Source organism: Selaginella moellendorffii, unplaced genomic scaffold (assembly GCF_000143415.4).
Source record: "Selaginella moellendorffii unplaced genomic scaffold, v1.0 SELMOscaffold_59, whole genome shotgun sequence".
Lineage (NCBI taxonomy): Eukaryota > Viridiplantae > Streptophyta > Lycopodiopsida > Selaginellales > Selaginellaceae > Selaginella > Selaginella moellendorffii.
In genome coordinates this window covers 1,131,599-1,260,684 of record NW_003314320.1, presented here as the reverse complement: position 1 = coordinate 1,260,684, position 129,086 = coordinate 1,131,599, and the positions used below count along the sequence as shown (strand labels likewise).

At 46.0% G+C, this 129,086-nt stretch overlaps 26 protein-coding genes, 3 long non-coding RNA genes and 1 pseudogene across 36 annotated transcripts; 10 read left to right on the top strand and 20 right to left on the bottom strand.

Annotated features, from left to right (window-relative positions):
- Positions 1 to 10,822: 10,822 nt before the first annotated feature.
- LOC9643968 lies at positions 10,823 to 14,529 on the top strand (annotated as a pseudogene).
- An 849-nt stretch (positions 14,530 to 15,378) lies between these two features.
- On the bottom strand, positions 15,379 to 17,810 carry LOC9643967 (probable methyltransferase PMT12). Its single transcript, XM_002983681.2, has 8 exons — positions 17,195 to 17,810; positions 16,985 to 17,119; positions 16,677 to 16,935; positions 16,531 to 16,623; positions 16,307 to 16,460; positions 15,972 to 16,235; positions 15,707 to 15,913; positions 15,379 to 15,649 (listed from the first exon to the last, which is right to left on the bottom strand). The coding sequence occupies exons 1-8, from the start codon at positions 17,759 to 17,761 to the stop codon at positions 15,442 to 15,444; spliced, it is 1,887 nt and encodes a 628-aa protein (XP_002983727.2). The 5' UTR covers positions 17,762 to 17,810; the 3' UTR covers positions 15,379 to 15,441.
- Positions 17,811 to 26,689: 8,879 nt separating this feature from the next.
- LOC9643966 lies at positions 26,690 to 30,984 on the bottom strand. The gene is made up of 25 exons (XM_002983680.2): positions 30,679 to 30,984; positions 30,497 to 30,625; positions 30,356 to 30,427; positions 30,250 to 30,293; positions 30,089 to 30,200; positions 29,963 to 30,034; positions 29,853 to 29,915; positions 29,730 to 29,807; positions 29,591 to 29,683; positions 29,414 to 29,533; positions 29,285 to 29,365; positions 29,055 to 29,240; positions 28,955 to 29,002; positions 28,679 to 28,903; positions 28,544 to 28,620; positions 28,259 to 28,491; positions 28,137 to 28,205; positions 28,023 to 28,087; positions 27,791 to 27,966; positions 27,663 to 27,741; positions 27,374 to 27,611; positions 27,269 to 27,314; positions 27,101 to 27,209; positions 26,990 to 27,052; positions 26,690 to 26,934 (listed from the first exon to the last, which is right to left on the bottom strand). Exons 1-25 carry the CDS (start codon positions 30,859 to 30,861, stop codon positions 26,860 to 26,862), a joined length of 2,736 nt encoding a protein of 911 aa, XP_002983726.2. The 5' UTR covers positions 30,862 to 30,984; the 3' UTR covers positions 26,690 to 26,859.
- A 54-nt stretch (positions 30,985 to 31,038) lies between these two features.
- On the bottom strand, positions 31,039 to 31,904 carry LOC112351299. The gene has a single exon (XM_024688920.1). The coding sequence runs from the start codon at positions 31,901 to 31,903 to the stop codon at positions 31,064 to 31,066; it is 840 nt and encodes a 279-aa protein (XP_024544688.1). The 5' UTR covers position 31,904; the 3' UTR covers positions 31,039 to 31,063.
- A 25-nt stretch (positions 31,905 to 31,929) lies between these two features.
- LOC9643965 (BTB/POZ domain-containing protein At5g48800) lies at positions 31,930 to 34,270 on the bottom strand. The gene is made up of 4 exons (XM_002983679.2): positions 33,977 to 34,270; positions 33,843 to 33,912; positions 32,660 to 33,760; positions 31,930 to 32,573 (listed from the first exon to the last, which is right to left on the bottom strand). Exons 1-4 carry the CDS (start codon positions 34,039 to 34,041, stop codon positions 31,995 to 31,997), a joined length of 1,815 nt encoding a protein of 604 aa, XP_002983725.1. The 5' UTR covers positions 34,042 to 34,270; the 3' UTR covers positions 31,930 to 31,994.
- Positions 34,271 to 34,514: 244 nt separating this feature from the next.
- On the bottom strand, positions 34,515 to 37,027 carry LOC9644204 (ERAD-associated E3 ubiquitin-protein ligase component HRD3A). The gene is made up of 6 exons (XM_002983678.2): positions 36,351 to 37,027; positions 35,801 to 36,292; positions 35,523 to 35,738; positions 35,148 to 35,471; positions 34,849 to 35,091; positions 34,515 to 34,792 (listed from the first exon to the last, which is right to left on the bottom strand). Exons 1-6 carry the CDS (start codon positions 36,924 to 36,926, stop codon positions 34,592 to 34,594), a joined length of 2,052 nt encoding a protein of 683 aa, XP_002983724.1. The 5' UTR covers positions 36,927 to 37,027; the 3' UTR covers positions 34,515 to 34,591.
- On the top strand, positions 36,947 to 38,263 carry LOC9643964 (acyl-CoA--sterol O-acyltransferase 1). Of its 2 annotated transcripts, XM_024688919.1 has the most exons (2): positions 36,950 to 37,613; positions 37,767 to 38,263. In XM_024688919.1, exons 1-2 carry the CDS (start codon positions 36,963 to 36,965, stop codon positions 38,088 to 38,090), a joined length of 975 nt encoding a protein of 324 aa, XP_024544687.1. In that variant the 5' UTR covers positions 36,950 to 36,962; the 3' UTR covers positions 38,091 to 38,263. The 2 variants fall into 2 exon arrangements, with proteins under 2 accessions (XP_002983828.1, XP_024544687.1); XM_002983782.2 differs by having other exon boundaries at positions 36,947 to 38,263.
- On the bottom strand, positions 37,796 to 42,214 carry LOC9643963 (exosome complex exonuclease RRP44 homolog A). Its single transcript, XM_024688918.1, has 25 exons — positions 42,154 to 42,214; positions 41,967 to 42,101; positions 41,749 to 41,906; positions 41,649 to 41,704; positions 41,471 to 41,593; positions 41,290 to 41,420; positions 41,003 to 41,243; positions 40,802 to 40,958; positions 40,501 to 40,741; positions 40,292 to 40,448; positions 40,165 to 40,233; positions 39,983 to 40,108; positions 39,879 to 39,931; positions 39,718 to 39,824; positions 39,606 to 39,660; positions 39,461 to 39,560; positions 39,290 to 39,401; positions 39,120 to 39,240; positions 39,003 to 39,062; positions 38,844 to 38,949; positions 38,692 to 38,787; positions 38,558 to 38,639; positions 38,436 to 38,501; positions 38,171 to 38,375; positions 37,796 to 38,114 (listed from the first exon to the last, which is right to left on the bottom strand). The coding sequence occupies exons 1-24, from the start codon at positions 42,205 to 42,207 to the stop codon at positions 38,174 to 38,176; spliced, it is 2,808 nt and encodes a 935-aa protein (XP_024544686.1). The 5' UTR covers positions 42,208 to 42,214; the 3' UTR covers positions 37,796 to 38,114; positions 38,171 to 38,173.
- Positions 42,215 to 42,373: 159 nt separating this feature from the next.
- Positions 42,374 to 47,724, bottom strand: LOC9643962 (DENN domain and WD repeat-containing protein SCD1). 2 transcript variants are annotated; one of them, XM_024688867.1, is made up of 31 exons: positions 47,547 to 47,724; positions 47,403 to 47,496; positions 47,152 to 47,353; positions 46,945 to 47,086; positions 46,783 to 46,883; positions 46,668 to 46,731; positions 46,502 to 46,615; positions 46,225 to 46,445; positions 46,114 to 46,168; positions 45,942 to 46,031; positions 45,687 to 45,882; positions 45,501 to 45,633; positions 45,408 to 45,444; positions 45,316 to 45,360; positions 45,191 to 45,266; positions 45,068 to 45,141; positions 44,966 to 45,016; positions 44,749 to 44,906; positions 44,654 to 44,701; positions 44,537 to 44,594; positions 44,407 to 44,490; positions 44,100 to 44,346; positions 43,862 to 44,049; positions 43,744 to 43,808; positions 43,564 to 43,687; positions 43,331 to 43,512; positions 43,206 to 43,277; positions 42,988 to 43,148; positions 42,893 to 42,934; positions 42,633 to 42,829; positions 42,374 to 42,561 (listed from the first exon to the last, which is right to left on the bottom strand). In XM_024688867.1, exons 1-31 carry the CDS (start codon positions 47,718 to 47,720, stop codon positions 42,472 to 42,474), a joined length of 3,585 nt encoding a protein of 1,194 aa, XP_024544635.1. In that variant the 5' UTR covers positions 47,721 to 47,724; the 3' UTR covers positions 42,374 to 42,471. The 2 variants fall into 2 exon arrangements, with proteins under 2 accessions (XP_024544635.1, XP_024544636.1); XM_024688868.1 differs by lacking the exon at positions 47,547 to 47,724 and having other exon boundaries at positions 47,152 to 47,211; positions 47,256 to 47,353; positions 47,403 to 47,495.
- Positions 47,725 to 48,346: 622 nt separating this feature from the next.
- Positions 48,347 to 50,959, bottom strand: LOC9643960 (ethylene-responsive transcription factor FZP). The gene is made up of 6 exons (XM_002983674.2): positions 50,647 to 50,959; positions 50,254 to 50,539; positions 49,944 to 50,003; positions 49,418 to 49,553; positions 49,145 to 49,204; positions 48,347 to 48,448 (listed from the first exon to the last, which is right to left on the bottom strand). The coding sequence occupies exons 1-6, from the start codon at positions 50,957 to 50,959 to the stop codon at positions 48,347 to 48,349; spliced, it is 957 nt and encodes a 318-aa protein (XP_002983720.2).
- A 16,057-nt stretch (positions 50,960 to 67,016) lies between these two features.
- LOC9644203 (ferric reduction oxidase 6) lies at positions 67,017 to 69,802 on the bottom strand. Its single transcript, XM_024688884.1, has 8 exons — positions 69,533 to 69,802; positions 69,370 to 69,466; positions 69,113 to 69,313; positions 68,824 to 69,058; positions 68,450 to 68,777; positions 68,144 to 68,393; positions 67,377 to 68,095; positions 67,017 to 67,317 (listed from the first exon to the last, which is right to left on the bottom strand). Exons 1-8 carry the CDS (start codon positions 69,732 to 69,734, stop codon positions 67,154 to 67,156), a joined length of 2,196 nt encoding a protein of 731 aa, XP_024544652.1. The 5' UTR covers positions 69,735 to 69,802; the 3' UTR covers positions 67,017 to 67,153.
- Positions 69,803 to 70,393: 591 nt separating this feature from the next.
- On the top strand, positions 70,394 to 71,209 carry LOC9644202. 2 transcript variants are annotated; one of them, XM_024688841.1, is made up of 3 exons: positions 70,394 to 70,637; positions 70,712 to 70,751; positions 70,822 to 71,209. In XM_024688841.1, the coding sequence occupies exons 1-3, from the start codon at positions 70,401 to 70,403 to the stop codon at positions 70,995 to 70,997; spliced, it is 453 nt and encodes a 150-aa protein (XP_024544609.1). In that variant the 5' UTR covers positions 70,394 to 70,400; the 3' UTR covers positions 70,998 to 71,209. The 2 variants fall into 2 exon arrangements, with proteins under 2 accessions (XP_024544609.1, XP_024544608.1); XM_024688840.1 differs by having other exon boundaries at positions 70,395 to 70,637; positions 70,709 to 70,751.
- Positions 71,210 to 71,814: 605 nt separating this feature from the next.
- Positions 71,815 to 73,620, top strand: LOC9643959 (epoxide hydrolase 3). The gene is made up of 4 exons (XM_002983780.2): positions 71,815 to 72,990; positions 73,049 to 73,144; positions 73,198 to 73,265; positions 73,323 to 73,620. Exons 1-4 carry the CDS (start codon positions 72,370 to 72,372, stop codon positions 73,435 to 73,437), a joined length of 900 nt encoding a protein of 299 aa, XP_002983826.2. The 5' UTR covers positions 71,815 to 72,369; the 3' UTR covers positions 73,438 to 73,620.
- Positions 73,530 to 75,154, bottom strand: LOC9643958 (increased DNA methylation 2). The gene is made up of 2 exons (XM_024688693.1): positions 73,940 to 75,154; positions 73,530 to 73,872 (listed from the first exon to the last, which is right to left on the bottom strand). Exons 1-2 carry the CDS (start codon positions 75,126 to 75,128, stop codon positions 73,598 to 73,600), a joined length of 1,464 nt encoding a protein of 487 aa, XP_024544461.1. The 5' UTR covers positions 75,129 to 75,154; the 3' UTR covers positions 73,530 to 73,597.
- Positions 75,155 to 75,368: 214 nt separating this feature from the next.
- On the bottom strand, positions 75,369 to 76,887 carry LOC9644201 (probable inactive shikimate kinase like 2, chloroplastic). The gene is made up of 8 exons (XM_024688695.1): positions 76,681 to 76,887; positions 76,443 to 76,636; positions 76,195 to 76,389; positions 76,084 to 76,145; positions 75,964 to 76,030; positions 75,788 to 75,906; positions 75,556 to 75,732; positions 75,369 to 75,470 (listed from the first exon to the last, which is right to left on the bottom strand). Exons 1-8 carry the CDS (start codon positions 76,864 to 76,866, stop codon positions 75,388 to 75,390), a joined length of 1,083 nt encoding a protein of 360 aa, XP_024544463.1. The 5' UTR covers positions 76,867 to 76,887; the 3' UTR covers positions 75,369 to 75,387.
- LOC112351228 (DNA mismatch repair protein MLH3-like) lies at positions 76,872 to 80,031 on the bottom strand. Of its 3 annotated transcripts, XM_024688692.1 has the most exons (20): positions 79,873 to 80,031; positions 79,762 to 79,813; positions 79,663 to 79,710; positions 79,454 to 79,608; positions 79,343 to 79,400; positions 79,227 to 79,284; positions 79,075 to 79,167; positions 78,860 to 79,025; positions 78,794 to 78,809; positions 78,575 to 78,735; positions 78,453 to 78,522; positions 77,959 to 78,365; positions 77,867 to 77,911; positions 77,756 to 77,812; positions 77,611 to 77,702; positions 77,528 to 77,564; positions 77,417 to 77,476; positions 77,288 to 77,360; positions 77,150 to 77,235; positions 76,872 to 77,099 (listed from the first exon to the last, which is right to left on the bottom strand). In XM_024688692.1, exons 1-20 carry the CDS (start codon positions 79,996 to 79,998, stop codon positions 76,968 to 76,970), a joined length of 1,992 nt encoding a protein of 663 aa, XP_024544460.1. In that variant the 5' UTR covers positions 79,999 to 80,031; the 3' UTR covers positions 76,872 to 76,967. The 3 variants fall into 3 exon arrangements, with proteins under 3 accessions (XP_024544460.1, XP_024544458.1, XP_024544459.1); XM_024688690.1 differs by having other exon boundaries at positions 77,959 to 78,522; XM_024688691.1 differs by having other exon boundaries at positions 77,959 to 78,522; positions 78,794 to 78,800.
- Positions 80,027 to 81,325, top strand: LOC9643957 (V-type proton ATPase subunit D). The gene has a single exon (XM_024688696.1). The coding sequence runs from the start codon at positions 80,098 to 80,100 to the stop codon at positions 81,094 to 81,096; it is 999 nt and encodes a 332-aa protein (XP_024544464.1). The 5' UTR covers positions 80,027 to 80,097; the 3' UTR covers positions 81,097 to 81,325.
- Positions 81,276 to 84,311, bottom strand: LOC9644200. Its single transcript, XM_002983670.2, has 6 exons — positions 82,311 to 84,311; positions 82,009 to 82,085; positions 81,893 to 81,938; positions 81,750 to 81,837; positions 81,638 to 81,695; positions 81,276 to 81,588 (listed from the first exon to the last, which is right to left on the bottom strand). Exons 1-6 carry the CDS (start codon positions 83,296 to 83,298, stop codon positions 81,436 to 81,438), a joined length of 1,410 nt encoding a protein of 469 aa, XP_002983716.2. The 5' UTR covers positions 83,299 to 84,311; the 3' UTR covers positions 81,276 to 81,435.
- A 128-nt stretch (positions 84,312 to 84,439) lies between these two features.
- On the top strand, positions 84,440 to 86,401 carry LOC9643956. The gene is made up of 5 exons (XR_002994061.1): positions 84,440 to 84,763; positions 84,881 to 85,121; positions 85,175 to 85,369; positions 85,767 to 85,870; positions 86,005 to 86,401. It is a non-coding gene; the product is annotated as an uncharacterized LOC9643956 (long non-coding RNA).
- Positions 86,402 to 88,388: 1,987 nt separating this feature from the next.
- Positions 88,389 to 91,084, bottom strand: LOC9643955. 2 transcript variants are annotated; one of them, XR_002994060.1, is made up of 8 exons: positions 90,597 to 91,083; positions 90,297 to 90,539; positions 90,110 to 90,238; positions 89,927 to 90,054; positions 89,694 to 89,856; positions 89,201 to 89,621; positions 88,999 to 89,133; positions 88,389 to 88,939 (listed from the first exon to the last, which is right to left on the bottom strand). It is a non-coding gene; the product is annotated as an uncharacterized LOC9643955 (long non-coding RNA). The 2 variants fall into 2 exon arrangements; XR_002994059.1 differs by having other exon boundaries at positions 89,694 to 90,054; positions 90,597 to 91,084.
- Positions 91,085 to 91,111: 27 nt separating this feature from the next.
- LOC112351226 (protein HUA2-LIKE 1-like) lies at positions 91,112 to 92,117 on the bottom strand. Its single transcript, XM_024688687.1, has 5 exons — positions 91,915 to 92,117; positions 91,809 to 91,861; positions 91,576 to 91,734; positions 91,391 to 91,492; positions 91,112 to 91,322 (listed from the first exon to the last, which is right to left on the bottom strand). The coding sequence occupies exons 1-5, from the start codon at positions 92,087 to 92,089 to the stop codon at positions 91,200 to 91,202; spliced, it is 612 nt and encodes a 203-aa protein (XP_024544455.1). The 5' UTR covers positions 92,090 to 92,117; the 3' UTR covers positions 91,112 to 91,199.
- Positions 92,089 to 93,257, bottom strand: LOC9644199 (phosphoglucan phosphatase LSF2, chloroplastic). Its single transcript, XM_002983668.2, has 4 exons — positions 92,971 to 93,257; positions 92,691 to 92,896; positions 92,436 to 92,600; positions 92,089 to 92,360 (listed from the first exon to the last, which is right to left on the bottom strand). The coding sequence occupies exons 1-4, from the start codon at positions 93,230 to 93,232 to the stop codon at positions 92,163 to 92,165; spliced, it is 831 nt and encodes a 276-aa protein (XP_002983714.2). The 5' UTR covers positions 93,233 to 93,257; the 3' UTR covers positions 92,089 to 92,162.
- A 67-nt stretch (positions 93,258 to 93,324) lies between these two features.
- On the top strand, positions 93,325 to 94,385 carry LOC9644198 (28 kDa heat- and acid-stable phosphoprotein). Its single transcript, XM_024688689.1, has 8 exons — positions 93,325 to 93,477; positions 93,536 to 93,573; positions 93,670 to 93,729; positions 93,796 to 93,879; positions 93,927 to 93,961; positions 94,022 to 94,107; positions 94,162 to 94,227; positions 94,293 to 94,385. The coding sequence occupies exons 1-8, from the start codon at positions 93,399 to 93,401 to the stop codon at positions 94,325 to 94,327; spliced, it is 483 nt and encodes a 160-aa protein (XP_024544457.1). The 5' UTR covers positions 93,325 to 93,398; the 3' UTR covers positions 94,328 to 94,385.
- Positions 94,224 to 95,053, bottom strand: LOC112351227. Its single transcript, XM_024688688.1, has one exon. It carries the CDS (start codon positions 94,999 to 95,001, stop codon positions 94,423 to 94,425), a length of 579 nt encoding a protein of 192 aa, XP_024544456.1. The 5' UTR covers positions 95,002 to 95,053; the 3' UTR covers positions 94,224 to 94,422.
- On the top strand, positions 95,045 to 97,081 carry LOC9643954 (CDK5RAP1-like protein). Its single transcript, XM_024688685.1, has 3 exons — positions 95,045 to 95,217; positions 95,278 to 96,428; positions 96,485 to 97,081. The coding sequence occupies exons 1-3, from the start codon at positions 95,078 to 95,080 to the stop codon at positions 96,955 to 96,957; spliced, it is 1,764 nt and encodes a 587-aa protein (XP_024544453.1). The 5' UTR covers positions 95,045 to 95,077; the 3' UTR covers positions 96,958 to 97,081.
- LOC9643953 (telomere repeat-binding factor 1) lies at positions 97,010 to 99,073 on the bottom strand. Its single transcript, XM_002983667.2, has 7 exons — positions 98,794 to 99,073; positions 98,451 to 98,719; positions 98,107 to 98,324; positions 97,966 to 98,050; positions 97,823 to 97,906; positions 97,454 to 97,766; positions 97,010 to 97,384 (listed from the first exon to the last, which is right to left on the bottom strand). Exons 2-7 carry the CDS (start codon positions 98,610 to 98,612, stop codon positions 97,326 to 97,328), a joined length of 921 nt encoding a protein of 306 aa, XP_002983713.2. The 5' UTR covers positions 98,613 to 98,719; positions 98,794 to 99,073; the 3' UTR covers positions 97,010 to 97,325.
- Positions 99,074 to 99,151: 78 nt separating this feature from the next.
- Positions 99,152 to 101,618, bottom strand: LOC9643952 (KH domain-containing protein HEN4). Its single transcript, XM_002983666.2, has 7 exons — positions 100,858 to 101,618; positions 100,329 to 100,793; positions 100,002 to 100,253; positions 99,731 to 99,937; positions 99,562 to 99,671; positions 99,416 to 99,518; positions 99,152 to 99,364 (listed from the first exon to the last, which is right to left on the bottom strand). Exons 1-7 carry the CDS (start codon positions 101,581 to 101,583, stop codon positions 99,221 to 99,223), a joined length of 2,007 nt encoding a protein of 668 aa, XP_002983712.1. The 5' UTR covers positions 101,584 to 101,618; the 3' UTR covers positions 99,152 to 99,220.
- Positions 101,619 to 105,191: 3,573 nt separating this feature from the next.
- Positions 105,192 to 107,622, bottom strand: LOC9644197 (AFG1-like ATPase). 2 transcript variants are annotated; one of them, XM_024688914.1, is made up of 14 exons: positions 107,547 to 107,622; positions 107,355 to 107,491; positions 107,147 to 107,286; positions 106,946 to 107,094; positions 106,809 to 106,888; positions 106,539 to 106,751; positions 106,382 to 106,492; positions 106,201 to 106,320; positions 106,013 to 106,152; positions 105,885 to 105,954; positions 105,744 to 105,836; positions 105,566 to 105,693; positions 105,370 to 105,511; positions 105,192 to 105,302 (listed from the first exon to the last, which is right to left on the bottom strand). In XM_024688914.1, the coding sequence occupies exons 1-14, from the start codon at positions 107,614 to 107,616 to the stop codon at positions 105,216 to 105,218; spliced, it is 1,680 nt and encodes a 559-aa protein (XP_024544682.1). In that variant the 5' UTR covers positions 107,617 to 107,622; the 3' UTR covers positions 105,192 to 105,215. The 2 variants fall into 2 exon arrangements, with proteins under 2 accessions (XP_024544682.1, XP_024544683.1); XM_024688915.1 differs by lacking the exon at positions 107,547 to 107,622 and having other exon boundaries at positions 107,147 to 107,294; positions 107,355 to 107,470.
- A 128-nt stretch (positions 107,623 to 107,750) lies between these two features.
- LOC9643950 (calcium-dependent protein kinase 1) lies at positions 107,751 to 110,412 on the top strand. Its single transcript, XM_002983775.2, has 8 exons — positions 107,751 to 108,621; positions 109,090 to 109,233; positions 109,289 to 109,441; positions 109,504 to 109,619; positions 109,668 to 109,835; positions 109,898 to 110,025; positions 110,076 to 110,166; positions 110,213 to 110,412. The coding sequence occupies exons 1-8, from the start codon at positions 107,928 to 107,930 to the stop codon at positions 110,315 to 110,317; spliced, it is 1,599 nt and encodes a 532-aa protein (XP_002983821.1). The 5' UTR covers positions 107,751 to 107,927; the 3' UTR covers positions 110,318 to 110,412.
- Positions 110,413 to 113,552: 3,140 nt separating this feature from the next.
- LOC9644195 lies at positions 113,553 to 114,634 on the top strand. Its single transcript, XR_002994072.1, has 7 exons — positions 113,553 to 113,698; positions 113,761 to 113,873; positions 113,938 to 114,006; positions 114,070 to 114,202; positions 114,251 to 114,281; positions 114,336 to 114,417; positions 114,473 to 114,634. It is a non-coding gene; the product is annotated as an uncharacterized LOC9644195 (long non-coding RNA).
- The last annotated feature ends 14,452 nt before the right edge of the window (positions 114,635 to 129,086 follow it).

Below are 129,086 nucleotides of genomic sequence, written 5' to 3'. Positions count from 1 at the left end.
CTTGGCTGGTGCTTGCCTGTTTTGCCTTTGAAGAAGTGTCTCCTGCAAGGAATGGCATAAGACCACACGCCATTGCAAATATAATTTGTACCTCCTTTTTTCCTATTGCTTGTCTGTTTGTCCTTCTTCGACGCGCCACCAGTGCGCTTTTCAGTCCCCGTGTCTGAATATTCACAATGATCTATAATCAAAATGGCGTGAGGCCTCACGTGACCTTACCTTGTGCAGGTTGTGAGCTCGGCCCAACATGGGTATCTTCAACAGTAGCTGTTAACGCCGTTTCAGCATCTGGGGGTGGCCACGCTCCTGCATACAGAGCTTGTGAGATAACATTTAAACTTAAAGTGCGTACTCACCAGGTTCGCAGAGAAGATACTGTTTTTCTTTGGCAACTGTAATTATATGCTCCATTGAAGTCACCTCTTCAATGGAGTTTGTCACCGCAACACACGGGACACCCTTGAGTAGTGCGGCTCGAAAGAATATTCTGCCGCAATTGTACTCGACAACGCATTTGCCCTTGGAGTCGGAAGTAGGTGACCCACCCACTATTGCGTTGAAGACCCAGCTGAGCATTTCCCATGTTGCACCTGGAGCTTTCTCTGGATTCGAAAGCTCCATAGCCATCTTCAGTTCCTCAGGCACGGGTAAATTGACCTCCCTCAGATCAATTCGATCGGCCTTGTCGAACGAAGCTGGGAAGTCACTCCAATCCCACTCTGTTGCAGGACCAATAACAAGGGCGAGTGTGAAGATGCAGACATTCGTCGGTATCTTCTTCTTAGCCATTATCCCATGGATCTCCTGCATCTCCTTGCCTTTCAACCGAGCCTTCACCTCGTTCAAGGCCTTCTAGAACTTGTGATAGGATTCGGAGTCGTAGATCATATAGTGGACTGAAGATTCCACCTCCGCAAGTCCCACCATTAAGTCAATGATGGAGCTGACTTCGTCTGCATGAGTGATCTCCTCGTTTGTGAAGTCCATCACACAAAAGATGTTCTTGACCTGCTCATCTCCGCGGGAAATGATGCTCCTCCACCTTTGATCCTCATCCGAATTCATGTATACCCGGTAAGGTTCTCGATAGGCCTCTGCTGCGGGGTCGAGCTGTTTTTGAAGCCAGCGGTCGACATCCCTCTTAATGAAATTTGGATACTGATCCAACTTCTCAGCTTTACTTTTCGTGGCATCCCGCAGCAGATCGATGAACTTGGGGGCCCCCTTCACGTACTCGTCGATGTCTTCATTTGACAACTCCAGCTCTTCCATCATCTCTTGCGTGGTGTCGATGCTCACCCTCTCCACGGCCACTTGCTCGAAGATCCAATCCTTCAATAGCACACGAGCTCTCAGAGTCGTGCACAAGTCCTCGTATGTCACAATATGGCCGGGAGTCATTTTGGTCTTGTTGAAGACTACCTCACCACGTAGAAGAGCATTAGCCACTGTCAGAAGGTCATCGTCATCTAGAGACCGCGAGAAACGCAAGGTGTTGAGCTTCAAATCATTGGGCTTCCGGCCATCCTCCACACCCATTGAGTTTAGCAACTCCCCGTCATGGTACCTCCTCAGCACATCTACCCATTTGTCAAAAACAACTTTTGTCGCGAGTAGAATGTTATGGATGCTGAGTGTGTCATTGACCCCCAGTGTTTTCGAGAGAAGACTCGAGAATTCCTGCAATGGAAATGGCGTGAGGCCACATGCTATGCCACATGCAACGAGGCTTACCTGCCAGGCGCTAGTTGCTAGTGCACGTCCTTGTCCTGGTTTTTGTGGCTTCTTCAGTTGAACCCAGAGCTTCTGTGTTCGTGCCAATGTCTCGTGCAGACCCGATTTGTAGCACATTTCTTGCTTGACATTCTGCGCGTGGGAGATGGATATGATAGATCGGAGGGGCGAGTTGCCTTTTATCAGGCGGACAACTCTTGTCTTGAAGACTTTCTTCACCTCCTCGCCCACCATAATATCCACAACTATCTCTTGCATCGCCAAGCTAGAATGCTGCCCGGAGACGGCATAGAACCGGATGTTTTGATCGTCCAACACCTTCCTATTGATCAAGTTTGGAAACCTCGTCTCGCCCTTCATTGTTCGGTAGTAGGGGATCACGTCTGCGATGTCAGGTGTTACTGGACTTGCCAGCATCTTCTACTTCAGTTTCTCCACCCACTCATCAGATACTAGCCTGTGATTGTATTTGCTTTGGATGTTGATACGGCTCACGTCGATTGTATATACTTTGTTGGAATAGTAACAAGTACTATTATCTGCAACGATTTTTGCTGCCTCTTCTTGCTCTTTCTGCTCTTTGCGGCTCTTCTTTTTGGTGGGTGTAGTGTTCGAACCCGAGGCAATGGCATCACCGAGTAGCTTCTTTTTTGGACCAGGAGAGTCGAACGTCGGCTTGAGCTTGACCACCTTTTTCTGCTTCGGGGTAGTTTCCAGATCGACCCCCTTCCCCTTCGCTTCGTGAATTGGAGGCACTCTCAACGGCTCAATGTTGGAATATAGTTTTTGAACATCGCCGTAGGTGAGGTCCGTGGATTCCATGTGATCTTCATAAACCCGCAGCGTCTTTGAAATTATAGGCCTCCTGGACAACCTCTCCCTAGCTCCCTCTTGGAATTCCTCATAGCCACTGCCCCCCTCCGGGAAGCCGCTAGGATGTGCAAGGTGGATCTTGAAGGCGGACGTTGTCTCTACCACAAGTGCCAGTCTATATTCTTGCATGGAACTGCATGAAGTGTCTGTCACTTGGATGAGGATCCCCATGCATTCTTTTCTCCCACCATCTGTGTTGTACAGCCTCAGATCCTCGCCTTCCATCCCGAAAGTCCAACTGGTGAGCTCCTCCCCCTTCTTTGCATCCACATTGACAGTGGCTGGAAGAAGAACGCAATTCCTCGCTTGTTCAGAAATGGACAACAATTAGAGCTGACAGATGAAAAGCTAGCAGCTGAAAATAACGTGAGGCCACACGCCATTCACCACTGCATCAGATGTCTTGAGGCTGCATCCTAAAATGGCATGAGGCTACACGCCATCTGTAACCAGACTGCACTCGAGAGCCCAATCGGTGCATGCCAATGTTGCTACTGAATGGCATGTGGCCTCATGCCATTTTCTACTTGGCCTAAAAGACTTACCATTTGAAGCCGAATGGAGGTGTGACAATCGAGGCCGGACTCGCTGGCAAATGTGCACTGTGTGTGCAGTGGATCGTAGCAGCAAGGCTACTCTGCCACTTACAGTTGGAGAGTGGTGCTGAAATCTCCCGGGACGCCAAGTGGGCTGCGTGTGGGTGGCGGAGTTGACGGCGAAGTTACAAACTGGGTGTGTCTTGAAGTGGACGCCGATGCACACGAGTGCGATGCGAGCGCGAGTGTGATGCAAGCGCGAGTGGACGCCGATGCACACGAGAAACCTGTAGAGAAGGTAGATGAGCGCGAATGTGAGCGTGATCGCGAGTGGGAGTGCGATGCGAGCGCGAGTGTGCGAGCGCGAGTACAATGTAAAACCTAACTTCACACGCGCGAAATGTCACGACGGTTGGTAATCCCGCCACGTCATCATTCCTCGAACTTGGGCGCCACCATTAATTTCTGGATCGCCGCGCGCATGCATGCACGTGAAATCCAAAAGAAATCCGCAACGTCATCATTCCTCGAACTGCATGCACGCGAAATCCAAAAGAAAGATCATGATTGAGATATCATTTAATACCCTCGCTATATTTATACCATGCATGATTGGATATTCCAAAGCATCTTGTATTTCCAAAAATGCCAGATGTTCAGCTAAATAAAGAATGGTATACAATGTCCTTCTTGATGACTATGCAAAGAAGCATCTCAATCGGACACCACATGAGACCACACGAGCCTTACAATGTTTCAGGAGCATTTGCCATAGATCCGACCATTATTTTGCTCCAAGATTCTACAGTTTGGTGTGCATTGACCTTTCCATCGACACTGCAAAGGGACATCACAATCAGATGTGGGATCACAAGAAACCAACTTCACTAACTCTGGTTTCACCAAGATCTACGTAAGGAGTTATGAAATGAAAGGACCCTCTCTATTGAAATGTGTTTATGATCCTGACATATCAAAGGATTTTGCATCAAGTTCTGTATTTGCATGTTTATCAAGCTACTGAATTGCTAAACCCTAAACCCTAAACCCTAAACATGTGGCAAATGCTGCGTGAAGAAAGATGCCCTTTATGGGCAAATGCTGTAAGAGGCAGATGCCGAGCAGATGTATCTCAGGCTAGCGAAGGGGACAAATGAAAGCTAGCTATAAACATGACGGGATGCAAATAGATTACTAGGCTGGTCCTGCGAAAATCAAAAACCATAATTGAAAACATTGAAAATGCAAAAAGAAAGGTTTATAATATTTTTGAATTTTAAGCAACCAAAGGAATGTAAGTAGGGCATGTGTTTGTAAGTTTAAAAATGCCTCAACCACTTAAATTCCCAAGTAAATAAAGCTGTTTCTATTTTTGGTACAGGTAAACTTTATAGCGTGTGGGCTCATGCAATTTTGAACCCAAAAATGCACCAAAAAATGCTCGACTAGCATTATTCTTTGAATGGCGTGTGGCCTTATATTGCCATAAATGGACGTACACACACAGCATAATTATTCCTTTACACGGCGAATAATCTTGGCGCGGATCGCTGACATGGCATGGCAAAGTTCGAATCACTAACATGGCACAGCTGGATCGAGGCAAGGACATGATGTGACAAAGTTCAACCTCCGACAGCAAAGTCTAGAAGCTACTCAGTTTGAAATTTGTCAGAGGAATCATAAGATCTGGTTTGTCAGAGGATTTGATGTGACGTTCAAGCGTGTGTTATTTTTGAATTCTCGAACTCATTCCTAGGTCTATCATTTTTGTGCGCCGTGTTCTTGGTTCCGCTGAGCGCAGTGAGCGCTGCTTGTGTAAGCGGCGTTGTGAGCTGTGGTTTATGCGTCTATGAGCGGTTGCGGCATTGCGAGCGCCATTGCGAGTGGCAGTTTATGCGAGTGGCAGTTTGTGCGAGCGGCGCTACGAGCAGTTGCGGTGTTGCGAGCGGCGCTACGAGTAGTTGCGGTGTTGCGAGCGGCACTGTCCTTGGTGTGGCTACCGCTTCCTCTTGATATTCGGCACTTGTGCTTCCTAGTATGTTCACCATGGAATGGCTTAGGACCACATTTAGAAATGGCATGAGGCCACATGCCATTTTGGGCCCTTGCAATTTCATGGCTAGCGTATTGTCATGTATGTTTTTACTTGCCTGTAGCTGTGTGTATATCAAGATGGCATGAGGCCTCATGCCAATTTTGTGAATGCGAAATTTCACGTGGGTGTCAATAGCATGTTTGAATAATGGCATGTGGCCTCATGCTATTGAGGTTGTTTGGTATGTTATGATTTAGGCCATTCTCCAATCATTTTTTGTATGGTCTTAAATTCTTTTCTGCACTTTCAGAATGGCCTCTGCAAGTGCAACGTATGTTCCCTCCGTGGATCTTAAGAACCGTGCTACATGGATTCAGGCAAAGGTGTTTCTAAACAACCCCGAGGGGGAGGTGGTAGCTGAGGGCTTAGCCACAGTTGTCGATCCAAGAGATGCGGTTGCTAATCAAGAATTGGGCTGGGATGATATTGGAGTTGCGATTTTAGAGGTTGTTGACACAGAAGAAAACAGTCTGACTATTGGAAGCATTGTGCGGTGGAAATTGAGGCACTTAGTGTTTGAGAATGTGAAGGATTCACAATCAAACACCACTACAACTGATGACAGAACATCTCTTCATGGGAAAAGAAAGTACACCTTCCTAAAGCACAGCCAAAGGGATCTGAGCAACGAACCGAAAAGGCAGAAAATGGCGATGGAGGTTCGAATGGTCTCGACAGTTGCTTGTTGCAAGAGGAGGTGCTGTCAACATGCTGATTGGGATGCTATTGAAGAGGAGAGAGCAAGATACAAGACATTGTCCTGGAAGGCAGCTCGCAATTTTGTGTATAAGGCATTACGGTCATCTGTTGATGCTTCAGAACATCAAGTGGGGGGCATGGTCTTCCAGAGGGGTTTGGTCTGCATGAAGGCATGGAGAATCATTTATGGAGTCCCTCGAACCACATTCTACAGAATCAAAACTGAGTTCGAGGAACAAAGGGTTCAACAGGCAGTCCATGGGAACGACGGTACTCATAAAACCAGGGGTCATGTTGTATATGGAGAGGCAATCTTCAAGAGGTTTGTCGAGACATGTAGCGAGCAGCAACCACATAAAACCCACCTCTTGGAAGATGGAACTCGAGACACCCAACGAGTTCTCCCTTCCATGTATACCAAGGGGGCCATATTGGAAGATGTGAATCGGGAACTCCAGAGTAATGGCTACAGGAAGCTGAGCCAATCTAGATTTAGTAGATTGTGGAGCAACAGGTTCAGGGATGTGAGTATAGGAAAGTACTCCAGCTTTTCAAAGTGTGACGAGTGCACTGCTATCAAAATGGCTTTGTCGAAGAATTCTTGCATCGCTCAAGAGCGAGAGACGTTGGTTAGAAGGCGGCTCGACCACAACATCGAGCAGAGAAGCTGCAGGACTGCATATTATCATAACAGGATTCTCTCCATGGAGAGACCTGACTCTTATCTCTGCATCATCCACGACAAAATGGACCAGAAAAAGACGTGCTTACCTCGACTCAATCCTGCCCCCAAGGCAATCTCTTCATCCATGCAGCTGCCTGTGTCTCTGTTTGGCATAATCGCTCATGGGCATGGTGCCCAGAACTATGGGAACTTCTTTGTACCTCTATGGGGTGGCGGGGGTGCAAACATGATGATTGCGTCCCTAGCAAAACACTTAAGGTCTCTGCAAAGTGCGCAGACTGAGCTGAACGGCCAACCCTTGTATAAGGCCCTTGTCGATCGAACCCCATACAGGGTTCAGCTAGAGGAGGAGCAAAGGCTTGCAGTATTGTGTGGGGCCCCATGCCATCCCAGTGAATATGTTGGCCGTCAGATTGTAGGGTTATCACGTGAGGCCTCATGCCATTCCGACGAGGCTGGTCGCCCGGTGAATGCACAGCCTCATCCAAATGAAGTAGAATCTCAAGGAAGTTCTTGCGGCCGATGTGGCCTTCCACCCCATCTTCTGCTCCAAACAGACAATGTTGGCAGTGAGAACAAAAACATGTACGTCTTCGCGTACTTGGCGATGCTTGTTGCCAAAGGCATATTTGAAACGGTTACACTTGGCTTTCTCATGGTTGGGCACACTCATGAAGACGTCGATGCCATGTTCAGTCACCTGGCAGAGTCCCTCCGGCGATCCAATGTCCTCACCCTCCCACAACTCTACGATGAATTCCAAAAATGCATCAAAGGCACTGTTGAAGCTGCACTTCTGACAGAGGTTCCAGACTTTAAGGGGTTTGTAAGAGGCTACATCAGGGACGGATCCGAAACGCTGATTGGCCACTTCAAGCCTCTTCAATTTCATTTCAGCATGCGTGATGGTGCTCTAGTGATGAGGTACAAGATGAGAGAATGGGACACAGTGTGGCTGCCAGTGGACGGCATTGAACTCTTGAAGAGAGATCCCATAACTGGGGAACCTATGATTCCTCAGGGTTCCCCACGGCCGATGCGCCGGGATGGACTCAAAGACCAGGAAAGTATAGTGGCTGGGATTAGATAGCATATTGCCTTCTGGAAGAGGGGGTTGGTGTTTGGTGGAGAATCCTATTTTCAGAGGTGCAAGCCTTTGCTCGAATACTGGTAGAAGATTATATCTGCTATCCAAAATGGGCCGGTTGTATATGAAAAATTGGAAGAGTCCTTTTGGCCAGAACCCAGAGCACCAAATAGTAGCAGAACAATGTCCTCTAGAAATGCAGTGACAGATAACAATGTTGAGGATCACTATTGTGGGCTGAGGAACAAGAAGCCGGATTCAGCATTCAATCCAGTACAGGTCTGCAAAGGAATGGTCGTGCTTGTTAGACCCAGTAATAAAAAACAAATGATATGGGTGGGGCGCTGCATCACTGATGCAGAGGAGGACGTGGAAACTAACTCCTTCAATGTAACTGTGGAGTGGTTCAAGCCAAGTTTCGGATATATGAAGGATTGCCTAGAAAAGAGATGGGTGCTGAATCCAAGGGATCCCAGCATGAGCATATCGGTGGATAATGTTGTGCATGGTTGGATGCGGAAGCAGAGTGCCACCATCACCTTGCCAGACCATGCAAGAGATGTAGCAAGAGCATTCATAACCCGGGTTCAAGGTGAGATTCATTAATATTCCTTTACTAAGTTTCTAATGTATTTTATTTCAAGGTGAACAATCCGAATCTGAATCAGAGGAGGCGTGATGGCATGTGGCCTTACGCCATTCCTAGGTGAGATGATACAAATAACAAGTATAAATTCTTAGTTGTTCTAGTAAATCTTACTTAAAGTTCAAGGTGAACAAGCCGAATATGAATTCATCGGATTGTTATAACAAATTGCGAGGTGATGGCATGAGGCGATACGCCATTTGAGAGTGGTAGCCATTCCTATATGAGGTGAGTGAAATATTTATTAGAAATACCTCATTCAATTGTGCACTTCTAAGTCTTGGTCCACTCAGTACTGTTTGCATGTTTCTATTTTAATTCTTTCTCTAAAATGTTATTTAGCATGTGGCTTCATGCCATTGCTCTCCACAATCATGCATTGAATTTTTCTATCCTTGCATAATACTTCTCCATATATATAGCATGTGCGCACATGTGATATGGTTCATTAGGCCTGATATAGTGTGTGAGGTAAAACAAAGATGATGTGACATATGCATTTACCAATCACACGTGCATAAATCTAATAATATGGCGTGTGGCCCATATTAATGGCACATAAACCCATATTGTGGGCTTACGTGCTTTATGTACCATCATTCCCTTGCAGCGTGTGTGTTAGTTTCGTTTTATAACACAACGAACTCCATATTTTAGGGTGAAGAGCGTTCTCATGGCAAGCACAAAATCTGTAAGTGAGGCAAAAAAGGAGACGGAGAAGGAGATAGGTGAAGATGTAGAATATATAAGTCTTCCAAACTCCCCGTACTATACTCCAGGTGATCATTTTTCTGAACAAACGGCAACATTAACAACTATCGAGAACGCCCCAGTAACATCAGAGACAACAATCCAAAGCAAAACAACTGACCCGGAGAAGGATGATAGTACCGCTGAGAGTACCAAAAAGGAGGTGTCCACTAGCGCTTAGGCTTATAATGGCGTGTGCCCTCATGCCATTTACTTGATCACCAAATACCTTTTTCCCTTTGCACTAGTATATCTTAATACCGGTCTGAGAAATAGAATGGCATGTGCCCTCAGGCCTTTTACTAAATCACCTTTGAAAGAAATGCAAGCCTCTATGTCGTAAAAAAAAGGTACTAGAGAAATTCCTTAATAATATGAATGTTATTTAGTTTCATGAAAATACACTAAGGGTCAAATGAGTTAAATGACTTCTCCAGACTAGTAATGCCTCTTGCTACACCTTCATAATTAGATTCGTTAGAAAAAGATAACATTGAATAATATCTAAATGTTCTCACCATTAAGTTATATGTCTGGCTAATAGGAATGACGTTCATCTTGGAAAGCTCACCACATGCTCAATGAACAAACAAATAGTGTGTGCGTGCATGCCGTCGCTCTTCTTTAGTTTCAGATTCGGCTTGTTCACCTTGACAATGAGATTTATTATACAACCAGATGGACTCAGTCTGGACACAAAGTCACCGCACTAGTCACCATGCCCCAGATATGTCTAGCCCCTGGACAAAAAACATATAATTTCACGTCATTTTCAAATACTTGAAAATTTGTACCTAGTCCCATTTTACTGAATAAATCCCACTTTAACGAAATAGAGCTTGGATGATCATTCATGGACAGATGACCTAGTCTTTGAGAGACGGGACTGTAATGTAGGTGGTGTCAGACCACCAATGTGACCAAGGTGAATGGGCATGGCCTTAGTGTAACAGGCTGATATGTCGATGGTATTTTGGGGTGTCGGTCATGGGATCGGACACGTGGAGCACTTGGACCAAGTGCAAAGGTCAAGTGGCAGGGATGCCATTCTTGGGACTAGCAAGCCCAAGTCCAAAATAAGACTTATGGAGGTTGTGAGTGAGATTCCTCCAAGTGGTTGGAGGTGTGGTTAAGTGACTAAAGTAGAATGGAAACATTAGTCGCTTACACGATAAACAAAATCTTAGGCTATAAACAGACGGATATTGGGCCATAAATGGACAGACTTAGGATAAGTTTAGACTTTTTGGTAATGAGTGGTTTTTAAGATTTGTTTTTCTAAAAATTAGTTTCATATAAACTTTTATATTATACCTTTATGTACAAAAATTATATTTAAATAAATGAATTCATACATTATTTTCTTAACCCTGGCGGAAATTGGGATTTTAGATTGGAACACAAAAAATATTTCAATGCAGTTATCATCCGATAAACTCATAGTGCTCATGTGTGTGGAATTGATGAATCTTTCAATCTTTGTTCTAGTTGTTTGTGAGAACTTTTCTTGTTTCTAGGCCCAAGGCAATGCATTCTTTCGTCAGGGAGACTACGAGAGCGCACTGGGGCACTAGTTGAGATACTAGAAATTTGCAGGGTTACAGACCGTTGGATGATTTTTAGAATTCGGCACTTCTAACGGGCTTAAATTTTAAAATTAAAGCGTAGAGCGGGAAACGCTTTTAGGGCTCTGGCGAGAGAGCAATGGCGCAGCAGCAACTCTGGGAGATCGGGTGGAGAATCGAGGAGATTGTCCGCAAGGCGGAGCTTCTGCAGCTTGTGTGTCATCCCGAGGAGCTCGGCGGTGAGGTAGAATTAGGTCCCGAGCAGCAGCAGGATCGACAGCCGCTACAAGATGAGAGTGAGAGCAATCAGCATGTAGTTGCGGAGAAATTAGAACAGGTGAAGCTCGATTCTCTGCAGGGACCACGCGCGCAGCACTACACTGCTCCAGAAGTTGGGGCCAAAACGATCGATTCGACAGAATTCTTTGTTTGGGAAGATTTTCCTCCGCCCAGCAAGAGAAGAAGCAGTGCCAATTCCGGGAGGCAGCCAAGATCATCGTCACAGAACAAGGACAAGTCTGTTGGCTGCCCCTCCTCACGCAAGCGACGGCCCTTGGCCTTAGTCGCTTGAACTTCCCTCCATTATTACCTAGGGCTTAGGGCTTCTTAGCAGAAGGGGAACGAATGGATCAAGTGTTCCTCTCCTCGGATATCAATTTTCCGGTAACAGCTCTTGTAGAGTCCTTGCAGGGAGATTTGCGCTCGCCTCCAAGCTCTCAAGGTACAAGGGAAAATTTTATTATTTATATACTCTTTTCCTTCCACTGCAGAAGATCTCTCTCCTGCGCTCTATGTGGAATGCGCGCTTTACATTGATGGATCGCCTTTTGGCCTCGTCACAAGAACTGGGTATGGTTAAATCTACGTGGTAAATTTTTTAATTTTTTTGATTCCCATGAAGATTGGCAATCGAAAAGCCTTATAAGTGGAACGAGGCGATCACACTTACTGGAAAGTACAGAGATTTGTCTTTGAATGCGCAGCTAGCTTTCACTGTTAAGTGTAGTGTTTTCCGCTTTGTGTCGTTTTTGTGACCATGCATTTGTTTACAGGTGTGGGATGTATCGAACCCATTGCAAGAAATCGCCGTAGGTGGTTCAACTCTTAAGCTATTTAACAGTAAGGGACAGCTTAAAACTGGAAAGCAGAGGCTCAGGCTTTGGCGAGGGCGTGTTGCCGATGGTTCCGCTGTAAGCACCACGCCTGGCAAGGTATTTACGTGCTTAGATCACTTACTGGCCAAACGAAGTATTCTCAGGTGCCGGAAGGTGAGAGAGGGGAAGTGGAACGTCTTGACAAGCTCCTTTCGAAGTATGAAAGAGGAGAGATCGAACACATTGACTGGCTGGACAACTCGGCTTTGAAAGCTATCGACAAGATCATGGCAGAGCAGAAAAAGAGCAGCACTCATTTTTTTTTGACAGTGAAGTTGTGGTCATTCGGACACGCCGTCGAGTACCAGGTTTTACCTCGTGTTTCCGCTTTTCTCCCTTGTAACTTACAATTGTTCCAGGAACGAGCTGAAGCGTTACTTTCTCAGCCACCGACTTCTAGAACTTTGTGTGCACTATGGGATACCGAGATTGGTCGTGAAAATCCCTGTGAGGTCAAGCACTTCAAACTGGCTCGAAGTATTTCAAGACTTGTCATTGACCCGGACTTGAAACCGAGCTCCAAAGAAAAGAGGTGCGCTACAGTTCGTCATTGGTGTTTCTTTCAGACATTATGTTTTTGCAGAGTACTCATGCAAGTGTGTAATTCTCCTCCCACGCAAAAGCTGACTAGCGATGACAAAATGTTACTGTGGAAATTTCGTTTCTACTTGTCGACCGACAAAAAGGCGCTTACAAAGTTTCTTCGATGCGTTGATTGGAATGACGCACAGGTGGTGTACTCTGGAGTTTTTCCTCCTGATTACTTCTTTATTCGTGCAGGAAGCAAAGCAAGCGACGGAATTGATGCATAAGTGGGAACCTGTTGATATTCCAGATGCTCTGGAGCTCTTATCTGCTGATTTTGAGAGTGAGGAGGTACTAGTCCCACAGCAGTTTCTTTTATCCTTACCACGTTAGGTGCATTCCAGGTACGAGCATATGCAGTTGAGGCTTTGAGGAAGAAAACAACGGCGGAGGAGCTGCAGTGCTACTGGTTGCAGCTAGTACAAGCTCTTCAGTTTGAACGATGTGACAAGTCCCCGCTTGCTTATTTTTTGGTACAGAAAGGTAAGCCGATTCTTGTGCTACCAAGTCTGGCTGGTCTGACAAACAACCTTCCTACAGCGGTGCAAATCCCAGACCTGGCTAATTCTTTTCATTGGTATGTGATGAAGGAACTCGCCAAAGCGACAGAGCCATCAAACAAAACGAAGAGATTTTTTTCCGTGCACGACTTGTTTGAGACACAGATGTTGAAGGTGTGTGCATGTTATATTGATTTCCTTCTGCTATAAATTCTGTTTCAGGAGAAGCCTATGGATTATAGTGGAAAGCCGCTGCTGGACCAGCTTCACCGTCAAACTGAGCTTGTTTCTAAGCTCTGCAGTATTACCACGGCTGTCAAGGATGTTGCTGACAAGGACGAGAAGCTTCGTCAACTGCTTAGCGACTTGACCTCCTTTGAGGAGCTGCCTTCCCCCTTGGATCCGAAAATTATAATCACGGGGATCGTACCACGTGAATCATCAGTGTTCACGAGTTCACGTAGTCCACTAGTATTAACTTTTCGAACTGTGGCTGGTGGAAGCTGCAAGGTCATGTTCAAAAAAGGTGATGATCTCCAACAAGATCAGCTGGTGAGCTTTTCTTTTTCTTTTTTCGTTGTTTTGCGAGGAAAGTAACTTACTCCGTTATAGGTGATCCAACTTATCACTCTGATGGACCAGCTTCTGAAAGTGGAGAACCTTGATCTGCAGCTCACGCCTTACAGGGTTCTTGCTACCAACAAGGACGAGGGATTGCTCGAGTTCGTGACAGGATCAAAGAATTTGCAAACGGTATGTTTTGTTTTGTTTTTGTTGTTTTTTTTTTCTTCTTCTTCTTCTTTTCAGGCGTTAATTATTGTTGCAGATTTTGGTCCGTCACAGGTCTATTATCAACTACTTTCGACAATGCCATCCCGATCCAGAGGGTCAATTCGGGATCAGCGCACCATGTCTCGAAACTTTTGTGAAGAGCTGCGCTGGATATTGTGTTATAACGTACATTTTGGGTGTGGGAGACAGGCAAGCATTCTTGTTAGTGCTTGTTAACGGGTTTGAAGCTTCTCCATCTACAGGCACTTGGAAAACTTACTGATCAGAGACGATGGACGATTATTTCATGTAGATTTTGGCTTCATTCTTGGCAAGGATCCAAAGCCTTTCCCTCCACCTATGAAGCTGTGTAAAGAAATGGTCGACGCCATGGGAGGTATTAACAGGTAACGGGATTTGTCCTTTTTCAAACCAATTTATCCATGTCGTTTACAGTGAATACTACGGGAAGTTTAAGCTATACTGCTGTGAGGCATTCAACATTCTGAGGAAGTCCAGCAACTTAATACTGAACCTCTTCTATTTAATGTCAAATTCCGAAGTTGCAATCTTGAAGGTAAGTTTTCCTTGTATGTCAGCAGCAGTAATCGTGCCGTGTTTTGCTTGTAGTTGCAAGAAAAATTCCAATTATCTTTGGACGACGAGGAAGCTATCCAGTTTTTCCAATTACTGATAAACGAGAGTGTTAATGCTCTTTTTCCTCAAGTGGTGGATACAATGCATCGCTGGGCACAATACTGGCGATATGGAAAAGTATGAAACCATGCCACTTGTAAGACGTGTTAACAAAATACACAATTCTTTCAAAACGATCTCGCTTTACTATAGAGGTATGCATGACTTTATCTTTGCCCCGACGTTATCAGTGTCCTGATGCGAAGAGCATCAACCACATCCCGACACTTAGCAAGTTCCTGCAGCTCCTAGTCACCAGGATCACCCATGAAAGGTGACACCACGATCCCGCTCATGGGATGGATTGTAGGGAGTGTCATCAGCCACACAAGCTTATTCAAGCCCTTGTCCAGTCCTCAAGTCCTTAATCCTGTCCCGGCTTGCTGGACTCTGCATCCACTCCATGTCCTCTGCGGAATAGAAGCCTGCCACTTGGATCCACTTTCTTGCTCACGATTTCCTGCATGTATTCCCTTGGTGTAGCACTGAAGACCAAGATCGTCTTGTACACCGTAGGTCCTCACTGTGTATGGAGACACCTCGTCGCCGTGGTTGGCGCCTCCAAAATGTCAGATGCTACTTTTCACAAGGAGATCCTTCCCCTGTGTTGTTCTCCCTTATCTTCTGGAAACTTTGTCCCACAGATCCTTTTCCATGAACTAGAACCGTTCCATTTGCATTATAACTAGACCAGGTGGGAAACAACTAGCCAATCAAAGCACATATGCAGCTACGATACCATGAAGGAATGAGGAAACATGGACAATGGATCCATAATAGACACATTGTCCACACTTCCTCATTCCAACATGGTATCGGAGCTACATATTTTCTCTGATGGCGCTGCACCCGGGCGATCTCCAGAGCATTGCATCTTACTGACCAAATGAAATGGGCGTGAAGTGGGCGACGGCAAATACAGACAGTTGAACTGACTAGAAATAAAGAATATTCTCAGCATGAACGAGTTCCACCGATCACCTTATGAAAGCATCAACGTTGAAACTGAATGGAAGACGTGCTCTTAAATTCGGAAACAAAATACACAGTTCTCTCGCCTCACTATGGTTGCCAAGAAGTCTTTTGGGAATGCATGACTTTATCTTTGCCCTGAGGTCCACTATCAGTGTCCTGAATCGTTGTCTTCCAATGCAAAGCGTTGGCAATACTCCTCACCTCTAGCAGCGTCCCTATGTCATCTCGAAATATCGCAAAACCTCCAGGCCTTAGCAATCTATCGATCTCGAGAAGGATGACAACCATTGAGCAACTGCACCAGATCAGCGATTAGCAACTACGGAAATCAAAACTATCACAAGGGGCTTACTTGTGCTTGGCGGAGAAGAGTCGAGAAGCATGCACCAAGTCGAAGGAGCGTGGATACATGGGCAGAGCTTTGCACCAATCGTGATAAACTCCCAGCAGTCCTCGATCAAATATGTTTGCGAGGTGGTTGTGAGGATTGTCCACCGGAGAAACGTTGAGCACCCACCATGACAGAGCAGGATTTCGTGATGCCAATGCAGCAGCAAACCTACGTAACAATCTCCAAGCTTTATCAGCTTCCAAAACGCAAGAAGCCTCTCTCTTACCCGCCATATCCAGCGTTTGTATCGAGAACGTTGCGAATCTCCCGAATCCTTGATGGACCCAAAGATGTCAAGTAAAAATCCGTCAGCATTTTCCAGTAGTTCAGGTCAGCTTCATACGCCTCCACTGTGGCCAACTTCAAGCTGTTGTAAGAAAGGATGGTCTTGAGGCGCATCGCATTTAGCAATCGTGTTGGCCAGCTGCGTCTTTCACTTGTTGCTGCTAGTTTTGAAGGACCGGATATACAAGCTTGCAATGGAATGCCCCTGACAGCGAAAAGCATAAAACCTGAGTGTGAGTCCAACAGCTTATCACATACCCTTCGCGAGTATTTTACCAAGCATCATCAGGAGGTGGACTTCCAGGATCACAAAACACCGAGTGGTTTTGTAGCTGATAACACGAATTGTTCGTGGGCTTTTGCCAAATAGCAACTTTGTTTTTTCTCGAAGCCAGGATCCAACACATCGAAACTGCTGCTTTCAACATATCTGCCAAATGCAGAGAAAGCTTCTATCAATCAAGACCATCAAGATAAAAAGAAAACTGAAAAAGACTAACCGTTCCATAGTTTTTCTTTTCCTGATGTATTGCTCCAAACGAAAAGACCACCTCGTCGCAAAATTCGATCAGCTTCGAAAAGATGCAACGCTCCTGCAAGCAAGAAACCAGTTTGTCAATTGCTTAGACATCCAATGCTCACTCACTCTTCCTGGCCCAAGACGTACTACAGCTTCCACAATGGATGAGATCAAAGGCCTCGCTTGGATATGGAAGTCTTTCTCTGGCAAAACTCTGGACCATTCCGGGAAAGCCTCTCTCGAGAACAAGCTGGATGGCATCGGCTCTCGATTTCTTCGATGCGATGGAAAGCGCCAAAACTCCATGTCTATCAAACTCCACGCTCAAGCTCCCCACACCGGCCTCTAGATTCAGGGCCAACCGGGGCTCAAATCCTGGTAGCGACTGTAGAAAGCAAGAATTCTTCTGTACATCTCAAGAATGCCACTACTACCTGGAGGAGCTCATCGACATATTTCCTGGCGGCGTCCAGTTCGGCAGATCGAAACGAGATTTTGGTGCCGTGCATTTGGATCGCAGCGGCGGTCGACCGCGCAAGATCGCCATTGCCGATGTTCTCCGCCCTTGCCTGGCATCAAATCGAAAGGATCAAACCCTAGAATTCCTCTTCGCTTGGAGGGAAGGAATCGCAAGCGGCGCGAACCTTGTGGACGCAAGAAGGCCAGGCATCCGGGCGCGTGTATCCCCGTGGCAGCGGAACGAGACAGGGATTTTCAATGCGCCGGCGCTCGCAGCTGGAGGAATTAGACTCATTCTCGATCTGGCAAGGGATTGAATCCGTTGGGATCGACTTGCAGGCTTGGGAAGAAATCGAGCGCCTCAAGTCCCTGAGCCTTGAATTGTCGGAAGTAGAATTTTGTGACAGCCGCGACGAGATAATCTCCTCCTCCACCTCCGCCACAGCAACGCTCTCCTCCTTCCCAATCCCTATCAGTCCCTCGATCGCGACCGAGCCCTGGCCATCAAGAAACCCCAGAATTTCGATGTTGCTGGAGAGATTGAGCTGCGCGGTGCTGGAAATCTGCAAGAATGCCGCGATCGCCAGCATCCCAGTAATCCAGGCGGCCATGGATTGATCGGCTACACGCCGGTAGATGAGAAGAGAGAAGAGAGCGCGGGCGCCATCGCTTCTTCTTGATCGGTGAACCAGCCAAAGATACCGCCCAAGATGCGAGTTGCTTGGCGTTGGCAAGAAAACACCCATTATCATAAATCGAACCGCCGACCTCCAAAGTCGCGGGAAAATTTTCCTTCCCTGTGTATGAATGTGTCCATCGATGTGTGGGCATGACGTGTCCCCATCTGGGGCCATTGGAATCCATGCATAGTCATCGCCTATGAATGCTAATTTGGCACGTTGCACTCGTATGTAAAACGTCCAAGCAAAGATTAGAATCGCAAATCGACGTAGAGGAAAAGCCACAGTCTTCTTGTATAGACCGTGTCTGTCAGCAAATTAGGAGAAAGCGAGCGAGATCATACACCAAGAGTAGACAGCAAGTTAGAGGATCTTGCGGAATAATCATCGGTTGAGACTATGGGCATTTTGGTGGCCTGTATGAAAGACAACATCTGGAGTAAAATAAAAATGAGACAAAGGCATTGCTTTTTCGAGCTTATCTTGACAATTAGAATCAGTCTTGACAACAAGATCTAGATATTCTGTTTTAATAAAAGGCTGCATTATTCCATCGTCCAACTTTGCAGATATGCTAGGAAGATGCGGAGCTCGTTTTCCATGAGGTCACACTCCTGCTCGACAGAAAACTGGCGCTCGATCTATGCTTTCACCATGATCTTTGCTTATGCAAATTTAAATCTGTGAAGAAGATCTACGAAGAAACTAGAGAAAGAACTCCCAAATTCCTCCAGATCTCTCATCCGAGAGAAAGAAGCACACGATTGTGAACGAAAGAATAGGAGTCTTTTAGATGTACAGGCGAAAATTGGGTTTTTCCATCGATGGAAGAACTTTCTGACAGCTTCCTGCTCCTTGTAGAAGTTCTGGATTTTCTCCTCGGACATGCGGACGTCGGACGATTAGGCGCTGGAGCATTAAACTGCCTCAAAGCTCTGTCGATGAATTCTGCAAGCGAAAAATACATTAGTGTCAACAAAATCAAATAGATGTTTAAGAACCTGTCAGTGGATGCTGCGAATACCACTCCTGAGCGGGAGAAGTGAAGTCAGCTCCCATGCACGCGACCAACCTCCTGAGTTCCAAGCAATTTTTCCACTCTAAAAGACAAGAAAGAAATAGGAACCAGAAAGAAGTACCAATGAACTTAACTCTCATAATTTGCATCACCTCGAGTGCTTCTTCCATTTCAGTGCATCATCTAGAAACTCCTGCAAGTCCGAAACACATCTTGGTTCCAAACCAGGTAACGCACGCTTTTCCTCTCGAGTCGCTGTTTTTCTTCAGTAGGCTGTGTGCAATAATCACCCCTATCATCTCGCCGGCACGGTTGACAACAGGACCTCCCAGTGAAAGCTTGTGGTCGATCTTTGAGCTCGCCACTACAATGCCCTCAAATGGATAACGAATCAACCATCGGAGACTCCACGAGTTGCGTGCTGTTAGGAGCCAGACGCAGGTCCAAACCAGGTAGCCATGCAAGTCTTGAAGCTTTGTTGCTCTTTAGCCTCCACGTGCACTACAAACTCTTCGGCCTTGGCAATCTTACACTCATAAAAGCTGCTGCTCAAAAGCATAACGAGAAGGAAAACGTTGACGATGAAAGCTCTAGCAGATTTAAATTCGAAGATATTGGAAGAGTTCTCCTGGTGTGCTTGAGTGTGATTCTGAAAATTACTGTGGTAAGTTGTGGAAGATGAAGCAGCCAAAGAAACGAATGAATCAGGCATGGAGACAAGATCCAAAGGCATTGTAATTCAATTGAGGAAAATTTAAATGTCCAATGGATACTCCTAGAGATGGTTTGTTTGTTAGCCTAGGTGGTTTAATGGCAGCCAGCGGTGTTAGAGGGTTTTGATCAAGAGAAGATGAAGACTTAAGCTACACAACTCAGAATAGGCTTTAAGAATAGAATCCACATCCAAATTTAACTATGTGAGTGTATAGAATATGGAAAGGGAATACAGAAATGTGCATATCAATTAGCCCAAAAACCCTAGATTATATACAGGAGCGAGTGGTCCGGATTGAAACCAATCCGACGGCTACCAAAATCCACTACGCTAATATTAGTATACGGCATCGTAGCCGTACACTTAGCCCTCACATCATCCCCTCCTCTTGGAATAATGAAATGCCATCAGGGTTCTCTTGTAGATGGGCCGGGATCTGGAGGAACGTCAGGAGGAGGCATCGGCGGATCTGTAGACGGTATTAACTACTCCTGATCCCTTTGTATGAAGCGTTTTAACCGCTACACATGCACAATCTCCAGAGGATCGGCCTGCTGAACGTCATGCTGAACCTCATAAACTTGCGGTTCAACTTGCCATAACACCCGATACGGTCCTTTCCACTGCGCAAGGAGCCCCTTAGATAAACCACGTACCGTAAGATGGGGAAAACGGACTAACACCAAATCATCCACTTTATACTCCGCAGGTGGACAATGATGGGAGTTGTAGCGCTGTTGTTGTCCCACTTGTACGCGGCTTAAGTGTTCGGCAGACTCTGCTCGGACAAGTGGAAGAATGCTTGTCAAATACTGATCCCATGACCTAGCATCAGGAGCTCGTGGCAATCGTGAAGGTAAACCCAACTCTGTTGGTAATATTGGATCATGACCATATAGAAGTTTATATGGTGAAGCACCAATAGAACTCTGTACCCCTGTGACATAGGCATACCGAAGAGATGGCAAATAACCATCCCAATCCGAATGCTGAAAGTTCACATACATCGCAATCATCCCTTTGAATGTCCGAATGAGCCGTTCCACCAAACCGTCTGATTGTGGATGATAAGCACTTGTAAAAGTGTGGCGTATCCCCAACCGAGATGTCAAAACATGAAATACCTCAGCCATAAATGCAGGACCATTATCCGAAAGAATCCGCTCTGGACAAGAATGCTGGAACACCACTCGATTGAGGAGGAAGTATCCAACAGCAGTTGCAAAGGCGCTAGCAAGAGCACCAACTTCCACCCAACGAGTCAAGTAGTCAGAAGTAATAATAACATACTCATTGCCAGCAGTCGATCGTGGAAAAGGTCCCATAAGATCAAACGCTACCAACTCAAACGGACGGGAAACTGCAATTGACTCCAACCATCCTTCCGCAGCACAAGGGGGAGTATTACGAGCTTGGCACCAAACGCAGCTACGCACATACCGGATAATATCACGTCGCATCTCCGGCCAATAGAAAGACCTGCGCAACTTCTCGGTGACACAATGGTGTCCTATATGCCCACCTAAAACAGGAGAATCATGGTAGGCATGGAGAAACCGCGGAATAAACACCGAAGGCACCACCAATTGTAAATGATCATCAGGATCTGTCACCACAAAATAAAGAAGGCCATCTTCAAGGCGATATTGAGAATGTAAATGCCGGAAAGGCAAGTCATCAGCAAGTGATGCAGGATTCTCAAACCCATCTCGAAGCCTTCGAATCCACGGCTCAATCTTTTGAGCCTCGCGAACCTCATCAAGAGAAGGTAGATCTTGCTCTGCGCCCTGTGGACACTGAACATCAAGGACAACAACCGCCGATGGCATAGAATCTTCATCTAGAAAATCCATAGACGCTGGAATAACAGGTTCGTCAGAAACATGAGAAGTGAGTGGAGAAGGAAGAGGAGCCTGAGAAAGGGCATCAGCATCAGCCATAGAACTCCCTGGGCGATGAACAACATTGAAATCATATATCTGAAGCTTCAAAGCCCATCGAGCCGTACGACCAACCAGGTTCTTCCGCTTCAATAATGAAGTAACAGCAGCATGGTCACTTTCAAGTAACGTCCGAGAACCATGTAGATATGCATGAAGTTTCTCGAAACCCCAAACTGCTGCTAAACACTCCTTCTCCGTCGTGGAGTAGTTCATCTCCGCTGGTTGTAATGTACGGCTTATGTATGCAATGGGATGGCGCTGACCAGGTACACTCGAGCTCTCTTGCATCAACACACCTCCAAGACCAATGTCAGAAGTATCCACGCGCAAAATAAAAGGTCGAGTGTAATCAGGATATGCCAAAACTGGAGGAGTCATCAATAGCTCTTTGAGATCCACGAACGCCTGCTCACAATCCGGAGACCAGATGAAAGATGATGTTGATGACTTCAGCAATGCTCGCAATGGTGTAGTGCGATCGGAAAGATGATCCACAAAACGACCGAGATACTGCACCTTACCCAAAAAGCGTTGCACATCATTCACACACTTCAGAGTAGGGAACTTTAGAACAGCCACAAGTTTGTTAGGATCAATTTGCAAACCCTCATGAGAAATACGGTACCCAAGATAGGTTGTGTCCTTGACCCAAACACACAGTTTGACCGCTTCAGCTTTAAACCAACATCACGTAACCGATCCAACACTTTACAAACATCACGAACGTGCTCCTCCCACGTCCCCTCCGAGTGGATCAAGACATCATCAATGAAGTCAGCAGTCACCTCCGACATATCGCAAAGAACCTCGTCCATCATCCGCTAGAAAGTTGCTGGAGCATTATTCAAACCAAACGGCATCACCAAGAACTCGTACAAACCAAATGGTGTACGAAAAGCAGTCTTAGGAATATCTTCTTCGGCCATCGATACTTGTCAATACCCAGAAGCAAGATCTAGCTTGGTGAACCAACGACTTCGCCCCAGACGATCCAAGAGATCAGCAGTGTGAGGAAGAGGATACACATCTGGGATCGTCACTTCGTTTAACAGACGATAGTCGATGCAGAAACGAATACTCCCATCAGACTTCGTCACAAGATGAGGTTCACATGCCCAAGGACTCCGTGACTTCCGAATAACACCCTTCTCCAGCATTTCCTTGACGTTTGCTCGTAAAATCTTGATCTCCTTAGGTGACTGACGACGAACAGGAACCTTGATTGGACGAGCATCCCCGGTTGGAATCGGATGACGTGTGGCAATCTTGGCCCCAGACGATAGGTCAAATTCAAAGAGATCAGAATACTCCTTCATGAGCCGGTCAACTGCTACAACACAAAGAGCGTCGGAGGGATCGGAAAAGGGAAAAGCAGAACAAGATGGAAACACAGAAGGAAAGAGTGGGGGAACAAAAGTAATGGAAGCAGAGGTAGAAGTAGAGGGACGAAGGGGTATGAAAGTAAGAGGAATGGATGAAACATAAGGAAGTATGAGACAAGGGGGAGAAGCCTCAAAGTCACACTTGGCATGATTGCGTTGCAACCAATCCATACCAAGAATGAGGTCAAAAGCTTGACTCAGCACCACCCGCAACGACTGCAACTCAAGCTCGAGATCGCACACATGCACAACCAGGTCCACCTCATCCTGTGCACATGCATGTGTACGGCCGTTGCCATAAAGAATGAAAACTGGTTCTGCCACATGACGCAAGTGTAGACGACAACGTGTGGCAACAGGTCGAGCAATAGAAGATAAACTCGAACCTGTATCAACCAACACGGAGAGAATAATAGGAGACCTCTTGTTATAAAAACGAGCTTGGAAAGTAAACACTGGATGAACTGGTGCTGAGTGAACCCCTTGATGATACTCTCAAAAGAAAGATGGAGGGGTCATTGATTTATTTGTGCAAGGTCCCTCCGTTAATCGCGCGACTCCTCGTTTCCGGGATGCATCTTGGTGTCCAGACCTTCCACTACAGCAGCACCCAGGGGACGTTGCTGACGCCAAGGTCTCCACCCAGGAAATGGAGGTTGCCAATCCGGAAAATGACGGCAACGCCGATAAGTATGACCAACTTCATCACACGCCCAGCAGCAAACATCACGGCCACGACCATGTCCTCGCACTTGTCCTTGGACTCGAGCAGCAGCAGCATCAACCTCCATTGGAACAGGATCATCACCCATAGGAAGTGAAGTGGAAGGACGTGCAGCGAGAAGTGGAAGAGGCGACGTTTCATAACGTTGTGCCAAACGAAGAGCATCGTCAAGGGTGGTAGGAGCAAGTGCATGCACAAGTCCGACAAGATCTTGATGAAGGGCTAGCCACAACATTCCTAGCTTGATCCGCTCTGACATATTTAGCTCCACACGAAGCAAAAGACTTCGGAAACGAACGCAAAATTGCATCACCGACTCAGATGGCCCTTGGCGAAGACGATGCAATTGTTGGAAAGCATCATCACAATCATCGGCATGTCCGAAGGCGCATTTGAAGACGTCCGGGAGAACACTCCAATCCCCATGAGTGACTACGCTCAAACCATTGTACCACTGCAACGCCGTCCCTTGGAGACACGTGGGAAACTCACGCAACTGTCGAGCATCATCCCAAGAATGATATGTGGCAATCACCGTAAAGTGATCGAACCAATGGTACACATCATCCCCAGGATTCCCGCGAAAGAACTCCGGCCGAACGCGAGGATTGGCACCAAGAGCGGGAGGAGTTGTACAATGTGCCGTGAACACCACCATCAACTGAGTTTGGTTGTTCAATTGCAAGCGCATAGCATCAAGCAATTGAACCAACTGCTACTCTAGAGTCAAAAGAGGAGATTGCAGATCAGCCATGAAGATGAATTAAAAAGAAAGAGCAAAAGAAGAGAAATGACAAAAAAGCTGGAAAGAAATGATAGATCTAGACAATGCAAAAAGCTAGATCTAAACCAAAATCTTGAAAGGAAAGAACAAAAGAAAGGAAATGGAAAAAACGAGATTTAGACGATGCAAAAGCTAAATCTAAACCAAAATCTTGAAAGGAAAGAACAAAAGAAAGGAAATGGAAAAAGCGAGATTTAGATGATGCAAAAGCTAGATCTAAACCGAAATCCTAAATCCAAGCACTCCCTAGGGACAATCAAAGGTGCCCCTCAACTCCACTAATGTGAGTGCATGGAATATGGAAAGGGAATACAGAAATGTGCATATCAATTAGCCCAAAAACCCTAGCTTATATACAGGAGCGAGTGGTCCGGATTGAAACCAATCTAACGGCTACCAAAATCCACTACGCTAATATTAGTATACGGCATCGTAGTTGTACACTTGGCCCTCACAATTATAATTGTTTTGAATTTTTCTAATTTATTTTTCTTGGATGGTTATTTTTGAAAAGGCGATTGTAGATAGGATATCGGGTTCGAAGAAACTCTCTTGTTTTAGTCTGGATGGATCTCTAGACATCTCTACTTAAAAGTTTTGTTCTTCGTTCTTGCCATTCTCAAGCTATTTAGTGTACGTTTGATAATTACCTCCTGCTGCGCGGTACTGGAAATCTGCAAGAAGGCCGCCATTGGGATGATCCAGGCGGTCATGGATTAATCAGCTCCAGGAGCACGGGCGCCTGTACCAGCCAAAATGGTGCGAAGAAAACACTCATCACCATGCCAACCTCCAAACCCGTGGGATTACAGAATCGCAAATCGACATAAAGGAAACGCTACAGGTGTATAGACTGTGTCTGTCTAGCAACTCACGTGAGATGCGAGTTAGCGTTGGCAAGAAAACACCCTATCCTAAATCTCCAAAGTCGCGGGAAAAACTTCCTTCCCTGTGTATGATTCAGTATGAATGTGTTTATCGAATCCATCCAGGGCCATTGGAATCCATGCATCTTGCGGAATGATCATCAATTCACATTTGGAGTAAAACAAAAATGCGACAAACACATTGCTTATCCTGACAACAAGATCTAAAAACCTCTCTGACAGCTTCCTTGTAAAACTTCTGGATTTTCTCCTCGGACATGGGGACGTATTTAACTTTCGGACGCTTAGACGGTGGAGCATTAAACTCCGTCACAGCGCTGTCGATAAATTCTGCAAGCGAGGAATACATTGGTAACTACTAGATCAACAAGACTGGACTAACCTCCTGAGTTCCGAGCAATTTTTCCACTCTAACAGACAAGAAAGAAAAAGGAAGAATGAGAACCAGAAAGAAGTACCAATACTCTCATAATTTGCATCGCCTCGAGTCCTGCTCAGCTTGTTGTTTACGTTCTTCCATTCAGTGCATCATCTAGAAACTCCTGCAAGTCCGAAACACTTTGCACTTTCATCTCGCTTTTCTTCTCCGGTCGCTGGTCTTCTTCAGTAGGCTGTGTGCAATAATCACCCCTCTCATCTCGCCGGTACAGTTGACAACAGGACCTCCTAGCGACAGCTTGTGGTCGATCTTCGCGCTCTGCAATACAATGCCCTCGAATGGACATACGAACGAATCAACCATCGGACACTCCACGAGTTGCGTGCTGTTGGGGCCGCTGAACTTGAAAACTGAGGCAGACGCGGTCCAAACCACCACTTGACGCTTGGTTGCTCTTTAGCTTCCAAGTGCACCACAAACTCTTCGGCCTTGGCAATCTTACACTCGTAAAAGCACGAATGATCGCTCATCCGTGGGAAGCTGACGAAGATAGTGTTGTCGTCACCATCGAAACCTTCCAGACATTGAGCCGCAGTCAAGCAGTAACCGTCGCAGCGAACCAGTGATACCATTCCAACTGGGCGACGTGCACTGCCATCGAACCTTGATCCATTCGGGACGATGTGAAGAGCTCCCACAAACGGGGCAACTGCACTGCCTAAATCATCCTTCGCACGTATGTAGTGATGAACTCCAGACTCGTCGATGATGAGTTCCTGCCTCATCGCCTTGAACCGCTGATACACCAAGCGCGACCTGTATGGACGCACACTCCTGGATTCTGTGTAGGATAGCTTCTTGAAATCCTCATCTGGAATTGCCGCATCTCCTCTACTGTTGGTTCCCACGAAGAGGAACTGGTCCAGATCGTTTGTGCTGGCTTCCCGGTGATGACAAATGGAGTCTGATCTGCGAGACCATCGCCGCGCCCGCTGCTGCAGAGTATGCCCGGATCTCGTCCACGTCTGAGCAGGCAAAGCGACCCACGAGGAGCGTGGCAGGATCGAAATCCCAGTGGGCTGCGATCGAGTGTAGCATGAGATACCTCGAGTTCTGGAGCTCGTCAGCAGCCATTAATCAAAATGAAATTATTCCTTCGGTAAAGTTCTGCTAGTTTAAATCATTCCTTGTTATTCCACTAAAACAGATATTGCCACGAGCTTCAATGCATGCTAATGGTATAAATTAAAACCGACAGGACTTGGACTCGTTAAGAAACGACTAGGAATGGATGTTCGAGAAAAGGCGACCGGGTATGAAAGCTTCCTTGTGATACGATTACCGCTTTGAGCCTAAATCAACGACTGCTCGGAAGAACTCTCGTGGAAATAATGGCGTGGTTTCCGCAAGCACCTGAAATTTTCAGCGTAAGCAGTTTGTACACGCAGCTTAGAATCTGTCTTCAAACCTGATGAATTAAAACTGTCGAGGGAGTCATTCCAGGGACCGTGTTCACTTCTATAACAATCACCTGTCGCCAGTTTTGAGTCAAGAATTTCGAAAGTGATTACAACCATACCTCTCCAGTGTCCACATTCATGAAAGCATCAATTCGAGCAAATCCTTCCAATTGGAGGGTGTTGGCAACAAGTTCAATACGCTCTCTACACGAACGTACTGCTTCTTCACTGCAGAAAGATAATAAAGAACCTGTGACTCTACGCCAAACGTAAGGCTTACAACTAACCTGCAAATGAGAGGAGGTGGTGGAGTCAAATTGACGCCAGTACCACCTGCAAAGAAAGAAAGAAAAATAAAACGTAATTAACTTGTTGGGTGGAATTGTTCAAACCTTGAAACTTTTCTTCCAAGGACAAAATGTCGCCAGATTCCTTCAGTGTGATGCTTGGATGCAAAGCATGCATGGCACCCTTCTTACCAATCACACCAGCTGTGATTTCCACCCATCTATGCTTGCCTTCCCATGCGATTTGAGATTCTTCACACACAAGTATATCATCCGTTTGTATAAACGGTTCAAAGATCAAACTATCCGGGATAGTGGCAGGAAGTTCAATAATTCCATGCGGCTGTAAAGTACAAGCTTAGAATCGGTTTCTGGAGGTCATGACAATTTTTACCTTGCCGAGAGATCCTGGAAGCAAACGAGGTAGCTTTTCCTTCAATGCCGTGAGATATACCGTCAAGTCCCTTGCACAGCTGCGGCAATTTTATCAGCAACGTTCTTCATGTCACTAGACTTCCTTACCATAATCTCGCAACTCCCGTGGAGCATCCATCAGCTGCTGGTTTCACACATATGCTAGAATCTTCCAGTTTGTCTTGCAACGAGAGCCAAAGTTGGCTGTTATCTCCACAGTCATGAAGCAGCTCTGCTGTCTTATAGACAACTCTTTTGGCACTATAAACTCCATTCGAACTCAACTACAAGGAACGAAACAACTCATATTAAAACAAGAAAACGATTAGAGCTGACTTACAGGAGAAATCGTATGACCTGTAACGGCTTTGTCCATACATATCCGGGATGCCTTCACGCCAGATCCTAATCCATACACGCGGTAAGAAGCTTTGCAAATGCAAAATCATGTTACCTGTAAATGGTATGCGTTTCGCTTCGAGCATCTCTTGCAATATCCCGTTCTCCCCAATGTCACCGTGCACTGCACAAGCGCGCGGTTACTACAATAAACAGCAAAAAATTCAGAGGTTTTACCTGCTATAAAAACAATAGCGTCGTCATCCTTAGCATGCTGAATCCATTCACTCATGGACAACTTCGTTGGGACGCCGGATCCCACATTGTAATCAACTTTAGAACCACTGGAACTAAGTTCTGACATCACTTGTGCTTTGAGTGAGCCGGAAACAGCAGAAAAACGAGGATCCAGTGCCTCTAAACAACCGTCAACCACCTCTTCCACAGTGTGACGAAGCACACAAGCATACCTTGTCATGCAAAATACCGTTATTCGCGAAAAGGACGAGTAGATAAACTTACGGAAGTGCCCAAATTGATCTTGATTCCGGCGATTCACCCCTTGATTGGGGTGCAAGAACAAATGGAGAGACATCGAGCTGTCGTAGAAAATACAAACGGTTGAGTATCCATTGATTCAGGTGGCCAAAAACTTACGTCCTTACAGCCGCGAAGATTGAGCCAAACATTGGTTCCGCTCATCAATGACACTTGTCGTTCTGAGCTTCCTCCTCCAAACAAGACGTAGACTTTTCGTTTACTTGTTTGCGGGGAGCCATCAACTCCATGCAATCCCACCTGAGGAAAATTTGAAAGGCTGGGATATCTTGTGCGCGCTCGATTCAGGACTAACCGCAGAACATCTCTGTGGCTCAGACCAACCTTCACATGGTGTAAATACAGCATGATAAAACGTACTTGTTGAACTTATACCTGTGCAGCTTGCTGAAACAAAAAACTTGTTTGCTCCATGCCGCTAACCTGTTCACTGAGTCAGTTGCACTCATATATAAATGAGAAACGACTTTACTACCAGATTGACATCCGAAAAGACGACCAAAAAATCATTTGATTTGTTGAATGAACTTGAAGGTGGAAGTAACCAGCCATCTACTCGAGCAAAATCACGCAGATTCAGGAGTGTGAAAAGTTTCGAGGCACCAGAACGTATGCTTTGAATGGTTTGAACAGGAAAACGAGGAGGTGTGTGGTAAGAAACCTGAAAATTCTTAAGTACAAATGAAACGGATATACATGCCATACCTGTCTAGTTGGAAGATACTTTCTCCGGTAATTGAAAATCTTTTCACCTATCGACTGCCCATCGCCATGTAACAGTTCCACCTACAGCGATAACATACGTTTAAGTAGGCCCAGCACGCAAATGTATACCTCTGTGGGAAGAAGAGCAACTGGTTGAACTTGTTCACCAGAACCAGTATCGAGAATAATGACGGTAAATTCTGTACAGCCTTGCAGAAAAACTTCCACCACGATTCTGTCATCAATGCCCTGGACAAAATAAATTCTTCTTTTTAAACACAAAGACAACTTGTCGGTATCACTCACCTCTTTAAGTAAAGTCTCAGCATCACGGATGACCTCGTCAAGTCCATGAGCCACAGTAACCCCTATGCTTGATCCCGATTTGGCTGGTTTCACCTGTTGAAAAGCGGATAGAGTCAACTATCTCCTGTTGAAGCCTTACCACAACACGATCTGAAGAAGGATTCAAATCGTTAGCCTTGAACCATTCTACCAATGCTGCCTTATCAATCTCGGGACTCTGGAAGGAAGTATTTTCAAGTTGGCTCAAGAAAAAGGTACTTACGTCAATAAGAAAGCTTGGAATTGTCACAAATCCATGACGGGAAAGCTCTTTTGCTGCTTCATACTGCAATATCCAAAATTAAGGCAATACAAAATACCATCAAAGCTTACCTTGTCGAAGGCACAACGGGCTGCTGAAGAACCAGTTCCCACGAACGGTATTCCAGCGGATTCCAGAAGTTCCTGCACAATTCATGGGATTTGAAAGGTTACAGCTTTTGCAATTCTTTCTATAACCTGTAGGCCTCCGTCTTCACCAAATTTCCCGTGTATCACCGGGAACACAATATCGACGGAAGATTTTAACCGTCGCAAGAAATCGGCCTGGGACGTGAAGCATTGAGCCAAGCTGCCAAAATACAAACGATGAGAAGAAAAAAAAAAAAATCGTCCGTCACCTGTGCAGCTTAAAATCGAAATCAGAAGGCGTGTTACAGTACATCTGCAGAAGTATCAAGCATAGCCCACAATGTCTCCACTTCATCATTTTGCAAGGTGACGAACCTGAGAAGGTGAAATTGCATAGGCACGAAGTTGCTGATCCATGTAGTAACAATCAACTTCAACATCTTCCGCCTGCACTAACGTTTTCGTTACACAAATTGCGAAAAAAAAAAAAAAAATTGGATAAGAAGAGAACACCACCTGGAGGTGATCAAGAACGGATCTTGCAGAGTTTAAAGATATCCCTCTCTCGGCTGAAGGTCCCCCGCAAATTAAAGCTACTTTAAGCGGCTTCTCCACCTCCGATGTATCCTTCACATCTTCCAGACTCTGTGAAACACAAAAAGCCATCAGGAACCCAGTTGAAGAAACTAGTTACTTACCAAATTGTGTTCGGCTTGGACAATTTGCGGATGAGCCTTCGCCTCGGCTGTTAGCCGGGAGCATTTCAGCTGAAAGCCAGGAAACCAGGACCCAAATCCAGCAGCTCTAATTCTTGCTTTTCTCGAAGAAACAATCTGCCTGGACACCGGCAAGGAGCCCAAGGCGAGACCCACTTCCGCCATGACCCAAACGACCAGGAAGAACACCTTCGACTAAAATGACGAACACATCTACGAGGTGATGATAATGACAAACTCGAGGCCGGCAGCAACGCACTCAGAATAATTTTAAATCCCAAGCAGCAGCAAGCAAGCACAGTATCCACAAAGAAAAGAGAAGCAACAGATCCCACTGGAAAAACATGTCACCCAAGTAGCCAGATCTTCACTGGAAAAAAATATCACCCAGCACAAGCGCAGCCAAGGCACCACCCAAAAGCCCCAGAAGTAGACCATTACCATTACCATGACCATGACCACGAGCGTTACCATTCCCGTTACCGTTGTGATCAGGAAGAACTGGTGGTGCCGATGGAGATGGAAGATATGGCGGCATTTGGAAGTGGTGGTGACCTTGATGGTAGCTCGTTGCCCCAGCAGCAAAGCCAATCACTGGGATCCCTTCCACCGGCTGGATTGGTGCCCCTCCTCCTCCCGAGGATGACGATGGACTCGCGAATTCCTCAAGCGAGCTCTCAACAGGAGAAGAAATCTGGTGCTGGGGCATTTGGATTTGGAGCATCGGCTTGCCCGGATGGAAATTTCCCCCACTCGTGGAACCAGCATTGTGGAATCCCGCCCCGATCAAGCACACGCACAGCCGGATCGAGCCTTGCATCCTCCCAGACGGCCGCTGGACGCCGAGAGAGATGATATTATCGAATGCCGAGGTCGTGGTGGAGAGCCTCGCGATCTCGTGGAGCGGCATCCACGCTTTGCCCACTACCGCATCGTCGCCCCCCGATCGGCTGCTCATCACCTGGAGCGTGAGGCAGGCGTAGGGATTGGCGAGGGCAATCGCATCCACGGGCAGCGACAGCGCCTCATTCCACACGGGATCCCTACCGCCTCTCTTGATGATCCTGGTGGAGCGCTTGGAGCACGGATCCACCCAGCACACCACGTAGGAGCTCATCTTGCTGCCAGACATGAGCAAGCTCGTCACATTCTTGAGATCCTCGCCGGCGATCACCACCATCTCCACGCGCGCTTCCTGCCTATCCATTTGACAATACTCTAGGGTTCTTGGAGTTCTTGGAGACTAACAATTGGATTTCTTCTTCTGCTGGAGCGATCGAGAGCTTCTCGATCGAGCGTCACGAGATCGAATGCCGGCGGCGCCGCGGCTTCTGGAGCTCGGGCGTGGCCGGCGGCTTGAGCGAGCTCTTCCCAAACGGATTAAGCTTTCCAAGCCGCCGCGACACAGTGTAGAAGAACCGGCCGGATCCAGGCGAGCTAGCGGCGGACGACGTCGGGCTGCTCAGCCTCTTCTCCTCGCTCGCCCTTGATACTCCCGGGCTCTGCTCCTTCTCCAAGTCTGATAGCCTGATCTTCATCCTGGTAAGCTCGATCTTGAGCTCCTTGTTCTCCCTCCGCAGCGCGGATTGGGGATTCGCATCGGCAGCGGCGGCAGCAGCGGCATTGGCAGCAGCAGTGGACGATCGCAGCGCCGCGGCGATGGGGGTCGGGCCGTGATCGCCCTTGGGCATCTCGATGGCATAGTTTGCGAGCGCGGTCTTGATTCTCAGCTGCTCGAAGTAGAGAACCTGGATGATGAAGTGCGCGGGCAAGCGCTCGTTTTGCGCGGCATGGCTGCACGCCTCTTGGGACAGGCGCTGGGGATCCATGAGCTTGCAGATTCTCTTGCGATCGGCCTCGACGAGTAAAGGATGGGCCTGGAGGAACAGGAAGAGTTTGGATCAAAGAGGTGTTCTTCGCCAACGAAGAAAGAGGAAAAACACAAGGAAGAAAGCTAGCTTGCCTTGAGGAAGATATCCACCGCTCTATACAATCCATCCTCGACCATCCTCGAGTGCTCGGGCAGCACCTCGGCCAGCGCGATGAACTTGGAGACTTTGAGGTTGGCATCCGGCGCTACTTCCGCCAAATAGCTGTCCATCAACTTCGCCACCTTTGCCAGCGAGCTCTGCGACGCCTTGGACTCGTCCTGGAGATGGTGCTGGAGGAAGCTCGAGAGCAGGCGATGGACGAGGTCCGTGTCGAAGAGGGTATCGGCCGCGAACGAGAACGATGGTATCAGCAGATCGTCCAGCGTCGCCTCGTCCAGCTGCAATGAGATCCGCCTCTCCAGCTCTAGTCGGCAGGCAACCGTGGTGTCCAGGATGATCGACGTCCGCAAGAGCCCGAAGAGGAAGCCGCAAGACGCAGATCTCTTGTCCGGTGGCAGCAAACCGACGATGGTCTCCACCAGCATCCGCTGCTCGTGCTCCAGTCCGGTGACCGATCTTCCGGGGCTCTTGCTGCTGGTGCTGTTGAATCCTTTCAGAGCCTGCTGCGCGTAGTGCATGAGGCTCCCCCACAGGTTCTCCTGCGGCATCCCGTGGCTTCTCATCACCGCCAGCACCCTCTGGTAGAAGTCGAGGCTGAGAATGGAGAGGTCCTCGGCCCACCAGTCGAGCTGCGGAGGCGTCTTGGCATTGCGGTACTCTGGACGAGCTGCGAGGGAGAGCGCCTCGTGGCTGGCCTTGGCCCCTGCTGCTTGGACACACCGGTTGACAATGTTGAGCTGCTCGGCCATTGGAAGGAGCTTCTCGCAGCTGTGGAGAACCGTGATTGAGCTCCCGAAGCTGTGCGTCACCACGTCTTCGATGAAGGCCTCGCTCCTGGACGCGAGATTTGCCTGGCCAAAGTCGTCCGTCATCTCCAGATACTCTGCTACGCACCGGAGGATTGCAACGTTGGACGCCGTGATCTCGAAGTTGATGCCGTAGCAGAACTTCGCAGCCATTTCAAATCCTTCCGGCCCGCCGGGGATGTCATTGAATTCGACTCGGGACAGGTCCGAGTCCCTGGCTTCCGCGACGAGCTTTCGCAGCCTTCCGCTCCTCGACACCAGGGGGAACTGTAACCACGAGAGCATGAAACCCGCACCAAAATTCATGAGAAATTCTGTTGGTGGGGAGTGAAGGAAGAAGCTCCGCTACCTTGTGGAGGGCAAAGCTGGTTCCGCAGATGTCTACCGTGATATCCGTCGGGACGTCAGTCGACATGACCCTGCGATGAGAAAACGGAAGAAAGCAGTAAAACCCGGAGCCAAGTCATGATGAATCCAACTTACCAATCGTTGGTGCGCCTCATGCTGAAGCTGTTTCGACCAACGCGTTTGCTCGAAGTGACCGCCATCACGTAGCAATTTCCCAAGTTTTTTTTGTTCCCAGTGTCCTCGTTCTGTTCTTGTTCTTTTTTTTTCTAGCTTTCTTCCCCAGTGGCTGTGAGCTGTGGTGGCTAGCTTAGTGGAGCAGCAGCGAAGGACATCTGTTCATGGTCTGGGATCATGGCAGAACGATTGAGGTTGACAATTGAGCACACCATCTTAGCGATGCTCACTGTTCCTCTGAATCAAAGAGCTTCCGGTTAGTTACTCTGGCTGACGAAAAAAGAAAAACACCCAGACGAACTTACTTGTGGCATATGTTTGCAGGCCCAAGAGCTCCTCCAACCCAAAGCTGGCTGCTGAAAAACGCAAGTGCCGAGCTGGCAGAATCCAGGATGACCAATGAAAAGTTCCCTGTCCCGAGGGGATAAGTTCTCTCCCCAGCTGATAGCGATGCCTCCCTCGCTTCCTGCCAGTCACCAAAGTAAGCCAGACAAAGTGATAAAGCAAAAATTTTCCTTGCGCTTTCGATTATGATTAGTCCGCTGCTCTAAACGTATACAATGATATCAGACGACCTCATTCCTGTTGATCATAGACGGCATCCTCTTGCTGCCTTTGCTGGCGTCGTAAAGATCGCAGGTATAGAACAGTCACCAGGCACACCACCAGAGTGAGTAAAGTCGCGTTGCCTTCCTCAATGGAGAAAGCCGTAGTAAAGTCTCGGGCCCAGGTCGTGAATTGTTTACTCAGTTCCGGGAGCATGTCAATAGCTTTCACCTGTTAAAGCTCGAATCAGGAAACATATCTGAGAAAGAGAAAGGTAGCCTACTTACCAGCATGCTTTCCTCGTTACGCTGCCGCAGCCAGAGAACTCCCAGAGCAAGATAGATTGGTAAGAAGGCGCTTTGGTCTGCGTCCAGGGCCAGGTCGTAGTACCTCTTGGCGAGATGGAAGTCCTTGGGTAAGCCTAAACCGTGTTCATGCATGTAGCCGATGTTATACATTGCCTGTGCGTTAAACTGTAAACGTGCTCGCATATATGCCTCTGCAGCACGATCCAAGTCTTTCACTGTTCCCTGCAAAAAGTACCAATAGTGAGTGCCTCCCAGCCAGGCAAAGAAAAGTAATATACCCGTCCATAGTAGTACGCATCACCAATTAACAAAGCCGCATACTCGTTTCCCTGTTCCGACGCAAAACGCCACAGCGTGTGTGCACGGTGATGGCGTTCTTCAACGGTACAGTAACCATTTTTGCCAATGCAGACTGCTTCTTCATGAAACTTGTCGAGTATCCATGCCGCGTTGCTTTGGGCCACCTCGTAGCCAAGCTCGGCAGCTCTGGAGTAAAGCAGCAAAGAAAGAGCGATCTCGCCCTTCAGGTAACTTTCAAGTCCCCATCGCAGTAGAGCTCCCCATGGACCCCTTTCGGCCACGGCCTTGTACAAATCCACAGCCTGCAGTCGAAAATTGTAATGTGAGGACGAATGTGGGAATTAAGAACTTACCGTAGGCAAGTCCTTTTTCATACCAAGGCCCCTCTGCTGCATTTTTGCAAGCTGGTAATACGCTTTAGGATGACCGGTGTTAGCCGCAAGGATCAGGTACCGACTTGCCATCTTGATACTTTTCTTGACGCCGGCACCCTTGAGATAGATGACTCCCAAGTTATAAAAACCATTGGGATCATTATGATCTGCCGCTCTTTTGTAAAATTCCTTGGCCTGCAGACACGCCAGAGTGTTGTTAAGAACACGCAAAAGGAAAAATTAGAACGCTGTCTCACCTTTGTCATGTTTTTCTTGTCGACCCCCTGCCCGATAAAGTACAAGTACCCGATCCCGTTATAAGCCGAGAAGCGCTTCTCACGTATAGCCTTCTTGAAATAGTCATACGCTTTTGTGTAGTTCCTCTCCACTCCGAAACCACGGGCATAAATCTCGCCAAGGAATTCCAGAGAGGCCGAGTCTCCCTTTTCGACTGATTTCGTAAACCACGACAACGCCCTGAGGTGGTCACGAGGAATACCTCTCAGTCCGTAGTAATAGATGACACCAATCTTGTGCATTGCGGCTGAGTTCCCCTTCTGTGCTTGGTACTCAAGGAACTGGAAATCGTCATCCTCTTCACCTCGGAACTTCTTGAGCGAGTCTTTACTCTCCTCGGGACCGTAATTCAGACGGACGTGTTCGATCAAAGGCCCCTCTTTGGCAGACACAAAACTGGCCACAGCTGCTGCTGCGAGCTCGGCGTAAAGATGAGCTGCCTCTTCGAAGAGCTGGGAAAAACAACACTCATCATCAATCCAAAGAGAGAGAAAAGAAGAAATAACTCACTTGCTGTCTGTAGTAGCTGTAGGCGAGCGCCATCTTTGATTGATAATTCCCTCCCTCAGCAGCAAAATGGTGGAACAAAAACGACTTGAGGTCACTTTGTTCCATACCGTAGCCGTGTCCGTAGAGCGACGCGAGTGTTGACTGAGCATGAGCATGGCCTTGATCCGCTAGACCCTGGAGCTCCTTCACCGCAGTCTGGATCAACTCAAGCTCCCCATCACTCACCGAATTGATCAGCTGGGCTACCGCGGCACCGTAAGAATCGTTCTTGCCGTGCTCCACTTCTTCCATCACCAACCTCCACGATCCTGGATCCGGCTCCTCGATCTCCGTCCCGTCCAAATCCGGGAAATCCCAGTCGGAAAAAGACTCCTCGGGCTCGGGAGGCACCGATCCATCCTCTGGCGGATTCTCCAACTGCGAGAGCTCATCCTGGACGCCGGCGATGGATCCCTCCTCCTCGTCGGTCCCAGCATCGTCATTCAGTACCAGCACCAATTTCTTGGCTACTCCCCTCGCCCCCAGCAAGGTCGTCGAGAGGAGGAGGAAGAGCAGCACAACCCGCGCTACCAGCATCTCGCCCAAGCCCTAATTAGGGCTCTTCCGGGGTAAATGGTCAGGGGAGGAGACGTCGCCGCCGGAGGCATTGGCTGCATCGTCTTCGCTTACATTGTCCTCCTCCGCCTGCCCGTTGGAATCCCTCGGCTCGTCGCATTGCTGCCATGGATCGTTCTCCTCTATCGATCCGCCTGGGACGTTCCAACCATCCACCTAAGAGCGGTCCTCTCCTTCTTCTTCCTGTGGATGATCCCGTCCAAGCTCCTCCTCCTCTGCTGGAACCTCGGCGCCGTCCAAGATCCATCCGTCACGGCCAGCTTCCCCCGATTCTTCGCGGCCATGGCGCTCTCCATCAACATCCCGCGCAGCCTCATCGATGCGAGCAGCAATGCGGCAGAATCCAATGCCGCTCCAGCTCCAGACGATCGATCGGCCCCGATATCCTGGAAATCCTCCTGGATATGGCTCCAAGAATCCCTCGCCTGGCAGGCCGTGATCATCCGGGCCTCGATCAAGGTCCTGCTCGTCGTGCTCCTCTTCTCCGCCTACGCATTCCGCGACCGCGGCATGCCCGAGCTCCTCCTCTACCTCATCTATTCCCTCCACATCTACCTTGCCTGCTCGCTCATCTTCGAGGCCATCGCCGCCATCGCCGCCGCCACGATCGGTGTGAAGCTCGAGCCGCAATTCGACAAGCCCTTCCTCGCGGCATCCATCTCGGAGTTTTGGGGCAAGCGCTGGAATCGACTCGTTAGCAGCATGCTCAGGGCCTCGGTATACGAGCCCGTACTCTTCGTACTAACCAGGTTGGGCCGAGCCGGACCGGGCCGTACGCGGTCACTGCTCTGGGTGAGAGCCACGGCAACCATGGCAGTCTTCCTCGTCTCTGGTCTCATGCACGAAGTGATTTTTCTCTACACCACCAAGTCAACGCCGACGTGGCAGGTGACTGGGTTCTTCCTGGTCAACGGCCTCGCCATGGTCGTGGAGGTGGCACTGCGAAGAAACTTTGGCCCGCTCGTCTCAAAGCTGCCCAAGGTAATGTGCGTAGTGATAACGCTGGGTTTTATCTTCACGACGGCTTCTTTGCTCTTCTTTCCACCGCTTCAAAGGCCGGGAACTTGCTTCCAAGCTCTCGACGAGTTTGAGCAAATGCTCGGAGCACTACTAGCAGTGAAATAGCCAGTAACAAAGTTTGAAGAATCGCTGCGAGTAAGAGGCGAGAGGTTTAGAAAACGAAGAGAAGCTTTAACATGATCTACCTGTTATGCCAGTAAAGTGAGTTCCAACTTGGGCCTGTTTGGCTGCGGCTCCACAACTTGAATGCGAATCTTCACGCTGTCTAGCACTTTGTACTTTGTACTACCATCCCGAGCATTGGCACACTGTTGCTCCTCGTTCATTATCCAGTTGGTACTCGACTTGCTTGCCTTGTCAACCAGGAACACGGGCCCTTCAATGCCATACCTTGCAAAGCGAATTCCAGATTCAGTACAGAGATTTGCAAACAACGAGGAGAATAGATACTTTGGAACAAACACTATCAGCCCATTGGATCGGATCTGCACAATCCTTGCGTCTGCGTCTGTAGGCCTGGTTACAACGAGACAATGCGTGAGAAAGCGCACAAAAGATCCGTGAAGAACAACCTGTTTCTGAAAAAGATTAAAGTGTGGAGCTCCACTGATGCTCGGCCTGCCATTTGCGCGTTTCGATGCCGGTAGTTCAAATCTGTTTGAGTAAAGTAAGACATGAGGCCACTGAGGAAACGCCATAGCCTTACTGTCTGCGATCTTCGTGACCTCGGATTTGTCGCGTAAGGACGGTGACAGCTTTTCCAAATCCAAAGCTGCAGCCAGCAAGCGGTGTACAATCACATCTGCGTTGAGACGCTGTTTAATAAGATTCACATCAACAGCATAAGTGGTCACTTACCAGCATATCGTCTGATGGGAGACGTGAAATGTGTGTATATTGCTGATGCAAGTCCGTAATGTTGAAACTCTGGAGGGCTTAGCTCGCCACTGCAAAAGTAAACCGCCTGAAAAGCAACAACGCAAATATGAGCTACTAAACGCTATAAAATCAGCTTACTTGGGTCATGCACCGAGTTGCAAGAATTCTTATCAATTTGTTGAAGTATGGATCATCCCCCTATAGGCATGTAAACGTGAGGCGATGAACAAAAAACATGTAAAGTTCTACACATACCACTGCAAGGTCAAGAGTATTTGCGAGAGTCATAGACGAAGTGATGTCCAGTTTGATGCCTACTGCCGAAGCAATTTTTAGAAGAGGCTCAAACATTTTCGGTGTTGGCGTAGGATGCCGTCTGTCAAGTTCAATCCAAGGTTTGCTGACAAAAAAAAAAAGGAAAATACCTGAGAAGAGAAAACACTGGGAAACTCGACAATATCTTCTTAGCGACTGAAATATTTGCCAACAGCATAAACTCTTCGACCATGTGATTTGATTCTCTTACTTGGTACATGCCTGAAACAACCTTCTGTTAGTTTAGATTAACTTTGCAAACGTAAACGCAGAATACTGACCAACATCCAAAGGATTATGTGTTTCTGTATCAATTTCGAACTTCACTTCAGGAGAAGCAAGAGTAAGAGCCCCGCGTTCAATTCGTCTTTGCCTCAAAACCTGCAGTTTGCCGATGAGCATGGCAGAGACAAAAAGCTTAACAACCTTAGCGAGGCGATTCATGTTCCGAAGATCAGTAGTTAAGGGGTCCGACATTCGGCTGACGTACATAAAAGTTACTCTCCACTTCAAGAAAATTCGGAGCAAGTGTACGTACCTATCATCCATTCGGGCTTGAGCTTCAACGTACGAAAGAGCAGCGGAGGACTTGATTACGCCCTTTGTAAATCGAACTGAAATTATATCCGCCTCTGAGGACATCTCCTGAATTTAGAATTGTAAGTGACAATGAATAGAAATGAACGAAGCTGGCATTACCCAAATGACCGAGAAAACAAATCTTTCTACATCCGCTCTGAGAGAGCACACATCTGCATTGTATATACGTAAATACCACTGAAAATCCACGAATTCGAGCTAACCTTCAGTAAGCGGCTTGGGAAGCATGTCAATCCGACGTTCAACCAAGTAAACAGATGTTCCTCTTTCCCGAGCTTCAATGTCTAGAGGTGTACCAGGATGAACAAAGCTTGTTACATCCGCAATATCTGGAAACTTATTAAGGATGGAACAGAGAAAAGAATATAAACACAAGATTGGATACGGACTCCGACTTGATAGTTGCCAGTTGGCAGCAAGGTACAGTGAAGAGCGTCATCGATATCCTTGCAGCCTACACATTTTAGCGGCACTTGTGAATGAAAGCAGCTTTACGCACTGATCATCCTTACCAATGGGGTCTACACTGAACACCCTCAAATTTCGTAAATCTTCACGATGAGGATCGTGCAACGCTTCTGCGGGTACCGACCAAGGCAACGGCGGGAGGCAGGCCAACACTTGGTCCGAAAATGGCCTATTGTTGATGTCATTCTCAATAAGAAGAACCTGAAAACAAAACACATAGAGCTGATTTTCAAGTTCTTAACGAGGCGTTTACCTCGCTTTCTGTGTTACGATCGCCAATTTTGCCGACAGTTTTCACGTAATGTCCAGAAGGATATCTGGAGTTTAAATCCCAGGAGTCGACAGACACCACGATGCGTTTGTCAACCAAATTACCAAACTGACGAGTTTGGATACGGATTTTTGGAATTCGACGGTCCGCTGACACGAACAATGCATTTGCCACGCTTCCCGCTCCTGCTGGGGTTGTCATTGGCTCCAGAGAGCCACAGTACCTGAAGAAGGAACGTGAAAACGTTAGTTTCCAATAGCATGACGAACTGAAAAGTTCTTACGCCCTCCAGTTCCGCTTGATTATTCCAATGACACGTCCATTCGGTCTGCTGGATCCACCGGACGTTGTTGCTTTCTCACTGGCTTCATCCGCCTTGTTCACGGCTGCCTCATCAGAGGTGTCAGGAGCAAGCCCGACTCTTTCATCACCATCGCCGTCTGTAAGGAGCTTCAGAACAAAATGGAGATTTAGAGCTATGTACCTTCTTCTTCAGCAATCATTGTCATGTCGCCTTGCCAAGACTCGTGCGGGAGAAGCTCTACAACAACCACATCCCCATCAAATGCTCGATTCATATTCAGTCTTCCCTGAACCAAAATCTCGTCGCCAACACTTTCGCTACCGACGTAGGCTTGGAACGGGTTATATCTGTTAACTCGCAGCTTTCCTTGGTGATATATTCCTTGATGTATGCCCGCAGTGATTTCGGACATAGGTTTGTGCTGAAAGATGCAATGTAAGCGCCGGTGACAATTGAGCTACATGTACCTCTGAATAGATGATCTTTCTTTTTGACGGTCTCGAGTCCTCTATTTCCATCGGAGTGGCATTCTCGGACTCACTCCGAGCAACCAAATCCAGTAATTCTGGCTTGCCTAGCGACTGAACAAAGTGGTCCACTAAAAGAGGATTTTATTAAGTGTTATATCTACTTCACTAGAAAACTTACCAGAAAAAACGTTAATTCCTTCTGCATTGGCCTTGGTTCTATTGTCAAGATCGTTTGTCAGAAGAACAACAGTGCACGCATCTCCGAGGTGTTTCTGAAACCACTGGGTTGCGACGCGAATAGCTGGAGATTCGAGAGAAAAGTCGCTTCGAAAAAGGAAACAGCAAAAACCAAGTACCTCTGTCATTCCTGTCGTTAACACTCTCACTCGCCATTGCCTTGATGTAAGTCTCCCTGAGAGAAAAAGATTTAGGAAGAAGACATAATTGATATCTTGCCTGTGGTGTTCATTAGAGAAAACGAAGAACTGACGTGATCGATTCGCACAAATGTTGCGCAGGCGATTGTAAGCACTCAAGTTCTTGTTCTTCACTTCTTCCAGAACAACGGATAAAATTATCACGTTGCGAAATGCCGGATTTTCGAGCAAATCCATCTAGATAGAAGATTGCAAAAAATCGCTAATAGAAGAAAAAAGAGAGGCAAGAACAAGCACCTGGTGTAACACCACATTTGTATCGACCACAACGAGCCGGTCGGCCGCAACGAGATTGGCAGTGGAGGTGTCGCAGCTGGAACAAAACGTAGCGCCGCAGGGAATATCATCGCGCAGGTAGTGCTCGCGAACGACCTGGACGCAGGCGCAAATCCATCGAAACCAAGACCGCAAGAGCATCCCTCACCTTGAAAACCCGGCCGCCTCGATTCTTCTTCACAAACGCCTTGTTCTTCAGCATTGTGGAAAAGCCCTAAATCCCAGAAGATGTTCGCCGGATATTCTTTTCTCGATTATAAGAACTAGCGTTTACACCTCGGAACTTACTGAGACTACTATAGGCAGTTCTACGTCCATGGTGCTAAGAACCCGGAAGATCATCCACTTGGTGTGCCTATGTGCTACTTTACACACAAAACCAACCAGGATTTCGTCCCGCCAATGACTTAGATCAAGAGTTCTTACAAAAATTAAAAAAACGCATATTCACTTCGTTTTAAAATTTCTAGAGGTTTGGTTCCCAGAGACGAAGAAGCCCATTGCGGCCGCCGCTACAAATCCTTCCTCTGTCCGCATCACAAGCAACGCATCTCACCTGGAAAGAGTGAAAGTTCTTATTATACATAGATCCAGAGAATTGGAAGATAAAGATCAATCGAGACGTACCACTGCGGCGCTACGCTGTGGAGTGCGGTAGAGCTGCCATCCCGCCATTCCCTTTGCTTGGTCGTTTTGCTCCGCCTTGTGGAACAGGGACATGGAGTTATCTCCGGCGCCTATTGCCAGCCACCGCGGTCCCGCTTTCACGGAGAGAATGGGCGAAACGTGGACACCGACGTTTTTCACGCACTGAAGCAAGCCTCCTGATGCACACATTATACATCATTGGTTACTCTCGGAAGCGAAGAAATGAAAGCTCTGCTTACCGTTTTGATACTCCCAAATGCGAACCAGACCATCTGCCGAACCTGTATGAAAAGAGTAATGTGTAAGTAGCACAAGTAGAAGTGAAGCAACAAACCTGTGATGATTCCATCGTCTGTAGCAGAGTACTCCACGCAGGTGATTCCACCTGCGTGACATGCAAGGACTGCGTCGCAAGAACCTTGAGACACAGACCACACCCTCGCTGTCCAGTCGTCACTTCCAGTGACGATCGTATCCTTCACCATTCTCAAAGTTCTGGCCATGGCAGCAAAAGAAAACACAGTCTCACAAGCCAAGAACAACCAGCTTTACCTTATCCACTTCTTGTGACCGAGAAGCATATGAACCTGTTTCCCAGCTCGGACATCCCAAACTTTCACAACTCTGAGCAAAATAAAAAGCATCAAGATAGATGGTTGACGTAACAACAAGCATACCCGTCCATTCCTGCGGCAGCAAGGACTCTCGTAGTGTCATCGTAGTCCATGCATAGAATTGCACTCGAAGATTGTCCCACGTTGGCAACGCATGCGTCCGTTCTGGCATCCCACATCTTGACCGTGCCATCATGGGAAGCCGAAAGAACTCGTTCCTCCGACAGCATCCTCACGCAGCTTATCTGCGATTTCCATGCTTCACAAACTATTTCAAGTAAAGACATTAAGAGTACCTTTTCTCTGTGACCGTCGAGCTTCATGCTGTTCTGAGACGTAGCCTTGTCCCAGATAAGTACAAGAGTATCGTCGCCACCGGAAACTATACGCAGCTTATCGGACGATATTGCACGAATTGTCCTGTAGACGAATCGTTAGAAGGACAAACATCAACAAACCACACAGTTAAAACATACGCCGTGTGTCCTTCTAATGTTGCTCGAAACTCAGAACCACGCACGGTTGGATCCCACATTTTTAACTGCACTTAATGTTTTGTCAATGCTAAATCAGAGAACCGAGACTAGAACGAACCGTGCAGTCAGCAGATCCACTTATGAACATGCCTGGTTCATTTTCGCCGACAAGATCCCCCATTTCACTTCTCGTTCCCACGTGCAATGCTGTCACAGGACCTGTATGACCACGAAGGTTTCGCAAAGCTGGAGACCGTTTCACTGCCTGCGTGCTGTCTACATTGGCTCGCTGATTTTGCCTTGAGCCTAAACGGGAAAACCATCAACAGAAACACTTTATTTCATAAAGAACTTACCTGAAACAGGTGCGTCCGTACGACCTCGAGCGTCGTTGGCAGGTTGTCTGAACGAGGCGCGATCCCTGCTAAACATACTTTGCATCCAGCTTCTTCCAGCACCCGCCGCTTGAGAGCTCTGACTGTCATCGTTTTCTTGTCGATCTTGAGGATAAGAGGCTACTGGCTGTGCTCTTGATGTAGGTAGTTTTCCCCAGTAACCTTGTTTCACATTCTGTACATGAGCTAAAATGCCTCTCAATTTTATCTGCAGAAAAAAAAAAGGAAAATGTCATTGGACGTGATTGAAAAAAGTGTGCACACCCACCAGTTGCTTCGATCCAAGATTATTCTTCAATGCTAATGACTCAAGAATTAGCCAGGCCTCTGGATCCGGAACTTTCAAACCAGCCTATAAAAATCAAGCAATAAAACGTAGAATTCAAATCATATCGTACCAGGTGCCGAGCTATGACGACAAGTTGTTCGGTTACAAGATCAGCATACTTCCCAGTCCTAAGACAGGCAACACATGTTCACCAAGAGATAATTAAGATTTATAAAGAAATCAATACCTATCAGAGGAACGTTCCATTATATACTCACAATATCCTTCCCAGAAACTGCAATTTTACAGTTAAAAGATATTTAAGAAACAACTTAGGCTCACCGTATGTCGTCCCAAACTGGCAAAGATCCCAAATGACGTTGTACAAAGTCTAAAATATTGCCAGCATCACGACGGTGAACTTCGGCAGAAATCTCCAGTGCATCCCGAACTGTTTCCATATCATTGCGTGAAGTAGCACGATTGACAATGGTTTTCACCTGCAAAGGAAAAGAATAAAAGATTGGAGAGAACTTAAAGACAACAAAAGAGTACTTACAAGCTCTTTAACTGCCATAAATTGTTCCTCGGAAACACGACATTGCCACCCCTGCAAAGGTTCGAGCTTTAGAACAGCGTGTACCAAAAACATTTAGCTTACCGAGTGAATATGCTCCCTGACACACTCAACAAATCCACTTCCACCAATACCTTCCGCATCGGACTCAATCAAAGCTGCAGAAAAAAAGCTTAGGAGCACTACGTAATGAGAAAGAGATCTTACCGAGTATGGTGCCATATTCAAACGACGAAAAGGGATCCTCTACAGAACTTAAATTGAGAAGCCGTAGCCACAATCCCTGAGTTTTAAAAACCCGTAAGATTGCGTATTGACAAGTTAGCAAGTACCTGGAGTTTGACTTTTATGTCGAGCACCATGCGGTCCCGCTCAGCCTGAATGAGTCTTTTACTGTAAATGTGCAGAAAACCATAATACTTACAGCTCTTTCTCGTGGACTGAAACTCCCTGAAACAGGACTGTAAAAACAAAAGTTGATTAGACAACATTTTCCAACAGATAAAATCGTATTCACCTTGAAACAGCTGGTCTATTGGGACGGTCGAAACTTGCGTTTGCTTTAGCCAAAACCGCACTTCGTTTCTCCTCCTCAAACTGAGTCCTCACGTTGGCAGGAAATCGATCATAACAAAATCTTGACCTTGCAGCTGAAACACAGGTGGTTGAATCCTTAGAAAACCAACTAACGATTTCTCCTCACCTGGACCTTTACTCTGTATATCTGCAACGGTTATGATTTCAGGCTCGTCGTACGGCAGAGGTAGAATGGCTCCACGAGATTCGCTATTAGCGATAGCACTCTGAAGTTTATCCACGAGATTTAAACCCGCATCAGGTGCACCATATCCTCGATCCAGAAAATCCATAAATCCTTGGGAGTTCAATAGCTGAAAAATCTGCACACCGTAAACCAGTAAAAAAAAAAAAACAAACCACGAAAAAGCCAAAGACTTGCCATGGGATCAGGTTGACGTCCAAGGGCTCTTGCACGTTTTTTCAAGAAAGCTTGCGTATTGAAAACATTCATCGCTACGTGAGCACTGCCCTGCATCCAGGAGAGCAATCGCAGCCCCCTGTCGTAAGATTTGACTAGATAGTACGCATCTAAAAGAAGATGCACCACTTACCACAAATTTGCGGTAGTCAGGCAAAACTGATGCAAAAAACTGGAGAAAAATAAGCCTGGAATGTGGTACTTGCTTAGCACGCGTAAGAGAAACATTCGTATCAGTCCATACCTCAGTTCCAAATCATGTTGCTCATTCCATTTCTTATTTCCAAGCCTTAGATCATCATAGCAGGGATCGCCAATTGTTTTGCGAGCACGATCCAAATGAACTACATTTGGATACAGTAAGCGCACAAGGTCTCTTCGCAGAATTGAGCCTTCAGGTTCCGTAAGAGGAGGTATGGCTTCTGAGGAAAATATCTGATTGTTTTCCAGATCCACAACCACCACCTGTGGAGTAAGAAGACATGTAAAGCGGAAAAACCGAAGTTCATTTGACATCATACCCCGTCCAGCGAAAAGTTAGAGATGTCAACAGCCGAATGAAGACCCATCAAATAGGGAGTCGGAGCCTCAATGTAGTCGACTCCAGCGTAAAATAATACTGGAATGTACACATGCTGCTCACACATAAAAGTTTAAACGCATGCATACAGTCGTCTGAGAATGTACCTGCCACTTGATTGGATAGATAAGATGGCATACAGCTTCCGCAACCATTGTCAACAACGAAAGCCTGTACCGAACACCAAAAGATAAAATGGAAACATTTACAACGTCATCTTACTTGTTAGCCCGAAGAAGAACCCGTCTCTCAAGAAGAATAGAAACAAAGAGCTGCAAAACATTATCTACATCCAAGCATTGTAGGAGAGGTTGAAATGACATCTGCAAACCAAAACTCCAATGGTTAGTAAAAAATTTAGTGTCCTGTGAATGGAAATCGTACGTCTGCGTGAGGAAAACCGCCCTTCGGAGGCATATCTATACACAGAAGACGGCTTTCCAGAGAAAACAAAACTTGGCTCTGTCCAGGAGTGGGAAGTGGCACAGACGTTACCATATGTGCCACAATATCCCAGAGTGGTTTACTGGCAAAGAAAAAAAAAAACGAACACAAACTTTGAATCGAAGAGATAACAGATCATACGCTCACCTTGATCCAGAGGGAGAGAAACACAGCCGGTGAAGCTCTTCCAGCGCCTCTGCAAACAATCTAAAGCAAGGCGAGTGTGACACCAGACATATACATTTGTCTACGTATGAGTTCGCAGGAATGCGGTATGCCTCGGCAATATCCTCATCAACTGGATCTCGAAAGGCAACGCAGCTAACGTAGATCTTAGATCCATCGCCGTCTAGAGCACTCAAGATAGGACTGTAAGAGGAATAAACAATCAACACTACCAGTTAAGATAATTGGATAGCTGCGAGGATAGCTCGATTCGTCCGTGATTATGAATCCAGTCGAATGAAATGCCACTCCACCCGGTAGAACGCACTAAGAAAATCGATTTTTCGCTAGGAATCCCCAGAAATCGAAGTGCATACCATTGGAAGTTGGGGCGGCGGAGGAGGCCGATCTGTGGAAGCCGGAGGGAACTGATCCAGCAGCGATGGACTATAGGAGACGCCGGAACTCCCGTGGTAGCCGCGGGCGCCATTCGATGCCTGGACCTCTGGACCGAGGCCGCAGACGAGGAAATACTCCACTAACTTCGCCATGGCATCATACTCAAGAACCCTAAAAATTTCGAGGTAACCTTTTATTTCTACTCTATCTCATCTCGTCGATCCCATTGATTGTCGTCGTCACGGGCAAGAAATTTTATATTTTGGGTGGATCTTAGATGCGACATTTCTTCACGACTTTGCTCCTGAGATTTTGGAGAGAAATCTTATAATTCTTGGGACCATTTTTACAAAAAGGATTTCTTATAATGAACCATGAATACTGTGCCTTCGAAATGTTAAAAATGTGTGGTGTTGATATTGTATCAGTTGTGGACGTTCTGCTTAGTGGTCTCCATCCCTTTCCATTTCAAACTGATAAAAGGTGGTAGTTCCTCCTATAGGATATCTCACGGTTATTGTATGGTTGAGGAGCTGCTTGGTGTGAGGACGAGGCTTCAGCATTGCAGCTGTAAATGTTCACAGATATGAAACCCCGGGTGGAGCTTCTCCATTGAGTCGCCACATTGAGGGCTTAAACATTATAGCAGGGTAGTCAAGCCACTTTGGATCCGCCCTCTCACTTTCGGAATGCGCCTTGACATGTATGCCACCCTCAAGAACTTCGAGCTCGCTGTTGTCCTGCACCTCGTTGAGCATGCCCCGAATGGTTGGCCCAATTATCTCACGCACTTCGTAGGGACGCCTGAAAGTGTAGATTGTGTGGCACACCACCTTTGTGACCGTGCCATCAGGATGCCGCTCCCACTTGTAAAACGACACTCGGTATCCCCGATTGAGCAACACGCCGTAGAGAACGTAGCTCTCTCGATCATGGTCGACCTGTTCAAGCTTCTCGTCTAGCGCAGCATACATGTCGTAATAGCATTTGGCGCACAGGAAGAGGATCCCGCCTGGCCGCCTGCCGTCGAAGTCGCCACTGCAAATTGAGCGACTCGCAATGCGCAAGCAACAGACACAACAAAAGGATTTACCTGTACGCCAGTAACTCTTCCAGATACCCGCCAAGGAAGCCCGCGGATTCTTCCATGGATCTGGGAGATGCTTGCTGATCCAGCTCTCATCCCCGAAAACAATCCGTGGATCCGGCAAGAGCTCCTCAAGCGACACGCGTGCCATTGCTCACTCTCACCTAGAGTTCTTCCGCCATCTTCTGCGATTATTAAAGCCAGGGCTTAGTTTTTGGCCAAGCGGATTAATTTACGAATGGAGAAGTCTTTTGATCATGTAATCTCTGCTTAGCTTATGCGATTTTTCAGTGGTTTCGAAGTTTCAGTGGTTCTTCGCAGTTACCGTTTCTGCCATTCTTCTTCTATACATCGCCACGCCACAACTTATAGATAGAGCGCACCGTCTTTAACCATTTCCTTGCCTTTGAAGGGGCTCAGGCAATGGAGATAGTACACGCGGGGACAATGGTCGCAGCAAAGAAGATTTCCGCCGGACTGGCAAACCACAGCCGAAAAGGGGCTGAAAAACAAATGCAGCGTAAGCACATTGTTGTTGGCCGAGCTCCGCTACAACAAGATTCTAGTAAGCTAAAGCCGCTTGAAACTTTTCAGCCTCGGAAGATTCTGGCAAGACATTGTCCTCTATACCAATGATACGGAGATTTTTGCCACTTCGTTCTTCCTCTTCTTGCTCCGGATTGATGTGTTTTACATCTTTGGGTTCCACTAGGCAAGGGCAGAAAATTCAATATTGAGAAAAACAGACTAGGCAAGTCTTACACGCAGGAGTTGCAAAGAGCATTGTTGTAACACTTCACGCCTCCGTGCTTCCGCCTTGACGAAGTGTATAGCGTGAGTGAGAGAAGAAATATTGTCACCTTCAGACAGAGAGCGGCGAATTTTCCAGAAGATGGGACTGTGAAACCAAACAATAGCAAAACATGGAGAACTGGGAATAGAGCCAACCGAGCAAATTAGAAAAAAAAAAACCTTACCTCCAGAAGCTCTCCTCGATCACACGGTGGCTTTCTTTGCTCTTCTTTCCACCACATTACAAGCCGGGAACTTGCTTCCAAGCAAATCCTGGGAGCACTAGCAGCGAAGTAGGGAATAACAAGCAATATCTATACACAGATAGATAGCTCTTCACGGCTTTCCAGCGAAAACAACACTTGGCTGTGTCCAGGAGTGGGAAGTGGCACAGACGTTACCATATGTGTCACAATGTCCCAAAGTGGTCTACTGGCAAAAACAAAACAAAAAAAAAACGATCACAAACTTTGAGAATTATGAATCAAACGCTCACCTTGATCCAGAGGGAGAGAAACACAGCCGGTGTAGCTCTTCCAGCGCCTCAGTAAACAATCTAAGGCACACCAGACATATACATTTGTCTACGTATAGGCCTCGGCAATATCCTCACCAACAAGGCAGCTATAATCTTCGAGATTTCGCCAAAAATCCCCAGAAATCGAAGTGCATACCATTGGAAGCTGGCGGCGGAGGAGGCGATCTGTGGTGGAAGCCGACGCGATCGCCGTGGTAGCCGCGGGCGCCATGACCTCGACTACTCAATACACAAGAGCCCTAAAAACTCTTTTATTTCTATGTTAAACAGTAGAAGCTCGATTCGCCATAGTAATCGATCATCTCGTGTTCCTGGGTCGAGAAACCAATCGCCGCCCCGAGATCCCATTCCTGCTGAGGCGATGGCTGCTGGAGGATCTGGAGGAGATTGTCGTCGTCGCGGGCAAGGGGGAAGTCCGGACCAGCCATTGCGCGCTCCCTCGATTGATCGTGCTGGATGTTCTTGCTCTGGATCTGGAGCTGATAGATGCGGCATTTCTCCAGGACTTGCTCGATCTCCACCTGCTTGGGGCTCTTGGCGCCGCCGGGCTGCTGCTGGATCATCATCGAAGAACTGGAAGAGGAAGGATATTTCGAGATCCCGCAGAAAGAAGAGGAAGATCGCGGCGCGGCTGCTGCTGCTGCTGCTGCCACCGCTGAACGATCAGATTGATCAAAGACGAAATTGGTGCGCGCGCGAATCCCTCGCATTGCCCTAGCGGCCACATCGTAGGCAAGCGCCGCCTCCTCGGCGGTATCAAACGTCCCCAGCCACCGCCGCTCCTTCGTGTTTGGATCGCGAATCTCCGCCGCGAATCTCCCCCAGGGACGCCGCCTCACGCCCCGGTACTCGCTGTTCTTCCTGCTGATCTTCTTCTTCCTCGCATGGCCCCGATTCGCCGCCGCTGGCCCAGGTGGTGATTCTCGCGCGCTCGAATCACTTGTACCAGCAGCAGCAGTAGCAGTAGCAGACATGATGATTTCGCGATCGAACGAATGATCGATCGGTTGATCGATCGAAGGAGGGGAGTACCAAGCAGATATATAGTGGATTCGCGATTTTAAAGTGGGTGCCCGTGGGATTAGATAGAAGATCTCGTAGGTAGAGCGCACGCACGCACGCACGGCACACGAGCGATGGAGAGAGAGAGACCGACCAAGCAAGCAAGAAGAAAATACTGCGGTAAGGACTCCATACGGATTCCTATATAGCAAGTCGCACATTCAATTCGATGGGCATCGTTCTTCCTTCCTCGCTTTGAGAGTGGTCATCGTCAGTCAGTGATTGTCGCTAGCTAGAATCATAACCGAATCCAGCGTAAGATCTCTTGCGGATTCAAGGAATTCCACAATCATTTCTCGCATTTAAGGCCTTGCACGCTCCGACTCTAGGCTCGTGTAATTTTGATTTTCTAAATTTCAGTCGTCACACATTCCTAAAATTAAATATTTATTGTAAATTTTCATAAATTGAAATATCCAGTACGTTTTTAAGAATGTCCTTTTTATTTTTTAACCTTATTTTTAGGTACATAATATTACTAATATATTTCATAATTATAGCTCATAAGTTATAATTTATCAAATTCTCTGATAATATTATAAGTTTATGCTTTTGAGTCATTTTATTAAGATAAATATTTCTTATAAATTTTCTCAATTCATAATAAAGTATATAAAATTTTATGCTACATTACAGAAAATATTTTTAAAAATAACTAGAAAAATCTATATATACCACTGGTTTTGGGAATGTTTTTTTAATTCAGTTATACTCTAGTTTGGGACCATAACAAATCTGGTTTTTAATATTATTTATATGCTATTTGACAATCAGTCTAGGAGTGGTTTTCAGTGTGGTTTCTATAGTTTCTATATAATTCACCGATATAGATAAAGTTTAAAATTAACTAATGGAGAGAGTAATTTTGGAATAATGTTTTGGTCTTTTTATGCACTTAAGTTTTAGTATAATTTACATATATTGTTATAAATAAAGAATGATTCACAATATATTTTGGAAATAGATATAGTTTTAGTATATTTTTCTAGTAAATATTATTGTGGTAGTCCTAAGTATTTTTGGACCAAACCTCTTTAAAAATGATCAACTATCCAAACTTCACAGCCTATTTAGCAATGTACTTAAGGCCTTCACAATTTCAATTTTTTATGAATTTGGCAATTGGTAGATGTATTTCTCACTTCTAAAGTATCACTTTGTGTTGGCAAAAGAAAGCTTTAATTCAAGTAGTAGTTGCACTATTTATTTCAAGGTTACTATGTCAAACTTTTATGGATATTTGTTCATTTTAAATGAAGAAATGATAATTTGATTCTATACTACTTTAGTGATAGTTGTTAATTCTTGTTATGCATTATTATCAACCACACTTAGAACTGATAAATTTGACCCAATGTATCGCCCAACTCTTCATTTTGGGTGCCAAGCCAATTTTGGATGTATCCTGACTGCATATTGTCAGCTGATTGAGCTAATGGATGAATATTTTAATTCAGGCAGGGAGATTCTATGAATATTCTAATGCTTAAAGACCATGGCACTAGGGATTTCTCCTCCAGGAGAGTGTCGCAAGGCTTTGCCATTCTAGAATGCTATTGTGGGGGCTAAGGTTTCTAGAATTGTAGTACATATTAGGGACAATAAGCAATCTTGATAATTCTTGGTCCTTTATTGATATTCTTGGTCTCTAGCATTAATAAACTTGCAATAGTTTGGGAATGCATTGATTTTCTTTGAGCTTAGCATTGCAACTTATTACAAGACCAAGGACAAGAGTCCACAATTAAGACAAGCATTGAAGTGATTGGAGGCCATCCAAGGAAATAAGTTAGATTTATCTATAAGGCTTAGATGGCTGTGTACAATCTAGGACAAAGATGAGTATTCTTCCAAGTTGTCTACTTAAGTGAGTAAATAGAGAAATAAAAAAGCCTTTTCAGTTCTAACTTATTTTCCTTGTATTGTACTTGTCTAGATAGGAGTCAATCTTTGCTATGGTCTAAAGAGCAACAAGAACTTAAACATGCTACTAGTATTGAAAGTTTTACTTTGCTAATCCCTCCATCATGATGCTTGTCTTGTTGCAAGAATAACAACAGAAAAAGAAAAATCCAAGGATGAAGAAGTGTCAAGTAGAAGTAAAAAACATTCTTCTACCATTACCACATATGTTTAATAAGATAATTATTTTTAATACCTCAATCAATGGTTTTGTTATCTCACTCTTAGTGCTTGCTTTGAGCTGTAGAAAATGGAGGATGTGGTGTTAAAGTTTTTAGCTTGTGCCAGTTGTGAGTAATGCAAATGTTGGAATTGCATGGCAACAAACAGTCTACTTCGAGTAGTAAGAGTAAGAGTTAGAAGATTGCCTATTGCTACCTTCTAACAAGATGTAAGTCCTCTTTTTACTTTTTTTCTTAAGCTTATGTTGTTTCATATGTAGGGCTGTTGGTCAGCCACTGGGAGGAAAGTTGGTACTAGACATGACAAATATTTTTAGTGCCAAAAGTGGTGTATAATGAAAAAAAGTAAATTGAAATTACCCAAGAGAAGCTCTAGTAGTGGATCACTATACTAATTGGCATGTTTTAGCTCTAGGGATTGTTCAGTTTGATCACACTTGCATCCTACCAATGGATATTATACTCCAAAAAGGTTTCTATTGTGCCACACTTAGAACCACTTCCATTTGATTTTGGATATGGTTTTTCCAAGAGGTGTCTTCAACAATGATAGTCCAATAAAAGTGGCAATAGGTGATATAGTCAAAATCCAGGAAGAAACTGATATATAACGGAGGTACCAGCCAAGTGGATGGAGTTTATATATAGCATTAGGAGAGGATATTTGATGAAGAGGAAAATGTTTTATTCTTATATATCTTCCTAGGCAGAGCAGAGAAAAAAAGTTAGGTGAAATAGAGTTACACTTAAGTTTAAACATCCAAAGAAGAAAGACCTGATATATGCGAGAAGTAGTTGGGAATGGTTATAAAATCAATAACACTTAGACATGCTAGATAATAATCTCCCACTCACTGTTGTATGCATTTGCATTAAATTAACCATTTTTTCTCCCGTTTATGACTGTAGAATTGAGAGAGTGACATATACTTATCCTTACTTACGCCTTTAGAGTTTGAGGCTCAATTCTTCTATAATCTATTTTCTCATTCTTTTTTTTTCTCTCCTTCTATGTTCTTGTCTTTGTCTATTTGACATTGTTTTGCAAGCAAGGGTGAGAATACAAAGGCAGGCAGAAAAAGCCTTACTCAACATCCTATACTAAATAGTAGTAATATAAATTTATTTATCTTACTAAAAGAGTATGGGAATTTCTTTAGACAAGTTCTGGTTAGAGACATCATTAGTTTCCAAAATAGTGCAATGTCAAAAGAATATTGTCAAGGAGAAAATACACCATTCATCCTTTATATGTAGTTGAAAATGGGTTTTGGAAGGAAGACAACACACTTCCATACCATACTAGCCTATTGTTCAAGGTATTATAAACTGCAACTTATTCATATAATAAATTTTTTTTTCATAAATTTTGTTTTCCAGTTTGAAAATATTGGTTGATATTGTCTATATGATAAACTATATTATGTTCCAATTTTGTATAATATAATACAACAGAATATTATCTATACTAAAAACTATATTTTGTTCTAGTTTTATTATAGTAGTTGAGAGAATGATATAACATCTACACTAAAAACAATATTGTCTTCTAGTTTCGTATTACATACACCACAACATTGTCTATATTGAAAATTATATTATATTACACTTTCAGAATAAAACTTCAAAGAACTATAATTTTTATATATAATTTTCTTAAGTATATTTTGAGACTATAATTGATATGGTTTAGGGTTTATCAATTATAGTCTCAAAATATACTTAAGAAAATTATATGTTATGTATAATAAAAACCAGGTTGATTTTAGTTGCATAAATGTTATATATATTGATAACTATCAATTCCAGATTTATAGCTATACATAAAAGAATTATGTTGGAACATGTATATGTATTTAATTTCATTTTATTCAAACCAATTTGTTTTTGTGAGAGCTACATGAAAACTGATATTGATAATTAAATTATTTGCTATGTGTTGCATACAATAATGCTTGGTTTATTTAATAGTTGTGTTATTCAATTCAATTGATCAAATGTATGTTTATAATTTATAAACACAAGATTTATCTTATTGTCTATCAACCATTAGATGGTAGAATAAATTGGAATATACTAGGAAGTGTTTTAGGAAAGTCTATAAATTTGGATGAGAAGCAAGCCGGCACATGCCTGTGGGTCTCCAATATGAATGGTTCCCTCTAGCAAGGAGGCCTGCCAGCCATTGTATCCCAGGCCCAGGCCAAGCTCTGTTTGCATGGTTGCATGAAAAATTTTCCTGATGTTAGCCCTGGCCAATGGGAGACCAGCACAGCTCCAGTGCTCATTGGCTTCAAACAAGGCAACATAAGCATCTGACATGTGTCATTTATGTGTCCTGCCCTTGTACCCATTCTTTTTAACTCACCTAGATGCTCTGCCGCAATTGAGCTAATGCTTGCTTGCTAGATCACTGGCAATCACAGCAATTACACTTCTTCTTATGGAGATCCATGTTTAGCGTTAGGTTGGCAGCCACTAATTTGGCCCCCAACCACAACAATCTAGATTTTTATGTGCTGTGGAAATTTGAGACGCCTTCATTTGGGTTTATGAAGAACCATTAGAGAGTTTGCAGTCTCTATCCTTCCGTGAGAGAGAACAAGCCCAAGGTGAGTTCTTGAACTTGCAAACCCCACCCACCTCTCATGGCTCAAGCATCATTGTATTCTAAAAAGCATGGGAGGTTTTTTGAATTCTCACCACACCTTGGAAAAGGTGTGCCAGTCCTATGTTTAGGTTTTGTTGGTTGCTAGATTAATCTCTTTTGTTTATAGCTTAAGGCATGTACAGATTGTGCTCTCACAGTATAGTCTTCGATTTTTTTTATATATTTTTTTTTCCAGTGGAAGAATGCAAGTTGTGGCAATCTCTAAAAATTTTAAGATAAGTGCTTTGATTTTCTTTTAGATTGATGCATCACTCACATCTACTTCTTGCCTTAAGTTTAAATTTGCACTAGATAGGTTATTTCATTTCATTTATCAAATAAAACTTCCTCCCTAGCAAATATACCTTAGCTTCAGAAGTATTATGAAGTATACCTCACTAGTTGCTTCCAACTATTGACACTAGCACATATATTCACACTCACAACAACCTTGCATGTGTTAATGAAGAAACTAATCTAGACTTTGAACATGCTAATGCAAAAATTACTTCAGATCTTGACAATGCTAATATAAACATAGCACATACTAATGAAGATTATACAAATATAGACCTTAAAAATGCTAATGAAACTAATATAAATGCATGCAATCATCATAGTTATACTGTCTATAAATTAGCATATCAAAAGAATTATAATGACCATATAATACATATATTTAATATTGGAAATATGTCATTTATATTTGTATTTTATGGTGCATTACATTTTGAAAACGAGTCAAGATTAATATGCTGCAAGAATGGAAAGGTTTCCCTTCCCCATATATTGCATATGCTTTTTAATGAAAATAAAAACTCAAACTTTAAAATTAACATAAGAAATTTCAATAGTGATTTGGCTTTTGCATCAATGGGTACTAATGTTAATAATTTAAGTGGTAAAGGCCCATATCACTTTACAATACAGAATCAAATTTATCACAATATTGCTTTAGTATATCCTGTTGCTAAACATGCCACCATCATATGGATAGTTGTCCATATGTTGGTGGCATGTTTAGCAGCAGGATATGCTAAAGCAATAGTATTTTACATGTTTGACGTATCTGAGGCTACAAATATTAGAAAGCAAAACCCATTCCACACAAATTATGATCCTAATTTGCTATTACAATTAAATCACTTGCTAAGAATAATAAACCCATATGCACAAGTTTTTCAAATGATGTATGATTTTGAATCACAAGAACAATATCTCTCAATTTGCAATGGAACTCCGAAATATAATATTTACATGATTGTTAAAAGTGAAGGTACTAATTTACATTGTTATAACTTGCCATAGACTAATGATGTTGCTGTTTTTTTCGCTATTGATGAGGGTAAGCCATCTTTTGATAGAGAAATACACATATATCCATCTAACTCACAACCAAAAAAGTTTCTATTCTTAATGAAAATTATGATTTTATGGTTTATCCTTTACTTTTACCATTTGGTGATAAAGGTTGGCATGAAAAAACCTACCACAATGAGTCACATGTAACATTACTTTAGTATTATTTTAATGAGATAACATTGGCAACTCTTTCCTTTATGATCAATTGTTACATGCTGGAAAGTTCACTCAACAGTTTATGGTTGATGCTTATGTAAAGGTTGAATTTAACAACTTTAATTTCTTTCACACTCATAAAAAACACTTAAAATTGGATTATTACATAGGTCTTATGGACTATGTTGGCAACAGAGTTACTATTAATAATGTTGAATTTGGAAAAGTTATAATTTTACTTTCTACATTTCTTGGTAGCCCATGAGCAATGCAATAATATTATCAAGATGTTATTGCTATTGTCACACATTTTGGAAAACCTGACTTATTTATTACATTTATATGTAACCCAAAAGGGCTTGAAGTTGTGTAAAACTTACAGTTGAATGAATTATTTGAGAATTGACTTGATTTTATTTCAAGAGTTTTCAACTTAAAACTAAAAGAATTCCTATATGATATAAGTATCAAAGGAATTTTTGGGAAGTGCATCGCATATATTTATGTTATTGAATTCCAGAAAAGAGGTTTACCTCATTATCATTTCTTAGCAATGTTATCAAGCAAAGGCAAGATAAAAAACTATAACTTGGTTAATGAATTTGTAATTGCATAGTTGTCACACTACTAAAACCAAAATTGCATAACATAATTATAAATCATATGATACATGGTCTATGTGGGAAGCCCTTGCATAGAAAATAATAAATACTCTAAAAATTATCCAAAAGAATTTAATATTGAAATTATTTATTGTGTTGATGGTTATTCTGATTACTACCGACCCAATAACACATGGACTTTTATAAAAATGATTATACTATTGACAATAGATGGGTTATTTCTTATAATAAATACCTTTATAAGAAATATAAAGCACATATCAATATAAAGATGTGCACTTCTATTAAAACTATTAAATATTTATTTCAATATGTATACAAAGGTTATGACTATGCAACATTAGAATTTCTAATTGCACCTGAAGAATGAGGAACTTTAAATTGGGACAAAATCTCAAGTTTTATCTATACTTGATATATTTCTGCTTCTGAAGCTATGTGGCGTATATTTAAGTTTCATATGCATAATAAATCACTAACTATTATATGTCTTCCAATTCATTTACCTAATTTTCAAAACATCTATTTCATACCAGGTCATAAATAAGAAACACTAGAAAGAGCCACTCAAAATGGAACAATGCTTACACAATGGTTTAATTTAAACATGCAAGATACTAATACATATATGCTCAAATTCCATTACACTACACATATAATAAATCCTTTCATAAATGGCAATTATGTCAATAAAAAGCTAAACTCATACTAGGAATGTATTTCATATCTCCTTTTAATAGTGAGTTATACCACTTATGGCTTATATTGGTCCATAAAAAAGGTGTTATATCATTTGAGGATATATGTATTGTTGAAAGTGTTATTTTATCTTCTTTTAAACAAGTAGTTATGGCAATGGGACTTTTAGCAAATGGCAACATTGCATATATGAAGTTTCTACTTTTAAGATGCCATCCCAATTAAGACAGTTATTTGTTTTTATTTATTTGTATTGTTCACCAAAAGATCCAAATTTATTATGGGGTCAATTCAAAATTGATATGTCTAAGGATTATGCTAGAAATGATATAAACTATTTTGATATTATTTTACTTAATATTAACTCAAAATTCCAACTACATAATAAATTTGATTGTGATTTTGGTTTGCCACTTTCAACTCTTACTCCCATTATCAAACACATGCTTAATACACAGATCCCTGATCCATTACAAAACCAAATTAATGCAAAATAAATAGATTTAGTTATGAACAATGTTATATTTTTGAGTTTATTATGAATGCCATTGACACTAACCAGCATCAATGTTTCTTTATTGATGAACCTGGTGGTACTGGGAAATAAATTCTACTTAATACCATCATTATAGTATGACAATTAAAAAAATAAAAAGTAATCAATATGGCATGGATTGGGATTGCAAGTATTTTGCTAAAATATGGTCAAATAGCACATACAACTTTTAAACTTCCTGTTCCTTTAAATGAAACTTCTATCTCTGCTTTAACAATTAATGTGTTGCTAGAAAAACCATTAAATAAGAAAATGTTCTTATATAAGAGGAAATTAATATGGTCCATACACATGCTTTTTTTATAGTTGATAAATGTTTAAAGCATCTCAAATGTAATTCTAAATCATTTGAAGGTGTTATAGTGATTACAAGTGGTGACTTTCGTCAAACTCTTTTTTTTGTTCCCTATGGCTATCAAATTTTTATTATTTCAAACTTAGTTAAAATGAATAAACTATAGTCACTCTTTATAACACTAACACTAATAAAAAACATGCATTCAACCAATCTTTGTTTTTCTGAATGGCTTGTCAAACTTGACAATAGTGATAGTAGTTTGTAGTTGCCATGTCTCCCACTAAATATTATTAAAATACAATATGCACTATCTATCTCTACACCTATTGTAAACTTTGTTTTCCCAAATACAAATGACATTATAAAGACTTACACAGCTGCATCAAAGGTTATTCTCACCCCACTCAATGATGACACATTCAAAATAAATAATGACATTGTTGAAAGACTATCAGGTGCTCCATATGTTTACTTGAGCATTAACACAGTTGACTTAGATTACCCTGAAGAGTTCCCAATTAAATTTTTAAATTCAATCACCCCACCACACAAATTAATTCTAAAACAAAATGTGATTTTGATTCTTCTTAGAAATATATCTCCACAAATTGGTTTATGCAATGGCACTCACCTCATTCTCAAGCAAGCATTTCAAAACATTTTAGATTGTGAAATTATCACAAGACAATTCAAGGGATTGTGAGTTTTTATTCCACATATTACCCTGACATCTTTTGATGTTAAAATCCCTTTTAAGATGTCCCGAAGACAATTCCCAATTTGTCTAGGTTACTGCTTAACTATTTCTAAAGCCCAAGGCCAAACTTTCGACCCTGTTGGCATTTACCTCCCCCAACGCATTTTCACACATGGTCAACTTTATGTTACTCTTTCAAGGTGTAGATCACCTGAACAACTTTGTGTTCAAATGCTTGCAACCCCCCTTCAAGGCAATCTTATACCATATGGTCAACACTTTTACACTATGAATATAGTCTAGGCTGAAATTCTTAAGTAGACTGACAAATACATGACATAATTCCAAATCCAACCATGATTCCACAAAGCTACACCTTTGACTTGCAGTTTTGAGCAGGTGCACACCACAAGAAAGCTGGCACTGAGTGGTGTGCATTGGGCAGTGTGCCATTTTGGTTATGGTAACATGCTATTGAGCTACTAATGGCAGAGGTACAATTTTCATCCTATTGCTTTAGTATAATGGTTTCTGGCTCATCCTAGGAGGAACCTCTCTAGCAGGTTGTGGAGCAAGTAGCAACACCTGCACCAAAGATGGACTTGGAAGTATTCTTTGGGCTCTTTGTGTTCAAAATGGAAGAATGCAACTTGCCCGAAGACAATGCTTGTATGGAATGTAGGAACAGGACAACGATTGGACAAAAGACACAGCTCCTCATCTAGCAAAGGCGGATGATGAAACCCTAGAAGCAATCTTCTAGGATCCTATTCGCTTGGCGCTCAGCTCATCAACGCCTTCCTCACCGCTGCCACAAATCTATCAACTGGATTAGGCAAAGCTCTGCAGCAAGATAAATTTAAGTATTTTTCAAAACATCTGGCTGTTGGTGGTCAGGTGTATTTAAAAGTTATAAAATAAAGGGTAACAAACAATATCTAGGCATTGATCTAAAGAAGATTCTATCTCCATTGGTCAATAATACCATGAAAATTTTTCTATCACTCACCTTCCAAGAAATTGGTAATGAGAGTTCTCATATGGTACACATTGCTATGGACCTAGTAGACACTGTGGCAGTAGCCGTGCTTGTCCACATTGATCTCCCATAGCTCCTTGCCCTTGTTGTGGATCGCTGGAGACCATCAGACTCGAGAGTGCACTCCATGGACTGGTAGGGCTAAAGTGATCCATCTTTGGGTAGACCAGGCATGACATTATGCCATGTAATACTAAAGGTTTTATATTTCTAATATTATATTATAATAATGAGCCATTTGGTGTTTATCCAGCTGTATTTTATATATTAGAGAATTATAAACTTCTATTTTAAGGCACATGCCATGAAGCTATTCAAAAGTTCTATTAGAAGCCAAGTGTCAACATAATATTAAGGAAATGTAAAGAGGACTAACAATTAGTTGTAGTATAAAAGAAGGATGTTTTGATTCATAACACAATCTGAAATTTTCTCTTGATTAAATATGGCTTACAGTTATGTTTTATTCTTTGCATTTATAAGTTTAATTCTAGCTATAGAAGCAAGACTTAAAACATGTGGTGAATCTTGTTCAAGTCATAATGAGTGTAAAGGGGATATTGCTTGTTTTGATGGCATTTGTAAAGATGATCCTGATATGGATACAAATTTATGTCCTGGTAATGATGGGGGTGCTGTTGGTGATGGTGGTGCTGGTGGTGGCACTGGTGGTGGTGCTGGTGCTGGTGCTGGTGCTGGTGCTGGTGCTGGTGTTGGTGCTGGTGGTGGTGCTGGTGGTGGTGGTGGTGCTGGTGCTGCTGGTGCTGGTGGTGCTGGTGGTGCTGGTGGTGGCACTGATGATGTTGGTGCTGGTGCTGGTGGTGCTGGACTTCTTGGAGGAGGTGGTCTTCATAGAAAACTTTAAGTTAAAAAAAGAATTAATCTAAAATAAAAATGAATAATTAATAAAGGATCAAAATAATCTACTTTATAATTCTTTGTTTGTATGTTTAAGTTTAGTTATAAGTTCATATCATCCAAGGAAAGGGGGTTATTAATCAAATTGCTAACATTTCTGTATTTAGGTTTGTGTAATGAGTAGGATTCAATATAATAATTAATGAGGAGAAAAACAGAAAATCAAAAATTTGAGAATACATTTATAGCCTTAGACTTAGTTTTAACTTTAAGTTTCAATAATGTGCTTAATTTTAGATTCAGGTTTAAAAATACATTCTTATTCCACTTTGCTCAAGAAAGCCAGTTATTTGATCAACACTAATCTAGCAAGCAACAAAACATAGACAGAGGATTGGCACACCTTTTCCAGGCCGTGTTGAGCACTCAAAAAGCCTCCTATGCTTTCCATTGTGTCTTGACCACCACTAGCACTGCAGAAACACAAGTGAGCCCGGTTTGATGATCAACAACTTGAGCTGATCGCGCTTGTCTCTTGGAACACTCTGAATGTAGAGAGTGGGCAGGAAGATCTAGCTCTTGAGTTTCTGAATAGGGTAGAGGATCAAGGAAGGTGGCTGTGTAACAGACGATGCAAGCTACTTCAAGGGCTAGCAGTTGGAGAAGAAGGCAAGGAGCTCAATGGGAAGCTTGATAAAGTTTTGGAGAATACAATAACACTTGGGCCATGAGAGGTGGATGAGGTTTGCTAGCTATGTGTAGCGCACGTGGTTTTTACCCTTTATCTTATGGTGATTTACCATAGGATAACACTACGAAGTGAAACCTAAACCCTTTATATGCCACATGTCATATGCCACATATCCATAGGACAGTGGTGTGGAACCCGAGGTTCAAGGCCTTGGGCCAAGGAACAATGCCAAACCCCCAAGCATGGAGCCAAGGAGTGACGGAACCAGACTAGGGAGCAACTCCCAAGCATACAACCCAAGGAGCGAAGGGACAGAAGCCCAAAGCAACTTGGAACAGTCCTAGAGCAATTAGCATCCCATTGCCAGGACTAATGCGCAAAACAGAGCCTAATAGAGTCTAGCACTATTTTAGTATACCAGTGGCCTAACGCAAGGACATGGGTACTCCATCAGCTAGCATGGAATAAAACTTGGGCTTAGACTCAAGCTGGACGTAAAACAAGAACAGGCATATAAGCGGGAGCTAGACTATGCTTCAGGTTGGTCGGCCATGCCCGAACTACCCACTATCCCTACTATATATTTGGAACCCCTTACAATGCCCCCCCTCCCCCCCTTAAGGAACACACACTTTTGGCTTTCACCCCAAGTCTCCCTTAGTATCAGGAGTTAGTTTCTGGGACAAGCTCAAAATTTACTAAATATGGAATGTCCCTAAATTACAAATTTAGGCACGGGATGAACACCATTGTGTTCATAACAATTTTTACATTCCATAGATATGCCAAATGAACAAATCTGGACATTTTCCATAAATAACATTTGAGACTGAAATGAGACCAACACAAAGGGTATGATAGTGAGGGTGTTTAGCAAACACGGTAAGCTATCATTTAGCGAATATTGACGGACCAATCTCAATATCACAGGGGTTCCCAACACTAGCAAGTGCAAGTCAACAACATAAGTTTCTTATCACCATACCAAATATGCTTGACTACATAGGATTTCCTTCCTTAGTGCTCTTCCGATCTAAGTGCACATGTGATAACCAGTTTCTCAACTAACTTAGGCAGAGACTGATAATGGGTCCAACAATACCAACCTCCTGCCGTTGTGGCAGTAAGGAAAGAATATCCGAAAGGACTATCCGACAGATAATTTTCGATACCCGAAGTCACATTCGCAACACTATGGCTTCAAGAACTCACTTTGGGCTTGTTCTCTCACACAGAAGAACAGGAATTGCAAACTCTCTGATGGTTCTAGCTGCATTGAAGGCTAGCTCTAGCTCCAACTCTACCATTCAATAGCATCCACAAACCTAAACGAACACATCTCAAATGTCCACAGCACACAAAAGGCTAGATTGCTATGGTTTAAGGCCAAATTAGTGGCTGTCGTTATTGATTGTATGGCCAGCCCATCAAGACACTTGCATTCCAGCTACTGACACCTATGACTGGCATAAAGTTTCTTCTTCCTGATTGTCACACTGAAACTGCATGAAAAAACACTCAATGTCAACACTTGACTTACTTTCTTGGTCTAGATCCTGGAAGCTTTGGAGTAATTCTAGTGCTGGTCAACCAGAAGTAGAAGCATTAGGCTGTGATGCAACAGCCATAGAAGTGTCGATTCCAAATGATTGTGGGCAACCCTAAACTTTATGTGGCGTGAGCCTAGTGACAATTCTCGGCACAATCATCCTTCATCACTGCTTAACGATGCTAAGAGTACATGTTGTTGGGAATGGATTCAGGGCAATGGGCAAATTTCTCCTGTCCTAGGTGCAATGTGATTCTTGGACCAACACATATCTTCTCTAATCCATGGCTTGCACCCACAACACCCAATGAGCTTCTTCTCTTCTAGCCAACATGCTCATTATTGATTGGCTATCCAAAAATCAATGTGATTTTTCCCATAACCATGGCTACCAACCCTAGCCTGGGCCTGGGATCCAACAACTTTAGCTAGTAAGAGTTGCTAGATAGGATTGTAAGGACAACAACAATGGACTTATCCAAACCCTCGTGGGGAAAACCATTAAACAAGATAAGACATGTGTAAAAGGAAATGGATAAGACCCTAGATATAGGATCTACTGTTGTGTGAGATCATCTAGCTAGAGAGATGTTGACTTTTGCCGGGGAGAGGTCCTTCATCTCCCCACTATTTGTATACTCAGCATGGGCACACACATTTGTGTTGAGTCTGAGAATCTAGTGTCAATCTAGTGTGCAAGGAAGTAGATCATTCCTCAATGGCCTAAGCTATCATACATACATTATGTACCATAAAGATCCCTATGCTCTAGTGGTGCAAGCTCCTGGGCCTCCATCTCTAGCATCAGGCATTGCTGGCCCATTGCTATCCATTAGGCCATAGGGAAAGTTACAAAATAAACAAAGTTTATTATAGTTTGTTTTTTATGTTTTAAAGTGTAGTAGAAGAGGAGTTAATTAATATAAAGCTTCTTTGTATACAGTATTGATAGTGAATGTTGATGAATTGAATGGAATTAAGTGGCTTTGTGTATGAGTTGTGTCAACTTGAATTGCAAGTTGTTGTAGTGATGTGTATCTTGAGAGTGCAACGTAGAGTTGCCCATGGGTAAAGACTGGCTGGGGTAAGTAGATGCCCATACGATTAAATGTTTAATCTTGGCATTTTGAAATTGTCAAGTAGTATCCAAGACAAAGAGGAAATTGTTTTCGAGATATATGAAATTGAACATCTGAATCAAAGGGTGTTAAGTTAATGTGTGGGATAAAAGTTTTAGTACCTTTAAATTCATTCACCTATAATTATTTCACAGTCCAAAACTTTAGGTGAAGTTCTTTTGACCATCAGTCTGCATAATCCAATTATTGCAGACATGTTTCTCAGAAGAATAACTATACAACCATTTTTTAGTATCAATTTGTGTAGTGGTAGTCCAAAGGGAGTAATAAAACTTAGAAATTCAATTGGGAAATCTTCAAGATGTTCAACATCAATGGAGTCAATACTAGTGTAAATTTGAGGTGGATTTGGTATTTGAGAGATGATGTTGTTATTAATTGGAAATGTATCATCATTAATATGTGTTAAAATGGTTTTATTTGCTATAATTTGAACATTTGAAATGTCTTTGATGCATGGGAATACAAAATCAATAATAGAGGTAGTTCTAATTAGTTCTAAAGGAAAAAGGATAGAATCAAGTGGTAAAATAGAGTTTTGTGTAAAATTATTTTCATCATTGACTTTCAACAGCCATTCTACTTAGTCTAGGAACTTGGGCCAAGCCACATATTTGTTTGCAATTGAAACTTTCTAAATAGATTCCATAGATTATTCATTCTTACAGATGTGAAAATAATTTATGCTTGGTGACTATGTGGGACAATTGGTAATGTTTTACAGAAGTCACCACTTATAACAATAATAATGCCACCGCATGAAGAATTATTCTGTTTTAAGTCTTTTAAGTAATGATTAGATAATTTAAAAAGCAAGTGTATGAACCATATTAATTTCATCCCAAATAAACACTTGTATTGCTTTTATAGATCTACCAACACGCTATTAATCTTGCTTTGCTGCAGCAGTTGATGAACTAGTTTTCATTGCATACATGGGTTTTAGCAAGTTTGTTCCTAGCCATGAAGACAATGCTGGGAGAGTTCTACAGTGCTCAACAAGTCCCACAGGACACCATATCCGCTCCATATCGGGAGCTCGACTCCTAGGAGACATGCTCGTCTACTTGCTTTGTGAGGCCAACACGGTGGTCAAGAAGGACACTACAGCAAAGCTGTTCATCGTGTATGGGCCGATGCTGGATATGCACCCTGGCTTCTGAGGCCAGTGACTCGAATCCCAGGAGGTGGCTGGAAGTGTGCATCGAGTACTTGGGCGATGGCTGGAAGGTGCTTCACATGCTAGACAACCCAGACATCCCCAGGTTCTTGAATGCAGTTGGTGCTTTGGTGGCACTCATGGCAATATGCAAGATATCAACGTCATGGTCAGGAAAGTGGCCAGAAGTGAGGTGGAGATCAAGTTCATTGGTCGTGTGAGGAGGGGCTGTGCTATCTGTCTTTCATAAACGATACAGGCGTGAGATGTATGGAAGCGTAGAGTCAGTGAGAGTCTTCGTTGACGTTCATTGACTTTTCTCATTGGAAGAACTTAAAACACACTGAAATTTTACTCACGATCTACTTACTTCACATTTATAGTTTTTCCTCTAGAACATAGTTACAAAATATATACATAGCTGTAAAGATCACCAGTGCTCTTTGATGATTCAAGTGAGCTTTTTCAAGCTCACTGATCATATCTCTAAAGATCAAAGCTTACGGAATGGTAATGGAAAGCCACGGATCCAAACTTAAGGTTGTTTGCTCTGCATTCTTCCGCAACGCTTGTCTGGAGAGTGGAAGGCCCACACACGAGAACCCCCACGTTGATCCCCGACCACTTCTTCGCGAAACCGGCAAAGATTTCTGGAAGTGGCATGACTAGAATCAGTGCAACCAAGTAAACCAGGTTGAAACGGGCGTACCTTTAAGCTCAGGCCGGTTTCCATAGACGGTGTTCCACGGCCCAACGAGACTGTGCTGCTGACAGCCTGCCACTCCCACTTTGTCCCCGGCACCGGTAGCTCCAATAATACTTTCCTGGCAACCGGACGTTCGTCCCTTTCGAGAGCGTTCGATCCAGTTCCACAAGGCGATGGCCAAGCCTCCAAATACTACGACTCCGCACGTCATACTTAAGAGGAGAGCTGCCGCTCTCACTGTCCACGAGACAGAGCCGCCACTGCTACCTCCCTCGGTGGGCACCGTCATGGGTCCAAGGAAAAACTTCTCCATAATAGTTTGAGTGAGAAAAAAACCGGCAGTCGAGACAGCGATGTAGACTCCCATCCAAAGGTTGCTGTAAGTTCCAACCAGAGTGGAGACTGGTTTGCTGTCTGGTTTCTTTGCGAAGCTCAAGATATGTTCTGGCAGTGGCGTAGCTTCCTCGATGTCTGGCTGGATTTCTCTAGTTACAAAAGCCTGGATAGTGAGTTTGAGCCTTGAAGCATAGTCGGGGAAAATAAACTCCGGCTGGACCAAATTGATGATACCGAGTTCCTTGGAGTATTTTACTGCCCATATAAGCGTCACCTCTTTCGGAAGATTGCCGTGCTTCATGTTGTAACGGTGCAAAATATCTCTTAAGATTGCTATGAAAGGTGAGACTCCTATTCCGCCGGCTACCAGGACCAATGCTTCATACCTAAAAATTCAAGCCGTTATGATTTTGCTAGATAGCTAGATTACTTACTTGAGGTAGTAGTCAGACTCGTGTCCATATGGACCTTCGACACCAAGCACCGGGCAGGCATTTCTTTTGTTCGTAGACTCCTTGATAAGCTTTTGCAACTCGTCAGTCCAGGAACCGAGAGGTTTGATGAGGAAAGACATGTTGTCTCGTGCATCATATGGACTAGATGAAACGCTAAAGGGATGCCACTGGAGAAAAGAGATTTTAGGAAAGCTCAGAAATATAAAGCTGAGAGCATTGTAGTTGAGATCTGCACAGAAACAAAAAATAAACAAATAAAGGGAAGAACATATAATGAGTTTATACCTTGAGGTTTCGAGAGCGCAACCTCAATGGTACCGCATGGTAGTACCCTGGATACTAACAGATCTACTGACCTTCGTGACTGACAGAATCTCAGAAACCGGTCGAGCATAAATAGAAAGAAACCCGCCATGGAAATGCAGAACGACAAGTCGCCAATGTGGAAGGCCATGAAGACGAAAAACACCACGTAGAGCTGGTGTGTGTAAAAGAAAAGCTCAAAGAAGGCCTGCCGGATGTAGCCAAAAGACGTCATCCAGAGAAGTAACCCAGCCACAAGAGATATCTCCCCTGGCAAGTTCGCAACTCCAATTCTTTGCCATGCTAGAAGCTGGAAACGGAGAAAATCTCGCAGCAAAGAAACTTGAAAAGCTTACCTCTTCCAATCGACCTTGAACTGTCCAAACCACGACATAGCAAAGACCGTGAATGGTAAATATGGCCATCGTAAGGTGTCCGAGCCAGACGTGATACTTCACAGCGTGCTCAAAAGGGATGTCTACCAGCCGAAGCAACGGGGAGCCTCTCGCAACCGGAAGGAGCAAGAAGCCCAGACAGAAAAGACCAAGAAATCCAAACCGGAGTCCAATGACGTACGTCCACAGCTCCCATCTGGAAGAAGATTATTTTAGTACAGAAAAAAGAAATAAAAAACTCGTAGCTTACGGTAGGAACTTCTCTCGGATGGCAGGAAATTTCATGAATCGTTGGACGAGATCACTATCGTTGATCACGTAAATCGTCAAGCACCACACCAGGTAGCCAACGAAAGCAACGATAAGAAGAACTTCGGCAGCAGAGACTACACCCAGCAGTCCATCGACGAGACAAGGACAAGTCCATAGAGAAATCGCTGGCTGGCTCTTCCTAGAAAATTATAACCCAGAGATGGTCTACGAGAGAAACCAGCTGCGAAAACTTACTTGGTCGTGGAGACTGGTTTGATTCTAATCTCCAAATAGATTGTCGCCAAGAGCGCCAGCGAAAGAACTGGAGCAGCAAATAGTAGCAACACAATGCCTGCGGCATTGCAAAGAAATTATTTTAGAAACCAAAGAATGCATTCTAGATCTCTCTCTATCTTACCCGTGCCAGAGCTCCCTGGCCCTAGCTTGATCTTGGGGAACGCGAGAAGCACCAAAATCCACGCCAGGAACACGATCCACATGAGCGCGCGCAGCATCCATGCCGTAATCTTCCTCGCGGCCGCGCCATTACTGCTGGGAGGAGGAGAGGAGCTGCGATCGAGCAGTGGCGCGTCCAATTCGCTGCCGCTCTTGGCAGCCATGGAGAATGTGGCTAGAAAGAGGGCAGCCTCTCCTCCAACATCGCTTTTTACGTGGCTCACGGAGTGCCAAGAATGAAGAGCGAGAGTTGCCCTAATATCTGGGTTTAGGGCTTTTATCCTATTGTCCGCCAACTTTCCAGCTTTCCTCGAGCACTGGATATTCTTATGGTCACTTGAGCGAGGCCAATGAACGCTATCACATTTAGAAGCCCTAAATTTTGCTAGTGTTGTGAAGCGTGCATAGCTCTAGCTTCTTGCTTGCTCTCATTTGCTTGGAGGGCATCTTTCTTCGTTTTTTTCTTCCTTTTTTTGAGTGTTCTCACACACCACCTTTAAATGTGGGTGAAGTTAACCTTGCACAGGAAGGACACAGGACACGCACAGGTATTTCTCGAGCTTCACAATGGTGGCGGTCACTGGTCAGTTCTGTCTTATCACACGCGCTTTAAAGAGAGTTTGCAGAACCGGACTAAACCGGTGGCCTCATCGCTCCATCTCTGGAGTTTCTGGACACTCCACGCGGGTCATCTCGATCCCCTACTTAAAGCGTTGCCAAATTCTCCTCGCTAGAGTGATCTTGGCTTTGTCTTCCGGAGAAAATCTTACACTCTTCTTCTTCTCACAGCTCTGCCTGCCTGTTTCGAGTGAGCTCGCTCTGCTCAAGTAATGATTCTTCTCGTCGCGGGAGGAGGAAGGATGATCATGACACGCTTTCTAGTTTTGCTGCTCTTGCTCTTAATGCTTCTCCTGGGATTGCTGCTGCTTCACCCGTTTTCTTCATCATCACCACCACCACCATCTTCTCTTGCTGTGGAAGATAATGGTCGCTGGATCAAGAGCTTGCGATCATTCTTGGCGAAAAGTAAACCGTGGTATGATCTGGGATCGTCCGGGAACTCAGAGGTACTATCCTGCTCCTGCTCGCATTGTACTTTTTGAGTGTGGGAACTTGGAACTGATGGAAATGAAATCAGAAGGGACGGAGCGGTCGCAAGCTGCTGTACAGAACACAATTTGGTGAAGAGATCTTTGTCCATTTCTTCTTTTTTTCGGTCGAGAGTTTATGACATTCTTACGTACTGTGCAGGAGTATGCCATCGTGATACTGTCGCGCAGAGCTGTCAGCCGTTTTACAATGTAACTTGCAAGCAAGGCGGCTTCCGCTTGGAGTGCTGGTCTTGCGAGATGATTCAGAGGTGCACACCTCAGGCAGTGGGCTGCTACTTCCATTTCATGGACAATATCACATACTGTGGCTTCTGAAAGCCATACAGCGTCAGAGAAAAACTGATCTTTGGTCAGAAAACAAAGAAAAACTTCACTTTTAATTCGCTGTCTTCGCAGTGCTGATCTGCGTTCATTGCCTTGCCGCTCTAAGAACAATCCGACCAGCCAGACTTTTGAGTATCTCAAAGGCAGTTGCAAGTAACAAATTTGATGTTCATCACAGCCAAAAGTGGTTTTCATCTTCAATACTCTTTGACAGTCTCTTAAATTTCGTATGTATAGATTCGTCCATCATTTGAAGTGGTATTCAAAACTCGTTAGCTAGCTTGGAAAACGGTAGAAGAAGTAAAAAAGGACTCACAGGGCAAAGGCGATCGCAAACTCTATTTCAGCCGTGCCTGCTGCATAGAAGTAAAAACAGTTAGCTTCTGCTCTGGTCCTTTGCTCGTTCTCGGCTGGCTGAATGTCCTCAGTCGGATCCAAACCTTCGCAGACAACTAGTGCAAGACCTCAGAATCTGACAACACAGAAACAGAGATTAGAATAAAATCACCCCGGGCCTTTGGAACTTAGTTTAGCACAGTGACTATGCATTCGAGCTGAGCAATCGCATTTTGACGTCGCATAGCCTGCTTTATTCGAAAACGAGACGATTCAACTAAAATTTAGAAACAAAATTTCCCACCTTTATCGCCGCTTCGTTGCAGAATGGTACTTAAAACACTCCGGATCTCCCTTACCCCAAGGACCACTTGCTTCGCTGAAATACAAATAAAGAGCAAATGAGAAATATTTTCTAATGAAACCCTAAACCAACCCTAAACCTTAGATTTAAAGAAAAAAGCGAGGGAAGAGAATATTTGCAAACTGTGCTCTACAGCCGAGTCGAGATCGCGACCTCCTACCCGATTTAAATCTCAAAAGTAAAAGATTTGGCGCGCGCGGGAAGTCAAGAAGTGGAGGAGCTTTGATTTTTTGACATGGACCCCCTCTCTGCCACAACTTACTACCGCCTGGCATTTAGTGCTGCCAAAAAATGAGTAGCCAAAAAGACCACCCCATGTCTCTTCTTTTATGGCGCAATGCGTAGGAGCTGAGGCACCACTCTTTTATCATATCATCCTTGTGCTCCTTCACCTTCTTGGCGTGGGGAGTTCACGAAATTTCAGGAAGAGATCATCCCCCTATTTTCCCCTCCTGATTCCTCCTCCTCTCCGAGAGAAAAGCGCTATCAATCGCGTCGAGAAGTTTCCTTTTCGTCCCATAAAACTCGCGGGGGCCTTCTTTCTCCTTTTACTTCCACTGCTCTTGCCCGAATGGTTGTTGGTTTGATCGAATCGAAGAAGCGGTGGATCCACGAAGAACGAGGAGCTGCGAGCTGTGAGCCTTGCTTTGCTTGAAGAAGAAGATGGGTGGCTGCCTGGGATGTAACGCGGCGACCTTTGCAATGGCTCGCGCTACCAATTTCTTCCACTGGTATGGCCTCGAGTCGAGAGTCGTCAAGCTCGACAATGGAGCCACTATCCGCTGCTGGGCTCCAAAGAAAACCCGCAAGAATCCACCCCTGGTGCTGCTCCACGCATTCGGCCTGTATGGTCTGTCCTGGATCTTCCAGGTCCCCTCTTTCTCCAAATCCTTCGACCTCTACATCCCGGACCTCGTCTTCTTCGGAGACTCCACCAGCAGCAGCGCGGAGCGATCGGAATTCTACCAGGCCGAGTGCGTGGTGGAGCTGCTGGAGAAATTCGGCGTCAACAAGTTCGACGTTGTTGGAACCAGCTACGGTGGCTTCGTCGCGTACAGGATGGCTCATATGTTCCCCGAGGTTGTGCGTAGAGTCGTTCTCTCAAACTCGGCTCCCAACAAGGACCCTGCCTCGGATCGCCGGCTCGTGGAGTACTGTGGCGTTCGCAGCGTGGCCGATGTTTTGATGCCTAGCAACTGGAGAGATGCGAGGACCGCGTTTGAGCTCTGCTTCTACAAACTCCCACGCATCATGCCCGACTTTGTCTTCAAGGATTATCTGGAGGTACGTATAAGAATCCAGAGAAAAGAGTAGAAACACAACCTCTTGCGTGAATTCTCAGGCTGTGTACAAGAAGAACACCAAGGAGAAGCTTGAGCTGCTGCAGGGGCTTGTTCTCGGCAAAGCCGACTCCCCAGAGTTGCCAACGCTGAGCCAGGTAAGTTTCCTGCGTTGTCCAAAGAGAACGAGTGAGCTGACTGGAAAATTCAGGACGTTCTCATCGTCTGGGGAGACCATGACAAAGTTTTCGACGTTGAATACGCATACAAGCTAAAGAAGTGAGTTACTCGACTTCAAATCTCTAATCTTTCTAAAACTTTTTTTTTTTCTCGCAGGCATCTCGGGGAGCAAGCAGAGGTTGCAGTCATCAAGAACACAGCTCATGCACCGCAGTTCGAGAGAGTTTCTGAGTACAACAAGATTGTCGTGTCTTACCTCAAAAGACCATGATCCAAAGCGCGTCCGAAGTCATTATAGATTCCACATCTGACAGGGAAACCAACAATTCACGTAACCCCGGAAAACCAGAAAAACCATGTACCTCTTGTCCTATCAGGCTTGAAAAAATATGTGACGACGAAAGTCTCGCTGCCTTGGGACGAAAGTAGTCTCAAGGTTCAAATGTCAAGCACGCAGCACCGCTTCTGACTCTCGCTTTCATCACGATGCCTTCGAGCACGCCATCGGATCCAAACGTGCCTGTGAACTGATTCGGCTCAACGGGTCCCGGAAGGTTGAAAGAAACACTAAACGGGCCTGGCGGACAAAGGTACTGCGTTTGCATGTGAAACATTCTATTCGTCCTGAAAATCCTGGATTCCCCGGTTGTTGTCATGCCTTTGATAGTAACCTTCCCATCACACTCCACTTCGCAATTAAAGTCGCCTGATTCACAAGTCATATCAGTCAGAGAGATCCAAACAAACTCTTTTCGCTCTCGACTCGAGCATACCTTCGTCTTTCTTGACTCCCGGCAATGCAGCTCTGAAGAGATAAGCGTCGTCGGCGACTCCGATATCCACGAGTCCGACCAGTGGCCCCGACTGTCTAGCCGCGGCAGTCCCCGTAAGAACTATTGACGGCCTCGCAGCGTCCACTATCCTGTTCCACTGCTCCACGGTCGGAAGTGACGGGATGAGCAGCATGGCCGCAGCAGGCATTTGAGAACTTGGCGGCCACTGCGTCGCAGACGTCCTGTCATCTCTTTGTGTCAAGTCCGTGACAGCAGCCAGAGACGCCTCTGCTTGCTCTCTTTTCTTTCTCTTCTTTCGAGACTCCAAGTTGGGATCCGGCAAAACATGAGGGAGTGGCCGACCGTCTTGATCCACTCCAAGTGGTCCACGAGCTTCTGCCAGAGCGTAAAATCTAGCCTGCCTCTCTTCGTCCCTGTCGTTTCTCTGCCCATGCTGGAAACTTCTCGCTAAGTCCCGGTCCATCGTGAGATCACTCAGCCCCGTCAACCTCTTAAACCTCTCGATATCTTCCAGCTTCATATAGGATAGTTCCGGTTCGTTGATAAACACCATGCTCTCCACCACCTTGTACGTCCCTTTGTACCGAGACTGCCTGTGCAAGTGAGGAGGGAAGAACGTCGTAAACTGCCGATCGTCTTCCAGGGCTTCTCTCACGGGTGGAGCAAGATGGCCCTGCAGGAACTTGTACAGGGACTGGAGCTTCACCCTGGCGGACGGATGCGAATGCCTGAGCGCGTAGTAGTAGATGCTTTCCATCTCCGAGAGCTTAAACACGGAACCGCCCAAGTCATCGGACGTGTATATTGGGAGCCGGTGAGCAATCCTCTGCAGTGCTGACTTTCTGGGAACTTCGTTCCTCAAGTCCGGCCCGAAGTAAGCTCCAAAGATGAAAACCAGAAGGAAACGTTGGTCGTTTGTGGAAGCTCCAACTCTGCTACCACCAGCATTGCCACCACCAGCCTGAGAAGAAGAAACCACCACACCGCCGCCACTCTTTGCCAAGCCCAACGCCGCTGCCTCGGACAAAAACGGAGCTGGGTGATGGTTTAAGATGTCCACCTGATACTCCCCATCCATAGCCTCCAGCTCGGGGAAAAAGAAGTGCCCACCACTGTCGACCAGCTCGTCGCCGTCTTCACACCAATACTTCCTGTGAATTTCCCCCATCCATTCCACTGCCGCCACCGATTGGTTTCCAAAGCCTGCCCTGAGCTGCTGCTAAACCCATCAATCCACCTCTTTCCTGGCTCCTGGACAACGGCCCGAGCATATTCGTACCTCGCGATGGCGAGTGGAAGCGTGCGTCGCCCTGGAACCGCGGAGAACGGCGCGTGCAAGCGCGCTGTCCGCTACCCTACTCTACGACCCCGGCATTGGTCCCCGGTTCGATCCCGACAGCCCCCCCTCCTTTTTCTTTTTCCTTCTTTTATGCCGCTGGATCCCATCCTGGAGGCATGATGTTGGGCCAATCACCACGAGCGCCTAGTCGCACATACAAGCTCTTGTTCCCTGGATTTAAAAGCTTGAATCAGCCTCCAACGAAGTGGGAAGACGAAAGAGAGAGAATTAAAACTGTGGAACCAGGAATGCGAACCTGGAAGTTCTTTATCGGACTCGATGAGATACTTGAGAGCTCGAAGGCAACCCTCCGCGGCGTCTCTAGCAGCGCCCTCTTCCCAGCCGCTAAGAGCGACCACCGTCTCAGCTTTGCTGTAGACGACGCTGCCTTCTTCTTTCGCTTTCACGGCTTCTTTCTCTGCGCCAGCTTCATCTGTGAAATATAAGAAGGAATAAAGAACCAACGGATTGAAATGAGTGAAACGAACCTTGGGACTGGCTGCGTGAAAGCCACACGGTAAAACCAGCATACATAAATCTCCAGCTATGTGGTTTTGATGCCGCGCCTTGAACTCCTCCTAGTGTTGCTACGACAACTCTCAGCTGCCTGACGTAAATTATAGATGTTAGCAATCGAAGTAGAGATCGTTTGGAGCTTACTTACTTGCTGAGAGTCTCGAAAACTTTGCACTCCAACTCTGCAACCGCATCCCGGTCTTCCAACTTCGCATCTAAGTAGGAATCGCTGAACTCGGTAGGAATAAAATCTCGTCGAGCAACTTACAATCATCAAGTGACGTCTTGAGTAGCTGCTCCATCAGTTTTTTACTTTCTAGAGGCACGTATCTGCAAAGGTAGTAGCGTCAAAAGACAAAGAGCTTGCTAATGGGCTTACCCCAACGCCAAAGCCAGCTCTTGTGCAACTGCTGAGTTAATCAATGTGGAATCTCCTACAATGTATATGGAAGTTGCTTTGAGCATGCCGGCCACACCTTTCCCAAGGTACTCCCAAGCTTCCAGAAGGCCAGGCCACGGTTGTGTGACATCTTGCTTTTTCAAGCTCAAGACAATCTCGTCCTCGTCAATGAACCTGCATAAGGCTACATCTTAGAAATAAAAAATTAGTAAAATACAACACCATACCACATTGTTTCAATCGGCTTTATCCTGCTATACAACCGAGGGATGCTGAGAAGAGTCCTGATGCCTTTTTGGGACATCAAAGCCACGTCGAGAGAAAAATCGTGTGCATTGATTGCTACGTTCTTGGAGCTAATCTCTTCATGATCAGGCGGCACCTGGAGTCGGAGTTCTAGCTCTCCACCGTCATCCCGAAACTGCATACTTCTTATCAGAAAACGCATTGTGAACTTCACAGTACCTGGTAGTCAAAATTGATTGAGGAGGATGCTGAACCACATCTGGACACTTTCTTGAGAGTCTCAGTGCTTCGATTGCAAATGCTCCCACCTGTTAAATGAAGCCTGCTATTGGAAGGAGCAAAGATAGCTGCAGAGGGCGGTGGAACAAACACAAGAGCCGTGCACTGCGAAAGAGGATACGCCATGGATAAAGTAGGGCTCAAAAAGAGTGCTTCAACGCAACGGTGGCTTCAAGTTTGACAACAACGTTATAAAAGCAGCTGCGAAAAAGTAGGATACCTCCTTGTCAGAATTTCCTTGTAGAAAACAAGGCCTTGTTGACGGAAAAGGAAAAGTCTTTCTTCGGTGATTGCCACTGGTGAGTACGGATAGTCTCGAGATTTACAATCGGGACCATAGTTGGGCGACCATGTGCACACTGCATAAGTAAGTTTTAATATCGAGAAGGAAATGAACAACAAGACGAACCTGAAAGCACAACGATGTTTTCTTCAGCGCATTTACCAACTGCTCACACTCGCTAGGTAGCAGGAAATCTCCAAACATTATAGCACCTGCATTGTCTCGTCAAAGTCCCATCCAAAAAGTAAACAATCACACGCATACCCCTGCATGCCTTGAAGTTCAGGACTCTCAGAACTGCTGGCGGTGCACTAGATGATCCATGCGTATCAACCAGCTACAAGTTATTCACTTAGTGATGTGCTATAGAAGAAGAACAAGAAATGAAGAAACCTGGCGAAGATATTCCAATAAGTCTTTCGATGTAAGCTTTACTCCTTTGATGCAAGGAACCTGGAAACATTTTCGCCGGTTACACCGCAAATCACGAAATAAAAGTCTTACCGCCGCCAAGACTACTTTGCAAATTTCCGAGGAACGACTGTGCAACAATACTTAGCTTTTCATGCTAATAACAATAGTCTTACCCTTGAGAGAAAACAAATGTTGATCTCCAACCCCAGTATTCGATTTTTTCCCGGTAAGATACAAGAGCCTCTTGTTCTGACCGAGTTAAAATCTGGAAGAAACTTTGAGACAACGGAATCCACACAGCATAATTGAAAAACATACAACTTCCTCCGACTGATCTCCAAGGGATGTCCCGTGGCCTTCTTTCGTGGAAAAGATCTAGCACACGAAGAAGTCACTGGTGGTAAGTACATACTTCGGCTTCATACTTACGTCATCGCGAAATTCCTCCAAACGAACTCTTTCATCAGCGGCGTGCTGCAAAGAAAAACTAGCAATGAAAATCTAATTGGAAGCTCGCAAACCTGGTCGATGAAAAACAGAACTCCATTTGTGATAGCCGCAATGAACTTCCTGTCAACTTGACCAAGCACTTTCGCGCCTGACAGCATCTCCTTAGTTATAGAATCAGGTTGAAAATCTCCACTGGACAAGGTTCCGGAACCGATTTGCAAAATAGGCCTTTCGATAGTTGTGAAAGTATTTTGTCTCGGTCGCAGCAGAATCTGTCTCCACTTGCAAAGTTTTCGGTCTTGGTAGTCGAGAGTATCCAGCTTTAAGATTTTGTTTTTTCTGGGAGCCTCGTAGGTGACAGAAATGTCGTCAAAGCTTTTATGCGTCGCAAACTTTTTCCGTGGCTTGTAGAATGGGGGTGCAGACGAGCTTCTCCATGTATTCACCACTGTTCGGGATGCCTTTGTACCATCTAAATCTGAGGCAGGTAATTCAGAAAACGTCTCAGCACCTCTTATAAGACCAGCCCCGCGCTTTCTCTTCGCTTTTGGCTTCCTGCTTGTACCAATATGGCATTCGACTTCCCAGAGTTGTTTAAGAATTTCTTCAACAAAAGACAACACCGGACTCCAATCCTTAAAAACAAGAGGAATGTCAATAAGGCAATGATATGATCGTAGACATTACCTTAAACACGACAAGCGACTTAGATGCATCAAGTGTAATGTCATAGTCCACATGTGGACAGACAAGGTTTAAAACAAACGATGGACAGCCAATTTGTGTTGACGGCCAGGAGTTTAAAACCTTGTGCAACGGAGTTTTAACGACGAACCTCCGATTTATATCTGAATTCGTTGTCAAGAAAAACTAGCAGAGAAAAAAGGTACCGATTAATTGGGATACAGAGAAACTGCAACGCCTGCACTACAGCACGTTATGAAAGAGAATTTATAAAAAGAAACGTTATACCTTTGTAGAAAACGATTTCAAATGCTTGGAGATATAACCAGCGAGCCTAAGCGATCCCTTTGCAAAATCTATTTTCTGTAGAGTGTTTCGAGTTTCATCCCCAAACATATCAGAAATCCTGCTAGATAGTGATCTTGCTGGTTTCGCTTGAAACACCTTCTCCTCCCTATGAAAAAACCTTTTCGGCTATTAGTTGGAATCGTAAGAGATAGCACCTTTCAAGGTCTACCAACGTAAACTGGATTTTCGGGTGAACAAGGCACAATCGCAGAATGTGGTTCTTTACTGACTCCACGGCTTTTCGGGAGCTGCAGAACCAGACAGTGTTTAACACAAATGCCATGGAGGAAAATAAGGCTTCTTCAACTTTCTGTGAAGAATCTTTTTGCGAACTGGCTGATTGTAGAAAGCGTCTTTCACAACAACTGAGAAACAAGACCACAGCTTAGAGAAGGCAAGCTTCTCCACGCAAAGTAAACGTACCGGTTGTACCAGGATCTCTTTGGTTCCCCGGAAGTCCTAGTGACAAACTCTTACAATTCTGCAAGGGCAGATAATATCAAAACTGCCAAAAGCAAATGCTGTAGAACGCACCTTGAAAATCTTGCGATATGTATGAGGACTAACTTTGGCTCTGGACGTCACTTCTACAAGGCCTATGTCGGAAACAGAGCTCAAGCCTTCTCCACGAAAGCCAAGCGTTTGGAGACCAGTCTCTAGCTCATCCAGGCGATGGAGCTTTGATGTAGCTGCAAAGAACAGACGTTCAAGACGTTCCAAGTAAAAAAACAGACACTGCTTACCATGTCTCTCTCCCAAAAATACGAAGTCCTCACGACTAATACCACAGCCTGCATCGAAAAGAATGTCAAAGAAAGAAATCTAAGCTTGCTTCGTTCTACCGTCGTCCTCGACTTTGATATAGCAGCTTCTGATGTCCAGGAAAACGATGATCTGCCATCATCCAGCAGTGTTGCAAGATTTTGAGCTATCATCGATCGATCGATTCATACCTGTGTCGCTTGCGCGTCGATCGCATTACACACGAGCTCGTCGACTACTTGCGAGATGCCGGAGAGAATGCTGCTGGATCGCAGGCAGCTCGCGACTGTCTGCGGCAGCGGCGAAATGCGCGCCATAATATCCCCACTGGAGGAGAGCCGAAATTAGGGTTCTTGGCGAGGAGGAAGAAGGGCTTTTTACTCTAGGGCTGGTGAGTAAGAAGAGAAGATCCATCGATGGCGGGACAGCAGCAGCGCCTCAATGTGGTGCCGACCGTGACGGTCCTGGGCGCGATCAAGGCGCGGCTGATCGGCGCCACAAAGGGGCACCAGCTGCTCAAGAAGAAGAGCGATGCCCTGACGATGCAGTTCCGGCAGATCCTCAAGCGCATCGTCCAGACCAAGGAGGCGATGGGCGACACCATGAAATCCGCCTCCTTCGCGCTGACGGAGGTGAAATACACGGCTGGGGACAGCATCAAGCACGTCGTCCTCGAGAATGTGGACGCCGCGACGATCAAGGTGAGGGCCAAGCAGGAGAATGTGGCGGGCGTCAAGATCCCGAAATTCGAGCACTACGTCGAGGCGGTGGAGACCAAGAACGATCTCACGGGCCTCGCTCGAGGGGGCCGCCAGGTCCAGCTCTGTAAGTCCTCCTTCATCAAGGCAGTGGAGCTTCTGGTGGAGCTGGCGTCTCTCCAGACCTCCTTTCTCACGCTGGACGAGGCGATCAAGACGACCAACCGGAGAGTGAACGCGCTGGAGAACGTCGTCAAGCCGAGGATCGAAAACACCATCCTCTACATCAAAGGCGAGCTGGACGAGCTCGAGAGAGAGGAGTTTTTCCGGCTGAAGAAGATCCAGGGATTCAAGAAGAAGGAAGTCGAGAGGAAGAGACTCGAGGCGGTCGGGAAAGCTCCAAAGAAGCCGGCTCCTCCGCCCGCGAAGAAAGGTGGCGGGTTCTTCTCGAGTAGCCGGAGTCCGAGTCCGCCACCCCGTCCGAGCAGCCCGAGCCCGAGCTATCGGAGCGACGAGACCGACTCTTCTTACAGGAGTGAGAGTGGCGGTGGCGGTGGTGGTCACCAGGCTGCTGCTTCCACCACGACTGGATCATCGTTTGCGTCTCATAGTAACGATCAGAGCGACGATTTCCAAGACTTTGGGAACTCGGGCTACAAATCCAACTCAAACATGCTGCTGTCCGAGACCGATCGCGACGAAGATATCATGTTCTAAGACTGATCGAGGTGGGCTTCTACTATATCTAATTCTCATGCGTGCTGCTCGTCCAGGAGTGAACTTCGTCGATCAGATCGTCCTTGAATCGCCTGGATTCGAGTCTAGGAAACCAAAAGAGAGAGAGAGAGAGAGAAGGAACGCGAGAATAAGGAGAGCTTTGTGTGAATAAGTGAGCGTTTTTTTTTTTCCTCTCGAAGAACTTTTTTACTTCATAACTTTTTTTCTTGAGTGTGAGCTTCCATCTTGTTTGTTTCTTCCGGCTCTTTCAAAATTGGAAGAAACATACAAGCGAAGTTTTTAACCGCCTTGCAAAACTTTAACGGCCCTCCTTTAGGATTAGCATTTTAGTAACATAAGCTCCTCGCCCTCGGAGGATGGCGGCGATGGCGGTGGATCGTCCCAGCTCGATCGTCCCAGGCTGAGCTCCGGGCATGGCGGCTTCGATTGCTTCTTCTTCCCTGGTAAGTCTTCGTCCTCCTCCTCGTGTTCCTGCATCGATCGATGAAATATCGGTCTCAAAAACCTAGATTACGGCTACCTCGTGATCGCAAGCCTCCCAGCCCGATGATCGCCCCTCTTCCATTCGTGTTTTCGACCTGGATCATGAAAATTTCCAAGGATTTTCAGGAGGAATGTAGGTCCTTTTCTACCTTTCTGGATCATGCCACGCTACTTGCTCGCTGGATTTTCTTGCGTTCAACGATTCCAGGCTTCCTGAGGTCGCGTCATTCGTAGCGCCTGCGTGTTTGGTTACGTGAGGATCTTTTTGGTCTTTAGAAAAAGTTTGAAGTACCTGAGCTGCTGCTTGCTTTGTCCGTTGTTTTGATCGTCCTGTACATCTAGAAAATGGAAACAATGTTCCAGTGGAGTAACTTAGTTCTCTGGAAGAGAGAGTTTTTCCCTTCGTACCTGGAGATGGCTCTTGACATGGGCTAAAGTGAGATCCTTGACGTTCATAAGCTCCAGCACAGACTTTGGTGTTGCCCCTGATCATCAAATCGAAAACTGTGAGACAAAGATCATGCATATGATGGAGAAAATGAGAAACCAGTTCATGATCTCGTGAGAAACTTTCTTTTTTTTTCCTTTCTTTTGCATGCTCTCTGATGCATAATGATTGCAGAAAAATTGTGCTGATACGTCTCATGCCTGACAGATGCTCTAGCAGCTGCGGAACAATGCAAGAGAGATCAGTTTCGAGCGAGGCTTACTTTCGTGTCCTCCGAGGAGCTCCACTGCATGTACAAAGTGAGCGTGGAGTGTACTTGTCCATCGCATTCTCCGAGCACGCATGCTTCTCTTGGTGGGTAAGCGAGGCATAAACTGCGACCTGAGATTGCTGCTACCTGTGTGAGCTTCGTGTTGCTGTGCAATGCTCCTTGTTAGGGTCGACAATGTGATGCCTGCATTCTCAGCTAGTTCCATGTACCGACCTTGGCCTTGCGGGCTCCTCCCTTGCAAGATTTCCTGAAGGCTTGGTGTATATCTTCGCTGATGGTAGTCCCTTGAGTCGTATGACGTGCTGTTTACTGCTGACAAGATGTTGGGAAGTCCTTCTCGATTGTGAAGTCTGTGGAACGAGCTGTATGCCTGATGTTGCTGCTGCTGCTGCTGCTGCTGCTGTAGACCGCCAGCGGCGTTGCTGTAAGTTGCAACAAGCCCATGTCCTGCTTGGCCTGCTCCCCCCGATTGATCACCATACCCGAATGCGTGTGAGTAGAAAGCATGGAAGCTGTTCCTGGTGGACGCATCCGCGGATCTGCAGTGAGCATCCTCATTTGCAATTCTTAAGTTCTGAAATGATTGCGCTGCTGGAATGTGTGACGAGCTGCTGCTGTATACAGCGAATCCTGGTCTAGACGCCTCCAAAGCTGCTGCATATGATTCCGAGCTTGATCTTATGCTGCTCTTGAAAGAAGGAGAGGGAGGAGTCGCTCGAAACAAGGGGTTTGCTCCTAGCGAGAGCTCCGTGGATGGAGGTGCAGCGGCTGCTTCCCTGCACCACCTCTCACTCCCACAAGTGGAATTGGAGGAGTTGTCACTGACTGAGCTGCTTGAGTTGTGCTGAGCCCGACTCCAGAGATCGAATTCCTGGTAGTTCTTTTGATAAGTCGCCATGGGAGTGCTCTTGCCTGTCGACGGGGGGCTGATCTGGAGTGACAAATCTGGAACAGAGTGGTCCTGCTTTCTTCTGTTCATGCTCGGCCTCTCTTACTCAGCTTTTCCATCAACAAAAGCCTCTGTCATAGCTCAGAGACTCCCGAAACAGCTGCTGCTCCGAGAACATGCCGTTGACTACTCCGAAGAGCCGATAACCCAGGCCTGGCATCGTGCTTGAAGCAGCGTAAGAGTCTTGAGAATTATGATAAAGGCTGTTCTCACGTTTTTCTTCCTGCTGAAGGATTAGTATCGCAATCACAGACAGCAGTGGGATCCAACCTTAGTAAGAGGCGTCGCCGCTGCTCATACTCCCTTTGGGAAAATGCTGTTCGTGGTTGCTGCAATGGAAGATATACTGGGACGCAATTTCAGAGAATTTTTGACAGCTTCTGCTAACTACTGCAACCGGTACTGTGCTACCCCATATCACAGCTCACTTTGAATAATTCTGGATTTCGACGAGCACTCATCGTGATCATGGTGGTCTCCGCTTGCAGGTGTATACGACGCGAAGAGGAGAAAGAGCATGAGAAACTCTTGAATGCTTTGGCAGCGACCTTGGCAAGGCAAGCGGAAGTACAAGAAGATGCCTGCTGCGGCTCACCTAACAATTTAGCACGATGTCAAGAACAACCAATCGAGAAGGGGAGATGCTGATCGAGTAAGCGGAGGAGTATGTAGTAATTCGTTGGCAGTAACAGCGGCAGCAGCAGCAGCAGCAGAAACGGCAAAGAGCAAACAGCAGCAAAGAATCACTTGCGGACAAGAAAGGCTGCAATAGAGGCGAAGAATGCATCGAAAGGGAGAGGGCACGTCTGGCATGAGAGCGAAGCACTACTGCCAAGCATAGATTTTAAAGGGAGGAAAGAGGAGGAGAAGCCACTCCGTGACGATGATGGGAGGAATATGGGAGAGCCGGAGGGAAGCAACCAGCAGCAGGGATTAAGATGACCTTTGGCTGGATTCTTATATCTCCGGAACCGGGAGGGTCAGACCGACACACAACCACTACTACTACTGCTTAGCAGGAAAATAGTATCCAGGCTTTGGAGCGGAATGATGATAAGAAGGATGGACTTTAGAGGCGGAAGGGAATCTCTTATCATATATATAAATATTCAGGTGGCATCAGCAGCATCGGGCTAAAGACGCGATCTCGAAGAGGCAGCACACACCGAGCGGTGTTGTTATAGAGGGAGTTTAAAGCCTCTCTCTAGAGAGTTTTGCCAGCAGCGGTGGAAGAGCCGTATAGCAGGGGAGAAAAAAAAAACGATGAGCAGGACTCAGGAGGCAGCAAAAACAATTGAGCGCCGAGACAAATGCAGAAGCGCAAGTCAGCAGGCGGCACAGCATGATATTATACAGTAAGCAGAGACACTGAAAGGGAGGAGCCACCCACCAGAGCGGTAGTAGTAGTAGTATCAGACAGAGAAGACGAGGAACAGATCTGTGCCAGGCGGAAGAAAGGCATCGTCAATCACTCGACCCAAAAGCTGCAGTTAAGGTAAACAAAAGGCTGTGCTTTGCTTCTCGATCGCTAACAAGTTTTTTTTATTTTTTATTTTTTTTACACGCTCTCACTTTCTCACTCGCCACTTGCTTGTGTATGTGGTCTCTACAGGACTTAAAAACACGAGGATAGCTGGTACGTGATCAATCAATCAATTTGCTCGCTCGTCCGTCTGGCTCTACTAGAAGTTGATTGAGTCATCAAGGTTAAGTTTTATCGCTTGGTGTCAATTTTTGTCACTAAGTTTACATAAATTACATCCATCGCTCTTTAGGAGGGCTTATAAAAGTCGGGTCCGGAGAAAGGAACAAAGGAAGCAGGAAGGAAGAAGAATGTCACCATTGTTCCTCGGGTAATGCGGTGTGCTTATAGAAAACGATTACTTTATTCCTGGTTGCAATGCAGGGAGGCAAAATTCACCACCAGCGCTAGAAGAGGGAAAAGCTATCAAAGCTCCAAGCCAGCCAAGCTTGACGACGCTTCTCTCTGGACATCCCCCGGCATTTACATGAAGGATGGAGACTTGTATCCAATGTGATACACCAAAGATACTTATAATCTCTCTGAGGAGCTGGTTAACTTCTGGACTGCGCTTGAAAGGTGCGTATACATGTTTGTATTCTCAGTTGTAGTATAAGAGTGGTAGTAGTCGTATCCGTCCAACAACAGGGGGTAGTAATTGTTAGAAGATGATGAGACTAGTCTAGATTTTAAGAGGAATAGACCGAGGGGCACCTGAGCAGGAGAGAGGCTGGGCTGGGCTCATTAATGGCAGGGTCTCTCTAGAAACGCCATTAAGATCTCCACGAGATCCAGTCCGTCCGTCGGGGGGCCTGGATCCCTCCGTCCGTTCTCTCCGTGTTGATGTTGTTGTGTCTACCACACAACAAGGACGGGACGCACACAGAGACAGTCGCCACTTAGTCATAACTTCGTTACTCGCCCGCTACTCTCTTTGGTTTCTTTCTATCTGCTTACTTACTTGGGCTTTGGACAGGGGCTTTTGGACGTGGAACCGGTGAAAGCGAGCGCTCGCTCGCTCTACCTGTTGGCTATCGGCTTACTAATTCGCGAGATGGCGACGAAGCAGCGAGATTTATAGTAAGTAACTTTGCACAGTTTTCATCAATGCAGTGTGATTGCTTGCTTGCCTCCTGCTGCAAGCTACATGCTGCTGTGCACTACTTTGTTTGGTCCACACTACTTTTCTCTCATTCAGTGTGTTCAAATGCAAGGTTTATGATATTCTCATCCCTCATTAAATGCTGCTAGCTTGGAGAGCTCCAAAGCCAGGAAGAATTTTTTCAGGACGAAGATTGTGAGTGAGCTAGAAACTTTGGACCACAGGCAAGAAACTCACATTTGGTTTTTGAGGCCCACTGTTTTTTCCTTGCTTTTTTGTGGATTGCAGCCTCACCACTGCCACTCTACAAGTGGAGAGTGATTCCATCTATTCCAGTCCATCAATCTCCCCTACAAGCATGTTTTTCCACAGATTCAAAGAACCAACACATTGAGATGGTATCTCTGCTTGGAGGACAGTGAGTATTTGTGTACTCTGTACGTTGCAAAAGCCAACATTGTGGTGTGTTCCTTGAGAAGAAAACAAAGCCAGAAATTAGTTTTTTCTTATTAATTTTTTCACAGAGAAAAGGAGAGAGAGAGAGAGAGAGAGAGAGAGAGAGAATATTTTAAACTGATTTGATTGGTCAATCACATAAACAAGCGGCCAAGTATATGGCATTTGGAAAGATAGATATGCCATGCAGTACAATATTCTTTCAACCATAGCAAAATTTCAAGACAAGGACCTTGTCTTGTTAAGAAGGCAGGACAAAGACATGTCTTCTCTTCCCATTAATGCACTGGCAGCGGCCCTCCACCAGCACCCCAAAAAAAACCCACATTAAACGTTTGCAAACTTGCCATCTAGCATTCCATCCCTCTCTTCTTTTTGATAGATTCTTTCCTTCTAACTTGTGAATTGTGACCCTTGGGTGAATCCCTCTCTCACAGCTTCTAGATTTGTGGTGACGCTCTGGTCCTTGTCTCCAAAACTTTTCAGTTTGGTGGGCTTTGGTCAATCGCTTCGTACTAGTCGTCTCCACAGCTGTGTGTCGTGTTGTTTCAAAGTGGAACCCATGAATCACCACAAATCTCGCGATCAAGCGAAACATATTTATCAACAACTATAGAGATGAAAGGAGCGTGGATCTCTGGCATTCACAGCTAGCACCACATTTGTAGAGCTACACTCGCTGCACAAAAGCGATCGAGGCAGTTTTCACGAACTTCCTTGGGAAGAGAATGATCTTTTCTCTTTCGTTCCCTTTCTTTCTTGCCGAAATATTTCTGCTTTTTTCTATCCTTTTTAAAATGCTTGTGTGATTGTCACCGTGGTTGTGTCAGCCAGGCCATTTGTGTACGGGAGAACATCTCTCAAGACCGTGTAGCTTAGCTAGCTCTTTACTTTATCGTATTGTGAAAGGGACGAGAAACACTGGACACTGGAAGAGCGCAAAGCTCTTTCGTCGTGTGTGGATCAGATTCCCAGCTGATAGCAAGCCACAGCACTGCTGACAGATCAAACTCTCGGACCACAAACGCAGAAAAAACAAGCTTTAAACCATCATCAAATTCGCAAAAACAACCAAGAACTCCCTCTCTCTCGGACCACAAACGCAAACAAACAAAACCATCACCAAATTCTCTCTCTCTCTCTCCCTCCCCATGTATGTATGTATAAGATCCCATGGCTTTGAAGGCTTGAACGTATTGACTACGTAAAAAACAAACTTTTGCTTCTCTCCAATCGATGCGTCCAGATCATCTAAACGTATAGAATGTAGCTATATACCGATTTATCGCCCGTCCAGCTCGCAAAGATGGCAATGGCTCGTCGTGGCATGGGGGACGAGCGATTGATGGATCACGTCCAAAACAAAGACACAAACACCACCACCTATACGAAGCTTTTGTCAAATGGTTTTGGCACGACCTCCTAGACTTCCAAAGTCAGTCTTAGTTGCTTTGAGACTTTTTTACTGCGTGGATCTTGTTCTGTTCTAAGTTTTCTTCCTTGCGTTTCATTCAAACCATCCAAGCACAAGACAATTTAATCTTGTTTATCGTTGTTCGAGGGCGAGGATATGTTGAAGTTCACGTCAATCTGGATAACTTAACCCCAAGGAACAAACCCAAATCGGTCAAACCACGTAAGTAGCGAGCTATCGTGAAGTGGAAGGATGGGATTTGGAAGAACTAAAAAAACACACACTGTGGTGGAAATCCCGGGAGGAGTACTACCAACACTTTGATCATAGAGAATGGACAAACCATCCATCCATCCATTCATTCATTCATTCATCCACTCGTTGGTGGGAGTGAGCTGTGCGCTGTGGAGCGAATGTCAAACTTGTTCACGAGAGTTTCATGCATTCCAAGGCAGACCCTTTCCCTTCGTTTTGTCGCTTGTTCTTGCTCTCCTCGATCTCCCGGCCAAAGATATTCAAAGCTTTAGAACATACTATGAAATGATTCTCCTCGTTATTGTTAATCTCTTCGGCCAGGATCCCTGGAAGGCACGAAACAATCAGCCAAAAACACAAGGACAAAAACAACAAGAAAGAAAAACTCGAGACGTTTCTCCAAAACCAGCGTAACTTGTCTTCACCACCACTCTGTTTTCTTGTCTAAAAATTGTAGCTTTGATCCAGAGCGAGCACCGAATCCAATAACGGAACTCTGTCCGCTGCCCCGAGAGCTTTAAATCTTCTCACAGAGACTGATATGGTCCTGTTCGTCGTCCATTTTCTTTCTTTTGTTCTTGGCTTTTCTTTTCGCTTCTTCCCTTCTTTGCTTCTTCTTCCGGCGATCTTCTCTCGCTTAAAGACCACCCGTGAGCTCTTCCAGCCACAGCTCCAACACTGTTCCTTTCTCCCCTGTTGGACAACCAGGTACTTGCAATTTGGCCGGGCTTGGGAAAAGGTGCCCCCCAATGACTAAGTGGCTGCGTGGTCGTGCGTCGCCGAGGACTAGACGAGGATCTCGGTCGAATCGTACCAGTACCACCCCTGACTGCCAATGAATTCTTCAAAAATTCTTTTTTTTTCCTCCTGCTTTCTTATCTTTTCCAGAGGCTGCTTGCTTGCTCCATCGAATTCACACCACCTGATTGATTGGAGTTAGCTATTCCCAGGTAGCTACAACAATCTTATAGACTGACTTACTTGGTAGTGGTGGTAGAGTACCACGCCTCCGAAAACCATTGTCATAATGGCGGAGCATTTCTAGGATCTACTAGCAGGAGCGCCCGAGTCGCGACCGAGAAAAATTCTCTTTGACTGCCGCAAAGAAAACCACACCTGGAGAGCACAGTTAGGTAGTATAGCCTTTGAAAGTCTCAGCATAGCTCTAGTAAGTATAAAGTACCTGGAAGAGCAAACCTTCTCCGTAATCCACCATCGCCACCATCGCTGTCTGCTTTTTTTTCTTTCCTTTGCTGGCCAAGCTCCAAATGTAGAGGCACCTGTTCCTTTCCAAACTGCGTCTTTCCTCCGCTCTCACATCTGTGAGCCCGTTCAGCTGCGCTACTAGTAGGCCTGATTTCTAATGTTTTTTATGATCTTCCCTTCTTCTCACACTTCAAGGAATGCTGTAGCAGCTGCTGCTGTAAGTAATGGCCATTTTTCTAATGTTCCTTTCTTCTTATCGGTGCTGCTGCTGCTGCCCTGGCGGGAATAAATGCGGGTACTGTCGGCGGCTCGGCTTTAGCTCTGTTTCAGAATCCCCAAAGTTGCAGTGCTGCCAAGACGGATTTTCCTCAGAGCTCTTAGGATTTCCTAATCGCAGCCTGCATACAAGGCTTAAAAGTTTGAGAATGAAAAGCCAAGGATCACATCTTGCTTATATAAGTGGATAGTACCTTGTGTGGAGTACAGACGAGACGTGCAAAGCAACCTGGCCATGCAACGCCAGGGCCGGGGACGTCACTGCATACTGGCAGCCTTCTTTTATGTGAAACGAGGGCGATACCCGCGTCAATCATATCTCTCCAGCTTCTGGAGGCCAGCACCAGCTTATTATGCCTTTAGCACACACATCATGATGGACCTGAGACCACATGAGCATGTCAAAATGGAGAGATCTAGCACGTACTTGTTTTAAGTTCAAGGCCGAAGGAACTAAAAGGGAGATAAGAAAGACAACCTCAACCTCTGCCTTCCTCCTCCTCGTCACTGGATCTGTTTAAGCAAGACTTTCTAAGCGGACCAAAGTTCCAAGGCCTGGAAGTTTACAAACATAAGCACAGCACGGGAGAGAAAAAACAGGAGGGGGAACCTTGGCTTGCATGGTACCCTTGGTCTTTGCTGGTCATCGTTGAGTTGCTGCCGGATTGGAGTACAAGCAACACGTTTGTCCTCGGAACTTTGTCCTCAAGTCCGAATCAAACAAAATCGACGCTCAGAACTTCAAGCAACGAGTCCGTCAAGCGACATTGTAACCAGCAACCAAAGGATCCACGTACCTTGATGGAAAAGAGAAATCACTTGCCAAAAGAGAATTTGCAGATCCGAACATCCGCCCACCAGATGCGATGAACAAGACCAGCACCGTGCAGAGCGGCGAGAGCAGCAACCACGTCCCTCGCGAAGTTCTTACGCACCGTGCTGACGCTCGGCCAAGCCACCGCACGAACCAGTCCAGTTGAGACACGTCCAGCTGAATCGTTTACTAGAGCCGCTCGTGCACCTTAAACAGCGCCAGCATTCTGAAAAAGATGAAAAACAACGAGCCGTAAGTAGTGCTGTAGTGCTGTAAGTCTTACCACCAGCTGCTAGAAAGTAGAGCTTGAAGAACACCACAGAGCAACTTCCACTCGGTCGCCTTCGCTTAAGTCGTAAGGTTCCAGTTGCCGAGCCGAAGCTCTCTTCGCAAAGAGCTGCCATTTCGTGCCAGTCACCGCAAAGGCGATGAGAAACTCTGGCGTTTCCAGTAGCTTCCTCTCCGCAGCACCTCCTTAAACTGTGTCTACGTGCTACTCGTCGGTGTGTTTCTCGTGCATGGACAATTGACAGTCAAGATGGCTAGCTTGATCACTGGAGATCTTGAGATGATCGCAAAACTTGGAGCTTTCCTCTACCAAATGCCACAGGAACTAGCACTATTTCTGGAGGGCGATTGGGAAACGCCCGCGCTGCCGAATTTTTTCCCGGGGGACAGCCCTCGTAGAAAATCTATTTCCCGCTCCCATACCTCTGCGCTACAAGCTTTGAGCTGCCCGCCCGCATCGCTATACCCTAAACCCTAAAACAAGCAGGTTGAATGCTCAAATCCAACGGCTCCTATTAATTTGATGTATTTACGTTGCTAATCCAAAAATTCCAATTCATACATTTGCGAAGATAAAAGAGACAACCCTTCTACTTATCTATACAAATTGTGCGAGTGCTTTCTCCTTGTCATTGTCGTGCATAACAAGGGCTCCAGCAACAGCGGTGGATGGAAAGCCCATCTCTCTAAGGAGACTATACGCAGAGCAAAATTCCACCACCTGGAAGCTTAGAAACGTAAGCACAGCAAGCCAGAGAGAGAAACGAAAGAGAGAGGAAACTTTGGTACCTTAGCCTGCACATCGCCGTAAGCCGCCACTCCCAAAGACACTGCTTCTCTACTTAATCCCATTGACAAGTATTTGCTGATAACAGGATCGTCGTTCGCTTGCTGGAAGATAGAACAAAAGAGGAGAATCACACAAGGCTAAGGAAATTGCCATCACTGGAGACGACGAACAGCGAAGAACTTACACTAGCAGAGGCTGTCTCACCGCCATTTGCCAGCTGATGTTGCCGGATTTGAGTGCGAACTCCTCTCTCAGCATCGTCTATAACTTTGCGCTCGAAATCGAAATCAAACTGGGCGATCGATGTTCTTGGAACTTCTCCGATAACTGGAGACAATTGCGCCTGTAAGAAACCATTGATAAGAAAAAGAAAGAAAACCCATGAATTGCCCTCCAAAGAGAGATTTTTATCCTCACCGGAGGCGCCATTCGATACTGTGGCTTGAGCGCGACCTTGATACCAAGTCCTGCTGCATAACAAGCGTTGATCCAACAGCAATGAGCTGCGAGCGAGTAGACTTACATGATTGAGGAGGAGCTCCAGGCACGGGCGGCAGCGCCGCGCGATTCACAGTCGGAGGCGCCGGCGCTTGCTGCGGGAGACGAGGATAGAACGATGACGATGACGGATTGGGGGGCGGCGGCCGCGTTGGATGATGCTGGTCATACCTCCGCCGATCGTAGGCGGCCTCCATCATCGCCAAGAATTAGGGCTCATAGTGCCAAGAGCCCTAAAATCTATTAAAATTTATTTCCATGATTGTAGAACTTCTATCGAAGCTTTCTCACGCGCTGTTGGATTAGTCTTCTTTCTTCTTCGGAAACGTCCGTGAAGGCATCCTCTGGAAGCTTTTCCAGCGGAAGCTTGAATGGATCGTCGTTCGCTAGATCATAAGTGGCGCCACGAATCGCTTCTTTCTTTGGCCCACACGGGCGCTTGGATGTGAGCAGCGAGTACGCGGTGTTCATCTGGAAGAACAAAACTAAGATTTGGAAGAGAAAAATGCCAAGCTTGAAGAAGAAAAAGAGCAAAGTTCTACTCACATCCATGTCGCAAAACCAGTAGAGGTAGGCAATGGCCACTGCCGGTGATCTTCCCAGGCCGGCGGTGCAATGGACGTAAACGCTGCCGCTGGAGATCGCGCTCTCGAGAGCAGCTACTGCTCTTGGCAGCTCGTTGCGTAGCGAGTTTGGATCAAAGTCTCGCGCCTGGAACCAAAGTAAAACAAAGATCGAGCAAAACTGAGAATGCCATCGAGGAGTAGAACGCAAAGATCGAGCAAATATGAGAAAGCGTACCGGGATACGAAAGTAAGCGATGCCATGAGAGGCACATTGTTTCATGATCGCGGGCAAGTCGATACCCCAGTACTCGACATCTTTGTCTTGCTGCAAGTTGAGGATCGCCCGGACGCCTTCTTCCTCGTACAGGCGAGTGATGTCCTCTTTGCACTGCGGTTGCGAACCCACGATGAGATTCTTCTCTATCACAGTGAAATGCATGCCTGCATTGCCCTCAATCCACACAAATTCCAGCACGAACTAGACAAATGGAAACGAGGAGAGGAAGAAGACCGACCTAGATCGTGGTGATACTCATACGGATTCCTCATCTGCCGCTGCATTGCTCGATTGTAGTCGTCAGACTTAGCTGCTGCCGCCGAAGTATCTGGATCCGCGGCTGCTGCTGCTACCAAAATCGAACCTAATTTCAACGATCGACTGGATCCAGCGCTCAGATAGCCAATGCCGCGCCCGCATTGCACTGAAATCCTCGTGTTCCTGCTGGACGCGATCGGATTGAGCGGAGAGAGGAAGGCGCCTGGCGCCAAAGACGCCATAGCTCACAGCAAAGGCCCTAATTTTCACTTTACTCTGTTTTAGGGTTAACGTTTTTGTTGGGCTTATTGGCCTCGAACTTCAGACCTCCGAGTTTTAGGGTTTGTTTAGTGTGGATCTCTATTGCTCCAAGGCGCTCTCGGCGGTGGAGCTGCGCTTTCGCCAGTCATGGGGAAGGGCGGAGGCCGCGGGAAGTTCAAGGGAAAGCCTACGGGCAAGCGAAATTTCTCCACGCCGGAAGAGATGGGTAACGTATTTCTTCCTCGCTTGCCTGTCTTGGAGCTGAATTGATCGCATTCACGCAGCTGCTGGCACGTCTGCGAAGCCTCGCACATTTAGACGGGTAAGGCGCGCTTTGCTCGAGAGAAAACTCTCTTCTTGTTTCTATGTCGTGATTTCTCTATCGATTTTTTTTTTTTTTTCTTCGCTTTTTCTTCAGGAAGAGGAAGTGGAGGAGGAGTCCGAGGAGTCTGAGGTAGAATCGGAAGAGGAGCCGGAGGTATTCGTTCATCGTTTTTTATTGTTGATCTTCTCATTTGGTTTTGTTATGCTCTTTCTTTCGCAGAAGAAGAAAGGCACTCAAGGCGTGATTGAAGTGGAGAATCCCAACTTGGCCAAAGCCAAAGGGACCAAAGCGAAAGATGTTGATGTAAGTGAGTAGCTTTCGAAATGGCGTTTATTCCATTCGTTTTGTAGTTGGACAGACCAACCGAGCTCTCGAGACGCGAAAGGTGAAGACAACCTTCTTAGAATCTATGAAAAAAAACTAAACTTTTGCGTTGATCGATCAGGGAGGAGCTTGAGAAGCAAAGAGCGCATGAACGCTATCTCAAACTCCAGGAGCAAGGAAAAACTGAGCAAGCTCGAAAGGATCTTGGTAAAGTTTCTTCTCTTTTCTTCTCTCTTTATCGCAGTGTGGTTTTTGCTGTAGAACGCTTAGCAATGATCAGACAGCAGAGGGTGGAGGCTGCGAAGAAACGCGAAGAGGAAAAAGCTGGTAAAAAGAAGATTTTTCCCAATCCATCCACTGGAAGCTAAACAAGAATCTCTTTGTTTTCGCAGCCAAGGAAGCCAAGAAGCTCGAAGCACGGAGATGATGATTCGCTCGAACGAAATCTAAATACGAAACCACCATTTGAGATTTGTAAGTTCCAATCTTTGAAATTTTGTTCTTCGTTCGTCGTCCAAGCGCTCAGATGCACAGCTTCTCGATCGCTGCGATAAGCTTTCTGCGAGGCCCGACTGGAAGAACACCAATCTGCTTGAGAGCATCCATGGTGAGATGCGAGAGCTCGCTCACATCGATCTTGTGCTCCTGGAAGAGCCGCGCAAACCTTCCCAGCCCCTTGGAGCCCAGCCACAGTCGCAATCCTCCTCTTCTCTCCACCCTCTTTCTCAAGAACAGTGTCTTGGTCCTGTGAATGAGATTCTCCTCCTGGCCCGGCGCTAGCAATCTCGCCAAGGCCCCTGGATTGATGCTTGGGACGATAATCTCCTTTCTCTGGCGCTTCCTCTCCCTCTGCCTCTCCTGCAATTGCTCTGGATTCTGGCCGCGATCGCGATCGCGCTGCCGCTGCCGCTTCTCTTTCCTCCTGTTCTTGTGGATCTCCGGCCTCGGAGGCAATGCGGGGATGATGAAGACGATCCGCTGCTGGACAATCTCGACTTCTAGATCGTCGGCAGGGCGTTGCTCTTGCGCTTCCTCTTCTTCCGGCGCCAAAGTGTCATCGTCGTCCGGGAGATCGAGCTCGGCAATGCCCGGACTCTCCATCACGAAGAACCCTAATTTTACTCGCAAGGGGATAAAGGTAAAGGTAAAGTAGGGTTTTAGGGTTTATGGGGGATTGATGGAAATGGCTATGGTGCCCGGGAGGAGCCTGTGCGTCGCGGCCTCCACATTCGCCAGCGAGCATTGGAATGGAGGGAGGGCGCGGCTGAGGCTCGTGAATCGCGGTGTGCGAGCGGCAGCAAGCGTCGCCATTCTGCCGTAAGAGCGCAGCTTTTTGTTCTTGGATTTCTATGGATGTCTCCCTTTCCCTCTTCCCAGCACTGCCGAGGAATTGCCTTCCTCGCCCTCGTCGATCCTGGAAGGAAGGAAGCTCTATCTGGAAACGTATGGCTGCCAGATGAATTTCAACGATGTAGAGGTGGTTCTCGCGATCATGAAGAAGGCCGGCTATGGCGACATCGTCCAGCTCCCCGAGGAGTCGGACGTGATCCTCATCAACACCTGCGCCATCCGGGACAACGCCGAGAACAAGATCTGGCAGCGTCTAAACTACTTCAAGCACATCAAATCTAACTGGAGGAAGAATGGCACCAAATCTTCCAGGCCTCCTCCCAAGGTCGCGGTTCTCGGTTGCATGGCCGAGAGGCTCAAAGAGAAGCTCATCGAGGCGGACAAGATGGTGGACGTGGTTTGTGGCCCCGACGCATACAGGGATCTTCCGAGGCTGCTTTCTTCGGTGGAGCAGGGCCAGCAGGCGATCAACACTTTGCTCTCGCTGGAAGAAACTTATGCCGACGTCTCGCCGGTGAGGATCGCCAAGGACTCGGTGACCGCCTTTGTGTCGATCATGCGAGGCTGCAACAATATGTGCGCGTTCTGCATTGTTCCTTTCACTCGGGGACGCGAGCGCTCGCGTCCGCTGGAATCCATCGTGAGAGAAGTCGGGGAGCTGTGGGAGCAGGGCGTGAAGGAAGTCACTCTCCTGGGACAGAACGTAAACAGCTACTGCGATCTGTCCAACACTCCGGGAATCACAGAAGGAGATCTTGCCGAAGATCAACGCCGCGAGCAGGAAAAGAAGAAGAGTGAGGCCGTGGTCGTGGGACAAGGCAAGCACGCGATCAAGTACTTCCAGTCGGACGTTCTCAGCTCGGGTTTCTCGGCGATCTATCGCACCAACGAGTCGGGTCTGCGTTTCGCGAGCTTGCTCAAGTGCCTGGCGGAGACGTATCCCGAGATGCGCTTCCGGTTCACGTCGCCTCATCCCAAGGACTTCCCGGACGACTTGCTGCTCGTGATGAGAGAGCATCACAACGTCTGCAACAGCATCCACTTGCCGGTCCAGAGCGGGAGCTCGCGGGTTTTGGAGAGGATGAGACGAGGCTACACTCGCGAGGCGTATCTCGAGCTCGTGGAGAGGATACGAGAGATCATCCCGGGTGTAGCTCTCAGCAGTGACTTCATCGCAGGTAGAAAAAATTTCGTTTTTTCTGCTTGCTTGAAGTTCGAAGTTTTTCTCTTCCAGGATTTTGCGGTGAGACCGAAGAAGATCACCTCCAAACTCTCAGCATCGTCGAGACCGTCGGCTACGAGATGGCCTACATGTTCGCGTACAGCATGCGCGAGAAAACTCCAGCGCACAGGCACGACGTAGACGACGTTCCAGAGGAAGTGAAGCAGCGCCGCCTCTCGGAGCTCATCGCCACTTTCAAGAGATCATCCGCCGCCAGGTACCATTCCCAGCTCGGGAAGACGCAGCTCGTTCTCATCGAGGCTCCAAACAAGAGAAATCCCAACGAGTGGGGAGGACGCTGCGACAGCGGCCAGAAAGTCTTCTTCTCCAGAGCTCCAGTCCCGGACCACCAAAGCGGCGACTTGGTGGACACCAAGCCCGGCGATTACGTCGCAGTGAAGATCCTCGACACGACGTTTGCGTCGCTCCGCGGCGAGCCGCTGCGCAGGACGAGCTTGCAAGCGTTCTACAGCGAGCCGAGGTAGATCTCGCGAACTTCCGCTAGATCACGAGAGAAAAAGAAGAACTTCGCGCGCGTTTGGAAGCGAGAAAGCTCTCGCTGTGAATGAATCTATTGGAATTACAAAGCCTTCCTGTGGTTTTAACATACAAACTTTTCTTTCCCTGTCTCTATCGTGCTCTATGTCTCCCTCTCTGTCCCTCTCATAGATTACAGATGGTGGTGATGAGTGATGAAGTGGTAGCAATGGTGAATGAGATGATGTTTTTGGATGCACTGCTTACTTGCCTTTGCTTTACTTGTGAGTTGACAAAGGGTCGTCGTAGCGACCCACACGGACACCAAAGTTAAACCAGCTTTTCCCAAAAATGCGACCGCCCAGGCGAGGGAGAGTTAGATGGCAGCAACTACGGGGAGTGCTTCGCTAGGCACAGGAGCTGCTGCTATTAGATCTGCAAAGCACACCAACAAAACAAAAAACTTACAAAAACTCGAAAGGATGGAAGTAAACAGAGACATACCTTTCCCGGACCTTGCAGCCAGAGCTACGGCTTCTTCGGCGGCAGCCTCGGCCACGGCCTCGGCGGCCTCGGCTTCTCTCGCTGCTTGTTCGGCTGCGGCGGCGGCGGCCTCGGCGTCTGCGACGGCTTGAGCGGCCAGCCTCGCAGCCTCCTCCGCCGTTTTCATCTTCGACCTGGCATTACTCAAGTCGAACGCGGTTGCGGTTCTCAGGAATTTTGGCGACGTCTCGTCCAGATCTTGCCGTCGTAACCGTGTGCCCTTGGCTGTCTTGCCGAAAAACAAGTAGTCTCGCACCTTGAATGATTTACCTACCTGGCTATCACGCTGATCTTTAGACTGAACAGTAAAATTGAGATATAGTTTCGTACCTTTACCAACTTTCCTTGAGCCGTCAAAGCTTTCAACTTCAAGGTGAGTAACTTCCGAAATCTAGATGGTACTCTCTGATGCTCCTGAGAAGCAAAAAGGAAACACAGTGAGGCAAGAGCGAGAGCAAAAGAAAACTCCTCACCTCGATGTAGTTTGCGATTGCCGAGATGTCTGAACCATTAGGTTCTTTGAGCGTGAGTATGGCTTCAGACACGAGCTCATCGTACCTGCAACACGCAGCCAGATACAGATGAAAGAAGAAAAAGGAGCCTTTCCCGCATACCTGGAGCCAAGTTGCTTCCTTTGATTGTAAACTGGAGGCGTTTCGTTCCCATCCTCGTCCTCATCTTCATATTCCTCTCCCTCTCCCTCTTCGGAATCACTGCTGCCACTGAGGTTCTTCCCGGAGCCAGTACGCTCCGAGGATTTCGACACACGACGCACCTTCGACCTGGGAATCCGCGGCTGGCCGGAACTAACGCTCAAGTTCCGCCATTTGTCCTGCAGCAAAGAACTGTCAGAACGCCAAGGAAAAGCGAACAAAAAAAAAAACCAACTTTGATGAGAGAAAGAAACAACCAAGCAAAAGAAAGAAAGCAAAGCAAGCAGAGAAACGATTCCACGCACCTTGAGATCCACATTTGAGCGAGCGACAAGCGCTGGTCCAAACTTTGGATCCCTCTGGATCGCCCTCCACTTCCCTGGGCCATATTTCTCGACGCCAGCGCGCAGCGCGCACTCCTCCTCTGCTGTCCATTTCTGCTTCGGCGCCCCCATACGCATCTTCATCTCTCTTTTCTTCCTGTGATTCTCCACTCGCTTCGCGCGGCGCCTTCTCCCCTCTCACTCCACCATCTCCCCGCCTCGCTCTCTTTTCTTGCACCAAACAACAAACCCTAATCACGTGACATCATCATCGTCCTCAAACCAAAAACCAAAGTGAGAAAAAAGAAGAAAATTTCCCCCTTACCTTTAAAACGAAAATGTCGTCCCTGTAGCCCAATACACCCGAGAAATCTCGCCGCGCTCGCTCGATTCGAGCGAGCAGTGACGCCGCGCTCGCCCCTGATCCGCTGCTGGCCTCGATCGCTGGGATTCCAGCACGGGGAAGCAAACTCGCCTGTGTCAGTGGACAAATGGAGCGGCGATCCTGAGAAACTGTCCTCGAGGAGGCGGGGTTTCGCAAGGCGATCACCTGTTTCGAGCTCGCTTCCGCAATGCAGCGGTAGAATCGATGGCCTGCCGCTCGCTCTCCTCCTCGAGTGCACCCTAAATTCCTAGAATTCTTCTAGCCCTAAAAACAGAGTTGCACTCTGTTTTTAGGGTTCTTTGCAAAGTAATGTAATCTTTCTTTAACACACACAATTTTTTATTCCTAAACCACTCCTTTCTTCTCGCTAGCTCCTCTTGTTTCCAGACGCCGCGAATGCTTCCACGACCGTTTTGGCGATGTTGGTTTGATCTGGAGTCCCAGATATCTCGATCAATCTATCGCCGGTGGCAGTGCATCCATCGGCGAGAGTGACTTTAGCTCCGGACATCTGCATAGAGACTTGTGTTCTTGATTGCCGTTCTAGAAAACATGAGCTCACCTTGGAAATCTGTGTCAAGTTGTCTCCATTTTGTCCAAGAACAGCAGAAAAAGTGACTTCAGGGATGAGAACATCGATCTTGGTTGACGTGACGACGCTGAGGCTGCAAAGAAGTTAAGATACTGACGTTGTATAGAGTGACTTACTTGGTAAGGCCAGTCGGCAAGGCCGAACGATCTCCTGCCAAGCCATAGCTTCTCTCGATTCCAGCATAGCTTGTAAGCCGTGGCAAACCATTGTAGGCTCCTCTTTCGGTCTAGACATGGAAGAAAACTTGTCAGTCGAGATTTAAACGAGGGGGGAAGGAATGAGCACCTGTTGTAGTAACCATGACGGAGGACTTCTCGGAGCTTGAATGCCGGGTGGCTGACTCGCTTGCAAACCGAAGTTCGACAACGGGGAAGTGGATCTCTGGTATCCATAGTCGTCAGAGCGGTCAGTTTTCTCTCTATACAGGTTAGCTCGCAGTCTTGAGGTGATTTGTACCAAAGCATCACGGGCAACACGTATTTCGCCTAAAACCTGGAAGTCCAAAGACCGTGTCGCGTCGCAGACGAAAGCAGAAAAGTGAAAAACAAAACCATACCTGGACGACCTCGTCATTGTCTAGAGCACAAAGTGGTAGCTGCTCTCTGTCTAGAACTCGGATGATGGCTCTAGTCGAGTTCCGCATCTCACTTATGATGTTGCCACCTTTTCCCAGAAGGCAGCCTACGTGATTCGATGGAACCAGCAGCCTAGTGACAACACGCTCGGACGTCTCTCCTCCATCATCCCTGAGCTTGTCCTGGATATGAAAAACAGCCTCTTGAGCGGGCGAGAGGTCATCATCCGGGGACTGCACAGAAAGAAAGAGCTCCTCATCATCGCATGGTGGCAGCAAACGAGAAAAAGAAACTAAACCTGTTATCACCTCAACAGCAGATACGATGATGACTCTCTCTTCGCAGCCGGGAACCGCATCCGGAACGTTGATCTTCGCCCCTGTCTCCTCTTGAAGCGTCTGGATGAACTTGCCGATTATGTTCCCAATTTTTTCGCTTGGGCACAGAATCCTGAAGACCAGCTCCTCGTCCATTGGAACCAAGTGTCTGCCGGTCCCAAACTCTGATAAACCAGGCGCTGTCGGTCGCAGCAACTGATAGCCATTGTCACCAGAATCACTTCGCGGCTCAGCTCGTAGCCTTGTTTGAGGTGCCAGCGAAGTATGTTGCGGGATATAAGGCTCGCTAGCTGGAAAACCGGAGCTCCTGGAACCACCACCAAAGTTGCCGGACTGGAAGGATGCACTCGAGGGGCGATCCTTTGGCGGATTGTCCAGCAAGCGAGTCGAGATCGCGTTTAGAGCTCTCTTCACGGAAGGACGATCCCCTACAACCTGTCCAGAAAAGGAAAAAGAATGAGAAGAAGAAGAAAGAAAGAGGAAGAAACACGCTAGATACCTGGACAACTTCGTCAGTCGGCAATGCACACACCGGCAGCTGCTCTCTGGGAAGTATCCGGATCTGCGACCCCGTCTCCTCACGCATCTGCTCGATGATCCTCCCCTTCTTCCCAAGCAAGCAGCCAACTTGGTTCTCGGGAACAAGCATTCTCGTCACAACTTTCTCCGAGAGATCCTCCTCCACGCTATCCGAGTCGTCCAGATCGTCCTCATACTTGTCGGCGTCGAGGATCCGCGAGTGGACTTTGAAGAGCGCTAGCTGGGCCGGACACGCCACATCCCTCCCATTCGTGTACTCGTCCATTGCTCGATCATCCTTGTCAAGAGCCGCGGCGGAGCCACCACCGCTACCAGCGGGATAGTCTTCGTCCCCGCCCCCTTCGGCGTCAAAGGCCCCAATTATAATCACTCGCTCATCCGAGCCAGGGATTGCGTCCGCGATCTTGATCTTCGCCCCGGTCTGCTGCCGCAGCGTCTTGATAATGCTGCCGCCCTTGCCAATCACGCTGCCGATCCGCGACGCCGGGCAGAGGATCCGGAAGAGCTCCTCCTGCTGCTGCTGGATCAATTGCTGCTGCGAGGCGGGGATTGCCGCGCCGCGCGAGCTGTCGGATCGCCGGAACGAGGACTGGTGGCGCTTGCTGGTATCGGAGGAGGGATAAGTACCTGGATCGTTCATGAGCATATGGCCATACGAGCGCTTGCCCGCCGCCATGGGAACCATGCCCTCCTTGGCAACGAGAATTTAGGGCAAACCAGCTCTCGCTTTTAAACCCCGGATTTTGATCTAGAATTTTATGGTGGTTTGCTAAGCGATCTGAGAAGACTGTAAGAATTTACGGCTGAGATTTGAAGTGTTGGATGCTTTAAGACAAACAAAGAGAAGAGATGATCGGTTTTTTTTTTTTTCTTTTAACTACGGTTTTATACTTTGTTCCCTGAGTAAATTTTCAAGTCTACTCGACTGAGGAATTGACCATCAGAACTCTGGAGCTCGCAAGTCGCATAGAAGATTAAAAATTGTCAATCCAGAGATCATTGCTCACATCATACAATCCCTCTGTAGAACAATATGAGGTTTCGCCTACTTCGATTTAGATGGCAGTTCGGACTTCTACATTTTTATTTATTTTACGACTTTTAAAGAGAATTCACGTCATGAAAAAGATGTCCTCATACACCTCAGCCTCTATTCCGAATGCTCTCATCCTGTGTTGCCGGATCCTGGCAACCGTGTCTAGCGGCTGCTGCTCCCTCTTGCGCTTGTGCCCCTCGCCACCCTCGGGATCAAGCGCCACAGCTCCTTCCACGCCAGAGGGCTTGACAAGCGAGGGGCGGTAAACCACCGCCCGCCGGTACTGCACACCCTCGCCGCTCTTGGCACGGACGTACATCCACTCGTCGCGATCCAAGTCGTAGACCACGGGTGGCAGAGGCTCGCCACCTTCGTCAGCCCACTTCTCACCGTCGTCGTAGCAATGGCGGCACTGGCCGGCCAGGCACACGAGATTGCCCTCGGCCTGGCACTCGAGCGCCATGGACCAGTCAGTGTAGATACCCGTCTTGTCCAAGCCCATGCTCCCAACCCCAAGCCACTGACCAGCGCCATCCATGGTGTCGAAGTAGAGGTCCAAGACATCGCTCGCAACACCTCGCCACTGGCCGCTCCACACCCACACCTTGTACGTGACTTTGCCGTAGGTATCAGCGATTGCGCACGCCCGGTAGCGCACTCCCTTGTGCTCCCACACGAAAGGGAGACACCCCAGCGTATCTGTGTTATCGTTGAGTTCGCCAGTCTCGGAGATGTCAGGCATCCTCAGGGTCGGCCCCCAGGCCCGTGAACTTGATTCATAGACACGCCAGTTATGGTTGTCCAGCAGCTTGAACTCCCCAGTCGCCGGGTCGGCACTCATGCTGTAGATTCGACCGGCTTGCTGCGGATCCAGGCGTGGGATCCTGACCCACTCGTTGGTTGCCGGATTGCCCACCGTGAACTCCACCCCGGGCGTCTCACGGTCGGGCCAAGACGGCTGGCGGATGAGCACCAGGCCCGCGGAGGAGGCGACGATGTCGAAGAAGGAGCCGGGCGGGAGCGGGAGCTTCATCCACGCCGGGAGCGGAGAGACGACGCGCGACTGGGCTCCAGGCGCAGACGTGGAGTGGTCGAGGGTGATGCTGCCAGTGGGAGGTGTAAGCCGTGAGGAGGACACAGTCTTCGTCGCTCGAACGCGGCCGCCACAGCGCCCTAAACTCGGGGGATTTGATGATGGATCTCCACTCCTTGCACACGCCGCGGGCTTGCAGCAGTGATTCCCAGCCGAGCGACAGCAAGATGCGTACCAGTATATCATACCCAAAAAGCATGCTAACCCTAAAATCTCACCCACAATTAGGGTTCTCATTTGTCCTCCCACGAGCTTTGATAATGCGATTTCCAGAATGATGCAGCAGCGAGACCATCCACAAGTTTCCAACTTCAGGCCTGCAGACGCATGCCTGTGCACCCCGCCTCTGGCACCTTTGTTGACGTATTTCCTGGAGTTCCAGAGCTCCTCAACTTGGCAGAGAAGACTCTGATTTCTACGCCAAGCTCGCTGTTTCATACTCTAGGTGCGTGTGTGTTTTTGTGTTGAATTATCTATCTGATGTCCTGCATCTTGAGGAGGTCTCTGAATACCGTCCAATGGTTCGGAAGCTCTGTGGCCTGGCTTTCGAGCAGGAGATGTTTACCAGACATAGGAAGGAAAGTGTTTACTCGCTACTTGAGCCAATCCAGCAAGCTCACGTACTATCCTACAAAACGAGGAAGCAATATGAGGCTTGACGTAGCTTATATTGCACAAGAATAACAACAACAAGAACAAGAACATTATTAACAAGAACATAACAAGAACATTATTAACAAGAACAAGAACATAACAAGAACAAGAACATTATTTTAAGTCAGGGTCGTGCTGGGACCTTCTTCCGCTTGGGTTGAGAGAATGTCAAGAGCAACTATTTCTTTTCTGGAGCAACAACAATCCAAGGCCGAGCTGGAACCACCTTCGGCTTGGCGTGAGATGTGGCGCTGGTACCCGCGGTGTCTGACGAATTCTCTCTCGTGGCAACGCGTCCGATTGCTTCTCCTTCATCGGGTGTGTAACAGGAAACGCTCGACATCATCGCTCGAGGAACCTTGAAACTGGTCTTGGACGTGTCCTTCCCTGAAAGCCTCACTGCGTGGTCGCCCCGGAACACAAACAGCTCGTTCTCGTTCCCCACAAACTCACGGTAGAACTCATCGACCCCGGCCCCCAGAAAGGATGGCACTTCCACCAGCCTGCCGTGAATACCACCACCATCGCCATCGGTGCTACCATCCGTGACACACTCGCAAAACTTAACGCGGGCTTGCTGAGAGTGTGACAAGCAAAGCATGAGCCTGCCATTCCAATGGAAGAAGTGCAGCTCATCGGGCCAGCGGAGATCTCCTTCCTCCTGATCGCTGCCAAATCGGAGCTGCGACCACTTCCTCTCGCCCAAGTTGTAGCGAAAGATCCCATTCTGGAGCGGGAGACGGCGGGGCGGCCAACGGCGGAACGGCCCACGGCATTTCTGGAAGACGCAGAACAAGCCACCCTGGTGATAGAAGAGCTGCGAACACGTCGAGGAATCTGCGTACCAGCCCCAGAAGGGGGCATTTTGCTGCTCCCAGCGCCCCTCCTCGAACTTGTATCGATCGACCCTCCCGTTGTACTGCAGGATGGCGAGGGCAATCTCCCCTCCTGTGCGATCGGGATCCGGGAACAAGGCACCGGCGACGACACCGCGAGGAAATTCCGCATTCCAAAGACGTCGCCATTTGCCCAAGATCGGCTCGCCAATTGCGAGCAACCACACGTCGAAGAGAACAACGACGAGGCCCTCGCAAGCGCACAGGATCCTGGATCCATCCATTCCGGAGTCAAGGATCCGTCCCGAGTAGGTGCCGAATGAAGAGAAGCATAGCTCGCCTGTGGCGGTGTCGAGCGTCCAGAGATCGAAATCCCTGTCTGTCCCGACCAAGTGAGTCGCGGCGGGCGCTACCGAGCCCCTTGCGTCGGCGCAGCATCGGCGCCACAGCCTGGACACCCTACTGCAGCGGGCGAGATCGCGGCGCCGATCCAGCCTGCGAAGTATCGCGCATACCAGATCCGGGCACTCCCCCACATTCTCCATCGCCAAAGCCCTAACACAAGAACCCTAAAACGTGTTTGGCGCCAAAATGCAAAATTTAAAACCCAACGCCAAAATTTTGCGTGAGAGAGGCTTGAACTCTCGACCTCAGGTTTTAAAGATAACAACTGATTAGCTTAAGAGCCTTAACCTTTATTATGTACCTTTCGAAGTTTGAGAAAGGCCCATTAACGAGCGTTCGAGAGTGTAGGCAGGGGTTTGCATTTCTATAAGCCTCGAGGCCTGCGAATATCAAAGCTCGGTGTGATCAAGCCAGAAGTTGGGAGGTAAAGGATCAGGAAAGACATACCGCACGACGAAATGCAAACATTTCCTCGTAGCCAGACAGGAGTAGCTGCACTTTGCTGTGATCTGTGACTGGGGCGACGTTCCCCGATACAAGGACATTTCTTCGAAGCCTCGTTCCTTCAGCTTCGGTCTCAAACTGTAGCCTGGATGGAAACATAAAAAGCTGTGACCAGAGAATTGGTGAAGATAGCACTCACCCTTCTAGATCGATCAAGGGGCCTTCATCTGTTCCAAGGAAAAGTTCGTCTGGAGGAGCTGCTGCTGTGCAAATGAGTTGACACTGATGATTATATAGTTCATCCACCAGGGTGATGAATCTTCTAGCCTAGCGAAACAGTCAGTTATAAATCGTATCAGAGACTAAACTATATTTACCTTGTCTCGAATCTTCATGCTCATGACAGGGATATTAGTGATGAAAACAGTGTGATATCTTTGCGCGAGAGCCATGTAATCCGCTGCTCCAAGCTGTGCGTTTTCTCAGAAGAGTAAAGAGTTTTGGAAACAGAAACTTACAGGGTAATCACAGAGTTGCTCGAAAGTAAACTTTGCAACGCCGTCGCAGGACTCTGGGATTTCGAGAGCTCTGCAGCAATCACGAAAAGAATTTTACCAAATCCTTGGACACAAAAGATGGTAAGTACCTGCCAAACATAACCGGCACACGACTTGATGAAACGGTCAGGCCGTTTTTTTCTAAAGAACTGATCGCATTCTTCCATTCCACTCTCAACTTTTCATCAGTTTGACTGTTTAAAGGCCAAAAGTAGTGCTTTTGCTCGTCCTGGAAAGAAATCTGTAAGTGAAATAAAAGACTCCAAGAGAAACGCACCTTGTTATACGAGTCTGCTATCACTCGTCTGTAGTCCACTTTGTTGTCAACAGAAACGGGACACACATGTTTTTCCAAGCGTTCCAGAAACTTCAGAAACACCTCCTTCTGAAGCCCGTCCTGGCAAGAGAGAAATAAGAGTTGTAAGTCGGACACCGTAAAACTGTAATGAATTGTGGACCTTGTTCAAATCAGTGAAAGGACGATTGCTTGTAGCAACAAGAACAAGACCTCTGTTAAGAAGCCTACCAAAAATTCCGGCTAGTGCCACCGCGGTAAACGGATCAACCACCTGTGAAAGTAAATCAGAACAAGCGGTGCTGAAACCAAAATAATACCTGGACCTCGTCGAAACATAACAAGCTTGCGCCTTCAAACTCATCTTCATCGCTGGCATTTTTTAAGAGTTCGTCAGCAATAGCATCAAAGATTGGACTGACAGAATCGGTTCGCGGTTCCAATTCTCCTTCCTCCTCTTCGTCACCCGGTTTTTCTGATGAACGCCATTCTTTCCATATCTTCTGCATGCGATCGTGAACTTCCAGCATTGCCTGAGAAAGAAAACAAGAAAGTGAGCAGCGTATTAAGTAGCGAGAGGATCTACTAACAGCATGAAAATGCATTCTTCGACGGTACTTCACAACACCTTCTGAGGAATTGAATAGCAAATCCATAAGTAACGTTTTTCCTGCAAGCAAACGCTTGACTTTTAAAAAACAAAAAACATTGTAGCGAAATAGCTTACCACAGCCAACATTTCCGTGAAGATAAATTCCTTTGGGAGATTCTGGAGGAAGAGGGCGACGTCCTATTAAGTTGTCGAGATTTTTCTCTCGTTTTATTCGAGCCACCATCTTTCCAGCTCCCGGTTCAACTTGCCGTAATGTTCCTTGCCTGAAATGAAAAATTTCATCAGAAAGAAACAAAACAACTTGTTTTTCCATACCTCGTGAACATCTTCGCTATGGATTCTCTCCAGTTTCTTTTCGCTTGCACATTTTTCCTGGCTTCTTCTGCCTCGGCTTCCTCCTCCAGCATTTGCTCCCGTAATTCATGTCTCGTTCTCTTCCAGCTCTGGAGCTCAATCTAAAAGTCTGCTGATATTTAGAGACGAAAAGAGAGAAGAAAAAAGCCTTAAACATCACATAACTTACATTGTAGAGCTCCATGTTCTTCTGGTGGATCTTCAAATTCTCCAGCAGCAACTCCAGCATCGACGCAACCCTGTGCTGCTGCTCGTCGTGCTTGAGGATCCCCAGCGCGACCATCTCCTCGTAGCGCGCGCGTGGCCCTGGATCCAATCAATATCAGCTGAGCTAACAAATGAATCTACACAATTAACGCACCAGAAGAAGAGGAGCTGAAGAACCTAGGGAGGCCGCCATTCCTCAGGGGACGCTTCCAGGCCACCCGCATTTTAGGTCTTCCAACAAAGACAATCCCGTGGCATATTCGCTAAAGGAAGAAGACATTCATAGAACATCTCAACCGTCCAACATTCTACGGTTCAGATTTATTTGACGTCTAAGCATATGCTATAGCATCTTTTAGACTGTGAATCTCCTAAAGGATCCAGCCCGGCCCTCGAAATCAATTCACCGCGCGATTCGCGCGAGTCGAGAGTGCCATTGTTGCGATCTAAAATGTCTCCAAAAGCTCAGGAAAATCGATTTCTTTCGGAGCATATCGTCAAACCATAGTGGTGTACTTGATCATCAAAAAAGAAAATGGGGAACAAACAGGGAAGAAATGATCCCTCCAGTGGTGGCCAGCAAGAGTGGCCGCAAAATCAAGACCGCCCAAGAGAGGAAGAAGAAAGAAAAGAGGATTCCTCTCCCTCCAAGATGAGGAACACCAAGTCCGCCATAGCCGGATCCTCGACACCCCTCCGGGGCTCCGCGGCATTCAAGGCGGGCAACGTCCTGGGCCGCCCCTTCTCGGATCTCCGCCAGGAATTCGCCCTCGCCCGCGAGCTGGGCGCCGGCCAATTCGGCGTCACGCGCCTGTGCTCGCGCAGATCCACCGGCGAGCGCCTGGCCTGCAAGTCCATCGCCAAGCGCAAGCTCCTGGATCGCAGCGATGCCGAGGACGTCCGGCGCGAGGTCCAGATCATGCACCATCTCTGTGGCCACGCCCACATCGTGGCGCTCCGCGAGGTGTTCGAGGACAAGGGGAGCGTCCATCTCATCATGGAGCTGTGCGAGGGCGGCGAGCTCTTCGATCGGATCGTCCAGCGCGGGCACTACAGCGAGAGGGCGGCGGCGACGCTGTGCCGGACCATGGTGCTTGTGCTCCAGACGTGCCACTCGCTCGGGGTGATGCATCGGGATCTCAAGCCCGAGAATTTCTTGTTCGCCAGCGCCGACGAGGATTCGCCGCTCAAGGCCACCGATTTTGGCCTCTCCGTGTTCTTCAAGCCCGGTAAGTTGTTCCTCCACCATCGCATTCTTTCCTCGAGCTTGCTAGAAAGAATAGTTGCTATTTCTTTTTTTTTTTTTTGGTTGGGTCTTCGATCGATCACTGCCTACTCTCTTACGTAAATCTGGAGATCTTATCTCTCGATCACTGCCTACTCTCTTACGTAAATCTGGATATCTTCTTCTCTCGATCACTTTGTCTTTTTCTCCCTGGAATCATGTTTTTCTCTTCGCAAACTTTGATCGATCGATCGCCGGTTATGCTTTCGTCTACTCTCTTCGTACGTTTTTCTACGCTCCGAGCCCGCTCTTCCTGTCTTTACGTAAATCCTGCAAATCTTCTTCTCGTTTTCCTTTCTCCAGCTTGATCATTTCTACGTGGAAATCTTCTTCTCGTTTTTTCTTTTCTTCAAGCAAAAAACGCATTCGTTCTAGTATGATAATTGGCACTTTCTCTTTTCTTTTCTTCCAGGTGAGACCTTCAAAGATCTTGTTGGCAGCGCGTTCTACGTTGCCCCCGAAGTTCTTAGACGCAACTATGGACCTGAGGCCGATATTTGGAGTGCTGGAGTAATCCTATACATTCTTCTCAGCGGAGTTCCACCTTTCTGGGCTGGTAAGAGGAAGATCATCTTATTGAACAGGGGAGACCCCATTCATTTGATCTGTAGAAACGGAGCAAGGGATTTTCGATGAAGTTCTTCGCGGCCACCTCGATCTTTCCAGCGACCCTTGGCCATCAATCTCCGACGGTGCCAAGGATTTGCTGCGCAAGATGCTCAAGCAAGACCCCAAGGAGAGGATGACACCACTGGAAGTTCTAAGTACATTGCATTCTTGGTAAGATGTTTGTGGAGATATTAAGCACAGGCTTTGTCATTTCTAGACCATCCTTGGCTCAAAGAAGATGGCGAAGCGCCGGACGTGCCGCTGGACAACGCAGTGCTCTCGCGAATGAAGCAGTTTTCTGCCATGAACAAGCTCAAAAAGCTTGCACTTAAGGTTCTTTCCTGGTATTTGTTTTTGGAGAATTAGATTTGATCTACCCAGGTGATTGCCGAGAGTCTATCCGAGGAAGAGATCATGGGACTCAAAGAGATGTTTAAGAGCATTGACACAGATAACAGTGGGACGATCACTTACGACGAGTTAAAAGCTGGACTCGCAAACTTGGGATCCGCTCTCGCGGAACACGAAGTCCAGCAGCTCATGCGAGCAGTAAGTGTGCTTCTTTTCTACGCGTTTTAGTTCGTTCTTCTTTTTCTTTTTTTGTGTTCCAGGCTGACGTTGATGGAAATGGCTCGATCGATTACACGGAGTTTATCACCGCGACCATGCATCTCAACAAAACGGAGAAGGAGGATCACCTATACTCTGCTTTCCAGTTCTTCGACAAGGATAACAGCGGGTAAAATCTCAAGCTTCTTTGTTTTTTTCTAGACTTCAAGTATCAATCAGGTACATCACTGTGGAAGAACTGGAGCAAGCTCTCGGCGATCTAAACATGCAAGACTTGACAGAAATCATCAAAGAAGTGGACACAGACAATGTAAGTCATCCGCAGGATTGAGGGAAACTAATTTACAGCACCACAGGACGGGAAGATCGACTACGATGAATTTGTAGCCATGATGCGAGGAGCAAATCCCCCAAGAACAGCTGCTGTCGCGGCCAAAGCCGCAGAGAAGAGTTCCTCTTGAAGAAGAAGAAGAATAAAACTTAGAGAGAGTGTTCTGTCATATGGTGGAAGGAGGGATGGTTTCGTTAGAAAAAAACGCTGTTTGATGGAGTACCATCTCACTTGTCCATGTTTGAGTGTGTGCCGGCGTACTCCGCCCATCGTCGCCACTATTGGGAGCATCGGTGGTCTGCTGGCCGGCGTCTGACGCAACGTTCTCTCCCGCCGAACTCCCCGAATTTGAAGCCACCCCTCCTTTCTCTCGGCTGGCCGCGATTTCCTATGTGCGAGTGGAAAAGAAACGCAGAGGAGCATAGACGAGGAGGATGGGAATGCAAGGTGGGAGCTGGAGCCGTGGAGCCCAATTCGATCTAAACACGAGGAGTGGGATTTCCAAATTATATTGCTGTATTTTTCAACTGTTAGGATTTCAAAACGGAATCTGCGGGAATCTTCTTTGTGAATCTGTATATCACCTTTTTGGGGCTTCCATATCTTGACGCATCACGGTTTGACTCTGTAACAAAATATCTTTGTAATTCTTAATATCAGATCGTTCAAACCAATTTAGCTGATGATCCTCTTGACAACCAAAAACATAGCCTTTTAGTTATGGCCCAGAACAGAGATTGAAGTTTATATATGACTTTTCTAAACTTTGAATCATATCTATTTGTTTGAATTAGATTTATTATTTTTACAACCCAAGAAATTCTTATTGCATATGCTTAGGCATAAATCTATGAAAGCTTAGAAGTAAACCATTCTCCAGCATCCATTCCAAAGACCAAATATCTTTGTCTTACCTTCGATAATAAACTTGGGATCAAAGGCAACAGTAATTATTCTTTTCCTTCTTGCACACTGATCTGGGTTTTCTTTCTTTTTAGTTCTAGCCAAATCTCTTACAGGTTCTTGCTGGTTTAGCTTTTTGAAAAGAACCTAGCATCAGTAGCAAAACTCTTGTCCTTACACTACAATGAATAATGGCATCCATCATCATTTCTTGTAATATAAATGTCATCCAGAAAGAAAAGAAATCCATACATTAGTACTATAGAATTTGTACATCTCTAAGTCTCACTCAAACATACCTTGAACATGGAAGAGATTATAGAATCGATACATGTGATCAATGAGATGATCACTACCCCCTTAACTTCAACCTCCATCTGAAGAAGGCTATTATCCCCTATTGCCCCAGGAAAGATCAAAAAGCTCCTCGAGCGCCATGTCCTGCAATCAAAGTATATAGTGCCCTCATAGACTCTCATCAGAACATAAAAAAACTCGTACTCAAGGTAATCCCCTCTTAGGGGCTCTGGCTTAAGAATACCAAGCTGCAAAGAACATATAGCAACAGTGTTGGACTTTTATACCTGATTCCTGCTGGAGTTCCCTGCATATATACGTACCCTTTTAAACATTCTTGGATCTCCAATGATGAAGCAGCCTTAAGCTTCACACCTGTCAAACAAAGTTGCAACATATGCTTCACCATGTCTCTGTTCCCCTCCAATAGGATCCTATTCACCACGACTTGCAGTTTTGCATGCAGGAACAGTATTCTAAAAGTACCCTTATCTGAGGCTCGATGGATGCAAACCTGGAGTCTTTGACAGAGAGACTTAATACCTGAATTGCAGAAGCCATAGGCTCTAGTGTGATTTTGATGTCCATCCACCCTGGCATATATTTCCCAGCAATTGGGAGGACTGTTTAGTCATGATAGTGCCTACCCAATTACACATGCCCCTGAAGATCACTGCCTTTGGCAATAACCTCCTGCACAAGCATTTGAGACTCATCCAATAACAAATAAAGAGGCAACATTTTCCCATTTGCTATCCCAAGCCCTTTCCTAACGTGATCATGAGACATGACACTTTATCATCTAATCTCCGCCTGGATATCACTTGGTAGCATACCGAATGGCTCACCATAAAGTACAGACGATGTTAAACAAGTTTGCATTAAAATACTGCCTCCAATCAGCCGAGTCCCAGTCGGAGGAGTTCTTCCGGATCTTCAGCTTCGGCTGGAGCGACCTGGCCTTCCGCTCACCGGGGAAGCTCATGCGCAAGATCTGCGCCACGAACCTCTTCAGCAACGCCATGGTCACCACCAGTGCCCCCTGCCGCCATGGACAGCATCCTCGATCGATCGCGGCGCAGCGAGCCGACCCTCTTCGCCAGACACGCGTCGGGTCGCTGTGCCTTACGCTCTTCAGCGAGGAGTGTCCCGAGGTGGTAGAGACGATCAATAACATGGCCGGGCAGACCTCAACATCATCCCGTCGCTCGATTAGATGGATCTCCACGGCGTCTACGCCAAGATGAGGGGCGAGATCATGCCCCGGATCAAGGCGCTGCTCGACGATCAAGTCCGGGAGCACCGGGAGCGCAAGAAGGCGGGGCGATGGGTTTGTCTGCCGCGACTTTGTGGACGGTCTCATCTCCCTGGACGACAGTGACAAGCTCTCGGACCAAGAGATCATTGTGCGTAAGTGATCACCATCCTTCTGGATCCTCTTCTCTGCGATGTGACGATTCATCGTTCTTCCAGGATATGGTGGGTGCCGGATTCAAACCTCCACGATCGAGTGGTACATGTCCGAAGTGATCAGCAAACACGAGGTCATGCGCAACGCCCAAGAAGAACTGGATCAAATCATCGGGAGGGGTGGAAGAATCCGACCTCCCAAATCTCCCATTCATCCAGGCGATCCTCAAGGAGGCCCTCCGCCTCCACCCGGCGTTGCCGCTGGGGCGCCTCCGCCCCGTGGAGCTCGGCGATGGCCATGGCACCATAATCCCCGCGAATGCAAACTCCTCGTCAACGAATTCCAGCCCGAGCGATTCCTATCTCGCCCGGGGCAGCACGTCCAGATCATCCCATTCTCCGTCGGGAGGAGGCTGTGCGCCGGCTATGGCCTTGCCATGCGCTCCCTCTTCTTCCTCCTTGCTACACGGATTCAGCTGGAACAATCCCATCACTCGATCGGAACCACTCTAATTGTATATCAAAGGGTTTATCTAGGGTTTAAGCCAAATGCTCTCGGCGCGCATTGCTTGCGCGTGCTACTGCGGCAGCATCGAGGCGAGGGCGCGATCGCGAATCATCCGGTGCTTTGCGAAGATCAGCTCCTCGGTTCCTCCATTCTCAGCGGTGAAATTCCCTGGTAAGAAATTCTCGAAATATTTGGAGCTTGTAGCTACCCCGCCTTCTTCCTTGCTCCTTCAGCACCCAAGCCCGGTGGCTATGGCGAGATATCCTACTGGGACAAGCGCTACGCTGAGCAACCCGATGCTTTGGTTCTCGGATTACTCCAGATTCGAGACGATTGTCCGTAAGCACATCCCCGAATCTTCCCGGGTTTTGATGGCTGGGTGTGGCAATTCAGGTACCAAGATCTCAATGAGCGATGCCATAGAAAAGAATACTAATTCCAGTGATGTAAAACAGCAATGTCAACGATATGGTGGAAGATGGCTACCGGGAAATCGTCAACACTGATCTATCTTCGATGGTGATTGACAACTTCAAAGCTAGATATGCTCACGTTCCTCAGCTCTCTTGTATCCTTGGGCTTGGTGATGTTACTTCTTTGCAGCAGCCATATCTTCCTTGACGAAACTTAAGATGTGGCAATAGATTCACGGGACATGAGTGCGTTTCAAGACTGTTCCTTTGATGCGGTCATTGACAAAGGTAACAAAGTTATAGTTTACTCTCCAGAGTCTCCTCTTACATTTTTTTCTCTTTGTTTTTCAGGCCTGGCCGGCGCCATGCTAGAACGTGTTTGTGTCACCAAAAATATCCTTGTCTAATGCAATTTGCGTTCCTTCTTTCAGTGTGGAGTTGATCCGGCCGAAGGCGTTCTACAAATGCGAAGAGAGACTTACAGGTTCTGTGTGTACTACTACTGATTAAGTTCATACTCTCTCTCTTGCAGGATTTTGAAACCACAAGGAGTGTTTATGCTGGTAGGAAAACAGAAAACTTCTATAGTTCTTGATCTATAACCATTCTCACTGCAGATCACATACGGCCACCCTGAAATACGAATGCCGGCGTTGCTGGAACCAGGATTGAAATGGTCCATCCTTGTATACGCCTTGGGTATGTTTTGAGCTCTAAACGGGATAAGCTCACTCTTTGTGTATTTTCTTCTCAGCCAAGCCTGCCACTGAGAAAGCCGTAATGGAAACTATTAAGGGAGTAACTCCAGATTCACTGCCCATTGACGAGCGCAACTAGTCTCTCGGCTTGGAAGATTTTGGGGGTGACAAAGGTATATGCTCAAAACCGCAGATAAGTAATATATTTAATTAACTTTACTAGCTAAACGTATTTATCTAACCACATTTAATCCTCACGACTATATAACAGCGAAAATGATTGTGAGGGTGTATCACTTTCCAAAAGGGATCAAGCAATCGATCATGGGAGTTTTTGGGTTTTTCGCCTGGCTTGTATCCAAGCATCCTTGTTGCACGAGAGATGTGATGTGCCAAGAACAATCTTCTTCTCTATGATACTGCCAACTTGTATGTTGACCTCAACGCCATCATCTGAGTCATCCTGGAGAGTGACAATTGCCCTGCCACCTTCACCACCTTTTATTAAGAGTTCTGCAAGTTCATCACCATGGTGGCTCCAATTAAGTTTATCTTCCTTGTCCCCCTTAGAAGATGAATTTGAGGTGATTATTAACTTTATTAATGATGTTTTGATCCATTCAAAAAGGACGTGAGAATGTATTTTTGCATCTAAGAATTCCACTAAAGATCAGACAAATGATCTCATCCTAAGCAATTGCAAAGCCAAGATGGCAATGCTCCACGATGGAACACCTTTCATGAATGGGTTGGAGAGTGAATTGTGACAATTTGTGGCAAGCATGCTGTCAAGTTCATATGATCATCACCGGAGGACATCAATCACTTGCTCGAGGCTCGAGTGGATCATTTCCACATTGGAGGAGGACAGGGAGGGCAAGCTCAACATCTTCAACCACATATGAACTCTGCTGTTCAACGCCCATGACTTCCACTGCATGGTTGGATGCGACACCAACTTGATCATGCTGGCTCTCGCTAGCCTGCTCTCCAGGAAGATCAACATCCTCTGCCAAACGCCAAAGGATGGAGTGATGATTTACGAGCTCATCAGCATCGAGACGCTCATGCATGATTTTGAGATGCAGATGGAAAAGCCATGCTCCATGTGGCTGTGGTCCACCGTGAGGGATCTCGTGTTCTTGTGCTTCCTTCTGGGGAATGATTTCCTGCCCTCCAAAACCATGGCATTGACAAGCTTCAGCAAACATATATGGAGGTTTTTAGTGAGGTGGGGGAGTTTATAATTTGCGATGGGCATGTCAACATGAGAGTGCTAGAGCGATTTCTTTTACAGCTCCCGAGGCAATTGGGGACATCAAACAACTTGGAATTAAGTGTTGAAACGGCTGTGACAATGTAGTCATCAAATCTCAACATTTTAAGGTGGTGCAGAAAGTACTATTTCAATGCAATGGTGGACTGGTCCTACTACTTGTGGAAGAATGCTCCAGCCATGGAAAGATTCGTCATGCATACTACTAGCAGAGCGGTAAATCCAAGACCTTTACTCTCAGTTACTCGTGTTAATTATACTTTGGTTGAAAATTAAAAGGTACCGTCAAGGGTTACCTAAACCTTACAAGCCATTTGCTTAACTAGGTTAAGATTTGGGTATTTGCTTGTTTCTAGCGAGCGCTCTCTCTCTTTCTTTCCAAGATGTTGTTTGAGCTATTACAGATAGCGGAAATCGTGCTTGCTTTTAACTTTGTATGCAGTGAATGGAATGTCAAGGATGAGCTCCCGAGTGATTTAGATGCTCTGATTGAGGTGAGTTTTGGGGCTTCTTCTCAATTTCTCATTCCTGCTTGTAGGCTCAGGAAATCGAAGCTGCACAGGAAGTGGTATGGCTAGCGTTTCTCCTTTTCCTCTCTCATTTTCCCCTTCTTTTTTCCTTTTTTGTTGATGCTCTCTTTGGTACAGCACGATTCATCCCCCGAACAGCTTTGCAGCGTCGAACCGCCCAAGCAGCAGCAAATCCTACGCTCTGACGATGAAAAGGTGGTGGAGCTACAGGAGTTCGCCCGGAAGCCCGAGCTGGGTCAAGGTTTCCAAGGTCTTGTCGCTTGTTTTCCGCTAACGCTTTTTTTTGTAAGCAGGGTTGTTATACCCGGAGCTCGATGATCATAACACAGTGATTGGAAACAAGAGGAAGGCACCGCCGGCGGTCTGTGATCATCCGCCTCTCGATCGCGGCAAACTTACTCTCCCTAACAGTAAGCTTATTTCGTGATTTCTGTGTGGTCGGCTCACTAAACTGGGGGGTTTGATGATCGTGGTGCGGCAGAGCTGCTTGGAAATAAGAGGAAGGCACCGGCGGCAGTGGATCATGACTGTGATCATCCGCCTCTTGATTGCCGCAAACTTACTCTCCCTGACAGTAAGATTGTTTCGTGATTTCTATGGGATCGGCCGACTCTTTTCCTTGTAAACAGGGCTATTCTACTCCGAGATTGATGGTCGTGGTAGGATGGCACCGGTGGATCATTACTGTGATCAGCCGCCTCTCAATCACCGCAAACTTACTCTCCCTGACAGTAAGTTTTTTCGTGATTTCTGTGGAATCGGCCAACTCTTTTCCTTGACAGGGCTATTCTACCCGCTGCCTGGAAACAAGAGGAAGACACCAGCGGCGGCGGATCATTACTGTGACCATCCGCCTCTCAAACGCCGCAAACTTGTTAAGACGGTGGCGGGCTCTCCTCTCAGCGAGAACTGGATGATAACGATGGAAGTGATCAAGCGTCATCCACCTGAGACGCTGCGGGTCTTCAACTTCGCCAACATCTATCATGGCGTGAGCCCGGCGCTGGCTCACTACGACTGCCTGGCGGATCCTGTGCCGGAAGGGGCTGCTCGGCCGGGCCGAGGAGCCCATCGACAGCTTGCCTTTCGAGCCAGGCGACGACGCTCCTGGCGGCGTGCCAGACTCAATCGACTCTCTGCGACAAGGCAAAGGTGGAAGGCTCTGGCGACGGAGCCTCACAACGCCGAGATCTACTTCGCGGAATCGGATCTCCAGACTTACATGCAGGACAGGCTCAACGTCTCGGACAAGCTCAACTCGATCTAGCGTCAGGTCGGGCGGTGGATCCACGAGATCGTGGCAGCTTACGTGACCAGGCTAAACATCGAGCTGACGGGGGTGCAGAAGTACCACAGGCCGTGCTGCTGAGGCATGCTGTCAGTCAAGAACCTCAAGTCTGCCACCACAATATCAGTGAGGTTGAGTTCCACCACATCGAGAAGGATGTAGCAGGAAGCCCTCAGGGCCTACGGATGGATTTCCAACTCTCGATTGACTATACCTGGATATTCTCTATTTACTATTTTCTTATCAATGATATATTGAACAAAAATATGTTAATTTGCATAATTAATGAATCATATTATAAATTAAAATTTATATAAGTATAATAATTCTATTTGTGAGTGCTTAGAATAAATATATTAATTGGGGTTTAGACCCTACTTACTAGTTAGTAGATGAGTAAATATAACTATATATATACATATATTTACAGAATCCCCTCTTGGAAAATGAAAAGGTGATGATGATAAAGGTGGAACTCTTTGGAGCTTTTGTTGGGTCATTATAAATTACTATAATAAGTTAAAGTTCTCACAAAACTACTAACATAGTTATTTATAACCATGATTAAAATAAAACTCAAAGCTATAGCACACACATTAGCTCACTATTAAATCCCAATGAACTATTGTGTGCAATTGTTAAATGCTCAAATGAACTTTAAAGTCATAATTTTGAACTTTGAACATAGGTAATAGAGTGAAGACAAGTATAACAAGTTTGAATAGACTTAATGCTTCAGAATTCAAAAAAGGGATAAAGAGGATGTGAAAAACAAATGAAGTAAACTTAACTTCCTATGTGCAATGTTGGATAAAGATAATAAAGGGGATGTGAAGGGTTTTAAATATATAATAAGGATAATGGGTAAGGTATGGCTAATTAACTTAAGGTATAGTTTAGTTCCCATTTATGTACTTATGTTTATTCTGTGTCTGGTTTGGGTTTAAGCCTAAATTCCACAAAATTTAGTTAATATATCCTCACATTAAGCCAGCATTAACCCACAGCATTAAACTTTATGTGGCTTTATTTTATGTGTTAGTCCTAGCATTAGAATGCTATAAGTTTTGGGACTATTCTAAATTGCTTCGTGCTCTTGTCCTTTCATTCTTTAATATATTCGGGAGTTGCTCTGTGCTTCAGTTTTATTGCTCTTTCTATATCATCATTCAGTGGTTTAAAACCTTAAAACTCAAGTTTCACTCTATTATCCTTAGATATATGGCATGTGGCACATGGTATATAAAGGGTTTAAGTTCCACTTTGTGGTTAATAAATCACTATAACATAAAAGGTGAAAACTATATGCACTATAGTTGAGGCCAAATTCCCATCTATCCCTTTTAACCCCCTCCTTTGAAGAAAAAAATGTTTAAAACTTCAGACAAAAAAAAAAGACAACCAAAAAAATTGAGGAAGAAACATCTAAAGACAAATATAATGCCAATCACTTCTACCAAAGTGAGTGTTTAGGATATCAATTGAAAAATGGATGGATCAGAAATGGACAGTCCCTCAAACACTCGAGGCAAGCTTAAAAGTGTGACATCTAAACCATTAAAACTGATGTAAAAAGCATCCACAGGCCCATTTGTTGCTTGGAGCCAGAAATTTTCGAATCATTGCTATAGCCTCAATAAGTAACCCAGTCTTCCCTACTCCAGAAAAGCCCTACCACAAAAAGTATCTCCACCCTACTGATCCCAATGGTTACAAATTTATGAAAATATAATTTCTTCCTCAACTCTAGCAATCTGCTGTGCCAAGCCGGAATCAGATCAGGAGACACCATAAGTTGGTCAAATCTAAGAATCATGTTGTAGATCCGCTTTTGCTTCAGATTCAACGGCCTACACATACAAAGTAAACTTAATTATTTTGCAACCTCTCTTTTGAATTGTTGAACTGTTAAAATACCTCTTGAATAACTCACCATCTTTGTCAAGAAGCATAGTCCAATGTATAATGCAATTCCTAGAAAGGATTAGAAGAAAAATTAAGTGTGCTTGCTTGTCTTTTATTTCATCTAGAAACTGCCTGGCCAAGATCTTACACTCTCATGGCATGAGCTGATGATTGGTCACTGCTGCTGGACATATCCCATATTGCTCGCTGTCACCCTGTTGACCAGCTACCCGTGTGCAAATTCACCGAGTGCCTGTTACAAAGTCCTGGCGTAATCTGTCGAGCATGCTGATATCTTCGCCGCCCAGTGCCTAGAGCCATGCCTCATCCATCCACAAAGTAGTTTGAGATTCTTTTAGTTTCTTACAAGAATTAACAGGTGAATGCTGAAAACCGTCTATTTCTTTCGTTCCCTTACTGATGATAAACTACAAAATTTGATTTGAGTTTCAGAAGCGTGCGTACATGGAGGGCACCCCCTCCTGCTCCAATTTTTCTAGCATCCGCCGGGTCATAATTGCAGAGCACACTGAGCGGTAAAGTTTGTAGATCAGCCGACAAACTATCAGCCATCCAAAAGCCGAGCCCACGCATCCCGTGGCAGCCGCCACCACGCACAGCACTCCAGCCGCCACCCCGGCCCAAGCATCCGTCTCCGACGAGCCCAGCTCCCAACTCTCCCACGCCGCAAACGCCTTGAACAGTAAACCCATCGCCACCGGCACCAAGATCCAGGTGAGCAAACCGCGCCCATCGGACAGCGTGAGCGCCTTGGAGGAAACGACGCCCAAGATCCATGCCAACAAAGCGAGAAACTGTACCGGTTGTAGCCAGTCCGAGACTTGAAAGAGCGTGACCTTCCGATTCTTCTGGAGTTTGTACGCGGCCGCCACAAAAGTGACTGTGGCAAGCACACTCCACAAGCTCACCACTTCATTCCCAGAAGCAAGATCCCCGCCGCCGTCGCCGCCGCCGGTGCCAAGAGCACTATAAAAGGCACTCCTACTGTAATTGCCATGCACCACAGACAGCCCGTGAAGCAGCGCACCTTCAAACCTTCTGCCACTAACCGGTGCCGCTGGAGGGAATGGGCTCAACGCCTTGACAACCAAGCTCTTGGCCAGAGTCGCCGCGGGGAGGAGCTCCGCAATGTCAACTCCTATTCCCCAGCGCCGAAACTCGCAGGCAATCACGAACAAGCACGCGACGCAATTCGCAAGGCTGAGCTGGGCATAGAGCAGCAGCGCCTTGAGAACACCGAGATCACGTCCATAGCGACCAGCAGCAAGGGGCAGCACTGGGAGGAGCAGCGACACGCCAAACATGACGAACTTCGTTACTTTGTCTTCGGGCATGGGCACCTCCTCGCTCATTGGCAACCTCACCCTCACCTGACTAGCAGCCACCAAGCATATCACTCCCAGGTCTGTGAGAGTTCCTGGGCTGGATGCGAACACCTCGCGCACCCATGCCCAGCCAGCTGCCGGCGTCTTGGACATACCATAGAGCGGGATGCTGCCGAGAGCTATCCACAGCAGGGAGATCGCCGCTAGGACGGTGAACCTGTGAGGCAAGCCCCAATACCTCGGGGGCCTGCGCGAAAACGGGTGCGAGAGGATCCACAAAGCCATTGCCCTAGTTTGAAGAAACCCTTTGAGGCGTCTGCCTGAATACAAAGTGAGCAGCAAACCTTAAGTTAACGCCGAGAATTCCAGGCATTTTATTTTTAATAATTCTGTTAAGAATAATATATGGCATTCATTTTAAAATCACTGTGAATTGTGCCACAATAACAAATTAATGCCTGGTTCAAACGGTTCTATTGTGAAATTGCATAATAATAATGGATATGAATATTTATGCCATGGAGTAAGGATTTGGTTTTGCTGGCTTACAGCTAATTAAAGGTACTTTTTGCTTGTTTCTCACTTTCCTATACATTCAAAATAACTAAGAGCATTGTTACTAGTGCCATTTTGCTCATCTTCTCAATGATTACATTTAGGACTGTTTTGGCCACAATGCACAATTGATTCTGGCTTTTACTGCAGACATGGATGAGAAGAACAGAACTTTTTCTCCTTAATCCATTATTAGCCCCTCCATTAAAGTCTACTACCTTTCACATAATTTCTCTGTATTTTCCACATTGGAAGTAGAGATCATTCTTCGTCTGGATCATCCTTTTAGACCGGGTGAAGATCTTTTTGGCAGTGCTTTCTACGTTGCCCCGAGGCTAGTATTGGAATCGTCTTACATTCTCTGCTGTGGGCTTCAGTATCTCATTCTTGTCTCTGTAGAAATAGGCAAAAGATTTTCGATGATGTTCTTTGCAGCCACCTTTGCACTTGCAAGTATCCTCCACAATATTGAGTTTGGTTTATCAATATTTGCTAAATGATAGTTTACTGTGTCTATTAAACACCCTCGCTATCATGCCCTTTATTAATCCGGATCAACAGTGCCTGCACAAATGCAGGAGAACATCCCCTGGATGTTCTAAGTATAATCCTTGCTTCTCCACTTGTAAGATCTTTGTGGAAAATGTTAAGCACAGGCTTTGTATTTCTAGACCATCCATGGCACAAGGCGAAGTGCCAGACGTGGGTCGCTAGACAACTAATGGGCAACTCAAACTTTGCATGATCAAGAAGTTGTCTCTCATAGGAGTACGACCTGCGACGGCAGTGACAATGTTTCGCCGCATGCTGCTCAAAGGGATAGCTTCATCACCGTTCTTGCCGCATAGAATCCACTCTTCGCTAGCCACTAAAAAAGTATGAAGTTTTATAAAACGGTCAACAGTTGGCCCCAATATTCACCACGTATTATCTCGATCGCTGAAAAGTAGTCCGCGAAAAGAAACGCTGGAGAGCAATAGTAGTGGAGGAGAGGTGGCAGTGGCTCAACAAGACGATGGTGGCTGGGAGATGGTTTTGGAGATCGAAACAAAGGATCGATCAGTAGATATTTAGTTTCTACGGAGACTGAAACATCATGAAGAAGATCGCAGATGTTGCATTGACAATTTAGAATCGTGCGTACATTACGTGGCAAACTATCCACGCAGGCAGCCGTTACCACGCACACCACGCCAGCCGCCACCCGGCCCACGCATCCACGTCCGACGAGCCCATCTCCCAGCTCTCCCACTCCGCAAAGTAAACCCATCACCACCGGCAGCACGATCAATTCACACCCCTCGAGTGGCTTTGCAAATCCCCGAGATCCATGCTGCCAAGGCGAGAATCTGTACCGGACGGAGACTTGAAAGAGCGTGAACTTAGAACTCCTCTGGAGTTTATACGTGGCTGCCACAAAGGTGACTGTGGCAACCACACTCCATAGGTTTTGGCCAGCATCGTCACCAGGAGGGGCTCCACAATGTCTCCCTAGAACCGAAACTCGCAGGCAATCACGAGCAAGCATGCGATGCAATTCGCAAAGCAGCTGGGCATAGAGCAGCAGCGCTTTGACAAGACTGAGATCACGTCCATGCTACACGCAAAGAGGCCACGTTATGTTGTTATATTATTCTGGTACAAATCATTTCAAAACTACTCTGACTTGTAGAAAGGTAGTCTTGGCAGCCACCTTGGCCATTAATCTCCAACAGTGCTGAGGATATTTCTGTGCAAGGAGAGGATGTCAACAGTTCTAAGTACAAACACTTGACAAGGATGTTTTAAATATTGCAATCTTGGTATGTGTGATATAATTGTGGTATTTATGAAAATGACTATTTTTTGGGAAAATAAAATAAAATTCTGGTTTTATTTGAAAATAACATAAAAATAATTCATTCATGGCAGAAAAGTGCTCATCTTCTTTGAGCTAAAGATGGTTTAAAAATGACAAAGCTTATATCTCCACAAACATTTGGGTGAATGTGATGATAAAAAATAATCCCAAAAAACATCAATAGTTTTTGTACAAAATATTTCTAAGCTTTGAATTTGTGAAGAAGCCCTCTAAGTTTGCTGATGTGGAGGAAGGCAAGAAGACACACTCGCCAGCTTTGGAGAGGATCGCTCCAAAGAAACAATCTTTTATCTGCTCCAAATTGAGTTTCATCACCAGTTAGGGTTTTCTATCAAAATTTTAAAAACAAACGAATATTCGCTATCTGGAGGAACGAAAGGAAAGATCGATCAGTAGAATTTCAGTTTCTATGGAGACTGAAAAAAAGAACACAAGGCAATGTTGCGATGACAAACACTTAGAAGGTACAAGGTTTGATTTTAGAGCTTCTCTTGCTCCATTTTTTCACTCTCACCCTGACTTGACTAGCAGCCACTAAGCATATCACTCCCAGGTCTAATCCTTGAACTGGCTGACTTGTGAACTGGGTACTAGTTCAAGAAGCACCCAAGTTGTGCATCTAGCTGAGCTGAGCAGTTGTGAAAGTTGTAGCATTGTGCTTAAGATTTTACATCTGTAGCATTGAGTTACCAAAAGCACTTGTGTGGATCTTCCAAAGTTTGAGCTTATTAAGATTTTAGATTCCATAGCACTCTAAATCAATGTTTTTTTTTGGTTTTGTTCTAATGTTGATGATGTTGAAGTGATGCTTTGACATTATTAAAGTTGAGATTGGAGCGGGATAAGATATCTCTTTATATGATTAATATTGAGTTTCATTAGTTTTGATGTAGATAGTATTGATGATTTAGCTATAGTTTTGTGTTATTGATATTCATGCATTTGCTAGTTAGCAATTATATTTGCATTCAAATGAGTTCACTAATAATTTGGGTTAATTGTGTTTTAGACAAAATTGCTTACTAAAGATTGAGCTTTGGCCTTTCTTTAAAAAGTGATTTAGTTATAGACTATACCAATTTTACTAAAGGAAGAATTTATGATCAATATTAAAGTTTTTAATTCTTTATAGATTTAAGTTGGGGATATATCAATCATTGATGATGATTCTTGTGCTTATTATGAAGTGAGTTAAATCTTGTTATAAATGGATTCATGGAGGATTGTTTCATGATCACTTATTGTGCATAGATTTGTTATGTTTGGATTTTAGATTCATTAGCTTTTGCATTATGAAATTTAATTTATGGATGTGTTAAGAAGAATATTGTGGGTTGTACCATAATTTCTTCTTTGGTATTAAAATTAATTGATATAAGATTTGTGATTGTTGTTATACGAAATTTGGCTATAGACTTTTTCAAGTTTTTGGTTTTTTGAGTTTTCATGTTTATTATTCCATTTATTTTAGGAATTGTCAAGGAAGGTATTTTGGCTTATTAGTTTTGATCGTGAAGTTGGTGTTTACATTTTGTGATTATTGGTGATGATTAACTTTCATTAAGGATAGTTGATTATCTATATCAAAGGTTTTACTAGATTATTATTAATATTGAATGATTTGCAATTCTTTGGGATGGTGGATTATTTCTTTAACAATGATTATGTGTCTCTTTATTGATAAAATAATTAGTGATTTTTTATAATGGTTAATTATTTTTTTTATAGCGTTTGGTTTTTCGCATTACCATATGTTTTTTGTGGTTTGCTCTAAATTGGTCTTTTGAATTTGAGATATTAATAGGATGTTGCTAATGTTTGTTTAAGCAACTTAAATTCTTTAGTATTGTTGATTGAAATCTATTCAGATTGACTAGTGCAATGGTTAATACAAACAAATGTTTATTAACCATTTTGACATTCATTTTATTCTATTGACTGTTACTAAAGTTAGTTCTATTAAATTAGGAAGTTATTTCCTTTGAGTCAAACATTCTCAAGTATTTTGCTTACTAATTGATGATATTTTATGTTTTTTGAGTTTTTTTTTCATAAGTTGTTTAACATGTTATCTATAATCTTTGATAGTTCAGATTTATCATTAAGTTTTCTTGATGATATACTTGTTAATAATTTTTTTTGAATGATTCATCCTATATTTATAAATTATCATGATTTTGGTGGTGCTATACTCTACATTTATTGTTTATTAGATGATAACTTAATTTGTGAGTGCTTGGAATATGGAAAGGGAATACAGAAATGTGCATATTAATTAGCCCAAAAACCTTAGCTTATATACAAGAGCGAGTGGTCCAGATTGAAACCAATCCGACAGCTACCAAAATCCCACTACGCTAATATTAGTATACGGCATCATAACTGTACACTTGGCCCTCACATCATCCCCTCCTCTCGGGATAATGGAAGACCATCATGGTTCTTTTGAATATGGGCCGGGATCCGGAGGAACGTCAGGAGGAGGCATCAGTGGATCTGTAGGTGGTATTAACTCCTCCTGATCCCTTTGTACGAAGCGTTTCAGCCGCTGCACATGCACAATCTCTGGAGGATCGGCCTGCTGAACGTCATGCCAAACCTCATAAACTTGTGGTCCAACTTGCCGCAACACCCAATACGGTCCTTTCCATTGCGCAAGAAGCCCTTTAGATAAACCACGTACCGTAAGATGGGGAAAACGGACTAACACCAAATCATCCACTTTATATTCCACAGGTGGACGATGATGGGAGTTGTAGCACCGTTGTTGTCCCACTTGTACGCGGCCTAAGTGTTCGGCAGACTCTGTTCGGACAAGTGGAAGAATGCTTGTCAAATATTGATCCCATGATCTAGCATCGGCAGCTCATGGCAATTGCGAAGGTAAACCCAGCTCCGTTGGTAATATTGGATCATGACCATATAGGAGTTTATATGGTGAAACACCAACAGAACTCTACACCCCTATAACATATGCATATCGAAGAGATGGCAAATAACCATCCCAATCCGAATGCTGAAGGTTCACATACTTCGCAATCATCCCTTTGAATGTCTGAATAAGCCGTTCCACCAGACCGTTTGATTGTGGATGATAAGCACTCGTGAAAGTGTGGCATATCCCCAATCGAAACATCAAAACATGAAATGCCTCAGCCATAAATGCGGGACTATTATCCAAAAGAATCCGCTCTAGACAAGAATGCTGGAACACCACTCGATTGAGGAGAAAGTATCCAACAGCAGTTGCAGAGGTGCTAGCAAGAGCACCAACTTCCACCCAACGAGTCAAGTAGTCAAAAGCAATAATAACATACTCATTGCCAAAAGTCGACCATGGAAAAGGTCCCATAAGATCAAACGCCATTAACTCAAACGGACGGGAAACCGCAATTGACTTCAATTGTCCTTCCGCAGCACGAGGGGGAGTATTACGAGTTTGGCACTAAACGCAGCTACGCACATACCGGATAATATCACGTTGCATCTCCGGCCAATAGAAAGACCTGTGCAGCTTCTCGATGACACCACGGTGTCCTATATGCCCACCTAGAACAGGAGAATCATGGTAGGCATGGAGAAACCGCAGAATAAACACCGAAGGCACCACCAGCCGTAAAAGATCATCAGGATTCGTCCCCACAAAATAAAGAAGGCCATCTTCAAGGCGATATTGAGAATGTAAATGCCGGAAAGGCAAGTCATCAGCAAGTGATGCAGGATTCTCAAACCCATCTCGAAGCCTTCGAATCCACGACTTAATCTTTTGAGCCTCGCGAACCTCATCAAGAGAAAGTAGATCTTGCTCTGCGCCTTGTGGACACTGAACGTCAAGGACAATAACCGCCGATGGCACAGAATCCTCATCTAGAAAATCCACAGATGCTGGAATAACATGTTCGTCAGAAACATAAGAAGTGAGTGGAGAAGGAAGAGGAGCTCGAGAAAGGGCATTAGCATCAGCCATAGAACTCCCTGGGCGATGAACAACATCGAAATCATATATCTGAAGCTTCAAAGCCCATCGAGCCGTACGACCAACTAGGTTCTTCCGCTTCAATAATGAAGTAACAGCAGCATGGCCACCTTCAAGTAATGTCCAAGAACCATGTAGATATGCATGAAGTTTCTTGAAACCCCAGACTGCTGCTAAACACTCCTTCTCCATCGTGGAGTAGTTCATCTCCGCTGGTTGTAATGTACGACTTATGTATGCAATGGAATGGCGCTGACCAGGCACACTCGAGCTCTCTTGCATCAACACACCTCCAAGACCAATGTCAGAAGCATCCACGCGCAAAATAAAAGGTCGAGTGTAGTCAGGATATGCCAAAACCAGAGAAGTCGTCAATAGCTCTTTGAGATCCACGAACGCCCACTCACAATCCGGAGACCAGATGAAAGATGACGTTGATGACTTCAGCAACGCTCGCAATGGTGTAGTGCGATCGGAAAGATGATTCACAAAACGACCGAGATACTGCACCTTACCTAAAAAGTGCTGCACATCATTCACACACTTCGGAGTAGGGAACTTTAGAATAGCCACAAGTTTGTCAGGATCAACTTGCAAACCCTCACGAGAAATACGGTACCCAAAATAAGTTGTGTCCTTGGACCCAAATATGCACTTTGACCGCTTCAGCTTTAAACCAACGTCATGTAGCCAATCCAACACTTTACAAATATCACAAACGTGCTCCTCCCACGTCCCCTCCGAGTAGATCAAGACATCATCAATGAAGTTAACAGTCACCTCCGGCATATAGCAAAGAACCTCGTCCATCATCCACTGGAAAGTTGCTGGAGCATTGTTCAAACCAAACGGCATCACCAAGAACTCGTACAAACCAAATGGTGTATGAAAAGCAGTCTTAGGAATATCTTCTTTGGCCATTAGTACTTGCCAATACCCAGAAGCAAGATCTAGCTTGGTGAACTAACAACTTCGCCCCAGACGATCCAAGAAATCAGCAGTGTGAGGAAGAGGATACACATCTGGGATCGTCACTTCGTTTAACGGACGATAGTCGATGCAGAAACGAATACTCCCATCAAGCTTCGTCACGAGATAAGGTTCACATGCCCAAGGACTCCGCGACTTCCGAATAACACCCTTCTCTAGCATTTCCTTGACGTTTGCTCATAAAATCTTGATCTCCTTAGGTGACCGACGATGAATAGGAACCTTGATTGGACGAGCATCCCCGGTTGGAATCGGATGACATGTGGCAATCTTGGCCCCAGACGATAGGTCAAATTCAAAGAGATTAGAATACTCCTTCATGAGCCAGTCAACTGCTGCAACACAAAGATATCAGAAAAGGGAAAAGCAGAACAAGATGGAAACACAGAAGGAAAGAGTGGGGGAACAAAAGTAATGGAAGCAGAGGTAGAAGTAGAGGGACAAAGAAATATGGAAGTGAGAGGAATGGATGAAACATAAGGAAGTATGAGACAAGGGGGAAAAGCCTCAAAGTCACACTTGGCATGATTGCGTTGCAACCAATCCATACCAAGAATTAGGTCAAAAGCTTGACTCGGCACCACCCGCAATGACTGTAACTCAAGCTCGAGATTGCCCACACGCACAACTAGGTCCACCTCATCCCGTGCACATGCATGTGTACAGCCGTTGCCATAAAGAATGAAAACTGATTCCGTCGCACGATGCAAGTGTAGACGACAACGTGTGGCAACAGGTCGAGCAATAAAAGATAAACTCGAACCTGTATCAACCAACACGGAGAGAATAATAGGAGACCTCTTGTTATAAAAACGAGCTTGGAAAGTAAACACTGGATGAACTGGTGCCGAGTGAACCCCTTGATGATACTCCCGAAAGAAAGATGGAGGGGTCACTGATTTATTCGCGCAAGGTCCCTCCGTTACTCGCGCGACTCCTCGTT

Bases quoted from the DNA above. Each gene is read 5' to 3' on its own strand.
- LOC9643967 (XM_002983681.2), bottom strand. From the start codon at position 17,761: ATGATAATGGGTGTTTTCTTGCCAACGCCAAGCAACTCGCATCTTGGG. The intron at 16,236-16,306 runs GTAAAATACTCG...TTTCGCTGTCAG, and splicing joins CCACCTCCTGATGATGCTTG to GGGCATTCCATTGCAAGCTT. The intron at 15,914-15,971 runs GTAAGAGAGAGG...ATTGTTACGTAG, and splicing joins ACAAACGCTGGATATGGCGG to GTTTGCTGCTGCATTGGCAT.
- LOC9643966 (XM_002983680.2), bottom strand. From the start codon at position 30,861: ATGGCGGAAGTGGGTCTCGCCTTGGGCTCCTTGCCGGTGTCCAGGCAG. The intron at 29,241-29,284 runs GTATGGCATGTA...AAGAATTTTCAG, and splicing joins AGTATCTTCCAACTAGACAG to GTTTCTTACCACACACCTCC. The intron at 28,621-28,678 runs GTAAGTTTTTGG...TTTCTACGACAG, and splicing joins ATCTTCGCGGCTGTAAGGAC to CTCGATGTCTCTCCATTTGT.
- LOC112351299 (XM_024688920.1), bottom strand. From the start codon at position 31,903: ATGGATAGGCAGGAAGCGCGCGTGGAGATGGTGGTGATCGCCGGCGAG.
- LOC9643965 (XM_002983679.2), bottom strand. From the start codon at position 34,041: ATGGCGGTCACTTCGAGCAAACGCGTTGGTCGAAACAGCTTCAGCATG. The intron at 33,913-33,976 runs GTAAGTTGGATT...TTCTCATCGCAG, and splicing joins ATGAGGCGCACCAACGATTG to GGTCATGTCGACTGACGTCC. The intron at 32,574-32,659 runs GCAAGCTAGCTT...CTGTTCCTCCAG, and splicing joins CGGTGGATATCTTCCTCAAG to GCCCATCCTTTACTCGTCGA.
- LOC9644204 (XM_002983678.2), bottom strand. From the start codon at position 36,926: ATGCTGGTAGCGCGGGTTGTGCTGCTCTTCCTCCTCCTCTCGACGACC. The intron at 36,293-36,350 runs GTGAGTTATTTC...TGTTTTTCCCAG, and splicing joins ACAGCTACTACAGACAGCAA to CTCTTCGAAGAGGCAGCTCA. The intron at 35,092-35,147 runs GTATATTACTTT...TACTTTTTGCAG, and splicing joins ATGCGTACTACTATGGACGG to GGAACAGTGAAAGACTTGGA.
- LOC9643964 (XM_002983782.2), top strand. From the start codon at position 36,963: ATGGTCAGGGGAGGAGACGTCGCCGCCGGAGGCATTGGCTGCATCGTC.
- LOC9643963 (XM_024688918.1), bottom strand. From the start codon at position 42,207: ATGCTGAAGAACAAGGCGTTTGTGAAGAAGAATCGAGGCGGCCGGGTT. The intron at 41,907-41,966 runs GTGCTTGTTCTT...TCTTCTATCTAG, and splicing joins CAAATGTGGTGTTACACCAG to ATGGATTTGCTCGAAAATCC. The intron at 39,241-39,289 runs GTATTTTCCTTT...TGAACTTGACAG, and splicing joins CCAGTGTTTTCTCTTCTCAG to ACGGCATCCTACGCCAACAC.
- LOC9643962 (XM_024688867.1), bottom strand. From the start codon at position 47,720: ATGGCGAAGTTAGTGGAGTATTTCCTCGTCTGCGGCCTCGGTCCAGAG. The intron at 45,017-45,067 runs GTAAGCTAAATG...GAACCTTTGCAG, and splicing joins TCAGGGAGCATATTCACTCG to GGGTGGCAATGTCGTGTTTC. The intron at 43,809-43,861 runs GTTCGTTCTAGT...CATTAAGTGCAG, and splicing joins GTGGATCTGCTGACTGCACG to TTAAAAATGTGGGATCCAAC.
- LOC9643960 (XM_002983674.2), bottom strand. From the start codon at position 50,959: ATGTCTGCTACTGCTACTGCTGCTGCTGGTACAAGTGATTCGAGCGCG. The intron at 49,205-49,417 runs GTAAGACTTGCC...ATCTTGTTGTAG, and splicing joins GCTCTTTGCAACTCCTGCGT to CGGAGCTCGGCCAACAACAA. The intron at 48,449-49,144 runs GTGGTTTGCCAG...GGGGATACCGAG, and splicing joins TTTTCAGCCCCTTTTCGGCT to TGTCGTTTTACAAGTGGGAG.
- LOC9644203 (XM_024688884.1), bottom strand. From the start codon at position 69,734: ATGGCTGCCAAGAGCGGCAGCGAATTGGACGCGCCACTGCTCGATCGC. The intron at 69,314-69,369 runs GTAAGTTTTCGC...ATAATTTTCTAG, and splicing joins AAACCAGTCTCCACGACCAA to GAAGAGCCAGCCAGCGATTT. The intron at 69,059-69,112 runs GTAAGCTACGAG...ATCTTCTTCCAG, and splicing joins ATCCGAGAGAAGTTCCTACC to ATGGGAGCTGTGGACGTACG.
- LOC9644202 (XM_024688840.1), top strand. From the start codon at position 70,401: ATGATTCTTCTCGTCGCGGGAGGAGGAAGGATGATCATGACACGCTTT. The intron at 70,638-70,708 runs GTACTATCCTGC...AAATGAAATCAG, and splicing joins GATCGTCCGGGAACTCAGAG to AAGGGACGGAGCGGTCGCAA. The intron at 70,752-70,821 runs GTGAAGAGATCT...CGTACTGTGCAG, and splicing joins GCTGTACAGAACACAATTTG to GAGTATGCCATCGTGATACT.
- LOC9643959 (XM_002983780.2), top strand. From the start codon at position 72,370: ATGGGTGGCTGCCTGGGATGTAACGCGGCGACCTTTGCAATGGCTCGC. The intron at 72,991-73,048 runs GTACGTATAAGA...GTGAATTCTCAG, and splicing joins TCTTCAAGGATTATCTGGAG to GCTGTGTACAAGAAGAACAC. The intron at 73,266-73,322 runs GTGAGTTACTCG...TTTTTCTCGCAG, and splicing joins TACGCATACAAGCTAAAGAA to GCATCTCGGGGAGCAAGCAG.
- LOC9643958 (XM_024688693.1), bottom strand. From the start codon at position 75,128: ATGGGGGAAATTCACAGGAAGTATTGGTGTGAAGACGGCGACGAGCTG. The intron at 73,873-73,939 runs GTATGCTCGAGT...CTTGTGAATCAG, and splicing joins GGGAGTCAAGAAAGACGAAG to GCGACTTTAATTGCGAAGTG.
- LOC9644201 (XM_024688695.1), bottom strand. From the start codon at position 76,866: ATGGCGTATCCTCTTTCGCAGTGCACGGCTCTTGTGTTTGTTCCACCG. The intron at 76,146-76,194 runs GTAAGCCCATTA...CTACCTTTGCAG, and splicing joins GAGCTGGCTTTGGCGTTGGG to ATACGTGCCTCTAGAAAGTA. The intron at 75,907-75,963 runs GTAAGTAAGCTC...AATTTACGTCAG, and splicing joins GTTTTCGAGACTCTCAGCAA to GCAGCTGAGAGTTGTCGTAG.
- LOC112351228 (XM_024688690.1), bottom strand. From the start codon at position 79,998: ATGGCGCGCATTTCGCCGCTGCCGCAGACAGTCGCGAGCTGCCTGCGA. The intron at 79,814-79,872 runs GTATGAATCGAT...GGATGATGGCAG, and splicing joins TCGACGCGCAAGCGACACAG to ATCATCGTTTTCCTGGACAT. The intron at 79,285-79,342 runs GTACGTTTACTT...CTTGTTTCTCAG, and splicing joins AAGAGATCCTGGTACAACCG to TTGTTGTGAAAGACGCTTTC.
- LOC9643957 (XM_024688696.1), top strand. From the start codon at position 80,098: ATGGCGGGACAGCAGCAGCGCCTCAATGTGGTGCCGACCGTGACGGTC.
- LOC9644200 (XM_002983670.2), bottom strand. From the start codon at position 83,298: ATGAACAGAAGAAAGCAGGACCACTCTGTTCCAGATTTGTCACTCCAG. The intron at 81,838-81,892 runs GTACTTCAAACT...CCAAACACGCAG, and splicing joins CAAAGCAAGCAGCAGCTCAG to GCGCTACGAATGACGCGACC. The intron at 81,589-81,637 runs GTAGCCGTAATC...CGATCGATGCAG, and splicing joins GGGAGGCTTGCGATCACGAG to GAACACGAGGAGGAGGACGA.
- LOC112351226 (XM_024688687.1), bottom strand. From the start codon at position 92,089: ATGATGGAGGCCGCCTACGATCGGCGGAGGTATGACCAGCATCATCCA. The intron at 91,493-91,575 runs GTAAGTTCTTCG...TCTATCTTCCAG, and splicing joins GTGAGACAGCCTCTGCTAGT to CAAGCGAACGACGATCCTGT. The intron at 91,323-91,390 runs GTACCAAAGTTT...CTAAGCTTCCAG, and splicing joins ACGGCGATGTGCAGGCTAAG to GTGGTGGAATTTTGCTCTGC.
- LOC9644199 (XM_002983668.2), bottom strand. From the start codon at position 93,232: ATGGCGTCTTTGGCGCCAGGCGCCTTCCTCTCTCCGCTCAATCCGATC. The intron at 92,897-92,970 runs GTCGGTCTTCTT...AGGGCAATGCAG, and splicing joins TGAGTATCACCACGATCTAG to GCATGCATTTCACTGTGATA. The intron at 92,601-92,690 runs GTACGCTTTCTC...CTTTGGTTCCAG, and splicing joins TCGCTTACTTTCGTATCCCG to GCGCGAGACTTTGATCCAAA.
- LOC9644198 (XM_024688689.1), top strand. From the start codon at position 93,399: ATGGGGAAGGGCGGAGGCCGCGGGAAGTTCAAGGGAAAGCCTACGGGC. The intron at 93,478-93,535 runs GTAACGTATTTC...GCATTCACGCAG, and splicing joins CTCCACGCCGGAAGAGATGG to CTGCTGGCACGTCTGCGAAG. The intron at 93,962-94,021 runs GTGAAGACAACC...TTGATCGATCAG, and splicing joins GAGCTCTCGAGACGCGAAAG to GGAGGAGCTTGAGAAGCAAA.
- LOC112351227 (XM_024688688.1), bottom strand. From the start codon at position 95,001: ATGGAGAGTCCGGGCATTGCCGAGCTCGATCTCCCGGACGACGATGAC.
- LOC9643954 (XM_024688685.1), top strand. From the start codon at position 95,078: ATGGAAATGGCTATGGTGCCCGGGAGGAGCCTGTGCGTCGCGGCCTCC. The intron at 95,218-95,277 runs GTAAGAGCGCAG...CCCTCTTCCCAG, and splicing joins GCAAGCGTCGCCATTCTGCC to CACTGCCGAGGAATTGCCTT. The intron at 96,429-96,484 runs GTAGAAAAAATT...TTTCTCTTCCAG, and splicing joins CAGCAGTGACTTCATCGCAG to GATTTTGCGGTGAGACCGAA.
- LOC9643953 (XM_002983667.2), bottom strand. From the start codon at position 98,612: ATGAAGATGCGTATGGGGGCGCCGAAGCAGAAATGGACAGCAGAGGAG. The intron at 97,907-97,965 runs GTGAGGAGTTTT...TTTGCTTCTCAG, and splicing joins CAATCGCAAACTACATCGAG to GAGCATCAGAGAGTACCATC. The intron at 97,767-97,822 runs GTACGAAACTAT...CGTGATAGCCAG, and splicing joins CTCAAGGAAAGTTGGTAAAG to GTAGGTAAATCATTCAAGGT.
- LOC9643952 (XM_002983666.2), bottom strand. From the start codon at position 101,583: ATGGTTCCCATGGCGGCGGGCAAGCGCTCGTATGGCCATATGCTCATG. The intron at 100,794-100,857 runs GTATCTAGCGTG...TTTTCTGGACAG, and splicing joins CGACTGACGAAGTTGTCCAG to GTTGTAGGGGATCGTCCTTC. The intron at 99,938-100,001 runs GTATGGTTTTGT...TTGGACTTCCAG, and splicing joins ACAATGACGAGGTCGTCCAG to GTTTTAGGCGAAATACGTGT.
- LOC9644197 (XM_024688914.1), bottom strand. From the start codon at position 107,616: ATGCGGGTGGCCTGGAAGCGTCCCCTGAGGAATGGCGGCCTCCCTAGG. The intron at 105,512-105,565 runs GTGAGTGCTATC...GTTTCCATCCAG, and splicing joins CCCTTGATCGATCTAGAAGG to GCTACAGTTTGAGACCGAAG. The intron at 105,303-105,369 runs GTATGTCTTTCC...TGATATTCGCAG, and splicing joins TGTTTGCATTTCGTCGTGCG to GCCTCGAGGCTTATAGAAAT.
- LOC9643950 (XM_002983775.2), top strand. From the start codon at position 107,928: ATGGGGAACAAACAGGGAAGAAATGATCCCTCCAGTGGTGGCCAGCAA. The intron at 109,234-109,288 runs GTAAGAGGAAGA...TTTGATCTGTAG, and splicing joins AGTTCCACCTTTCTGGGCTG to AAACGGAGCAAGGGATTTTC. The intron at 110,167-110,212 runs GTAAGTCATCCG...ACAGCACCACAG, and splicing joins AAGAAGTGGACACAGACAAT to GACGGGAAGATCGACTACGA.